General features: G+C 47.0%; 1 protein-coding gene, 1 long non-coding RNA gene and 1 pseudogene across 9 annotated transcripts; 2 read left to right on the top strand and 1 right to left on the bottom strand.

Moving 5' to 3' along the window:
- Positions 1–6,698: 6,698 nt before the first annotated feature.
- KDM5B (lysine demethylase 5B) lies at positions 6,699–83,176 on the bottom strand. 8 transcript variants are annotated; one of them, XM_060125819.1, is made up of 27 exons: positions 82,820–83,176; positions 58,129–58,206; positions 56,670–56,792; positions 55,847–56,017; positions 40,261–40,395; positions 38,385–38,481; positions 36,939–37,048; positions 35,256–35,414; positions 34,656–34,775; positions 32,436–32,594; positions 31,620–31,801; positions 30,175–30,337; positions 28,013–28,132; positions 26,845–27,039; positions 23,780–23,961; positions 23,541–23,665; positions 22,508–22,658; positions 22,262–22,376; positions 21,485–21,840; positions 20,111–20,249; positions 17,791–17,970; positions 16,961–17,119; positions 12,968–13,453; positions 11,282–11,393; positions 10,449–10,603; positions 8,909–9,229; positions 6,699–8,449 (listed from the first exon to the last, which is right to left on the bottom strand). In XM_060125819.1, exons 1-27 carry the CDS (start codon positions 83,006–83,008, stop codon positions 8,312–8,314), a joined length of 4,620 nt encoding a protein of 1,539 aa, XP_059981802.1. In that variant the 5' UTR covers positions 83,009–83,176; the 3' UTR covers positions 6,699–8,311. The 8 variants fall into 8 exon arrangements, with proteins under 8 accessions (XP_059981802.1, XP_059981827.1, XP_059981810.1 ...); XM_060125844.1 differs by lacking the exon at positions 16,961–17,119; XM_060125827.1 differs by lacking the exon at positions 34,656–34,775.
- On the top strand, positions 81,916–89,045 carry LOC132507001 (uncharacterized). Its single transcript, XR_009535995.1, has 6 exons — positions 81,916–82,019; positions 83,136–83,586; positions 84,989–85,039; positions 86,548–86,736; positions 87,193–87,744; positions 88,611–89,045. It is a non-coding gene; the product is annotated as an uncharacterized LOC132507001 (long non-coding RNA).
- A 2,027-nt stretch (positions 89,046–91,072) lies between these two features.
- On the top strand, positions 91,073–95,667 carry LOC132516484 (alpha-1,3-mannosyl-glycoprotein 4-beta-N-acetylglucosaminyltransferase-like protein MGAT4E; annotated as a pseudogene).
- Positions 95,668–118,394: the final 22,727 nt, after the last annotated feature.

The following is a 118,394-nucleotide window of genomic DNA, read 5'->3' as shown; positions in this document are numbered from 1 at the left end:
TGGAACCCGAGAGAGACCCCCAGGGGGACGGCAAGGGTCCCGCAGTGACTGACCAAGTGACTTTCCAGTGCCTCCAGGCCAGACAGCAGCAGCGGGTCAGGTGGACAGTTGAACTGGTGGGTCGGACAGGAAGTCGCATGGCCAGGGGCACATCTCCTAACTCTCTGAAGCTCAGCCCCCGAGTCTGTCGGATGGAGACTCCAGCACCTACCGAGGCACTGCTGTCACCACTGAGAAAAGACTTCAGAAACCCCGAGCAGGACCTTGACAACAGGCAACTACTGTTCTGACGCTTTAGGGACAGGAAAATAGCCCCACCGGGGGCCACGTGTGCTGGGACTGGGCGGTTGTGCAAGGTCAGACGCGAGGGCAAGACCACGGTGGTCGGGCTCTAGACCAGGCTGTTAGGATTTTCTTCAGAAGAGAACGGAGACCACTGAAGGCGTCTACACACAGGCGGAACCTGGTCAAGTTTGTGGTTTAGAAAAGCCACTCATGTCAGGTGGTTGGAGGCCCAGGCTGGTCCCCTCCCCTGCTGGCTTATCAAAGGGGGCCGCATGTGTGTTGCCGGCCAGTTTGGGTTCTGAAGCCCAGCTGCCTGGGTTCAAATCTCAGCTTGCCTCCCACAGGCCTGGGTCCTTAGCAAGTGAGTTCACTTCATGCGAATGAGGGGAGGATCAATGGAGGGGGTCCAAACACCCGGCCCAGAAGGGGCTCCATCGGAGCCAGGGAGTACGTCACTCTTATGTCATGCTCGTGTGTGTGTATGTGTGCGTGCGTGTGTAAGCTCACAAGCGGCACGGCCTGATGGGTCCTTTATCTGGGCTGCGGGTGTTGACTGTGGACTTCTGCCCAGATAAGGCCCTGCTACCACAGAGCCCTTGCTTCAGGCCGGGCCAGTCAGGCCAGTCACCTGGAAGCCACGGCCCTCCCATCGCTAAAGGCCTTGTTCCCTGGCGCTGACTTGCTCTCGTTGCCAGGATCTCAACGGCTATGCCTGGCCTCCATCCCAAGTGATGTGCCTCTGCCCACCCCAGGAGCCCCTAAGGGCAGGGTGCCGGCACCCAGGCCTGCATCCTGAAGCAGCCGATACCCAGACCTTAACGAGGCAGCTGAAATGCATTTCCAACTTGAATTAGCCAAACAAGTTTAAGGAGAAAAACAAAAGGTCACTCAGTTCTCTAAAAGTAAGGCTTCTGTGAGCTGCACCCTACTGGTGGTGGAAGAAAACCCACAGCCTTTAAGGGCATCAGAAACTTTGCTGTGGAGTTTTCAGGAATTCTTTATTGCTCTGGGGAGCCACACATCCCAAACGCTAGGCTCAAGGATACACAGAGGCCTTCCATCTTGTTTGTATGGGTTCAGACTCTCGAATCAGACTGTCTGGGTTTGAATCCTGGCTCCTCTATACCAGCTAGATGGCCTTCAGTCTTAACCTCTCTGAAATCCAGTTGCCCATCTGTGAAATGGGTACGAGAGTACTTACCTCATTGGGAGGCTGCGGAGATTGAGTCACTTTATGCAAGGCTTTCAGAGAGTGCCCAGCATGTATGAAGTGTTGGCTTTTATTATTTCTCGTCATTGTTCGCCCCACACATACATCTTGTTCTGGCCACACCGGGCGTCCTTGAAGGTGTCTTCTCTACTCACATGAGCAGAGTTTGTACCCAAGGGTCCCACTCGGAGGCAAGGCCTGCCCCTTCCCCAGAACAACGTGCAGTCAGCATCTCTGATTCCCTTAGGTGGGAACTGGGTGGCAATTGGGTCGGGGGTGGGGGGGGCGGGGAAGGGAGTCAAGTGGGCCAGGCCTTCATCCTCAGCATGGCCACACGGCCAGTTTGTAGTGAGATAACCCAAGGGCAGCTCTTCTCTGACCCCGTCACAGTTGTGACGCCCATGAGAGCAAGAAATCCCAAAGATCTGTTTACACAGGCCCCTCCCCCACCACTGGACTTGAGGTGCTCGGGGACGGCAACCACGTTCTGTGGGCCCCGAATCTACAAGATTCGCACGGGCACAGAACTGGGACCAGCAGCAGCTTGGGTAGAAGGCCTGACTGCCCATCTGAAGTCCACGACTCAGTCTCCCCTAAACGGAGCAGAACCTCTAAGGTGCTCCACGTTGCAGCCGCTGGCGTAGAGGCAGGACGGAGAGGCCCAGGCAGGGCTCCAGCAGGGGCCGCAGAGGCCCGGCTCAGGGACCTGTTAGGAAAGCGGCCCGGCGCCGGCCCTCTGCTGCCCTCTGCCGCTCGCGAGACACTCCTGCAGGATTGTCCTGAGGGCCACCCGACTGTGTCGGCGCATTCAGAGACTGCGGTCGTCGGCCAGAACTGTGATTGCTATGAGCTCAGGCTAGGACAGAAAAGCCGGGCCGGAGGCACAATCTCCTCAGGAACCTGGACGTCTCTCCCTCGACTGATACCCACCTGCTCCCTATTTCCAATCCTGAAGCTCAGGATTAAGGGCATAATTTGGCATCAAAATTCCGGCCATGGCCGCACACCCAAGGGGGAATGTCAGCTCCGGAGCGGGGGTAAAGCCTTAAGAACGGCACCCGACCGCCGTAAAGCGCTGTGCCGTGCAGCGGTCTCGGCACAGTGGGAAGGCCTGGCTGCGTTATTTCTAGGACACAGGCTTGGGGTCCGGCTCATGAGTGCCCCCGCAGTCCTGCTCAGGCCACACCCCCACGATGCTTGCTCGGGGCTCTGGAGTCCGGAACCAGCTGGGAGGCTCCCAGTCAGCACAGCTCAGTCCTCTGCCGGCCCAGCCTTTCCCTGTGGTCATCCTGTAAACTGTGATCCCTGCACCGAGGGCCTCGGTCCCCAATCCCTCCCTCCCCATTTCCCGAAGACTGAAGTTGGGGAAGGGGGCATGCGAGGCAGGGCTGGAGCCTTGGTAACGTCTAAGGCGGCCAGAGACTGCCTGAGCCCACTCTGCTCCTCTCCTGGCCGATCCGACCAGGGAAACCTCCGCCCGCACCCACGAGCAGGGCTCCAGGGGCAGAGCCTTGGGCGGCGGTAGGGTCTCGCTGAGCCGAGAGCCCCGTTCCCAGGCACGCTGCCTCATTCCTGCCTCCGTCTGCTCTGCTTTCTGGGAACTGCTTGCCCTTCATGCAGCAACAAGTGCCCTCTAACTTGCTCACTCTCCCTCCTTGAGAAGTTTCTTGGAGGGCGGGGGGTGGGGTGGGAATGAAGAGAGCAGGAAACGGGCTGGGCACCCACGTCCACTACGACCTCAGCTAGTCAATGTCTCGAGCACAACAAGGTTGGGAGGCCCATGCCCAACAGACCCTGGCCTCACGGGAACACGCAGAGGCACAGTAAGGCAAGCACCATCACAGACACACCGCTGTCCTTGATATCTGTGGGGAAAAGGAAACTTAGTGAGGAATTTGGGGGGCGGCTAGATTTCAAGGCATCTCTGTAACGTAAAAGCCCCTCACAACCAGGGCCACAAAGGCACAGATGACTCATCGATGGCAGTGACCCAGCTCATCACACTTGCCCCCTCTAGTCCCTGCTGTCTAGGAACAGAAAACAGTGGGGCACGGGCAGAGGGGTGCAGCAGGCTCGCCGGCCCCGGGCAGCACGCTCCGATCTTTGAGAGCCCCGAGGCTGGCTCTCACTTAGAGTAGGCGTAGAGCCAGACCAGGCTCATCCAATTCCAAAGCCCACGCTCCTAGGACTGCCGCCCCTCAGCTCTCACACCCGTGAGACAGGGATGCTCGCCACCCGCGCTGAGAACAGAAGCCCCGGTGGGCCGCACCCGGCCGGCAGGTTAGGACGGCCCCGCCCAGAGGACACCAAGCTATCTCCCAGGAGCTTATGAAGTCTTGCAAGAGCTGGACCAGGTAGCTGTGAACACAGCAGACGCCCGACTGGCCAACGGCAGCTTCTCCCCGGCTCGGGTCTTCCCTGGCCCGAAGTCGGCCCTCTTCCGGTCTCACCTGTTCCTAGTTGCCCACGAGTCAGTCTGTTGTAGCCATTATGTTTTGATTATTACATAAACCTATGAGTGTGAAGAGCTGTTTTTATAAAAACTAGATTGAGTTGCTTTAAAAAGTTGCTGTTAAATTAGGTACAGGTGAAAACTCTAACAAAAGATTGGAGAAAATAAGTATCTTGAATTCTAAAGTCAAATTCCTTCACAATGTCTAAATTCTTTACCCATTTTAAAGGAAGCCGAAACTGAAAAATCATACACAATGCATGTGATTACTGTAAAGAAAAGCCCTTGCCTCTCCAAACTAATTTTTCTCAATTTTAGTTTAAGTGGATGGACAAACAACTTAGGTAAGCATATCTTTTTTCATCTGTTAACTGACTTTTTGATGAACTGTCCAACGACCTGTTCCGGCCCTATGCAGAAGGGGCCTCCTTCTGTGTATGTTCCTACCAGGATCACCGGCAGACAGGAGCCAGTGCTTTTGAACCCGCACTCCCCCCGACCCCAACATCTGGCTAGGGGAGCTTGCAGGAGCCCCACATTTCCTTGCAGGGAGAGGGTGTCTTGGGCATTTCTTTTCAACAGAGCAAATAACATTGTTCCCTGATAAAGGCCATTTAAAATTTCTCTGTGCTCCCATTCAAGGGAAACAGAAAGAAGAGTCCTTTGGCCTCCACTCACCTGCAGCAGCTCCAACGACCTCGCAATCCCATTCTTCCATCCAACGCAGCGGGTCCTCCTGAAAGTTAAGAGCACATCGCTCGCCACCCTTCATCCTAGTACAAGTAGCCCAGAACAGAAGAGGGAGCTGGGTCACCATCTAAAGGTTCCATCCTAACTGATAAAAAGGTGAAGATGTATTCCTATGTAAGCAATCTTGAAACACGAAAATGTTTACAAAAATTTGGAAGAAGTGAAAGGTACACTTTACAGATGGACTCATTATGCTTTGGAAGTGGATTTATAATGGTACGACTTCATACGAGGTCCAGGCAGCTTCTCTGTCCCACGGAACCGCCCAGAGAAGTCGAGGGCCTCAAAGGATCCACGTGCTGGGCTGGAGAGGGTGGAAGATGGGAGCCATCGCCCCGGTGCTCAAGGAAAGGCACCGGGCTCTTCATCCTTTTCCTCGGCTCTTCCTCCCAGCAGGTGAAGTTCAGCAGAAAGGAACTGTGTTCTCTGCATCTTTACGCCGAGGAAGGACCATTCTAACAGAGGCCAACACGCAGCACAGACTAGGCACAGGTACTGAACAACAACAGGCAACGACGGTTAAAATCCCTGCTGTGCCATTCCGCCTCCTGTCCCAGGTACGTGGCATCGACAGTCCACCCCAGTCTGTGTCACGTGGCAGGAACCCCAGGTGGGGCTGAGCCCAGAAAAACACCCACAGGCACGAAGGCCTGGTGCAAGCCGAAAGCGGGTCTCCATTTGAGAGGGCGGTGAGATTAAAGGAGCGGCGGGGCCCATGATGAGAGCCCAACCAGAGGGACAGGGGGGCCGGTCTTCAGCCCTCCAGGAGACACCCACCCTGTCCGCAGGCTTACCCCTGCCCAGGGACCCATGCTTCCACCGAAGACCTCAAGTCTCATGAACACCTCTGCCTCTCATTACTAGAGCGTGCAGGCAGAACAAAGCAGGTTTCTACCAACTGCCACAACCTCAGGTGGCATCTCTGGCTTCAGATTCGCTCTGAGAGGGGTAAACAAGCCCCTCCTCCCAGGATGCTGAAACGAAGCGGTAAAGCAGCAGACCTTCCTTTTACAGCGCGTCCAAATCCCAGGCTTCCTGCAGGACAGAGGCGACACACAGGCAAGCCCTTTGCGCTTGGTGAGAAATCCTACAGCCTGATTTGGGAGGAAAAACAAACACAGCAGTCACGGCACTGAGGTGGGGGCACCAGATTCTTCACCCACGTGCCCTCCTGGCTTAGGCTCCAATCTCACTCAGCCCTTTCTTCCTCACACCTCACGCAGCTGCAAGACCCGGGACGGAACAGTGTCAGCTTGCGTGTGGTACCGTCTCGCACGTGTTGCCTCGTGCATCCACGAGGGTACAGGTCAGCCTCACAGCTCACACGCACAAGCACGGTTTGTAGATAACACACCCCACTCCGGGGTCTCGGTGGGTCCCTCACAGAAGGCGTCCATCGGGGGTCCGTGTTTCCACATCATGCTGGCGTGCAGGTAGGATGGAGGCTCCAGGAGAGCCGTCATCATTCACTAGCAGGATAACTGTTGGCACGTGACAGGCCTTTAACTTCAGTATCGACGTGTGTAACAGACCATGGCCCCACCTGGGTGGGAGGTGGTTTACATACACACACTCCTGCCCACCCCCCCTAACCGGGGCAGAGACTCTTCAGCACAAGGGTGCTACTGTCAGGGACCCTCCAGGTGAAGAAGAAAAGCTCGTGGGGCAGGGGAGGTGCACAACAGATGGGCAGAAGCTCCCTCCCTACAGGCAAAGGCTTTATTCCAGGAGCAAAGTCCCCTTTAACCTTATGTTCTCCGTGGAACTGGGAGAGTCAGCATCGTGCCCCAATGTCGGGGAGTCTAAGAATCGGGGTGCTTAAAAAGGCCAGAAACCAGCAGAGATTGGCACAACGTTGTGAATCAACTACACGTCAATGAAAAAACAAAGGCCAAAACCCCTGCCACTCCAGATCGGACTCTGGAGATTGCTCTTCTCCACTGGCCCCAGAAGCCCATCAGACAAGGAGAAATATGACAACTCTGGGAAAACTGCAGACGATTCAAAGTCATTCTTAAAGAGATTTAATTATCTGAATTGCATAAAAGGGGGCAGTACACATTTAAATCTCTGCTACATCACAAACTGCTGTTTTTGTTGTTTTATTAAAGACCCACTGTTTCTACCCATCTTCAGGTTTATGGCTATATAATGGAGGGAAAACAGGTATTATTAGCAACAGGGTAGCAAACAGCAAGCAAGAGTCTGTTCACCAGAATGTCTTCTCCACTGCAGAACAGAGTCCTTTAAAAAGAAAAGGCAGGGAAAGGCTGTGAGCCATCCATGACCAGTAACAACAGTGAGAGAGAGAGAGAGATATAGCAAGGAAAGTGAGAGGGCAGAGCCTGGGTGTTCAGAAGTGTTTCCTCGACCCACACCCTCCTAGCTCTGTGTGAGGGTGCACTCTCCTTACATCTCCCCTTCTGACATCTCAACCCTAAACTAAGTTTCCCTGTCAATTCAAATATAATGAAGACATCATTCCCACGAGGAGGGCCGATCTGAGGACTGGAATGATTTGCCAACATTCTGAGAAAGCTTATTTAAAAATAGCATGGCTTTAAAGACAGGTTCTATTCCTTGAAGACGGGAGGAAAGAGGGGTCTTTGTGAGTGGGGACTGGAGGCATATGGCCCACCGAACAGAGCAGGATACAAAAGAATCCCCTAATGTCTGCAGGCTACCAGCCACCGCTACTGTAGCCTGGCTGGGCAGAGGCAAAAGCAAGCAACCCCGCCGCTCTTCAAAGCCCACAGGTGGAGGGGCAGAAGCAGATGTAGGCTAATGGCTCTAAATAACCAGCATTTAGTGTTATATTAGGACCAAGGATTTATTCCACAATATAAACTGCAACATTTGATACAAGCTACCAAAAAAACAGGCGAGGAGGGAAGGAGCAAGGAGAAAGCCAAAATACAGCTGTGGCAGGTACTTACAGAGCAGCCTCTTTTCTATGTCACTAGGTCACCAGTGACACTAGAAACTAGACGTTTGCATTCTGACATCAACCAGATGCTAAAGCACCAACACACTGTTTGGAAGTTTGTTTTGTTTTAATTCCAGCCACTGAAACCAACATGGAAGTTATTGCTTAGATAAATAAACCTAGTCTACCAGGAAAAAAGAAAAATGGATAAAAGAAACAAACAAGACCCCCAAAAGTGAAAAACTTAAGCTCCCCAATATGGTAACAGAGTAAACAAGAGAGAAATCCCTCAAATGAGGATTTACTGGAATTTCTGGTGCTCTTCTGGGCACTGAAACTGAGTTGGACTCTTAAGCCGGTAAATCCCAGAAAGAGGTAAGATTTTAATGCTGTACATGAAAAGGTGCAAGCTCCAATCCTTCCACATTGGTGGGAACCCCTGCAAAAAACAGTCAGCATTTCAAACCTCAACAATCACAAACGGCTCTTAAGGAAAAAAATACAAAAAGTGTCAAAAAATTTTTTTAGTCGTTTTTTTCTTTTTTTCAAAGAGTTCTGGAAAAATGATCCCGTAAGGAATAGAAATAGCACCGTTCACAGGCTGGTTTGAGTGCCAGGCCTGCAGCTTTGCTGCGACCCTGGAGGAGTCCTCTGGCCGGGTCCTGAGTTACAGTCAGGGTCCGTTGCTCTAGCTCCGGCCTGGCGCGCCCGGCGCCGCACAGCACGCGCACACGTAGTCCTCCTCCTCGGCCGTCTCGGGACAGACGCCAACACAGACCTGATGGAACCACCGATTGCAGCTGCCATCACACTGGACCCAGTCCACCTGGTTACAGAGAGCAGGGAGACGGGGTTTTCAGGGGGAGAACAGGCCCGACAGACACCGGGCAGGCAACTGCCCCAGCACTGGGACCTCGGGCACAGCAGCCCAAGCGACCGAGTCAAAGCCAGTCTTCAAGTGGTGACTGCTCTGGGGCTAAGACAGCGCCGCCCTGTGACAAGGAAGCAAAGGGCGTGGCAGCAGCATCCCCCCCACCTTCTTAGCGCTGGGCGGTGAAAGCTGGAGGAGCAGGAAAAGGAAAAAGGGCAGAGGAAGAGTTTCTTCAAGAAAAGGGAGAAGACCCAGGAGCGATGTGAGAGCAGAGGTACCAGTGGGGGAGGGTGAGCAATCCACTCAGATGGGCTCAAGGCAGGTAAGCAGGAGAGACCCGGCCAGGCGAGCTGCAGCTTACAGGGTTTCTGAGTTAAGGGAACGCACGTCCTCCGCGGCCCAAACCTCACTGACCTCGTCTCCCTCCGGCTGCAGGCAGCTCACGGCCGGGCAGACGGCGTCCTCGTCCCCAGAGTCCTCGTGCTCCGAGCAGGACGCGTCTGCGGGCAGGGACTGAGTGTCGGCAGAAGGGACCAGCTCATGGCCACGTGCCCGCTCTAACTTGAAACTGTTCGTGTCCTTGCGGTGGCTCAGTTTGATCCTCTTCTTTTTAGGGGTCCGCGTTTTGGCGACTCGATCCCACCGCTCACTGGAGAGACCTTCTCTTTCCAGGCGTCTCTTCAGTTTGCTCTCGAGGCCGCTGACTCCGTCTCGCTTCCCACGGCAGCCGTCACTCTGGGTGGAAGATGGCAAACTCCATTTAGCCCCTCGCCAAAACCAGTGATGCCAAGAACCGGCTGCACGAGAAGCGGGTGCTCCCCATCGACACCGACACGTGCTGCACCGCCCCCCCCTTCACATCCTACAGGACCACCTAACTTCACTGTTTAGTCTACCAAAGCAACACTGGAAAACAGAAATGTCACAGACACAATTCGTTTCAAATTAGTCAACCAGCTCCGGGAGAGGGGAGATGCCACATTCTTTTGGCCAAACCCACGAGGAAGTCCCTGACGTCCACAGAGTGTTTTCTATCTAGGTGTTAACCCACAGACAGCTAAGGAACCAAGGCAATACCTTGCTTCTTTATGCACATCTCCACCCCTTATAGGAGGAAGGTGCATTAACTGAACACAACTGATAACAGTGCTACACTATTTGGTGTCATAATGAAAAACAAATCCTAAATGCCAGCGTCTGCCCTCATGCTGTTTTCAGTGAGATTCCTCCCTATCTGACTACATTCTCAGGGGCATTAAATGTTACAGGTCAGCAAGTTCACTCACAGGAAGCAGCAGCAGCAGCATCTTACGCTGCTAAGAAACAGGACATTATTAGTTATCCCCTTCAAGTAAGTCAGCACTCAAAACGGGCACCCTTGGGACTTCCCTGGCGGTCCAGTGGTTAAGACTCCTTGCTTCCACTGCAGGGGGCATGGGTTCAATCCCTAGTCAGAGAACTAAAGATCCCGTATGCCATGTGGTGTGGCCAAAAAATACCCAAAAAACAAACAAACAAAAAAAGGGTACCCTTGGTCTAGTCACCTGGTCCTCACATCAGCTGCTGGGTTTGGTTTAGAAGAGTTAAAGCATTTGTTACATGTTGACTCCAAGAATGAAGGCTTTATCCCAAAGGCCTTTCCAGCTATAATTACATTTTCATCTCTACAGTAATTCTCTTACTGAAGAAAAATAATCCTGCTCCTAGCTATTATCACATGGAAATGATGAGAAGCACACCTTGCTAAAAGGAAAAAACAATTTCACACAGTGGCTTAAAAACCAGCATCAAAATCCAGGTTGTGAGCCCAAAGTGCTCAGTGACAGCCGTTGGAGCAGGGCTGTGGGGCAGGTGGTCTGCATCCTTTCCTGGACCAAAGACAGCATCTCGTCCCCGAGCTATTGAAGGATGATGACACTCCGAAGCACGCTGCCGCCCAGACCCCGACGCCCACCTTCTCACTGCTGGGTCTCACTGGAGAGCTGCGGTCAGCTTGCTGCGCGGGGCTGGGCTTTGCGAGTAGCATCTGGTAGAGCTCCTGAATTTCAGGAAGGGACACCTGGAGCAGCTGGGCCTCCATCAACAGCTCACTCACTTCTGGGCTTAGACCTGTCGGAGACAAGACCAGATCACAGTGACACCCACCTGAGACATGAGTGGAGGAAGACCACCGCTCCCATTACCACCCTTTCCCTTCAAGTGAGGTTCACTCCACAGGTCCAGAGTCACAGCGTAGCAGGCCCAAACTGGACTGTGTAAGTCCATCAGTGACTAGGAGGACTCCCGCTGATGCAGGAGGGAGATACCTCTGCTTTCACAGAAGCACAGAAGAGCCAGGGCCTGGGCACTCTGAGTGGGCCCAAGGTTCCAGGCACAACTCATGGGGGAGAGTTGCCCTCAGGGAAGGACAGGAGGAAGGAGGTAGGGTCTCTAGAGCCCCCTCAAGTCTCCTAAGTAATGAAGCAACAAGGGAACCCATGGCTTAGCATCTGATGACCAAGATGCTTGGTGTTTAATTATCAGTTGGCATGGGACGAACCCTTTCGTCCCTGAAAGCAACGGATATAAAGACTTCCTTTCTGTTTCTTTTGCATTTATGAGCCTTTAACTACGATTCTTCTCCTACCTTGCAAATACATAGTAATCCATATCCTACATATGAGGATAATATCCTTTTTAATGGTTCCTAGTTTATCTGCAACAAAAACCTACTGCACCATCACTTTTTACTCTTCAGCCCTCAAAATCATAACAATAATAATGGTAATGATGATAATAAATACAGACCATGGAGGGGGATACAGCTCCGTCCAGCAGAGAAGGGAGAGTGTAAATATGAGGTTCTGCCGTCCCAGGCACCGGGCAAGGAGAAGGACGTGGAGGCAGGAGGCTGAGATAGCTGGCGGAAGGAGAACATCGCACAGTGAGGCTTCTCCAGGGCTGAAGCCACTCCCACCACCCCAAGAGAAGTAGCTTGGGTTATCAGGCAGCAACCAGCAAAGAGAAAGGCTTGATTTTCCCAAACTGCAAGAAGTCTCCTGGCATCTCAGATTTGGCCAAACCAACTCATATCCACCAAGCCTTTGGTCTTCCTGGTTGTACCTGGACTGACTGCAGAGGTGAAGAGCACCACTGGGAAATAAGTCATTTTCTCTGCGTGGCAACAGATCACACAGCCTTTTAATCTCTAGGTAATCCTCCTTCTGAAGATTATAACCCGACTGACACAGACGTGTACCCGCTCTGGGTAAACCAACTGAGGAACTGCCAGAAAGCATTCACACCCACGTCCCCACCTTCACCAGAGCTTATGAGAGGAGCTGGGAGAAACAGTCCTTTGACCACAAATTACCAAGTAAATAACAGCTGTGCCTTTCCCTTTTATTAACATAGGTGAACTCCTAGCACATCGTGTGTAAGGAACACAAATGTCTCCAGCGTAGGCTGCCCAAATACCCACAACTCAACTATGAGACAGAAATGTAACACATCGTTTGCTAAGTGCCAGGCACTGTATTTCAGAAGCCTGGGGAGAACTTAAAAAGACAAGGAAACAAATACAACAGAGACCAATCTTCTGTCCTTGTCCCTAATCTGTATGACCTTCAACTCCTACACCTCACACATCTCTGCTGGTGCAGCACAAGGGACGCGTAGTATCTGCAAGAGAATCTGCCAGACTTGGAAGTCACCAGGTTAACATTATGAGAGGCCTGAGTACTGCCTGCCTGGCTGCACTCCTTGTCTCCCACGGAAGAAGACAGAAGCCCGGCCGTCCCAGTGACACTCAGGGGAATCTGGCTTTGGCAGAAAGACCACAGATGGTATGAAACCCACCGCCTCTGCTCTGAAGCAACTTACTAACACTCAAGACACATCAAAAGCTCTTCTTCCTCAAAAGGCAACCAGAGACAGGAGGAGGCACTTTCCCTTTCTCCTCGGTGACTTACACGAGAGGAAGCAGGAAAAAAACAGCCAAGCAAAGAATTTTAAAATACACGTATATTAAAAATACATCTGGGGCTTCCCTGGTGGCGCAGTGGTTGGGAGTCCGCCTGCAGATGCAGGGGACGCAGGTTCGTGCCCTGGTCCGGGAAGATCCCACATGCCGCAGAACGGCTGGGCCCGTGAGCCATGGCTGCTGAGCCTGCACGTCCGGAGCCTGTGCTCCGCAACGGGAGAGGCCACAACAGTGAGAGGCCCGTGTACCGCAAAAAAAGACAAAAACAAAGAAACACATCTGGTTCCCACACATCAATGGAAAAATCCCATGCGCATACGAAGAGGTGAAATCTGCTCCACAGGACGCGTGCCCGGCTATCGGGAGCAGAGGGAACGGAGGCAACGCGGCAGGTGCATGCAACCCTCGAAGGTAAAGCGGGCGCTGGTACCGGCGGCACCACCAGAGCTACCGGCTCCGGAAGAAGGCACAGAGCTGAGTCCGATAACCAGCGAAGGAGCGTTGCGGCTCACCTTGCTTGTCTCTGGCGCCTGTCCTGCTGCGGCCTGCCGTCTGCCACATAACAGTCCTGAGCCCGTCCGCTCCTGCGTGGGCTGGAGGTTACCTGACGAGAGCAGCTGTCGGGCTCTGTGCTGCCAGTTCACGGTTCTTTCAATCATATACCGCAGCGCATCTCCCTCGGGAAGGCGAACTCGGATACGCTGGAGGGAGGCCAGCAGGGGCAGAATTTTCTCTAATGGAGGTTTCTCTGACCTCCGACAATGGGGACACAGCCAGATCCGGGGGCCCTGCGCAATACTGGGTACTGCCACACAGCCGGTGTGGAAAGCATCCCTGCAGAGTTCACACTGGATCATGGGGGCAGCTGGGGCCTTCTGACACAGGCAGACCTTCATCTCCACATCCTGGACTGGCGACAGCAATTTCCCCTCATTGGCTTGTCTGAGAGACTGCAAGGCTTCCATTTCTCGTAAGCGGGCTTCCCCAAGCGTTGCCATCTAGAAAGGAGAAAACAATCAGGGACAATGTCACAGAGAACTCAGCCTTCTCCTAAAACTAGGGTCCTGGTGGCTAAGAACACCGGGCTCCAGAGTAGACTCTGCCTGCCTCACTAAGTCAGGTGGGCAACAACATCCCACTGTGGCTAAATTTCCACACGTATAGAGTCGGTAACAGTGCCCACCTCACAGGGCCGCCACGACGATGACACGGGCTGTGTGACAGACGCTCTGACTGGCACCCAGCAAACCCTCAGTGTGAGCAGCTACCTAACACACACCATTCTTCCAAGTCCAAATTCCTCACACATTTCTCTCTTAGAAAATGTACCTCTCTTGAAAGATACAGGCTTTTCACAGTCTGGGTGTACTAATTTCTGAGGTTTTCGATTTGTTTTCAGTTCCAGTAGCTTTTGAGTTCTTCCAGAAAGGCACTTTAGATGAGAAAGTCTGTTAAACAGCCGTAGTAACCTGTGTCTCTTACTGCCTTTAACATTACACCTTACAAGTGTGCTGGACACCGGAACTGTGTGTAGTGAAGCTGGGTCCCTCACGAAAGAAACAGAACCACTTCAGCAGACTTCCCTTACACACATGCACACACACACACTCACACGCTGTAAGATCACTAGGGCAGAGATAAAAGCAAGCCGCTTTTCTGCAGAAAGTGGCAAGTACACTCATTATAAAGTCTTTTCTCTCTGTTAAAACGAGAGCCATGTCTCAGCAAAGTTCCGAGTTCAGTTTATCTGTATAAGCGACTTGAAAACACAAACATAATCAGCTTCACAACAAAAAGCTGAAGTGACACTGAACATGTTTCTGACCAGTACGTGCAAGCTGTCCATACAAGGGACTTCTACGTGAACAGACCAGGCGCCCACTACATAAACCAGTCCAGGCATTACAGATTTATTCACCTCGCACCATGAAGTAAAAGCTGCCTAAGGGTGACCAATTCAAATCACTAGCTATGTCAGAGTTAGTCACTACCCCCTCGAACTTAACACATCCATCTTCCACAGAGGAAGGCTGGACCACCAAAATCCTAATACTTCACTGAAGGAGAAATACAGAGCAACAGGGGGTAAACACAGGCCTTTAAAACTGAGCCTTCCCCTTTAGAAATAAAAACTACAGGCTGCAGGAACCATTCCCTTCCCAAGTCTATTCCTATAAACAAGTCCTTAAAATGTTAATTTGTCATAGTTAAACCATTCTCGATGATCGGATCCAGCCACCACCAGATCCATCCCGATTCACCAGAAGAGGAAGCTGAGTCCTAAGGCCAGATCGACTCTTCTGGATGAGAGAAGAAAATGTATGAATGATGGATTAGGGAAGAAACAGATCTAGAAGTAAACCACCTAACAAACCTTTGGTATATTTAAGAAACCTACTTATTTTTCTAGCTAAAAACAATGTACAGGCGGCATATACGGGTTATGTGATCACAAAGTGATCAACAGGTAAGGTACAGAGGTTCACAGACTAGATCAGCAAGACCAGACAAGCAAAGATCAAGACAGTGTCTTTACAAAAACGAACCACATAACAGTGGAAAGTAGCACCTTGAAAACACCAGAATTATGCTCAGGCAGCCGCATCTGATTAGAGCCTGAAGTAAGGGACAAACATGCCAAAGAAAATCTGTGTCAAAATACACAAACACATCAGGGCAATCCCATGTCAATCACAAGAGAGGTCAGGCAGCTACGAAGGATCAGACCATAAAGAAGGTGCCTGGACCAAGGACGAGCCCAGGCCCAGTAGCAGCTATGTTCCTGCTCTGGGATGGACAATGCTTTGTGCCTTCAAAACCATCCTGAAAGTCTGACTTCACAAACCAAAAAGCATCTGCACAGGGAAGGAAATCATCAGCAAAATGAAAAGACAACTTACAGAATGGCAGAAAATATTGGCAAATTATAATTTGATAAGGGTCAATACCCCAAATCAATGAAGAACTCATACATCTCAATAGAACAAACAAAACACCATCACCACTACTAAAAACAAAAATCCAATTAAAATGGGCAGAGGATCCAGTAGACATTTTTCCAAAGCAGATATACAGATGGACAACAGGTATGTGATAAGATGCTCAACATCACTAATCATCAGGGATATGCAAATCAAAACCACACTGAGATTATCACCTCACACCTGTTAAAGTGACTGTCATCAACAAGACAAGAAATAACAAGTGTTGGTCAGGATGTGGAAACAAGGGAACCCTCGTGCACCATTGGTGGGAATGTAAACTGGCGCAGCCACTGTGGAAAACAGTATGGAGGGTTCTTAAAAACTAAAAATAGAACTACCATACGACCCAGCAATTTCACTTCTGGGTATACATCTAAAGGCAACGAAAACACTAACTTGAAAAGATTATCTGTACCCCCATGTCCAGTGCAGCATTATTCACAATAGCCAAGATATAGAAACAACCTACATGTCCACTGATGGATGAATGGATAAAGAAAATGTGGTATGCATATACAATGGAATATTATCAGCCACAGAAAAGAAGAAAATCCTGCCATTTGCAAGAACATGAACTCTGAGACCATCATGCTAAGTGAAATAAGTCAGAGAAAGACAAGTACTGTATGATCTCACTTATATGTGGAATCTACAAAAACAAAACAAAACAAAACAAAAACAACCCCACAGATACAGAGAACAGACTGGCAGTTGCCAAAGGCAACTGGTGGGGGAGATGGGTGAAGAGGATCAAAAGGTCAAAATAAGTCCTGAGGATGTGATGTACAGCATGGTATGACTATAGTCATTAATACTATGTTATATATTTGAAAGTTGCCAAGAGAGTAGATCTTAAAACTTCTCATCACAAGAAAAAAAAACTGCAACCATGTGTAGTGATGGATATTAACTAGATTTACAGTGCTCATTCTGCAATATATACATATACTGAACCATTGTACTATACACCTGAAACTAATATAATATTACAGGTCAACTATAGCTCAATTAAAAAAAAATTTTTTTTTAATTTTCAAAAAGCATCCAGATCACATAGCTATCTTCTTCTGATACTCTGCTCACTAAACATTAGCTAGATACTGCTTCACCTTCCTGAAGATGATACAATCTTTGAATCAACAGGGCTTATGCTAAATGCAGGTCAGACTCAAGTATCCAGTACCCTTTTAGGTGTATTTCTTGTTGTAAACTAGTAAGTTGGCATTGCAGTTCACATATCCGTTAGCCTGGGTGTCCTGAGTCTGCATCCCTGGACCAAGCCTTGGGCACTGGAAAGACTATTTCTGAATCTGGGAGGCCTTCCCTGAATCCTCTGCACCTCTATGCACCTTCCATTCAAAACTTTTACAAATGACAATTCTCCCAAAGTCGTTTTGGTAAAACAGCGTACTTTTAAAGTTATTCTTCTACTTGCCTTCCCAATATGGCCAGTAAGTAAGAGAAGAGTTAGAAATTATCCTCCCCCATGGAGAAAAGAGGAGGAAAAACCCCAGTACGTACAGCTGAAGCAGTCTCTCTGCTTTCAGTCAGAGCTCTCTCCAGGTCACTCAGACTCTCTACTCTGGGGCTTCTCTTCTTGCCACTTGGCAAGGGCTCCTTTAACTTTCTCTGCTTCCTCTTCAATCCCAAAAGGCCAATATCACATCGAGGACACAGCACCTAATGTGGACAAAGCACCACCGCTGGTAAAATGGATTTCAGATGAAGCATTAGGAAGTCACCAAATAAAAGCCTAAGGAGTGGGAAGGATGTGAGCTTCTTAGTATTTTCTGTGTAACATGCCTCCCTGAAGCCAGAAACTCTCTTCTACAAAGGAAGGAAGAAAGGAAGAGAGGGAGGAAAGAAAGAAGGAAATCTCACAAAAAGACAGACTTTGATTCCAGATTCAAACAGTAAGTAAAAAAATGTGATACAGAATGATCCCAGTCATAATGTGTGACCAGCATCAGCTTACAAAAAAACACAAGAAGTGCAACTATAGTACTTTGAGAGGTGGATGAGATCTTTTATTGAGCTTGTTAAAAGCAAGTGGTGAAGCATGGCCAAGGTTAAACGTCCAATTTCAACAAACTGAGGAACTTCAAGGAGGAAAATTTCTTCCTTAGACAGTGAATGCTATCCCTAAACATATGCAGAAAACATTTTAAGATTCTTCTAAGTTTCAACTGAAAGTTTCAGTAGAAACTTAGAAGAATCTCCCTGGCTCCACTGAGAAAAGTAACTCCTAGAGCATAGATCAGTCAGTGATGCCACCTCTGTGTGTGAGGGACTACATGTTTTGCCAGGCTAGGGGACCCAAGGTCTTGTAGGTGGGCTAACTGCAAACTTACCTCCAAGAGCGAATAGGACGAATTCTCAGTCAGGAATGTATTAGCAGCACATTCTTTCCAAACGTGAACCTCAGCTACTAGTGACTCCAGTCTCGGTAAAGAATTCAGATGCACCGGGATAGATCGTCCTCGTGTAACAAGTTCTATCAGTGTGTCTAACACTGGCACACGTCCTCCAGCCTAATAAGGGGAAGAAAATTACTTCTATGTAAGTGGGAAAAGTACCATTCGGACCGGGCCTACCCCATGATTTCAACATATTAAATTCACGGACGGGTGCTGACAAAACCTGCCAGCTGGCCGATGGTGGTGGAGGTGGAGCAGTGTGGGTTCTTCCACTCGACAAGGAAGAACCTACTTTGTGCTGGGCCCATGGATACAACTTTGGACCTGGCATATACTGTGCTCCCTTTGTTCAGACTGTTTATGCCCTTGTCAATTCACTTGTCATTTTGGTCCCTATGGATGGTGTGAAAAAAATTCAACAGAAATGTAAATTTGTAATAACTCAAAGGATTTCCATACTGACTTAGAGAAAGAAAAGCAACAAAACAAATATTTTACTCCAACTCACTCACCAATGATGAATTACAGTAACTCAGTATAGATTATTGAGGAAACAAAAAATGAGTTGTGAAAGCCCACTGGCTCTCCAACTTTATTATTCATTAAGAATCACCTGGGGGTCTTCTATTTATTCTCACAGGATTGAAACTGTAAGGGCATAGGTATTCTGCTGGATGCATAAAAAAAGTGACTCACAAATTATATGCTATGCCTATGGTACTCCATTTAGAAACATATGGAGTACTCCCTAAGTGAACAGCAGAATACTGGATGACCTTTTAAAATAAATAATCCACTAAACACGAAGAGGTTCCTTGTTGTTGGTCACACCTCTCTACTAGTCCTTAAATATATGACGCAAGGAAAGACCAGGCTATTATTTCAGGAATGGAGCAAAACTTGCTTTTCGTCCTTATGGACATTGTTGCAAACACTGTACTAAGTAGTACATACATTACAGCACATGAAGGGAGCAAACCCACCCAGACATGTGTCCTTGCTTCTGATTTCATATGCTCACCTCTCCTCGTCGTCATGACCTCACCTTCTGGCTGCCAGCAACCATGAGTGGAAGGGGGGACCGTGACTGTACCCACTACAGTCCAACAACCACAGACAAGAGCCTGCATCAAAAACCTCACTGGGGAAGTTTACGTACACAGCAAACACTTTCCTTGGTTTTTTCTTTGGCGGGCTGGGGTCACCCCTTAATTACGTAATATTTATCAAACAATGTATCTTCTCTTCCCTATTAACAAGAATAGATGTCCAGATATTTTGTTGAAAACACGTGGCTAAAACTGTCCTGTTTGGCATTTCTCATTAGCAATTGGTTAATTAGCACCACTTAAAATTACATAGATATTCAGAAGACCAGATGGCATTTTATTCCTAGAATCTGATGGATTCAACAAAACAGAATTTGAGCCTCAAGAACAATATAAATTAAAATTTTAAAAACCTATCCCATTAAATAATTCCAAGATCTTTTTTCTCAATAGGCCCGTAAGACCCACTGGTTTATGATCGTTAGAAAAAGGAAGACACTCCCACCAACCACTTTTCAAATGAAGTTATCCAGCTGAAAATTGGGAAAAATATAGAATATATTCTGTCTATACCTTAATAATGTTACAAGTGAATTTAATTTTCTATTTTAACTTATAAGTAAGTCTTAGCAAGTACAACGTCTAGCACAGGGGCACAGACACTCAGTGCTGATTACTTTGGACAGTTACTTTAGAACGTGCTCATCTCACTGCTTTTGTAGGTATGGAGCACATTTAAGTCATTACTTGGTGAAAGTCCTGGGCCTGAGGGCCTAGTTTGGCCATGTAATCATGTATCAAGACTCACTGAATCTGCTACTCTTCATTATGTAAACTCCAAGTAGTTGGCAAGCCAGCAAGAGATAGCTGTACTTGTCAGACTTTAGAAACTGTGTTTCTCCCACAACTTCATTTTTAGCTCTTTTTCTTCAACCCCAACCAAGTAATTAAGTCTGTTATGGGAGGGTCCCAAGCTCCCAGAAAAGGTTGGTTAAATTACCTAAGCTTTAAATACTGAGTCAACTAGTCAGGACAGTAGATGGGGTGGGTTAAGTGCATCTACACAAGGTTGAAGAGAATCAGTAATCCGGCCAACCCAAACACTGAACCTGTGTAGTGAGATCCAACATATTCCCCTTTGCAAGTGTTTACATTACTGCTCTTTACAGACGCACTTACACACACGGGACATTCTGTAAACCTACCTGCAGGGCCTCTACGTCCTGAAGCCAGTCTCTGGCTCTCTGCACAGAGTCTTTCAGAGCCGCGCCATTGGGCAGGTACGCGGGGATCTCCTCGATCTCCTTAACCACCGTAGCAAGGCTGTTCAATGAATGCCGAGGCCTACAAAAGCAAAATGACACTACTCAGCTTTTACACCGTGGCTCACTTTTCTCGTGGTTTACTTACCAGAGAAAATAGGAAGATCACTTCAGGGACTTCCCTGGTGGCACAGTGGTTAAGAATCCACCTGCCAATGCAGGGGACATGGGTTCGAGCCCTGGTCTAGGAAGATCTCACATGCTGCGGAGCAACAAAGCTCCTGCGCCACAACTACTGAGCCTGTGCTCTAGAGCCCGTGAGCCACAACTACTGAGACTGCACGCCACAGCTACGGAAGCTCGTGCACCTAGAGCCCATGCTTTTTGCAACAAGAGAAGCCACTGCAATGAGAAGCCCGCACACCTCAACGAAGAATAGCCCCCGCTTGCCACAAAAAAGAAAAATCACTTCAAAGGAAATTCAGAATAGCAAATAACTCAGTGAAGCATTTAAGTTCTACTTATTTCTGATTTGACATTGGAATAACCATAAACTTCCACTTGCAAAAGATAACTTAGGGATAATTTACATTATGTTAAACTAGATACGCTATCAAGACTCATACAGCTTCACTAAGAAAATTAAAAATCTCCAGGATATCAACATACCAAAAGCACAGAACCTAAAACTTTTGTACTCTCTGCTCAATGACCACTATTTTAGGATTACAAAATAATGTCTAGAACTTAGGTATTTCTTGTATTTTATCTTGTCAGTTGGAATAGTAAAGATCTGTCAGACAGAAAGCAAGAATAGGGAGGGAATCATCTTCTCCCCTCGGATGGTTAGCTTGAATCCAACCCATCTCTCGCGTATAGATAAGGTCACAAAGCAACAGCACTAATGTGCAGAATTACGGCACCATTTTCATCTTAAAGACAGTGCACACTGACTCTCAGATGTTTCTCTTTAAGACTCCTTGGGATCTTTTTCATTAACTGGGTTTAAACAGTTCCACTTATTTGTAAATGCTTTCTTCTCTCAAAGATGTTATCCTTGAGGTCCAGGGAAATTTCATTAAACCAACTCTAGAAAAGGTATTTCCATTTGAACCATTCATTTCACAATCGGTTACGCAAGGAAAGAAATTAATATTCTTTTGCCCAAGCTCCGAAGCAGCTCCGAACAGCTCAGCTATTTCTGCACACACAGCTCAGCTACTGTGCCCACATGCCGCCCTACTCCCCATGCTCCACGCTCCCGGACGGACGCAGTGCCAGCCTTCCCCGGGCAGAGGCATGGGTGTGCTTGTTTACCTGGCCTTGAGGAGACTCCTGGCTTTGTCATCCCAGTGCTCTGATACCGTGAGCAGTTCTTGAAGCCGTGCCATAGCCTTCTCCACAGCTGAATATGGGGCCAGACCCACCCCCAGGTCTATGAGACGTCTCATATCATCTAAGGTGAGGGAGCTGGGGTCTAGGCAAGCCTGCTGCACCTCCTCCAGCCAATGGGCCTGCTCCAGCCGGACACGCATCTCAGCAAGCTGGGGAAGCTCGACATCAAATTCAAAGCTGACGTCTAGCAAGTCTTGCAGCTCAGCGGCACTGGGCATCTCTTCAGAGAGCAATTTCTGGCTATGCTGTTGGAAATCTTCTACACGATTCAAGAGATCCTTAAAAAACACAGATTGTTGCATCAAAACAATATTTTCAGTAACTGGCTTCTTGAAAACTCAGGATCTTCAGTGCATGTTCAACATGACCCTCTGCCATTTCACTTGATTCTAGCAACAATACAGGTAAACAAGGTAATAAATACATAAGCCAACTGACAGTTACACAAGTGACTCTAAGAGAGACTTGTACCAACTACAGTAGCTGGTGGTCACTGTGAAAGGTAAAAATTTCCAATCTTCTCTCTCCTCTGCAGGCCTGTTACAATCTCTTTATATACACGTACCACTCAAAGGGTTACTAAAAGCATTTGCAAATAAATGTACAAATTAACCACAGGGGAAGACAACTTGATCCTGTGACCTGGGCTTGTGTACAAAACACAGGAAGGCGGGCACCCCCACCTCCCCATCCAGGTACCTTCAGCAGTGGCGTCTGACTGAGGACACAGGGCAGGGCGTGCAGCTGGCTCACGAACTGTCGGAGCTCATTCACTGTCAACTGATTGTGGGATTTCCCTCCACCAGATCGATACCTAGACAGACAAAGGCCCAAGGAGACTGCATGAGAGCAGGTTCCCCACCAGCCCCACACTCCAACGTCATGGGTAAAACCAGCCACAACAGGCTGCCGAAGAGCCCAAGCCAGGGCGTGCACAGTGCCCACCTCGTCTGCCTCTTGCCATTAAGCAGCTGCTGGGCGACAGAGGCACATTTCTCCGCGTCCTGTGTCACTAAGCGGAGGTGACGTAAAAGATCGTTGTCCGGGAATTTCTTCATCTCAGATTCCTCAATCAAAGCCTTAAAGCTGACGAGGCCTAGGAATAAAGAAAAGATCACCTTTTCTGTGATCATTATGTATGAAATACTGGTATGAAATACAGAGGGGGAGGTTCGATTTGATCAGTTCTTACCTATGGATATTTGCAATGCTTTACCTCTAATAAATTTGTTCTTTTTTTTTGGCTGAGAGTGGAATACTTTAAAAAGTGCCTAGAGCTGCCCTTCAATGTGAAAATGTTTAAGAAACAAAGAACCCCTGCCTTGTCAAAACAGAGCAAATGCAATTCTTCTTGTGGCTGGAACCACCTTTTCCTCCTGCATTTTACTCTGCACCTGGCAGGGAACTGGTGGGCTCAGAGACAGTGACCTGCACCCACCCCTAAACAGGAGAGGGAAGAGTCACCTGCCGAGCGACAGAAAGGAAAGCAAATGAAAACGCTTTGAAGGGAAGCAGTAACTTTCAAATGTAATAACAAGAGACAGAGACTTTGACTAGAACTAAGAAGTAATAAACCAGCATTTCACAGACTCTTAATTTAATGATATGCTGTCTTTGTCCTGAGATCTAGTTCAAAAACAAGCAAAACAAACAAAAACCTTTTCTAAAGGTCCATATAAAATGTGAAATACTTTTATTTCTGAGACAAAGAGGTGTAAAGGTTATTTGGTAACAATACGATATTTGTTAAATACACGATCCTGCAAAACTCATATATCAAGACTTCACTTTGATGTAAGGACATATGCCTCATTCACTCTTGGCTTTAAAACCTCTGCTAAATGTCCAAACCTGGCTGGACAGATGGGCTAAGTCAGGCTGCTTCAAGTAATCCATTTGCTGATAACTTTAAGTTGGCTATGTTACAATCAGTCCCAATTTGCCAATCACTAAGTCACACTTTCTATATACCACATACTTTTCTTCTTATTAATCTTCGCCTCCAAAGCTTCGTTCACATTCAAGGCCCATTCGTTGTAAGATTCTGCTCGAAGCTTCAGTGCATTCATCATGGGATAGAGATCATCCAGAGTGTATCTATACCTGGAAACAGAATAGCAGGCTTAGCTCTGAGATATGGGGGTTTGGAGGAAATCAGATGTTTTACACTAAGGATTCAGTGTTTTCCATAGAAAAAAAATCATTCTTCCTACTCACCGCAGTTTATATTTATAAGAAGGACAGGAACATAATTCCTTTACATGATGCAGGCAAACAAGCAGGCCAGGTTTACAAGAACAGGAGATGGCAGACATGAAGCATGTGGTTTTGCATTTTACACACTGACGCTCATCATCTGGCAACAGCTCAAAATCCATTCTTTCTGAATCAATTACTCCCTAGAATAAAGTGTGTACTTTAGAGATCTCCAAAGGATAATATAATCCATCAGCCCCCAAGACAAACATGTAATAGTTGAGCTTAAATTAAAAAAAAAAAAAAAAAAAAAAGAGTCTTACCAAAGTAGAGAGTAGAGAGTGCGTGATTAAAAATGTGGGGGGGAATTCCCTGGTGGCGCAGTGGTTAAGAATCCGCCCGCCAATGCAGGGGACATGGGTTCGTCCCTGGTCCGGGAAGATCCCACATGCCGCGGAGCAACTAAGTCCGGGAGCCACAACTACTGAGCCTGCGAGCCACAACTACTGAAGCCCGCGCGCCTAGAGCCCGTGCTCCGCAACAAGAGAAGCCACCGCAATGAGAAGTACATGCACCACAACGAAGAGTAGCCCCCACTCGCTGCAACTAGAGAAAAGCCCACGCACAGCAACAAAGACTCAACACAGCCAAAAATAAATAAATTTTAAAAAATGTGTGTGGACCTAGCAAATGTGGGCAAGTTAATCTATTTCACCCATCTAGGGAGAACCCCTTCTGGACACGGTAGGTCCTTATGTTTGGCCATTTTGATCTGAGTATGAGAACAGTTATTAACAGGCCCATAAAACTACGGAGATTAGCTGTTTATTCTACTCCAAACTGACCTTGTCCATATTTTGGGTCTAGATAAGAGCAAAAGAAATGCATATACTTTCTACTACAGCGAACATGCTATACAGGGCTTCAGAGTAATGTTGCTGGAGAATCCACAAAAAGAACAAATATAAATGAAAGGAAAGAAGATGGGGCAGGTAAAAAAGACTACCGTGCAGGAACTGTCAATGTGAAGATGCTAAGTGGTCTATTAGCCTCTTATATGGAAAGTTCTTGGAAAAGGTTCGACAATCTGTGCAACAGAGACTGTAATCGTAACAAGGAATTTCCCAATTGATACTGTCAAGATAAATGAGGTCTTGAACCAGGAAGTTTCTTTTTTTTTTTTTTTTTGCGGTACACGGGCTTCTCACTGTTGTGGCCTCTCCCGTTGTGGAGCACAGGCTCCGGATGCACAGGCTCAGCGGCCATGGCTCACGGGCCCAGCCGCTCCGCGGCATGTGGGATCTTCCCGGACCAGGGCACGAACCTGTGTCCCTTGCATCGGCAGGCGGACTCTCAACCACTGCGCCACCAGGGAAGCCCCAGTTCACCCAATTTTAATTTGTAAATTTCTACATCTGGGAAAAAAATTATGCATGCTCAAAGTTCCAAAGACCTTGGTAAGACGCTTAAACCCTCTGGGCATTGTTTTCCCAATTGTACAATATCAGGGGAAGGTGAGCTGTTGGTTCAAGGTGAGCTCCACGGAGCCAACATTCTAAAGAGGCACATAAAAGAAGAAAAAAAAAATCAATGTGACTATTTGTGGATATGACTGTCCCAAAAGAATCTACAAAAAACTACTGGATTTAGCAAGGAGGTAGGATACAGAGTCAATTTTGGAAAGTCAACTGTATCTGTTGTGGCCTCTCCCGTCGCGGAGCACAGGCCCTGGATGCACAGGCTCAGCGGCCACGGCTCACGGGCCCAGCCGCTCCGCGGCATGTGGGATCCTCCCGGACCGGGGCACAAACCCACATCCCCTGCATCGGCAGGCGGACTCTCAACCACTGCGCCACCGGGGAAGCCCTCAATTGTATTTTTAAATACTAGCAATAAACAATTGGAAATCAAAAAAATTTTTAAAGTACCATTTATAATAGTACCAAAAAATAAGAAATACCTAATTACAAATCCAAGAAAATATGTGTAAAATCTGTGTGCTGCAGTCTACAAAATACTGAAAGAAATCAAGAACACCTAAATAAATGAGGGGATAGACTATGTCCATGGATTGGAAGACTCAGTATTGTTAAGATGTCAATTCTCCCCCAAACTATCCATAGGTTTAATGCAGTTCCAATCAAAACGCCAACAGGCTTTTTGATAGAAATCAGTAAGCTGATTCTAAACTTTATATGGAAAAGCAAAGGAACTAAAATAGGCAAAACAATTTTTAAAAGGAACAAAGTTGGAGGACTCACACTACCTCATTTCAAAACTTATTAGAAAGTTACAGTAATCAAGACCATATGGTATTAGCAATAGGACAAATGCACAGACTAACAGACTAGAACAGAGTCCAGAAGTAGCTCCACACATGTGTGAATTAATTTTCGACAAAGGTGCCAGGGCAATTCAATGGAAAAAGGAGTCTTTTCAAGAAATGTTGCTGGAACAGTTAGACAGCCATATGCAAAAACAATGATCTCAACCCACACCTTGCCATAAACAAAAATTACTTAAGAGGATTAAACACTTAAATGTAAAATCTAAACCTAGAAAATCTAGATGACTACACATGAGAAAACCTTTGTGACTTTGGTTAGGCAAAGATTTCTTAAGAAGGACACACCAAGAAAGATCCATAAAAGAAAACACTGATAAACTGAACTTCATCAAAATGAAAAACTTCTGCTCTTTGAAAGACACTGCTAAGAGAATGAAAAGACAAGCCACTAGCTGGAAGAAAATACTTGCAGAACATTTATCTGATAAAGGACTGGTGTCTAGAATAAAGAGAAGTCTCCCAACAATCCAATGAAAAAGGGGTAGAGCAAGACATGTGAGCAGACACTTCACCAAAGAGATACATATGCAGGTAGTAAATAAATACATGGTAAGATGTTCAATATATCATTAGCCATTAGAAAAATGAAAAGTAAAAGCACAATGAGACGTCAATATACATCTATTAGAATGGTCTTAAAGGAAATTAAGGAAAAGTTTCCTTAAAATGGTATCAAAGTGCATAAGAACTTTACTAAGTAACACCCAATGACATGCAGTTGGGGTTCCAGAAACCTTACCAATTTACGAACAGTTTCCCTTAGAGCCTTCTCGTCCTCAATCATAATGGCCATGTCTTTCTGAACAGTTGATGCCACTACAACGTCTAGTACGTCCGCCTTGGAGGCCATCTTGCAAATCATCTCGTCGTGGGAAAATACACAGTAGCGGTGCAGCAGGCGGTAATGCTCTACGCACTGTCGGCCTAAGGGCAGCTGTGCCAAAAGACAGGGAGGACACATGACATTCATCTCTCTCCTTCCTGTTTCCAAAGACTCCTGACCTTTATTATCAATTACCAAATATCACATCTTGGGTCATATATTGATATCATATATCAATCCTAAAACTAGACTCTAACAAGCCCTGGACCTTTTAAAATCTTTGCACCTCAAGGATCTGGCAAATTAGGTACATTGATTAAAATCTGGTTTAAAAACCCAATGTATTAATAATGCAGTGATGTCTACAACAATGTAGAATCTAATTGGAAATATGAATTTACACATTTCCTGAAACAACTGTGTGGAACTGGTGTGGTTAATCTACTTCAGGGAACAATAATGCTCTAAAAACTATAGAACAGAAAATAATTATAGATGTAGGTATTACTACTGGGTACTATTTTATTGGGCCAACTATTTTGGGTTGGCCAAAAAGTTCATTTGGGTTTTTCCCTGACATGTTACGGAAAAACCTGAAGGAACTTTTTGGCCAACCCGGTATTATTAAAAAAAAAAAAAAAGGCACTGAAGGTCATAATTTATTAGATTTAACACCACACCCACTTAAACTAGGTAGTTCTTAGGCAAATGAAAAGTATTAATACTAATATAAAAACTCCACTTTACAACTACCTGAAATCAAATGTCATTAAAAATTACTGTTTGGATAATTTAAGCCAGTGCTGCATAAAGTACAGTCTTAAGACTGGAACTGTTTGCTATCAGTTTGCAATGAGATACTAAGCTTCAGCCAAGACGTCACTCAGCAGACTCTTCACCAGGTCTTGGCTGACACTGCAGGGCCCGGGCCTCTCCTGCTGGGAAGGTACACAGCTGGCTGACCTGCCATTTCAGCAGCAACTGGTTTAAGCAACTAGACACATGACAGTTTCTAAGCATTCTATACCATTTCTGCAGGAAAAACGGTAAATGTGAAAAGGCTTGCTAGGTCATAATTACACACCCAATCGACAGTGCAGAAGTTAACGGCCTCGGCGAAATTAAAACCTTGATTGAAACCGCTGTGGTAGGCTCTTGGAAATGTGATCACAAACTCCCCAGCACACTGATTAGTTCGGTAAACCTAAGGAGACAGAAATTGAAGATTTTCAGTGACATCCTCACGAAAGACAATCTAGACATAGACTATCAGATGATTCTCCAGAAAGGGTAGGGAAAAAAGTATGGCTGAATATTACCTAAAGATATTCATTTCTGCCACAAGATGGAGTAGTTCCCCAGACTGCCAGGTTGATAAGTATCTCAAGAGAAAACAGCTTACACCACAAAAATCTGGCTACATCCAAGATCAGGACACATCTTTCCAAATATTATCATACTGAAATAGGATCTCCTACCACCAATTGAAGAAATTCCACTCTATTTCAAGGATCTCATTCCACACAGAGATCTTCTTCATTTGGGCCTCAAACTTACCTCCCCCCAGCAATTCCCCTTTTCCCTCTACCCGAAAAACACCTATATTGCTCTAGGCACAAAATCCTCAGACTGTACGAACTACTACATAATAGTAATAATATTAGATGTCTTTTCAATACATATCTCTCCACCAGCAGTTCTCCAAAATGTAGTTCCCATTCCAAAAGCAGCAACAGCAACTGGGAACTTGTTGGAAATGCCAATTCTCAAGCAGCACCCAGGCCACAAGGCCGTGCAACTCGGGCTGAGGCTCCGCCCTGTGCTGGAACACGCCCTTCCGGGCTCTGACAGGCCAAGTCTGCAGTCGGCAACAGCTGCAGGAGCACAGCCCTCCAGCCCTCCACCGGGAGGGCCTCCTCCTCAACTCTCTGCCACACGCACTCCCCTTCAGAGCCCACGCCTCGGTTCAAACGCCATTAGGAGCCCTTTCCAGCCCTTTCAGAGTTAATGGCTCAGCCCCCGAGTCAACACCACTGTCAAACCACACCACTCTTCCGTGATCTGTGTAAACGCTGTCTTTCCCTTACACTGTGAGTTCCCGAATGCACGAGTTCATTCACCTACCTCTCTAGGTCCAGAGTCTAGCCCCACGTGGTTTGCTCAACTATTAAAGAACAGGGCGAGAGGTCTCTTCTAAAGCCAGCGACTCATAACAGATCAGAAAGACCCATCAACGTAGGGCGGGGGTGGTGGGGGGTCAAGATGGAAAATGCCAACAACGAGGAGATGGTGGTATTTTGATGACTATTGGTCCTTATTTTCTAAGCTTTGGCCCATGAATATTTTATGATCCCTCAAAGAAAATTCCTTTCCATCTGCCCCCATTTACTGGCCTGTGAACCCAAAAGCATAAAATGAAGGTCACAAGATCAAGAATTCCTCTTAACATTGTAAATGTATCATTTACATTTGGTTGAGCTAACTAAGATGGATTCTTCAACTTCATACATCTCAATCTGGCCTCCCAAAATGCCTTCAGAGTTTCCTCCGAAAGGAAGCCACTAAGCAAAAATAACTGTCACTTCGTAGAAAAACCTCATAGGAAAAAGCACCAATAGCATCTTTCAGTCTAGAGTGGGAACCCTGAAATCCAAGCTCAAGACACTGAAATAAATTTTCTCTTAAACTTAATTAGGGGCAGCAGGGAGAATGTAAGATCCACCAAGCATGTCACCATGTAAATTCAATGAGTTATTTTCTAAAGTAGGGATGGAGTATGAAGGATTCTGACACAAGAGTTTAGATCTAATTATATCAATAACAGAACCTAGCCATTTTCAGAGTAAACTAATTTATACTAACAACACTTATTTTTTACGGTTTTTGTTTTGCTGTGTTGAAGGTCTGAAGTTATAAACAAAAGTTATAGTTTAGAAAGCAGGAATGGTGATGGTGTACAACCTGTGAATGTACTCTGAACTTAACACCAGAAAGGAAAGGAAGAGACAGCCTCACAGTCACCATTGCAAAGTAAGGCTGCTCAGCAATCTAGTCATCAGCTGCAACAACTCAGCTTTCTATGGTGTCTGAGGATCCAGTCCCACTGGCTTAATGTAATATTGTACTAAATGACACCAAACAGCTGTTTCTACACAGCCAAATCAGCTTCATAAAAACGTGAGCAACAGGGAAAAAGAGAAGTGGGGAGTTAAGCCTGGGTGGCAGGAGGATTGACCCAAAACATACAGGCACTTCGTGAGTCATCAGGGTATTGGGGTTCATGATGGTGACGAGCTGGTGGAGGAGGTCGGGCTGGGAGATGAAGAGCTCCGGGGCCAGCCTTTTCATCACGGTCTCCAGCTGCTCGGCAGCGTACCCTGGGACTCCATACCAGGTCTTTGGCTCACCCCTAAAATAGATTGTAAAAGCAGATCAATCTCAAAATTTACATGAAATTTCAGTAGCTTCTTCAACTCATACACAAAATCAACCAGCAAACACCAATGCAAACAAGATGGTTAACCAGTTCCTATTTTTTAGATCCTGCTCTGTAAGGCAATGTTCAAACTGAAGAAGTATCACCAGAAATATGATCTGAACATATGTAATGCATTTTCCCCCTTCAAGGATAAAGTTTAAACATGAGACTTCCCATCTGAGGTCCCTCTTTTCCCTCCCATTTTACCTGACCCTTGACCCTTCAGAAAATGTAGATATCTAGCATTTCTAAGAATATAAGGTATTATGTTAGCTACAGGGTATGTGGTCACCACAATTTCCTACAGCAACTAGCAAGGGATGGCAACTCTCCGCCCTGACAGCGAGTTAAACCAAACTCTAAGTAAGGCGATTAGCATTTCTAAAGAGCTCCTCTTCAAAGCACATTTAACTGTCAACCAATTAATCTGTAACATCCCTGTGAGGTATGGTAAACATCATTTCACAGCTGGGAGCAATTGCCTGGGGAAGCAGGACTGACTCTCTGCATGTAAAAAGCCAGCTCCCTCTTTCTTGTGGTACATCCTCAAATTCCCTGTGTGGGAATTTAAGTGAGTTACAGATCTTCAAATATTTTTGTACTCAGAAAGCAAGGGAAATGGAGGGGAGGGAAACAGATGTGAAATAAAAGCTTAGAAAGCCCAAATATCCGCCCCAGCCCACCACACACACACACACACACACAGACACACGCGGATGGGGCGCACTCTACCTACGGTGCACAGTGATGCTAGAACTCAGCAGGCCGTCAGGAGCGGTCAGTCCCGAGGTCCTGGAGGACCCACACGCCACATGCCCCACTCCTCGCCAAAAGGGCTATCTGGGCCGCCAGGCCCACAGAACAGGAAGGGGTTTCCGCAGTAAAAGCAACTTGGTGCTTTCTAACCTTTCTGCGAGTAAAGACTTCTTTGACAATTAGTGAAAAGCTGTCTTATCTTCTCCCCAGAAGCCTGTTATACTTGAAAACTCATGTGCAAGTGCAGGGTTTCATGGATTTCCTATGGATTCTTAAGAACCTTTGTCTTAAATTGTTAGGATACCTGCCCCATAGTAATAAAATTAAAAAAAAAACCTATGGTAAAAAAAACCTCATCACTCTTCAGACTCAGTTAAGAGATATGTCACAACTAAGAGGTGGGTAAGTTTTCCAACTCAGCGTGCATACCATCTGTAGGTTCTCTGGAACCCCTTACCAGTGCAGGTAGTTAATGGAATAGCTCCAGTGGTCTTCAATATGCCAACAGAAGGAAGAAAAGCACATTCCCACGTACAACCAAGGAAGCTTCATGCCGCATATGTCAGCGGTGATGTGAGCGAGGACAGACTGCTCCATCACTGGCATGTTGTTCAAATTCCAGCCACTGTCAAGATATTCCTAAAAATAAGGAGAATATCTTGACATTATAAATAAAGTATAAATAAAGGTTTATACTTTATACTTAAATTCTTTATCATGCTAACATTTTGGAACTCTGCTGGTTTCAAAAAGCAAGCTGAAAAGTCTCCTTCAAAATAAAAAGAATGGCGGGGGGGCCACTATGCTTACCTCCTGGATGCCCATAGATTACTTCTGCCCAGCTCTGCGCTTTACATAAATGGACTTGTGTGTGTGTGTGTGTGTCTATATTATGGGTGTGTATCTGGTTCCAATCCCTCAGATTTTCTTCAGAACGAGAAACCAAAGTTACAGAATCGGAAGTCAAAGGGAGGTAAGTGATTCTCCCTTATCATCTAGTTGGGACTAGAATTCTTCTATGGGTTCTTTCTGCTATTCTTGAAATCATTAAAAATCTGGTAATTAAGGATTTGCTGAAAGTATCATAAATTACTTCAAGCCAACCAACAAATTTCCATGACTATCTCAAGTTCCAAGTGACATACGTGTTGTAGCACAGCTGCTACTAGCCCAGCGTGATGACCTCTGGATCAACAGTGGGCTCGCTCTAAAGGCGCCCCCTGCCCGTCCCGCCGGCGCCCCCGCAAGTCCACGTGCTCACAGCCACACCTACCTCCTCCTCAGGCGAGAGCTTCACTTTCCCGTCTCTAACCGGGAAGCCACTGCCGAACTCCTTCGAGGCGATATCAGCTCCATATTCCACGGTAACATCCTCTTCAATAGTGCTCACCAGTCGCCAAAATTCTTTCTCAACCAGTTCTGTGGGAACCATCTGCATACAAAACAAGGAAGTAAAGAGAGTGACTCTCCTCAGACACTCACAAACTGCCGGTGACCAATCTGACTAGACAGGCTAAGTGACAGGAATCCCAGGATAGCAGCCTGAGGAAGAATTGTACATGACGTCCCAAGTGTTCCTCAACTGGCCCCCGACAACTCAGACATGAACCTCATTTTCTAAAAGGAATTTTATAACCAAGAGCTGACTAAGAATTCATGTTCCTCTATCAACAACCTGGCCACTACTGTAAAAGGACTCAAGGAAAGCAAAGTGCTAAGATTTAAGAACTGGAGATGTTTTTCTGTTTTGAGGAATCTAATATACAACCTGGTTGACTTCTGTTTAGTAACAGTAGTTAGCTTAGCTGTATTTGAACAATGCTTTATCCTCTGAAATGCGTTCAAACACACCACCTGAGTCCACCCTCTCACTCTTTCCACTAGACCTTGCGGAGAGTAGTGTGGGCAGCCACGAGGAAAAGGCAGGGTGCAACAACTCTGCGGCTGCAGGCCCGAGTGTAAAGGGCTGGCCAGGCTGAGTGCTTAGGATCTGCACTAATCTGATATGAGGCCAGAGGCCTGTCCCTCAAAGTGCAAAAAGCCAACCACAAATACAAGAGGCACCAGGACTGGTTAAGGGAACATATGGGGAAATGATATGTAATGCAGGAGGGGTAAAAAGAACTGAAAATTCAAAGAGAATATTACTTGAATTTATAAATCTGTTAAATAAGGGGACATTTTAAGTAACTTAACAGTTAATGTTAGTGATGTGAGGCAAAGCAGGTTCACTCATACACTGCTATGGTCCCGTAAATGATACAGCTATTAGATGGAAAAAAAATGGATAAATATTAAGAAAATAATCCAATTAAATAGATGCATACAGGACTTCCCTGGTGGCGCAGTGGTTAAGAATCCGTCTGCCAATGCAGGGGACACAGGTGGGCTCAACAACCAGATCCCGACTGGTTCCCGGATCCCTGGTCCGGGAAGATCCCACATGCCGTGGAGCAACTAAGCCTGTGTGCCACAACTACTGAGCCTGCGCTCTAGAGCCCTCGCGTCACAGCTACTATAGCCCGTGTGCCCTAGGGCCCACGTGCCGCAACTACTGAAGCCTAGAGCCTGTGCTCCTCAACGAGAGAAGCCACCACAATGCAAGGCCCATGCACCGTAAAAAAGAATAGTGCCTGTTCGCCGCAACTACAGAAAGCTCACGCGCAGCAATGAAGACCCAACACAGCCCCCGCCCCCCCCAAAAGGAGATGCATACAATGTCTGCTATAGCACTTTGTTGGTAGTGAGGAAAAACAGCTTAAATATCCAGAAGTATGGCAGGAAACCATTCATTTTAGTGTACTCATTTGATGGAACAGTAAATGCTGAATGAAGCATGCTTATGCTTCTAAGGGAATAAAGGAGAATTTAAAATACTAACGTTTAGGGACTTCCCTGGCGGTCCAGTGGTTAAGAATTTGCCTTCCAATGCAGGGGACGTGGGTTCGATCCCTGGTCGGGGAACTAAACTCCCACATGCCGCAGAGCAACTAAGCCCGCGTGCCACAACTAGAGAGAGCCCCGTGCTCCAAAGAGCCCATGCACTGCAACTAAGACCCGACGAAGCCAAATAAATAAATAAATATAAAATCCTACAGTTTACAGTGCTAACTTATGACAACATAACAAGAGGTAAATGTGCCCCCAGGGCACAGCACATGGATTGGCACACAGGAGTCATTCAATAAATTTTGCAAAGTTTTCTTTGAATTTTATTTGTTGAGCTGAAAGGATTGCTGGTGATTTCCTTTCATTGGTATTCTGTTACTGTCGCTATATGATTTGTCTCAAAAAGCCTATCTTTAATCAAATGAAAAATTAGAATGCATTTTGAAGTACTGTGGAATGTTAATACTACCGAACAAATTAAAGGTTTCATTGTGCAAGACAATGACTGACTATCAGAGATAAGGGCCAACTCAAACGTCTTCAGATATACCTTTCCCCAAAAGTTATTAAAATCCTAAATTGAAGCAGTTATGTATGTACATACATGGACTGGCATGTTAAAGTAATCAGATTTGAACGCATCTGCCATTTCCCCGAAAGTACGGAGGGTATAGTCCCTGGCTGCCTGTTCAAAGCCAAATGCTTCTTGTGGCTTACTGCACTCCTGTCAAAACACAAAGAAAGAAAAAGGAAAGATATTTATTTATATGTATATTTACTTATGGTTCACATATATATGTATATATGAGAAATTATATATGTTTACTAAAATTACTTGTGTAGTGTAATTCCATTTGTGCAATTTCCACTTGGATGAATATACATCGAAATATTAACAGTGATTATCTATGGACTATGAAATTATCTATTTTTTAAGTTGTTCAGTGCCTAAGAATTTTTGCAAAGAGCATGCAATGCTTTTTTTAAATGAAATTTTTAAAAATGTAGTTATTAAAATGTTTTTCTGACTCTCAGCTTGCTGCATAGCTGTGTAGCTCACTTCCAAGACCTCTTTCCTATTCAGGCCCACCCCAATTTTTGTCATGATACTCCTTATTATCAATTGCCAAATCTAAAACCGGAAGGTGAAGAAAACACCTTCTTAAGGAAATTTTCTAATGCCACCTCTGCTATTAATTCTGACCTGAGCCAAACACTTAGGACACCTCCAGTCTCCCTTGGGAACATCATGGAGCGGCGGGATCAGGCAGAAGGTGTGGTAACTGTCATCACACCCATCACACAAGAGAAGCCGGTCCTCATCGTTGCCACTGCCACACAAGAGGCAGACATACAGGTCAACCTGCAGCATGAAAATGGGCACAGAACACAGGGGCATGAGCTGCTGTTTGATTCTGTGAAACTCTAAGAATGAAATGGATCTGAGGCATAATCTAGTCTCTCCAATATGCTGCAAGTGAAAATGTTTCACCCTCTATAAGGGACATGTTAAATAAAAATGTTTCACCTTCTATTATGGGATATTTCAAAATATCTCATGCATTCCCAACTCTGAAGAGTGATCTCCAAGATTTCTCAATTGTGTGTTTTAATTAAAGTTTGTTACTTAAATATCCAGCTTTTAGTAGCTTACAGAAAGATAGTCTTCTAGAAGAATAACATGTTAGGCAATAAATTATCCACCTAACCAAAAACAGAATAAAGGAAAAGTTCAATTTTGCCATGTTAAAAGGCAAAGATTTTACAGTTTTTACAAAACTTAGTTTCCTTTTAACATGGCAAAACTGAAGTTAACTAACCACATTAAATTACCACTTTACATTCTAATTAGTCATAGTTAAGAAGTTCCCCCAAATACACAGTAATAAAACTACACAGTCATTACCTACTATGCGTTGTATCATGTTTCCCCAAAATTCCTATGTTGAAGTCCTAACCCCCAGTACCTCAGAATGTGACTGTATTTGAAGACAGGGTCTTAAAGAGGTCGTTAAAAAGGTCATATGGGTGGGCCCTAATCCAGTATGACTGCTGTCCTTGTAAGAAGAGACTAGGACACAGACACACACAGAGGAAAACCATGAGGACACAGGGACATGACCATCTACAAGCCAAGCACAGAGGCCTCAGGAAAAAACCAAGTCTTCAAACACCTTGATCTCAGACTTGTAGCCTCCAGAACCGTGGGAAAATAAACTTCGCTTGTTTGAGCCACTCGGTCTGTGATATTTCATTATGGCAGCCGGAGCAGACTTTTTTGTTGTAGCAAATAGAAACCTGGGCTCTGCTAGCTTTCTGACTGCTTTGTTTGTTTCTGTGCTGGGGCAGAGGGAGATGATATTTATGAACAGAACATTTAATTGGAATAACTTCCAATTCCAAGATCAGAAGCACTGTCATCAAGCTGCTCCCAGGTGCTCAGAAGGGGGCTGAGGAAGAGAGCTTGGCTTTTTGTTTCCACCTGAGTGAACAGCTCCCCAGGCCTCTGACCCTGCTAGGCCCTAGCCTCCCTCCTACCTGCGCACTCCTTCCCTTATCCTTCCTTGCTGTAAAGTTGGAAAACATCATCTTGCTTTCTGATCTACCTTCAGCTCGCTTGGAGGTGGGCTAGTCGCTTATCGACAATTCTCCATAGGATTGAGCTCACCAATATTCAGTGCTAAACTGAACGTCCTCCAGAAAAATGGCTGTCAACGCCCCCAGCTGTTACTACTGATTTCACGACGCATCCGTGTTTCCCTGTTTATAAACTGATACTACAAACCACCTCTAAAGGTCTCTTCATTGTGAGACACTGAGCCAGCAGTCCCAGGTAAGGCACTAAGTATAAACCGGGCTGTAAAAGTGTTTAAAGATGTCGACTCACAGCACTGGTGGTTTTTTTCGCTCGACTCCTGGGTTTCTCCTTCTCGCTCTCTGTAATACACTCCTTCCTCTCAGCAGGTTCTTGCTTGAGGCTGCTTTTCCCGTCTTTCTCTGTAGGAGGCAGTCCAGGTCAGCACTCCCTCTGCTCTGCCCCGTCAGCTCCCTCCCGTGCTCATCCCTCCTGCTGCTGGGGTGTCCCGGACACAGTTCTCTGCTCGCTCCAGCGCAGCAGCACCCAGAGTTACTACGTTCAGGAGCTCCGTGCTACCTACTTTAGGGTGACGTATAACTCTCACACCATTCAAATTCCAAGATACAAGCACAAGATATGATACCAGATGTTGCTCAGGTCTGTATGCTTTCAAATTGGGAGCCGAAGATATGCTCTTCTTAAGACTAAGACATAACATATGCTGGTGAAAGCAAATTCCTCTTGATCTTGACCATAAGACACTGACCGTTCACCGACAGCACCCCCTCCACGTTACAGATTATCCCTCCATGATCTAAGATTACTAGCCTCTCTAGCTTCCTGGTTTCAAAGACTGAGAATTTTCTAAAACACTAGCTATCAATTAATGAGCTATTCTGCGGAAGGTATTGCGCTAAATGCTTTCCATCAATTGTTACTATATCAATCATATAACCCTTTGCAACCAATCTGTTTCAAAGACAAGAAAACTGACATTAAAAGAAGTCAAGAAGTATCTCCAAGGTCATACAACTAGTTAGTGGCTGAGCCAGGATTCAGATTCAGATCTGTATTTTTACAACTCCATCTACTTTCCATTACATTGTGCTGCCTTTCCCACTAACTCACCAGTCACTAAGAAAAGCCCATTTCAATAACTACTTCTTCATTACTAAGTGCCTGCCTATATAGAATTTCTCTCAAGACAGTGTCAAACCTACCTTTCAGTGGCTGACATCAAGCAGTGGCCAGGCGAGCATCTGTCAATTAAAACTCAGATTAAGAAAGCCTGCCTGCCTGCCATGCCTGAAACAAGCCTATCAGATATTCAGTCAAAGGCACCTATGCTTCTCACAAATCACTTCTTTACAATTAATGCTACTGAACCAAATTTCAAAGTATTGGGTTGGCCAAAAAGTTTGCTTGGTTTTAAGTAAAAATAAGGCACATTTTTCATTTTCACCAAGAATTGTATGGAACATATATTCACTGACCGAATGAACTTTTTGGCCACCTCAAAAGCAACTAGTTACAGTTGAGAAATTCAATCACATTTCTAATATGCATATATTCATTTGTTTATCTCTCTTTCCAGTCATCTAATTATGAAAACAAGGATATTAATAAGATTTTATTTCTCAAGGCACAACCCAGTGACTAGTATGTAAAGTTGCTCCAATATTTTCTTAACTACCAGATGAATGATTGTTTTTACTTATTCACTCCTCCTTCCTATTCATGGATGAACTTTCTTACCATTTTCACACTTTGGAGCTGGACATCCCATTCGACGTCTCAGGTTATGAGTTCTGGCTTCTGCTGTCTCTTCTGGTTCTATTTTAATATTCATGGCCTTAAAAAAATTTGTCATATACATGAATATTTCCTTTAAAAAGACAGAAATCTTCTAAAATCCAATTGGAATCACAAAGTGCCTATAATCTTATAAATTCTCTCTATTAACAGGACATTCAAAACTCTCTCCCTTAGAGCAGAGATTCCACCCTTAATATTATTATTACTTAAGGAATGAATGAGGAAACTTAGAAATTAGGAGTGTTCTCCACTTCAACAGGTCAAAAATTTAGGAAGAAGTCAAAGGATCAGGGATGACTTATAGGAAGTGTTACTACCCAAATTGGGAACAGTGTGTATTTCCTCCTAGAAGCCCCTCAGTTCTCATCTACTCACAACTTACAAAACTTAGCCAAATCCTGAACAGTTACATAAATAACGTAATTTCATCAGCCTAGAAGAGTTTGCTGGCTCTTCCAAAGTATGATAGCATTCAAGGAAAACTCAGCTTCCACAACAAGTTTCTATTAATTCTTGTAGTGAACTGTCACTACAAACTGCTCCCCTAACACCGCTGAGTCACGGCTCCCTCATCAGTGAGAGCCTGTGAGCCAGTCTCAGTACCTGGTGTCCACGAAGTGCTCATACTGGTTGATAAGCAAAGCCTTGTCTGCTCTGGGACACAAGTGACATTGTGGAACTGTGCCTGTGTTCATTCATGCACAATCAGGATATCTACTGCTAACACAATTTCTTCCAGGGCCATACCATCACCATGATGTGTCATCAAGACAGACCTAGGCATCCACAGCACTGGGCATGTCTTACACATTTAAAGATCAAGATGTGCTCAAACAAGAACTGACTTTAAGACGAATAAACCTGCAGCCTGCTTGTGGGCTTCAAATAACCATGTATGTTCCTATTCTGAGGGATTCTCACTTCAAAAAAATGGAGTCGCTAAATTTTTTCATATCTCCAACTTACCTAAGTGAAAAGTAATTCTCTTATTTATCCATTTCCTCAGAAACCAAAATGGCTGATTTTTTTCATCCTCACCAATAATTATTAAATAACCCAACTATTGATTCAGAAACCTAACTAATGCCATGAGGCTTCCCAGTTCTAAACTGTTCCTAATATATTAATCACTGACTCTTCATACTCATATGTCCATCAAGGAACCCAAAACCTACCCAGCTCTGTGTGGGAACAAGGTAACTGGGAGAACACTCTTCTCCCTTTCCAGGAGAAACCTCTCAGAGCAGAAAAATCTAAGAGCAACTTGTCTTTCTTAAGTCTTTCACTCCTCATCTTCCCTCAGGCTTCACTCTCATGTTATCTGTGTGTTACATCACCAGCCCCCTTGCTCCCTGAATATTTTCTGGCTTAGCATAAATGTTTGCCACAGATTCCATACTCCTCTTCAGGAAGTCTGAGAAAAATAGCTTTCACTACCTTCTTCGTAACTTCTCAAAAACAGTACTTTTCAGCAAAAATCTCCAACTTCACTCCTACTAACCTTAATTCCCAATAAATCTTGCCCAACATCACAAGGGTCACAATGAACGCCTATTCACCTATTCTTCCTAGCCTCTGACCATTAACCATGCAGCAGCTGACTGTCCAGGCAGCATAAACCTAGAAAGATTTCAATTCCTCACCCCTCTGACAGTGCAATTCCCCCAAGTGTAAAAGCCAGAGTATAAACAGCATCCCTCTGTGAGGTTAGTAAAGTTCAATCTATGAAGAGCACGTGCATGAGAGAAATCCAGGGTCAGACACACGTTAGCACCGGGACTTGAGGCCTGTCTGATCAACCTCACGAGGCTCTCACCTCCGCTCTCATGCGTTTTGCTCGTCGAGCTGGGGGACACGTTTCCAAGGGCTGCACAGACTGCCTCTGTGGAATATCATGGGGTTTGTACTCCTTGTCCTTTGTGTCTGTGGTCAGGTTTGGCTTCTGCAGACACTGGAAATAAAACACAACTGTACTGATGAATTCTCCCCCACCCCTTTTTTAAAAAAATAAATTTATTTATTTTTAATTTTGGCTGTGTTGGGTCTTCGTTGCTGCGCATGGGCTTTCTCTAGTTGCGGTGAGCGGGGGCTACTCTTCATTGCGGTATGCGGGCTTCTCATTACGGTGGCTTCTCTTGTTGAGGAGCACAGGTTCTGGGCGCGTGGGCTTCAGTAGTTGTGGCACGCGGGCTCAGTAGCTGTGGCTCGCGGGCTCAGTAGTTGTGGCTCGCGGGCTCTAGAGCGAAGCCTCAGTAGTTGTGGCGCACGGGCTTAGTTGCTGTGCAGCATGTGGGATCTTCCCAGAGCAGGGCTCGAACCTGTGTCCTCTGCATTGGCAGGAGGATTCTTAACCACGGCGCCACCAGGGAAGTCCCTTCCCCCTTTTTTAATCTTAAGAGAATTTCACTGGATTTTTGCAGGGTATATTTTACAATGATTTATGGAAATACATAACAGGTGTGCCATTTTTAAAATCTAAATAAACACAAAGACAAGTCTGCAGTTACCAACCATATACACACACATATAGTTATATTAACAGCTTGACTTTTTTTCAGGAGGTAAATGGTGTTGCTTCAATTCATTTAATTGTTGCTATCACCTCATCAGGTTACAACAGGCCACAGCAGGCTCGAGGCAGTCTCCATGAGCCAACAATTATCCCTGCTTGCAACTGTAAATTAAGTGAAGGCCCAAACTGCTAGAAAGGCCCCCTGTATGTTCCCCAAATAGCTTTCCATAATCAGAATATCTCATTTTTAAAATGTTTACAGTAATAAAATATGGAATCCAGTAATTTTTCTAAATTTTACAATCCTGTAGGTTTAAACATAATTAGCAACCTTCTATTATCAAAAAGATATCATTTGAATTGAGAAAACAGACCATGTGACTATTATCCCTTATTAAAGCTTTCCTTTTCTTCAATATATTCCTACAAAGTCTAACTCACAAGAAAAAGGTTAATAGATAACCCACAGCAATAACTTTGGTTCTGATCATACAAGAATCTCTTCTTGCTTTGATTTTTCTTTTTAGTTTGATTCTAAGCTCACCGAAAAAGAGTATTTAATGCCAATACAACAAAACACAGTGACCACAAAATATTACCACTGAATCTAATATGAATTTCAAGTAAATACCACTCCTTTATATAAGAGGTCCTACAAATGCCACAGGAAGCATTTTTAAAAGCAGGCTCCAAAATGTAACCACTGAAGGTCTACTGTATTATCCATACTTGTAATAAGATACACTGAAACTATAACCTTCTACAACTCTTGGCTCTGCGAGCACCATTACAACCATGCAGTGTCACTAACATGATTGGCTCCTTCCTCCTGACATTTGCAGAAAGAATCCAGAGAATGGGGAGAAGGACGAAAGAAAATACAGAGCAACCATCTAACACAATCTATTTCTGACATTTAAGTAATATGTACTATTAAAAAAATACTAGAATAGATTTCTTGATACTCTAAACAAGAACGAGTCTACCACTGGGAGCACAACCTATAATATTAAATATTCTGCTTCTTCTAATTAAACCTACACACTGATCTGATCTAGAAACATCAACTCCACTAGTATGGAATATCACTGCCCACTCCACAACAAGTCCTCAATTGAGCGTTTAGAGTATGTTCAATGAAAACATGCAGATGGGAAAAAAACCTGTTCTCCATCTAAATTAACCTCCTTCGTGTATTATATACACTTTCTATTGAGACCTGAAAGTATGTGTGATTGTGGAGATATGAACTGAGCTGAATCACAGACATTTTATTAAGTGGATGGTCAGAAATTCAGATGTTATATATGTGGTTCTCATCTCCCACTAGTCTAAATGGTTCTGTAATCCATGGCCTGCCTGGCTGTATAAGGACTTTGAAGAACTAAGATAAAATCAAGCTCAGAAGCTCTTTAGAATATATATGAAGAGATTATTTTGTTTCAAACCAGGATTCAAAACATACACTTGATGTGTTTGTTTTATATTTAATGCTATCGCATGCCAACTCTTAAACCTTTGTTTGAGAAACTGGAATTTAGAGGTGATTTATATCATCACACCGTAATGACATCACCCTACAGGGGCAGAGCAATCCCTTAAGACATTTAGAAAACACAGGGATACAAGACTGAGGCTTCTGTCCCGTTATCCAGCACATCACCACACAACTTCTCTCAAGTTTCCCGAAACTTACTTTAGGCCTAAGTTTATCCTTTTGCAACAGTTCCTTCATTGTGCACTCTACCCCTGCCCCCTTTATTACGGGTTTATTCTTTAAGAGCAGTTTTAGGTTTACAGCCTAGTTGAGAGGAAGGTACCTAGATTTACCATACACCAGCTGTCCCCACACATGCACAGCCTCTCCCATCATCAACATCCCCCACCAGAGTAGTAGAACATTTGCTACAACTGATGAACCTACATTCACACATCACCCAAAGTCCACAGTTCACACATCAGGATTCACTCTTGGTGCTGTACATTCTATGAGTTTGGACAAAGGTGGAGGATCATCTAGAGTACTTTCACTGCCCTATCAATCCTCTGTGCTCTGCCTATTCATCTTACACTCCTGCCCTCAGCCCCTTGCAACCACTGATCTTTTTACCGTCTCCATAGTTCTTTTCCAGAATACCACTGAGTTGGAATCATACAGTACATGCAGTCCTTTCACATTGGCTTCTTTAACTTTCATAAAAATATGCACTTGGGACTTCCCTGATGGTCCAGTGGTAAAGAATTCACCTTACAATGCAGGGAACGTGGGCTCAATCAGTGGTCAGGGAACCAAGATCCCACATGCTGCGGGGCAACTAAGCCCATGCGCCACAACTCCTGAGCTCACACACCTCAACTAGAGCCTGCGGACCACAAACTACAGAGCCCACGCGCTCTACAGCCCACATGCCACAACTAGAGAAGAGAAAAAAACCTGCACACCACAACTAGAGGGAAGCCCACGCACCACAACGAAGGATTCCGCATGCCACAACTAAGACCCAACGCAGCCAAAAATAAATAAAACAAATAAATAAATCCTAAAAAAAAAAAAATGCACTTAAGGTTCCTTCTTGTCCTCTCATGACTTGACAGCTCATTGTTTTTTAGCCTCCATCATCTGGCTGTACCATAATTTGTTTATCCATTCACCTACTAAAGGACATCTTGCTTACTTCCAACTTTTGACAATTATGAATAACAAACCTGCTACAAATATCCAGGTGCAGGTTTCTCTGTGGATATAAGTTTGCAACTCCTTTGGGTAAATACCAAGGAGTGTGATTGCTGCATTGTATGATAAAAGCATGTTTATTAGTTTTCTAAGAAATTGCCCAACTGTCTTCCAAAGTGGCAGTTCCATTTTGTATTCGACCAGCAATGGAAAAACGTTCCTGTTGCTCCACATCCTCGCCAGCATTTGGTGTTGTCATGTTCTGAATATTGGTCATTCTAATGGTGTGTAGTGGTGTCTCATTGCTGTTTTCCATTCTTTTTTAAAAAAAATATGTATTTTAATTCTCCTTTCCTCTAAGGATTATTTTCAAAAATCAGAAATGGGCATAAAAATTTATGCACAAATAATTCAGCAAGAAGAGACATTCACAGAAGGATGAACAAAATGAAAAGGCAGAGTACTTTGTACCAGATGAAGGAACTAATAAAACCGCAGAAAAACAATTAAATGAAGTGGAGATAGGCAACCTTCCAGAAAAAGAATTCAGAATAATGATAGTGAAGATGATCCAGGACCTTGGAAAAAGAATGGAGGCAAAGATCAAGAAGATGCAAGAAATGTTTAACAAAGACCTAGAAGAATTAAAGAACAAACACCTAGAAGAATTAAAGAACAAACAGAGATGAACAATACAATAACTGAAATCAAAAATACACTAGAAGGAATCAATATCAGAATAACTGAGGTAGAAGAATGGATAAATGACCTGGAAAACAGAATGGTGGAATTCACTGCTGTGGAACAGAATGAAGAAAAAAGAATGAAAAGAAATGAAGACAGCCTAAGAGACCTCTGGGACAACATTAATCACACCAACATTTGCATTATAGGGGGTCCCAGAAGGAGAAGAGAGAGAGAAGGGACCCAAGACACATTTGAAGAGATTGTAGTCAAAAAATTCCCTGACATGGGAAAGGAAATAGCCACCCAAGTCCAGGAAGTGCAGCGAGTCCCAGGCAGGATAAACCCAAGGAGAAACACGCTGAGGCACATAGTAATCAAATTGACAAAAATTAAAGGCAAAGAAAAATTATTGAAAGCAACAAGGAAAAAACGACAAATAACATACAAGGGAATGGTTAACAGCTGATGCCTCAGCAGAAACTCTACAAGCCAGAAGGGAGTGGCATGATATATTTAAAGTGATGAAAGGGAAGAACATACAACCAAGATTACTTTACCTGCCAAGGATCTCATTCAGATTTGACAGAGAAATCAAGTTTTACAGACAAGCAAATGTTAAGAGAATTCAGCACCACAAAACCAGCTCTACAACAAATGCTAAAGGAACTTCTCTAAGTGGGAAACACAAGAGAAGAAAAGGACCTACAAAAACAAACCCATAACAATTAAGAAAATGGTAACAGGAACATACATATCGACAATTACCTTAAACGTTAATGGATTAAATGCTCCAACCAAAAAACACAGGCTTGCTGAATGGATACAAAAACAAGACCCATATATATGCTGTCTACAAGAGACCCACTTCAGACCTAGGGACACATACAGACTGAAAGTGAGCAGATGGAAAAAGATATTCCAGGCAAATGGAAATCAAAAGAAAAGTGGAGTAGCAATACTCATATCAGATAAAATAGACTTTCAAATAAAGAATGTTATAAGAGACAAGGAGGGACACTACATAATGATCAAGGGATCAATCCAAGAAGATATAACAATTATAAATATATATGCACCCAGCATAGGAGCACCTCAATGCATAAGACAACTGCTAACAGCTATAACAGAGGAAATGGAGGGACTTCCCCGGTGGCACAGTGGTCAAGAATCCGCCTGCCAATGCAGGGGACACGGGTTCGAGCCCTGGTCCGGAAGATCCCACATGCCGCGGAGCAACTAAGCCCATGCACCACAACTACTGACCCTGCATTCTAGAGCCCGTGAGCCACAACTACTGAAGCTCTCACGCCTAGAGCTTGTGTTCCGCAACGAGAAGCCACTGCAATAAGAAGCATGCACACCTCAACAAGAGCAGCCCCTGCTCACCACAACTTCGTTGCCTGCGCACAGCAACAAAGACCCAACACAGCCCAAAATAAATAAATAAATAACTTTAAAAAAAATAATAAAAAAATTTTTTAAAAAAGAGGACATCAACAGTAACACAATAATAGTGGGGGACTTTTAACACCTTACTTACACCAATGGACAGATCATCCAGACAGAAAGTTAGTAAGAAAACACAAGCTTGAATTGACACAATAGACCAGATAGATTTAATTGATATTTATAGGACATTCCATCCAAAAACAGCAGATTACACTTTCTTCTCAGGTGCACACAGAACATTCTCCAGGATAGGTCACATCTTGGGTCACAAATCAAGCCTCGGTAAATTTAAGAAAATTGAAATCATATCAAGCATGTTTTCCGACCACAATGCTATGAGATTAGAAATCAATTAGAGGCGGGTTTCCCTGGTGGCACAGTGGTTAAGAATCTGCCTGCCAATGCAGGGGACATGGGTTCGAGCCCTGGCCAGGAAGATCCCACATGCCACAGAGCAACTAATCCCATGCGCCACAACTAATGAGCCTGCACTCTAGATCCCGCGAGCCACAACTACTGAGCCTGCGTGCCACAACTACTGAAGCTCACACCTAAAGCCTGTGCTCTGCAACAAGAGAAGCCACCACAGTGAGAAGCCCACACACCACAAGGAAGAGTAACCCCAGCTCTCTGCAACTAGAGAAAGCCCGTGCCCAGCAACGAAGACCCAATGCAGCCAGAATTAAATAAATAAAATAAATAAATTTGTTTTTTAAAAAAATCAATTACAGGGGGAAAAGACGTAAAAAACACAAACACATGGAGGCTAAATAATACGTTACTAAATAACCAAGAGATCACTGAAGAAATCAAAGAGGACATCACAAAATACCTAGAGACAAATGACAATGAAAACATGAGGATCCAAAACCTATGGGATGCAGCAAAAGCAGTTCTAAGAGGGAAGTTTACAGCAATACAAGCCTACCTCAAGAAACAAGAAAAATCTCAAATAAACAATCTAAGCTTACATCTAAAGAATTAGAGAAAGAAGAACAAACAAAACCCAAAGTTAGCAGAAGAAAAGAAATCATACAGATCAGAGCAGAAATAAATGAAATAGAAATTTAAAAAAACAACAGCAAAGATCAATAAAACTAAAAGCTTGTTCTTTGAGAAGATAAACAAAATTGATAAACCATTAGCCAGACTCATCAAGAAAAAGAGGGAGAGGACTCAAATCAATAAAATTAGAAATGAAAAAGGAGCAGTTACAACAGACACCACAGAAATACAAAGCATCCTAAGAGACTACTACAAGCAACTCTATGCCAATAAAATGGACAACCTGGAAGAAATGGACAAATTCTTAGAAAGGTATAACCTTCCAAGACTGAACCAGGAAGAAACAGAAAATATGAACAGACCAATCACAAGTAACAAAATTGAAACTGTGATTAAAAATCTTCCAACAAACAGAAGTCCAGGACCAGATGGCTTCACAGGTGAATTCTATCAAACATTTTGAGAAGAGCTACCATCCATCCTTCTCAAACTCTTCCAAAAATTGCAGAGGAATGAACACTCCCAAACTCATTCTGTGAGGTCACCATCACCCTGATACTAAAACCAGACAAAGGTACTACAAAAGAAGAAAATTACAGACCAATTATCACTGATGAATATTGATGCAAAAATCCTCAACAAAATACTAGCAAACAGAATCCAACAACACATTAAAAGGATCATACACCATGATCAAGTGGGATTTATCCCAGGGATGCAAGGATTCTTCAGTATATGCAAATCAATCAATGTGATACACCATATTAACCAACTAAAGAAGGAAAACCATATGATCATCTCAATAGATGCAGAAAAAGCTTCTGACAAAACTCAACACCCATTTATGATAAAAACGCTCCAGGACGTGGGCATAGAGGGAACCTACCTCAACATAATAAAGGCCATATACAACAAACCCACAGCAAACATCATTCTCAATGGTGAAAAACCGAAAGCATTTCCTCTAAGATCAGGAACGAGACAAGGATGCCCACTCTCACCACTATTATTCAACATCGTTTTGGAAGTCCTAGCTACGGCAATCAGAGAAGAAAAAGAAATAAAAGGAATACAAATTGGAAAAGAAGAAGTAAAACTGTCACTCTTTGCAGATGACATGATACTATACATAGAGAATCCTGAAATGCCACCAGAAAACTACTAGAGCTAATCAATGAATTTGGTTTTGCACAGAAATTTCTTGCATTCCTATACATTAACAACGAAAGACCAGAAAGAGGAATTAAGGAAACACTCCCATTTACCACTGCAACAGAAAGAATAAAATACCTAGGAATAAACCTACCTAGGGAGACAAAAGATCTGTATGCAGAAAACTATAAGACACTGATCAAAGAAATTAAAGATGATACCAAGAGATGGAGAGATATACCATGTTCCTGGATTGGAAGAATCAATATTGTGAAAATGACTATACTACCCAAAGCAATCTACTTTGCTTTGCAAAAGTAGATTCAATGAAATCCCTATCAAGTTACCAATGGCATTTTTTACGCAACTAGACAAATCATCTTAAAATCTGTATGGAGACACAAAAGACCCCGAATAGCCAAAGCAGTCCTGAGGGAAAAAAATGGAGCTGGAGGAATCAGTTTCCCTGACTTCAGACTATACTACAAAGCTACAGTAATCAAGACAATATGGTACTAGCACAAAAACAGAAACATGGATCAATGGAACAAGATAGAGCGCCCAGAGATAAACCCACACACCCATGGTCAACTAATCTATGACAAAGGAGGCAAAGATATATAATGGAGAAAAGACAGTCTCTTCAATAAGTGGTGCTGGGAAAACTGGACAGCTACATGTAAAAGAATGAAATTAGAACACTCCCTAACACCATACACAAAAATAAACTCAAAATGGATTAGAGAGCTAAATGTAAGACCAGACACTATAAAACTCTTAGAGGAAAACATAGAAGAACACTCTTTGACATAAATCACAGCAAGATCTTTTGTGATCCACCTCCTAGAGTAATGGAAATAAAAACAAAAAGAAACAAATGGGACCTAATGAAACTTAAAAGCTTTTGCACAGCAAAGGAAACCATAAACAAGACGAAAAGACAGCCCTCAGAATGGGAGAAATATTTGCAAATGAATCAACGGACAAAGGATTAATCTCAAAGTATATAAACAGCTCATGCAGCTCAATATTAAAGAAACAAACAACCCAATCCAAAAATGGGCTGAGGACCTAAATAGACATTTCTCCAAAGAAGACATACAGATGGCCAAGAAGCACATGAAAATCTGCTCAACATCACTAATTATTAGAGAAATGCAAATCAAAATTACAATGAGGTTATCACCTCAAACCAGTTAGAATGGGCATCATCAGAAAATCTACAAACAACAAATGCTGGAGAGGGTGTGGAGAAAAGGGAACCCTCTTGCACTGTTGGTTGGAATGTAAACTGATACAGCCACTCTGGAGAACAGTATGGAGGTTCCTTAAAAAACTAAAAATAAAATTACCATATGATCCAGCAATCCCACTACTGGGCATATACCCAGAGAAAACCATAATTCAAAAAGACACATGCAGGCTTCCCTGGTGGCGCACTGGTTGAGAGTCCGCCTGCCGATGCAGGGGATACGGGTTCGTGCCCTGGTCCGGGAAGATCCCACATGCCGCAGAGCGGCTAGGCCAGTGAGCGATGGCCGCTGGGCCTGCGCATCCGGAGCCTGTGCTCAGCAACCGGAGAGGTCACAACAGTGAGAGGCCCGCATACAGAAAAAAAAAAAAAAGAGAGACACATGCACCCCAATGTTCACTGCAGCACTATTTACAATAGCCAGGTCATGGAAGCAACATAAATGCCCATCGACAGATGAATGGATAAAGAAGTTGTGGTACATATATACAATGGAATATTACTCAGCCATAAAAAGGAAATTGAGTCATTTGTTGAGACGTGGATGGACCTAGAGACTGTCATACAGAGTGAAGTAAGTCAGAAAGAGAAAAACAAATACCATATATTAACACATGTATGTGGAACCTAGAAAAATGGTACAGATGAACCGGTTTGCAGGGCAGAAGTTGAGACACAGATGCAGAGAACAAACGTATGGACACCAAGGGGGGAAAACCACAGTGGGGTGGGGATGGTGGTGTGCTGAATTGGGCAATTGGGATTGACATGTATACACTGATGTGTATAAAGTTGATGACTAATAAGAACCTGCAGTATAAGAAAACAAACAAACAAACAGGAAACAACTTATACTAAACTTTCTTTGGGTTATTTGTATGGAAATATGTTAATATAAATGTTTCAGACATTACATGAAATTTCTAAAAATCTTGTATGTTCTGGTATAATGTTATAAGTCATAATTCTAGTTACTACTTTAAAATGTACATCTCACAAATAACTAAATTTCCTTGTCAATTGCATTATTATGAACTTTCATCAAATCTTTAACCGTGGTCATTTTTAAGTCTTTTGTCATTTACAGACAGTTCTGGGTGTACTCTGATGCTTTTCCAAAAATGTTCCTATAAAAGGGTTTCACCTTCAAGGAATTCATGGAAAAGACTGACAAGTACAGGTTTCTGGTAACTGACTATACTGCTGAACTGAATGAATAAGCATTTTCAGAACTCTAACGGAAAACTGATGAATTCATAAAAGTGCTAACAAAAGATCAATATGAAAAAACAATTAATTACATGGGACTGAGTGAACTGATGAGGATGATTATAATTTTTATGACTTTCTGTTTGAATAAAAAAAAAATCCCACAAGGACTCAGAGACAAAAAATATACAAATCAATTTTCACAGCAAAGTAAAGGAGCTGTTACAGTTGAGGATTCCTGAACTGAATGTCAAGATTATGACATAGTGTGAGTGTGTTTTGTGTTTGGTAATTGCAATCATTGTTGCTCCTGTTGTGGTCATCCATTTACAATGCTTGGTATCAGTTGATTTATCTCTTGTAAAAATAAAATACAGTGGGGTGTGTGAAAAAAAAAACAACAGAAAATAAAAGAATAAAAGTCGGGAAGAGCAGGTGAACTGAAGAACACCATCTTTCACACAAGGCTCCACGAGGGTCCCCAGCGCTCCTCTGGATGCGTGATATGTGGCCTTACAAGAATTAGAAAAGGAAAATTTGTCCCATATCTTTACTCTCCATTAGTGTTCACATGCAGAATGCTATAGTGACTGTTCGTTGAAAACTTACAGGTAGTTTTCACTACCTATATGTCAGGCACTGTGTTGTATCTTATATGCATTTTATCATTTCATTTCCCTACAAAACACTATAATGTTGACACTATTAATGACACATTTTACAGATGAGGAAATTAAACCTTAGTATGCTTGAGTAACTGGTACAAGATCTCACAGCTGGTAATTATGTATTTGTATGGTTTGGTTATTGCACAATCATCCCTTTGGACTGTAACTTGTATAAAGACAGAATTGTATCTGTTGATGCCTCTATTCACCCCAGAGTGCTTAAACTATTTAACAGGGTCTTCATACATATATGTTTAATAAATATTTGTTCAACCACTGAATAAAAGAATAAATGAATGAAGTTGGGAAAAAAATTAAAAAATAAAAGGATCACACACCATGATCAAGTGGGATTTATCCCAGGGATGCAAGGATTCTTCAGTATATGCAAATCAATCAATGTGATACACCATATTAACCAACTAAAGAAGAAAAACCATATGATCATCTCAATAGATACAGAAAAAGCTTCTGACAAAATTCAACACCCATTTATGATAAAAATTCTCCAGAAAGTGGGCACAGAGGGAACCTACCTCAACATAATAAAGGCCATATACAACAAACCCACAGCAAACATCATTCTCAATGGTGAAAAACTGAAAGCATTTCCTCTAAGATCAGAAACAAGACAAGGATGTCCACTCTCATCACTATTATTCAACATCGTTTTGGAAGCCCTAGCCACGGCAATCAGAGAAGAAAAAGAAATAAAAGGAATACAAATTGGAAAAGAAGAAGTAAAACTGTCACTGTTTGCAGATAACATGATACTATACATAGAGAATCCTAAAAATGCCACCAAAAAACTACTAGAGCTAATCAATGAATTTGGTAAAGTTGCAGGATACAAAATTAATGCACAGAAATCTCTTGCATACATTAACATTAACAACGAAAGATCAGGAAGAGAAATTAAGGAAACAATCCCATTTACCATTGTAACAAAAAGAATAAAATATCTAGGAATAAACCTTCCTAAGGGGGTAAAAGACCTGCATTCAGAAAACTGTAAGACACTGATGAAAGAAATCAAAGATGACACAAACAGGGCTTCCCTGGTGGCGCAGTAGTTGAGAGTCTGCCTGCTGATGCAGGGGACACGGGTTCGTGTCCCGGTCCGGGAAGATCCCACAGGCCACGGAGTGGCTGGGCCCGTGAGCCATGGCCGCTGAGCCTGCGCATCCAGAGCCTGTGCAACGAGAGAGGCCACAACAGTGAGAGGCCTGCGTACCGCAAAAAAAAAAAAAAAAAAAAAGATGACACAAACGGAGAGATATACCATGTTCTTGGATTGGAAGAAACGATACTGTGAAAATGACTATACTACCCAACGCAATCTACAGATTCAATGCAATACCTATCAAATTACCAATGGCAGTTTTTACGCAGCTAGAAGAAAAAATCTTAAAATCTGTATGTAGACACAAAAGACCCCGAATAGCCAAAGCAGTCTTGAGGGGAAAAAACGGAGCTGGAGGAATCAGACTCCCTGACTTCAGACTACACTACAAAGCTACAGTAATCAAGACAATATGGTACTGGCATAAAAACAGAAATACAGATCAATGGAATAGGATAGAAAGCCCAGAGATAAAGACATGCACCTATGGTTAACTAATCTATGACAAAGGAGGCAAGGATATACAATGGAGAAAAGACAGTTTCTTCAATAAGTGGTGCTGGGAAAACTGGACAGCTATATGTAAAAGAATGAAATTAGAACACTCCCTAACACCATACACAAAAATAAACTCAAAATGGATTAGAGAGCTAAATGTAAGACCAGACAGTATAAAACTCTTAGAGGAAAACAAAGGAGGAACACTCTTTGACATAAATCACAGCAACATCTTTTTTGATCCACCTCCTAGAGTAATGGAAATAAAACCAATAAGAAACAAATGGGACCTAATGAAACTTAAAAGCTTTTGCACAGCAAAGTAAACTACAAACAAGACAAAAAGACAACCCTCAGAATGGGAGAAAATATTTGCAAACGAATCAACGGACAAAGGATTAATATCCAAAATATATAAACAGCTCTTGCAGCTCAATATTAAAAAAGCAAACAACCCAATCCAAAAATGGGCAGAAGACCTAAACAGACATTTCTCCAAAGAAGACATACAGATGGCCAAGAAGCACATGAAAATCTGCTCAACATCACTAATAATTAGAGAAATGCAAATCAAAATTACAATGAGGTTATCACCTCACACCAGTTAAGAATGGGCATCATCAGAAAATCTACAAATAACAAATGCTGGAGAGGGTGTGGAGAAAAGGGAACCCTCTTGCACTGTTGTGGGAAAGTAAATTGATACAGCCACTATGTAGAACAGTATGGAGGTTCCTTAAAAAACTAAAAATAGAATCACCATACTACCCAGCAATCCCACTACTGGGCATATACCCAGAGAAAACCATAATTCAAAAAGACCCCTATGTTCATTACACCCCAATGTTCATTGTAGCACTATTTACAATAGCCAGGTCATGGAAGCAAACTAAATGCCCATTGACAGACGAATGGATAAAGAAGATGTTGTACATATATACAATGGAGTATTACCCAGCCATAAAAAGGAGTGAAATTGGGTCATTTGTAGAGACGTGGATGGATCTAGAGACTGTCATACAGAGTGAAGTGAGTCAGACAGAGAAAAACAAATATAGTATATTAACGCATATATGTGGAACCTAGAAAAATGGTACGGATGAACCGGTTTGCAGGGCAGAAATTGAGATACAGATGTAGAGAACAAACGTATGGACACCAAGGGGGGAAAGTGGCGGGATAGGGTGATGGTGGTGGGATGAACTGGGAGATTAGGATTGACATATATACACTAATACGTATAAAATAGATAACTAATGAGAACCTGCTGTATAAAAAATAAAATAAAATTCCAAAAAGAAAAAAAGAATTCAGCAACAGGAGAAATCAAATCAAGTTCTGGGTATAAAAATGGAATGACACAGAGTCATTAAAATCTGTATCTTCAGGCTTCCCTGGTGGTACAATGGTTAAGAATCCGCCTGCCAATCCAGGGGACACGGGTTCGAGCCCTGGTCTGGGAAGATCCCACATGCTGTGGAGCAACTAAGCCCGTGCGTCACAACTACTGAGCCCGTGTGCTGCCACTACTGAAGCCCGAATGCCTAGAGCCCATGCTCTGCAAAAGAGAAGCCACCGCAACCAGAAGCCTGAGTACCTCAACGAAGAGTAGCCCCAGCTCTTCACAACTAGAGAAAGCCTGCACGCAGCAACGAAGACCCAACACAGCCAAAAATAAATAAATTGAAAAAAAAAACCAAAAGACCTGTATCTTCAAAAATATACACTGACACGTTAAGCAGGAAAAATACTGTATATGTAAAGAATACACTTCCAATTTGTGTATATGTGCATAAAAATAGCCTTGAAAGAAAAAACAGATGAGAGGATTAGAAGGGATTTATTTTCATCATACTTTCCTTTGTTTTTATACTTTCCACAGTGAACATGTATCAGTAGGCCCTTCAACAGATATTTATCTGTGTTGTAGATGTAATGTTTGTAAACGGTATCTTTGAATACCTGTTCCTTTCAGACTATGATTGTATAAATGCTTACCCACTTTTCAACTATGAAACTTAGGGCCTCTCTAAGTATACAGACGAGCTATTTCTAAACCCATAAAGCAGAGAGACTCTCTCTCTCCCTTTATTCTTCTAACTTCTACACCGAGATAAGAAGGTTCAAAGGAGAAAATCTATTGTGGGCAACTGTATGTAGATCTGACTATAAAACAGAGACATAAAGGCTCCATATACAACATTTTAAACAATTTCATCCATGGGTTCACTAAACATTCACACAGTGCACATTTCTTTAAACAAGTTTCTGAGTATTAGTCACACTTTCTAGGCTAAAAAGAAAGCCCACCTGGAATCAAGGGAGAGAGAAAAGAAAAACACAATGCTACGAAAACCTATAGGATTTAAGCATTCCAGATGGTATGTCTGTATCAAGACAGAGTTTTGATTAGCAGGTTTACCCTCGGAAACTATGCTGTGATCTTCCTCCCTCTCTATAGCACAGTAACAATTTCTAAAATTACAGGGCTCACTGCTCTAGTGTAGAATATCTCAAAGGGTGTAAACAATTATGACATTCTGCTTTCTACCAGGGCCTAAAATAAGTGGGAAGTTTTTATAATATTGTTTTGCTTTTAATTAGAACAAATGTTTTTATCTGAATAATTTGGCAAATACCACCTTTGTAAGGAAACAAACACAGTTACATACGAACTATTAGCAGAGGGCTCCATGAGCTGTCCAGCATTACTGAGTCCCCTACTCTCTACCAATGTCAACATTCTATGAAAATCTCCTTGGAGACCTCAGAGACCTCAGCTGGCAAAAGAGAGCAGGCAGGCAAGTTATTTCACATGTTGTATTTTCATGTGACAACCAGGAATACACTTTAAACACTAAGCAAATGCAAAAGCATAAGCCGCAACAAGTAGGTAATAACCAACTGCTGTAAGAAAGGAACATCTATAGCAAAGTTAATACAGATTTCAGTTTTTGATAACAAAAGAATATTTCCTCTGTACCCTTATTCACTCCAAACCTTCTTAGTATGGTTGCTCTCAAAACAGAACTAAAACATTGGAGGAAAAAAATCCATAAAACAAAAGTCTTCCAAGCAAGTCTTCCACCCATAATCAAGGCTTTTTCATTCCTCCCGAAGACCATGTGCCAATAAGCAGTGAAATAAAACAGGTTAAGGCTAGCCCCACTCACCCTCAAACTGTCTCCAGACAGGAATAAGTTGTAGGGGTTGAGAATTCGCTCATAATGCCCTCTGATATGGGAGCCCACAGCTTTGCCAGGAGCAAACCCCATCTTGGTGGCAATTTTGGTCCATTTTCTATCCTTGCAAACAACTGCAAATCCACCTTCCTCTGCAACTAACTGTTAAATAAAACAGCAAAGGAAATTAGTTTTTGGCTGTGGTCATCTTTTAAAAATACATTTTCCAAGTAAAATATATATATATATGCACTATTAATTTTAAACTAGAAATTTTAAACACTGCTTTTAACAGCATATTCCATAAACTTTTTGTACCCCTCCAAAAGCTACTTCTCAGTTCCCCAAAGCAGCCAAGATTTTCCATGAGGAAGAATTAAATTAGCAATGAAATCTCTGATAAAGAAAAGATTCTAGTAAACTGAGGAGTAGCAAGAACGGCAGCATGTCTGGTGGAAATAATGCAGGCTTTAGACTGAAATGAACTTTAAGATATAGAATTATAACTCTGCCTTTTCAGTTGGTCAACTTGGACACTGAAAGCCTCTGTTGTCTTGTCTACAATATAACAGACAGGAATATCTAAGAGGACCATTACGAAGTTTAAAAATTACCAAAAAACAGGCGGCAGCAAAATATTTCACGAGATAAGGCTTTCAGACCAGACAAGCAGAGACCAATTTAATCACAAAACTAAATGAAGAATTTATTTTACATATTTCAAGCAGTAAGTTTCTTATTTTAAGGCAAAGAAGATCAAATTCATGCTGTCAGAAAAATTATTCAATGAGAAAGATGGTCATTAGGCTTTTACCTTATTAAGCTGAAACAAGTCCAAGATCTTCCTCTCCACATGTGGAATTTTCAGAGTACTTCCCTGTAATTCCCAGTACTTTGCAATCTGGTCCAAGAAATTTAATTTTACACGAGTTTGAGCCTAAATGACAAAGAACTGAGTTTTACTTTTACCTAGCTTATTATAAAGCTCCTGTCTATTACCTGTGCATGTGATATTTTCATTCTTAGACTACTTAAGTGCAATACCGCTTATGAATTCAATAGGGGAAACTTCCCCAAAATATACAGAATAAAACTGGTTAAATAATTATACGTTAACTCAACAAAAATTTAATTCAGCCCCTACCATGTGCCAGGTAAGTAGTAGTTACACACTCAGTAAGTCCTCTCGTAACATAAATAGGCGACCTGAGAGGTGCTTTATTTATGGAGTATCATAAGTAAGATTCTATATGCCCCTTTCGTCCTTTTAAAGTCTTGTTCTCTAAGAATACAAATTTTCTGATTTGCTCAAACACAAATCTAAAAGCAGATTTACAACAGAACCACTTATCTTTAAAGTCCTGATAATTTAAAGATAACAGAAAACCAGAAACTTTCTTAAATGTTATTCCCTTAACAGATTATTAATGTCACCTACAAGTCATTTTTTAAAATTTTGTCATTTTTCTTTCCGCTCATTGTGAAATTAAGTCAGACAGTTTTAAGACTTTTATCTTGCACAAGACCAAAATTGAGATCAATATTCAGAAATTCCCAACCACGTCAAAGTTAATACCCACCTCCCCATCTTTCAAGCTCAACATGAAAATACATTGAAATACTTGAAAATACATACACTAGATGCTACTACTGCCAATGCCCACAGAATTCCAGTGGGCATATGTGCCATTTAAGTTAAGAATGTTTGGTTTAGTATAGAAAAACAAAACATGGTTCAATATGAAAATCAGATTAGCAAAACATTCATATAAACAATGAACCTCTATGCTATCACTACCCAAGCCTTATTCACCCAGCACTTTAGGGCTTAAGTCGCCCACAGACTAAAGAAGAAATACTACCTCTTCTCTAGAGAATCCCCTGTGCTATTCACTCCTCCTAGGAAAAGTAAAGTGTGTTATTAAATCTAACTGAAGACATGTATTTTGGAAGAATATCAGAGCTGGAGAATCTTTTCCATTAAATGGTTCTGAAAGCACATGCCTTTCAAAACCTAAACTCTATTGGTTGTCACCTAGATTGAGAAGGATTTAAATGCATTTATTAATTAATAGGGTGGCAATTACTGACAAAAATCAGTGTTTTTAATGAAACTGGGTTGGTTGCAAAGGCTTAGCACCATTTGTTTTACCATGATTATCAGTTACTAGCCATGTTTTCGCTTCACTGAAACCACTAGATTTGTGACACAGCCTCTTTCAAAGAAGCCCCCGCTGGAATACAGGCAACCAGCATTGTAGTTAAGACATTACCTCCAATTCATTCAGCCTCTGGATACGTGGGGTAAAATGAAGTTTGTCAACATCACATGCAAATGGTGGCTGCCAATCCTAGTGGAGAAGCAAAGGTTTTCATTAGAAAAATTTATAATTCTGACATTTAAAAAATGGTTTTAAAGTTAAAACCCTGGTTAAGTAAAGCATGTTATCTCTAATGAGTCAGAACACAGGGCAGTAGTTTCTTAACTCTTTTTCCACCAGAACAGCAGAATATGTATGATGACCCTTCTCCAAATGACACATTCTGCACACACCCCGCCTAGCACTCCTCCAACCAACAACATCACTGAGCCTCAACTGCCGTTGAAAAATCATCAACTCAGGCAAAAAAAGACTTTGACTCCTCTATTCCATAAGTATCTCTCCTCCTACAAAATAGCTATATTAATGTCAAATTATCTACAGACTGTATTTTAATATATGTAACCCAGTTACATTAACTTTTTTTTTTTTTTTTTTTTGTGGTACGCGGGCCTCTCACTGCTGCGGCCTCTCCCGCTGCAGAGCACAGGCTCCGGACGCGCAGGCCCAGCGGCCACGGCTCACGGGCCCAGCCGCTCCGCGGCACGTGGGATCCTCCAGAACCGGGACACGAACCCGCGTCCCCCGCACCGGCAGGCGGACCCTCAACCACTGCGCCACCAGGGAAGCCCTACATTAACTTTTATTATAAAGTTGAGGATAAGTTCTTCTGTGGGGGGAAAAGAAAAAAACTGACATCCAAAACCAATTTTAAGAATCACCCTTAACATATCTACTGATACAGGTTCTTGGAAGAATTGCTATCAGGAGAAAACAGACAGGAAGGAGAATGTGTATGGACTGTTGTCTGTAAGTGGAGAAAACTGGAAACAACTTAAATGTTCATGATAAGAGAATAGTTTAAAGGCATAAAAATTATGCTGTGTTAATAGGTAGAGTTTCAGTTTGGAATAATGAAAAGGTTCTGGAGACGGACAGTGGTGATGGTTGTACAACACTGTGAATGTATTTAATGTTACTGAATTGCATGCACCCTTAAAATGGTTACAATGGTATATTTTATATTATTCAGTATTTTAATATTTCAACATAATTTTTTAAGACAAAAACGTTCATGCTGTTATATAGCTCTATTGACACTGAAAATTTTCCTTATATATATTTTATGAAAGAAAGAAAAACAGGCTGTGCAATAGAAAAATAAAACACTGGAAAGAGACAGCAAAATGGTTAACAGCGGTTTGTCTTTGGTAGGATTATAGGTGATTTTTCTTTTGCTTCCTTACCCATCTTAAATACGATCGGAAATATATTAAATACACTAAGTAATACCTATTAAATAATAAATTATTTTAGAGTAAGAGAACAAGTTAATACAAATGTTGGTACATCTGTAAATAACAATAAAATACTCTACAGCAGTAATAAAGAATACCTAGATGTTATAAACATGGAAAGATAGCCAACAGTGGATGAGTAAAAAACTGAAACATGGAAATTTGTGTTAACATATGTAAATTTTAAAGACTGTTGTAATAGGAAGGGGGAAAGAGGTTATTTACTGCAAATTTATACTGCTGGAGTTTATCACTGCTTTTAGTTTAAAAGTAAAACAGGTTTTGTTTTTGTGATACAAACACTTAAGTAAAAATGCCCACCAGCAATGCCTGATTAAATGTTATGTTAAAAAGTAAATTTTACAATTGTTTTTCAAAGGAAAAAAGCGGATTACAAATTGGTACAAAGCTATTTACTACCACCCCAAAAAAGAATAGGAAGAAAAAAAAGAAAAGAAAAAATGGCAATACTGTTTAAGAAGTCAATGACAGATCAGGACTTCAAGTGCCTAATGCTGTCATACAGCCTCTTCAACAAAGACTATGGCTAATGTTTAAATGCCAGTTAAAGATATACTGTACTGCTAATAAACTTAAAAAAATACTACCTACGCCATCCTGGGTCAAAATGATTACAGTGATTTTTGTTTACCTTGATAACTAAAGATAAAGAAAGCAATGTGTTTAATTATACATAATACAACGTAGCAGAAGGAAATCCCATCGCTTCTTAATATTCTGTGGCAGGCTAATGGAAGACTTGATATTGCTCAGAGCTTTACTCTCTAATACTTTATAGAAGCTGTAGGCTTTCTGAAATGAATTGATCTGGGTTGAAGGTTAGACCAAAAATATATCAAAGACAATGTGTCAGAATATACAAGTAAATGATTAACATACTGTCCAAATGACCTGCAATTTTTATAGATTAAGATTTATGAGTAATGTATAATGATATCCTCCAATGAATCAAATATGCCTTCTACTCCCAAAATACGATACAAAAATTAATCTCATCTTAAGTCTACATATTAAAGTTTTATAAATTAAGGTGAGCTGTGTCTTTGTATGTATGTATGTTATTTAATTTATACTTGTTTTAGCCTGAACCCATTTTCAAATAAAATAAATCCTAAAAATCAAACATCAAAGTGAAAACACTATGTATCTGTCACTAAGGAAGTTCACATAGTGGGTATAATACGTTTAAAACTAAAACTGTGTCAGTAGATCATTCCTTCATTAAACACAGATCACTGCAAATTGTCTCCTCCTCTGGTTACAAAGAATGAGAGAAAATGGGATAAATGTCATTCGGTTTTGAGACTTTGTCAGCTGTAAAGCTCTACTCCAATAGAACGATTACATATTATTTGCAATGCTCACTGTCATATTAGAACAAAGATATTCCTGGCAAAGTCTGGCCTCTTTGTGCCATGACTTCTACATGCAGAAAAAAGCCATTTACACAACATTGTAAATCAACTAATTTCAATAAAAAGATTTTTAATTAAAAAAAAAAGCCATCAGGGCTTCCCTGGTGGCGCAGTGGTTGAGAGTCCGCCTGCCGATGCAGGGAACACGGGTTCGTGCCCCGGTCCAGGAAGATCCCACATGCCGCGGAGCGGCTGGGCCCGTGAGCCATGGCCGCTGAGCCTGCGCGTCCGGAGCCTGTGCTCCACAACGGGAGAGGCCACAACAGTGAGAGGCCCACGTACCGTAAAAAAAAAAAAAAAAAAAAAAAAAAGTAAATAAAGAGGTAACAACAAAAAAAAGTCATCAGAGAAGGAAAGAGACCATATTAAAGCCTCTAAGAAGTGAAAAATTTCAAACAGGAATATAATCCTCAAATTAAGTAGTCAAAAAAACAAATTAAGTAGTCAAATAAATAATGAAAATCTCCATTTAGAAACGTGATAATTTTTGGTTTGACACTTAAGTATCTAAAAGGGATATCATGTAATCTAACCAAAACTTTTAGCCTCTACCAATAAAATGGTTCATAAACTCATTTTTTCCCTAACATAAAAATAGCATTTCCAGGGCTTCCCTGGTGGCGCACAAGTTAAGAATCCCCCTGCCAATGCAGGGGACATGCGTTCAAGTCCTGGTCCAGGAAGATCCCACATGCTGTGGAGCAACTAAGCCCGTGCGCCACAACTACTGAGACTGCACGCTAGAGCCCACAAGCCACAACTACTGAGACCGCATGCCACAACTCCTGAAGCCCACACATCTAGAGCCCACGCTCCACAACAAGAGAAGCCACCACGGTGAGAAGCCCGCGCACCACCACTAAGAGTAGCCCCTGCTCACCGCAACTAGAGAAAGCCCACACTCAGCAACGAAGACCCAATGCAGCCAAAAATTAATTAATTAATTAATAATTTTTTTAAAAAAAACAGCATTTCCATACAAACAAGATAATAGACTGCAAGGAGTTCCATGTAAATTCCCTGCTAAAATTCATCTTAATTTCCTTTAAAAACTTTAAAATGGTTTTATTTTAACCCTTTCAGAATAAAAGTACAGCTATATTATTTAAAAGCTCAATTATTTTCCTGAACATTAAAAAACATATTCCTTGGGAAAGCAGTTAAGTAGGCCATCGACGCTTAAAAACCCTCAGAGAGGCCTGAGAAACACCAGGTAAACATTTTCCTTAGTCCTAGCACTAACCAAGCAAAAGTAAGTTACCACACATTTAACTGAGAGAAATGTTTGAAATTATAAAATTGGCCAGTATGAAAATAACTTTCATCGAATGCTAAAGATTTTTCAAAAACACCATGAAAATTCACTCTGTAAATGATCCACTGTTAGCATCCACATACTTAACATGCTGGAATACTGTTTTAATCTTTCTAGAGGTTAAGACCTAATGATCAGCAAAACAAGAAAGTATACCCTCTACAGAGCTCACTACAAGTTAGTTCCCTGATTCCCTGCAGACAAAACCAATTAAAAATCAGCCTCAAAAGCACATTCTGGTTAGTTTACAAATAACAACATGAATTAAGAACCAAAGCATTTTTCTAATTGCGTATATTCTATCAAACCCAGTCATCACTGAATAAATGCACTCACAGGATTTTAATCCAATGCCAGCAGAGGTAAACTCAGTGTTGTTAATACAGGTTCTTATAGTTTCTGTGTTATCAACATTACCACAGAACTTCGGGGAAACTTTTAAGGATCCAAACAAAGAATTTATCTTAGTATTTTAAGGCAAGCTAGAAAAGCTTTCTGTTGAGCCTAAGATTTATCAACCTTAATAAAGATTTCAGTAACACATATATGAAATACAATTTAAAAGACTACTTTCTCATCAATTAAATGGTCTGTCAGTAAGATATCCTTAAGACACCTGCACAAATGGAAGAGGTAGTACACGGCACAGCATAATCATTATAAATTCCCACTTATAAATGACAAGAACAGACGTACTGTTTACGAACCCCCAGGCACCTATGCGGCTCCTGACAACACTGAAGGCGGTGTCTGTCAGGAAAGCTCTGCAATACAAAAGGCCTCGTTCCAAGTCTTCCCAAAAAGGTAAATAGAATGCTAGAGCCGCTTCTTACTTCCCTCCGGGCAGACTTGGCCCCAAGCAGCTTTAATTAGCCACCAATTTGTTCAAAGCCTGTTTAAGATCTCCGGTCCTCAGTGAGCCACTAGTAAAAACACTTTATTTTGAGGATTTCCTTTTTAGACTATGGAACCACACTTTTATACCCTAAAGCCTAGGCATTTAAATTGTAAATAGAACTGAGTGTATGTGGATTTTTCTGGGAAGGCTCACAGCTTTCACCAGGGTCTCAAAGGGGTCTGTAACCAAACAAAGGTCCTGAGAATATGTCCGGCTTGCCTTTAAAAATTTTGCACCTTCAGGTTCTTATCTCACTACCCCAACCCACTTTCTTTCAATCCCTTCTCTTTTTACTTAACCAAGCATATTAATAATGGATAAGACACTTGTTCCTCAGAAGGTAAGCAGGCGATTAGTATAGGACCAAAAAAAAAAAGAGCAACGCACTGAAAGTCATAAGACCAGAATTTGCGATTCGTTTCTCTTACCACCACTTCAGGAATCTCAACTTTTCCATCTGTAAAGTACGAACAGTAGCTACTTTCAGGACTATGGTAAGAACTGAAATTACAAATGTAAAGTTTGTTTTATTATAAAGCAAAAATAACAAGTATTACATGACATTAAGTTCTGACCACTGAAATGTAATTTTCCTCTAACAAGAAGTGAATGCAACCTCAACTTTCAAGGAGCAACTGACCTCTGAAGTTTACCTTTAAGGACCCCATCCTTTCAGCCTAACTCTAGTTAGCATCTAGTGGCCAACCAGCACTTTCCATCATAGCAATTTCAACACAGGTTAAAGAGGTCCCCTAAATAAAGCAAACATTTTACAATAACTATAAATGGAGTATAACCTTTAAAAAAGAAGAAAGCTTCCCTGGCAGCACAGTGGTTAAGAATCAGCCTGCCAATGCAGGGGACAAGGGTTCAAGCCCTGGTCCGGGAAGATCCCACATGCCGGGGAGCAACTAAGCCCGTGCACCACAACTACTGAGCCTGTGCTCAAGAGCCTGCGAGCCTGCATGCCACAACTACCAAAGCCTGCACAACTACTGAAGCCCACGCGCCTAGAGCCCATGCTCTGCAATGAGAAGCCACCGCAATGAGAAGCCCGCGCACCGCAAGGAAGAGTAGCCCCCACTCACCGCAACTGAAGAAAGCCCGCGCACAGCAACAAAGACCCAATGTAGCCAAAAATAAATAAATATATAATAAAGTTCCCTTTAAAAAAAGAAGAAAGCAACATTTTTTTAATTAAATTTATTTATTTATTTATTTTTGGTTGTGTTGGGTCTTCGTTGCTGCATGCGGGCTTTCTCTAGTTGCGGCGAGCGGGGGCCATTCTTCATCACAGTGCGCGGGCCTCTCACTGTCACGGCCTCTCGTTGCGGAGCACAGGCTCCAGATGCACAGGCTCAGTAGTTGTGGCTCACAGGCCCAGTTGCTCCGCGGCATATGGGATCGTCCCAGACCAGGGCTCGAACCCGTGTCCCCTGCATTGGCAGGCAGATTCTCAACCACTGTGCCACCAGGGAAGCCCAAAAGCAACATTTTTTTTTTTTTTTTTTTTTTTTTTTTTTTTTGCGGTACGCGGGCCTCTCACTGTTTTGGCCTCTCCCGCTGCGGAGCACAGGCTCCGGACGCGCAGGCTCAGCGGCCGTGGCTCACGGGCCCAGCCGCTCCGCAGCATGTGGGATCTTCCCGGACCGCGGCACGAACCCGCGTCCCCTGCGTCGGCAGGCGGACTCTCAACCACTGCGCCACCAGGGAAGCCCAGCAACATTTTTTAAAAAAGAAATAACAGTATATTTGGGAGAGAAAATAACTTTTTGTTTTAACTTGCATCCTGACTTTTTAAAGATAATTATATATATTATGTATTAAATCCCTCTGTGTACACATTGCTATTTTATACATTTAACTCAATAAAGTCAGAATAAACATATAAAATTAAAAGCAAAAACAAAAAAGGGCTCCCCTGTATCATCCTCATCTGTCATTTCTTCAGTGCTGAGTTTTAAGGCACAGTGGTGCCCTTTACCACCTCCTGTACAGTAGAACAGATGTTAAAGAGGGTAGGCTCTCAGTCACACTGCCTGGGTTCAAATCCTGACTCTACTGTGTGGGTCTGAACTAGGTTCATCTTCCTGTGCCTTAGGTACATGTAAAAAGGGGAAACCAGGAGGCTTAAATAAAATAATAGGGGCAAAGCCTTTAGACAGGTGCCTGGCATTTACAAAGTAAATGGTAAAAAAAAAAAAAAAGACAATGATTAGGGAATGTTCATGTTGCAAAGCTTTGTAGTTTCCAGGAAGCCTACTGCAACCTTGTTTTTGTTTTTGATTGGTTATGTTTAACACAGTGGTTTTGATTCTCTAATCTTCATTATAAATCTGTATAAGATAGAATTCATTAATATATACTACTCAAGGTCCATTAATCTATTTTTTTGCTGTACTCTTTTTCCAGCATTGAGATACATGCATCTTGCTTTTTAAAGTCAGAGAATGTACTGTCATATTTCCATGCTTAAAGAGCTTCCTAGGGGATTCCCTGGCGGTCCAGTGGTTAGGACTCTATGCCCAGGTTCAATCCCTGGTCGGGGAAATAAGATCCCACATGCCACGTGGTGTGGCCAAAAAAAAAAGGAAAAAAAAAAGAAAAAAGAGGACTTCCCTGGTGGCGCAGTGGTTGAGAGTCCACCTGCCGATGCAGGGGACACGGGATCGTGCCCCGGTCCGGGAAGATCCCACATGCCGCGGAGCGGCTAGGCCCGTGAGCCATGGCTGCTGAGCCTGCGCGTCTGGAGCCTGTGCTCCGCAACGGGAGGGGCCCCAACAGTGAGAGGCCATTGTACCGCAAAAAAAAAAAAAAAAAAGAGAGCTTCCTATAAGATTGTCTTAGGTTTATTAATCCAAGGGTAGAGGCATGGATCTGCCAAGAGAGGAGCTGCTAGGGTGGCAATGGAATTCAGCTTCTGTAACACAAAAAACAACACTCTAGTGTGCAAGCCTACATACGGTCCCATATCAGTATTTTATATTGACCAAGCCATTTCCTGTATATCCACTACATAAAACTTCCTGATACTTTTTTCCTAATACAAAAGTAACGCCTACTGATGAAACTGCAGAAAAAACATATAAGGAAGAAAAAATGAGCCAAAATCTCAGAGAAAAACCTGTTACATTTTGTTACACGTCCTTCCAGTATTTTTTCCAAAATGCTTATCTTCATAATTTCAAACCAAAAAAAATTATACTGCCTTCTACTTATTACTATACTGGGAACATTAACATTTCATTGTATTGATACTTAAAAAATTTCTTAGTATTTGACATTTAGGCTATTTCCTTTACTTTCCAATGTTATTCATTATAAACAAAATATCTATACCTTCTAGGAAGCTTGTTTCAGCTCCATTCAGGGTCACATTTTACATACTGCAGTTACAGGAAAAAAGAAATCAACATGATCACAGTGATTGCAGATGCCTGCCTGAGACTGCCTTTTATTAATGATGGCGTGTTCTGCCTCTATAGAGAAGTGTAAAAATGGTTATTAAGGAAGAATCTAAAATGAAAATTACCTTCCTAGAACAGTGCTATGGATGTTCAATAAATGTTACTGAACAAGTAAAAAGTCTAATTAATTTTAAATGTCTCTGTAAAGCTAAAGATTAAAAAATATAAAATCAAAAAAGCTCTGCTAAAAATTTGCCAATGAAGAAAACCCGGTGACAAGAATTTGGAAACAAAGAGAACAATGTTTTAGTAAAAACACATCATGCGGGCTTCCCTCGTGGCGCACTGGTTGAGAGTCCGCCTGCTGATGCAGGGGACATGGGTTCGTGCCCTGGTCCAGGAAGATCCCACATGCCGCGGAGTGGCTGGGCCCGTGAGCCATGGCCGCTGAGCCTGCGCGTCCGGAGCCTGTGCTCCACAACGGGAGAGGCCACAACAGTGAGAGGCCCGTGTACCGCAAAAAAAAAAAAAAACACACACACAAAAAAACACATCATGCTCCTTATTTAGATACGGGCAACTGTATCAAGCGAGGTTCATACTGTAGCACAGGGTTTACTTTAGTTAAGTGTAATACAAAAACTCCCACAGCTTTAGTGTTTAAATCATTCCACAGCCAACAGAAAAGACTGCAAGAATAAATGTCCCTTTAAAAAAAAGAAAAAAAATTTGCCCATATACCCAGTCAGTCCTCCTCAAAACGGTCAAGGTCATCAAAACCAAGAAATCTGAGAAACTGCCACAGCTAAGAAGAGCCTAAAGAGCCCTGACAACCAAACGCAATGTGGTGTCCTGAATGAGATCCTGGAACAGAAGAGGACGTTAGGTAAAACCTGAGTTCATCTGTGTAAGTTCATGGACTTGGGTTAATAACAACAGTGGTTCACTGATTATAATAAACGTGTCATACTGATAATACAGAATGGTAAGAAACTGGGAAATGAGGTGAGAAGTATATGGGAACTCAACTATCTTCTCAATTTTTCTGTATATCTAAAACAGTTCAAAATAAAAAGTCAATCATTTGGATCAATTTTTATCTTTTGTGTTCCAAACTCTTCTGATTCCAATAGAGAGCTCTCAAAAAATGAAACACAATCATATCTTTAATATAAAAAAATTTAAACTTGACAAAATGAGACCATAAAGGCCCACTTCGACAGTTCAGTTGTTACTGGCTATGTGGAAAAACTTACTGTTTGCCTTTTTGAAAACACTTTAAAATTTTCACTTCACAGAAGCAACAGATAGGTGAATAAGGAAAGTTTTTACCAAACCCTCTACTGGTGTTATAATATCCTCTTCAAAGGTTGAGCACAAAGAGAAACTGCTTATGCATAGGTCCTAGATTTATTCCTATTGAGTCAAGCCTTTGCAGAAGTTAAGTTCCTTTTTTAGTAGTGCAACTCTCAAATTTTTGGCCTTAGGTCCCCTTTAAACTCTTAAAAATTGACGGCTTCGAAGAGTTTTACTTCAGATGGGTTCTATCCATTCATTTTTATTGCATTAGAAATTAAAAGACATTAAAAAAATTCTTTAATAATAAGCAAAGAATTGGTGAAAAGAGTTTTATTTTGCAAATCTCTTTAATGTCTGGCTTAATAGAAATAAGCTGGAGTTTCATATCTTCTGCTGTCAATCAGTTGTTGTATATGTTGTTTTGGTTAAAATATATGAAGATAAGCTGGTCACAGATAAACATTTAGTTGAGAAGAGGAAGTTCCCGCGGACCTGCTGAAAAGGTCCTGTGAACTCTCCAAAAGTCCTCAGCCCAAACCTTGAAAACAACCGCCCAAACCTTGGAAACAACTAACAGACCCCTACAGGGTTCCCCATCCAATCTGCCCCTCCAGAGAACTATGTCCACACAGATTTTAAAAGCAGCCACTTCAAGTGTTTTCTCCATTCACTAACAATGATTTCTTGACCTGCTTGTGTAATGCCAACGTTTTTAGAAAAGCATATGGCAACCCATTCTTCCCTAAAGTCCTACCACCAAAAAGAACCTGAAAATACCAATGCAATCATTTGCAAACATACACGGACTTTTGATAGTTGTACTAAGATAATAAGTACCAGGAATGAGAACATTTGTTAAAGTTTTAACTCCTATAGGTGGGGCTTGGTAAGAGCCAGTTTTCAGTTTTACACAACTTCTTGTTTAAAAGAGTGTTTTAATTTCTGAATATTAAGTATTTGGGAAGGCAAAGCATTGTTTCTATGGACCATCTATTAGTAAATGAAAATACACCAGTAAAAAAGAGACATGTCGGGACTTCCCTGGTAGTCCAGTGGTTAAGAATCCGTCTTCCAATGCAAAGGATGTGGGTTCGATCCCTGGTTGGGGAACTAAGACCCCACATGCCGTGGGGCAATTAAACCCACATGCTGCAATGAAAGATCCCGCGTGCTGAAACTATGACCCAGCATGGCCAAAAATAAATAAATAAATAAATAAATACATAAGAGGCATGTCATGGTGTTTACTTATTAAGCATTAGTCCCAATAAGTTCCTTTTCCACCACTTTTAATAAATCTTGGAAATGATAATCTGTATTTATACGGCCTCTAAATTACTTAAATTTATTATTGTTAAAGCCATATGAAAATATTGATATAAAACAGTCCTCCCATTGATACTGCTTCTCAAACCTCAAAGAAATAGTTTCCTCCCCGGCCCCTCTGTACGAACAAGCTAAGTATAATCTGGTTTATAAACAGTAAGAGGGAATAACTAGATCACATGGAGGCCATCTTACTCTTCCAAAATGTCCTTAATAGATAACTACCAAAGTTACCTGGAGTGATTCATACAGATTTTTGCACATCCCAAAAGTCTCATCAAGCCTATAAGGGAAGTATCCTTTTAAATTCACAGAGGGGGCTTCCCTAGTGGCACAGTGGTTAAAAATCCACCTGCCAATGCAGGCGACACGGATTCCAGCCCTGGGCCAGGAAGATCCCACATGCCACGGAGCAACTAAACCAGTGCGCCACAACTACTGAGCCTGCGCTTTAGAGCCTGCAAGCCACAACTACTGAGCCCTCGTGCCACAACTACTGAAGACCACGCACCTAGAGCCCGTGCTCTGCAACAAGAGAAGCCACCGCAATGAGAAGCCCACGCACCACAATGAAGAGTAGCCCCTGCTCGCCACAAGAGAAAGCCTGCACGCAGCAACGAAGACCCAATGCAGCCAAATAAATAAATAAATAAATTTATTTTTTTAAAAAATTATAAAATTCACAAGGAAGGATTCTAAGAAAGCTAAATCCCTAGAACAAATCATCTTCCACTGAAATGGGCTGACAACATGATGGTCAATCATGAAAAGTTAACAGGAAAGCATTATTCATTTCAGGCCATTCACAGACATCTTATGGTCACTGAACGAGTCCAGAAGAAATTTCAGATCCTTCTCCCTTACAGCAATTATAACTGGTGCAAACGTTACTTCAATATGCCTACACCAAACCATATTATGATCAAGTAGCTACAGTGCCACGGTTCCCCCCCTGCAAGGAAATTAGTAAGTAGTTTTGATTGTTTTCTTTCATACCTAGGATCCCAGTGAGGAAAAGGCAGTTTTCTGACAGAAAACTGAGACTGCTAAAGTTAAGAAAAGATTACATACTTCAGAAAGGTTCAAAAAATGATTTGTCAGGCTTCCTTGGTGGCGCAGTGGTTAAGAATCTGCCTCCCAATGCAGGGAACATGGGTTTGAGCCCTGGTCCAGGAAGATCCCACATGCCACGAAGCAACTAAACCCGTGCGCCACAACTACTGAACCTGCGCTCTAGAGCCCAAGAGCCACAACTACTGAGCCCACATGCCACAGCTACTGAAGGCTACATGCCTAGAGCCCATGCTCCACAACAAGAGAAGCCACCGCAACGAGAAGCCTGAGCACCACAACAAAGAGTAGGCCCCGCTTGCCACAACTGGAGAAAGCCTGCGCGCAGCAAAGAAGACCCAATGCAGCCAAAAATAAATAAATATTTTTTTTAAAAAATGATTTGTCAAAAAAAAAAAAAAGATTTGTCGGGGAAGGGGTTTAGGAACAAGGTTGAACTCTGCCCCCTCAACCTTCACTCAGCAACACCCAAACCCACCTGGGCACCAAGGGCAGGGAAAGTTAAACATCCCACACCCTAACTTTAAGGCCTCATTAGATCTGTAAACACTTGCTGCTCTACACCTTTAGTACTTTACAAACTGGTGGTCACTCCTGGAGATTCAAAATCAAAGTCAGGAAAGGGACAGTAGTGACACTAAAAATCAGCCTGAGCCTCAGAGAAGATACTAAATCTTTGTTTTGTTTGATGTTCCATCTCAAGACACATTTGCAACTGCACTAAAAAAACAAACAAAAAAGAAACAAATAGTAAGCCATACATTTCACTAAAAGCAAATATTTAACAGCTCTTCAGTCCTGCTGCAATTAAGATATATTAACTATACGTCTAGCAATAAAAGTGGAAATAATTTTAGAACACATATGATCCCTAATAGCCATATCTGAAGTAAAAGACTGAAGCTTGAACCTGAACTGGAATTGCTAGGAAGCGGCTCTGTTTATCCCACTGCAGATCATCTAATATTTACACAAGGACAACCTGATAGTCTGTCTATTCAGTATACTCTAATTCTGACCATGCTTCAGGGCTAGATCTCCTGTATGAAAGATAAAAGGGTGTACTATTACACAGGCAAGCTCAATTCAGGATGGTAGATAAATAAATCTCATGTCCAAAACTCCTAAAATAAATTTATAATGTATCTCAGTGTTACTGTTTTAGAGAGAGCACTATCTTATTTCTTTCACATTTACTGCCACATTTAATAATCAATTTGGGGAATCCCCTGGAGGTCCAGTGGTTAGGACTCTGCGCTTTCATTGCCAGGGCCCAGGTTCAATCCCTGGTGGGGGAACTAAGATCCTGCAAGCCATGCGGCACGGCTAAAAATAATAATCATCAATTTGACTTAAAAGATGACCCACTTTAACCTAAAATATGAGGAAGTTCCAGCCTGATAAAACTGGTCCTCATTTGAATGGCTGCCTGGTATCAATGGGACACACTATAAAAACTCTTCTATTACCTACTTTCCCAGATTTTAAATAGAGGATTTTACAGCTGTGTCTACAGTTGAGACTTAAGAAAATCATCACCAAGAAGTCATGTAAGTCTGAAATACAGGCTCAACAAACCAGCTTTTTTCTCTCCTTGGCTTCCCTGCACATTTCCTGCGGCCTCCAACTAGATCCTCTTTATTCCTTAAATGTTGGTGTTTCTGCGAGTTCTCATGACCCTCACTCTCATTCTACACTCCTATTTCCTCCCTAACCCAATGCTTTCCCAGATGCCCCCAGGCAGCCCCCCCTCTCCCCATACTCCACCCACCTCCATATTCCCCCAACCCTATTATCTTCAACCATTCTATATGCAGTTTCCATTACTTGCACACATCCTACTATATAATCTAATTACTGATCTTTCTCACCAGCAGATTATGAGTTCCTTTAAGTCAAAGTTGTAAACTGCAGAACCTTAACACAATTCCTGGCACTTACTGACATATCAATAAATGTACTGAATTGAACCCATAACCAACCCCAAGGACCCAATCCATTTCTTCATTCACCAGAGCTGACGGAAAGGATTCCTTAGTTTCTTGTAGTGGAGCTGAGAATTTCTATTAATTCAAAGTCAACAGGTAAGAAAATTCCTTATATTAACAGCTGCCTAAACCTCATCGGGGAATTACCTAAACTAGTAGTTCTCAAACCTAGCTGAGCTTTCCAACGGCCAGAGGAGCTTCTTCCATATTCTACCAATTGAAGCTAAGTGGTCACTGAAACTGATGAGCCAGGAGTTTCCACACAAATGAGCCAACCAACCAAAAGTATATGGAATGGCCAAGCTCATACACATTGTTTAGTTAAAAAATAAGGGCACACGGTTTACTTAAAATTTTATAATTACATTTTACAGGCAACTATAACAGACAAAATAAAATGGTACTGTACTTTGTTATCACATAAGGGCAGCTTTCTAGTACTGATTTTCCTTCAGTGCGTTAGGATAACCAGAAAGAAGCAAAGGAAGATCACACTCTCCTTCCCCAAAAGCCCAGCTAATTTCTGGGATCTATGAAAGGAGCCACTGCCCACCACATGTTAGAAAGAAGAACACTGAACTTTATCTATAAAATTGTCCTTGGAATTCACTGGCAGTCCAGTGGTTAGGACTCGGCGCTTTCAATGCCATGGGCCTGGGTTCAGTTCAGTCCCTGGTCGGGAAACTAAGATCCTGCAAGCCGCACAGCACAGGCGGGGGAAAAAAATCCTACCTTAGCAGCAAGAACTAAGTTAACAAAAGGGAAAAGGGAACCCTCCTACGCTGCTGGTAGGAATGTAACTTGGTGCAGCCACTATGGAGAACAGTATGGACGTTCCTTAAAAACTAAAAACAGAGTTACCATAGGATCCAGCAATCCCACTCCTGGGCCTGTATCTGGAGAAAACCACACTTTGAAAAGCTACATGCACCCCAATGTTCATAGCAGCACTATTAACAACCGCCAAGACACGGAAGCAACCTAAGTGTCCATCAACAGATGAATGGATAAAGATGTGGTACATATATACAATGGATTATTACGCAGCCATAAAAAAGAACGAAATGATGCCATTTGCAGCAACATGGATGGACCTAGAAATTATCATACTGAGTGAAGTAAATCAAAGACAAATATATGATATCAGTTATATGTGAAATCTAAAAGATAACAGCAATGAATCTATGTACAACACAGAAACAGACGCACAGACAGAGAAAACAAACTTAGGGGTACCAAGGGGGAAAGGGAGGGTCGGGGAGGGATAAATTAGGAGTATGGGATCAACAGATACAAACTACTATACATAGAATAGATAAGCAACAAGGGTTTACTGCATAACACAGGGAGCAATATTCAATAGCTTGCAATAACCTATAATGGAAAATTATATGAAAAAGCATATATATAACTGAACTACTTTGCTGTACACCTGAAACTAACACAATACTGTAAATCAACTACACTTCAATTTAAAAAAAAAGAATAAAAAGATTCATAATTTTCCATCTGCCGTCTCATGTAATCCCAATTTCATGTGGATATAGGCAATATAAATAATGGTTAAGAGTACTGTGTGGGCTCATATCAGGCTCCTCCACTTAGCAGTCAGGTGACCTTGAGCATGTTTACTTACCTCTTTATGCCTCATCATGTAAAGCAGGGCCAGAATTATCCTCATTTTAAAAGGCAGGTTAGGGCTTCCCTGGTGGCGCAGTGGTTAAGAATCTGCCTGCCAATGCAGTGGGCACAGGTTCGAGCCCTGGTCTGGGAAGATACCACATGCCACGGAGCAACTAAGCCTGTGTGCCACAACTACTGAGCCTGCACTCTAGAGCCCGTGAGCCACAACTACTGAGCCCACATGCCACAGCTACTGAAGCCCACGTGCCTAGAGCCCGTGCTCCGCAACAAGAGAAGCCACCAAAATGAGAAGCCTGCACACATAAGAGTAGCCATGCTCGCCACAACCAGAGAAAGCCCACGCACAGCACAAGGCAGCCAAAAATAAATAAATAAATAAATTTATTAAAACAAACAAAAAAAGGCAGGTTAATGGAATAAAATCTTGAAATTCCAACCTCAAGGCTGGAAGCTCAAGGATAACATGAAGATAATGGAACACACATCAGAAGCCAAATGTTTGGATTCCTGCTCCACGATTTTTCCATGAAATCCCTATTCTCTGCAAGTTTTCACGTCCTAGCTAGCTAATACCAACCGCCAAAAACAAATTACCTTGGATCCTAAATCAAACTTTAAACCCTGTTCCCCTCAAAAAAAAATCTGATGAGCAATTATCTATTAACATAAGTCAAGGATGTATTTTACACTTGGAAGACAGGAAAAGCCACAAGGTTAGCAGTAGAAAAAAAAAGTACTTATAGAAAGAATGGCAGAATGGGCTGCCATTAAGTACAATCTTTAAAAACCCCAAACTCACACCCTACACAAATCCCCGAAGCCAGCCTTCCACTGGAAAATCTGGTGGCTGTTCTCAATTTGTCCAAAATATTGCATAAGAGCCTCTCTGGGAGAGGAAAAAGCTTGGAATATCTGGAATTTTACAAAATGGAGGTTATAGTTCCAAAATTCTTTCTGGACTTTGCTCATCTCCATGGCCTCAGCCCCTGTCCCACAAATGAAAAGACACCAGTGTACAAATCCTAAGAGATCCTCACTCTCCCCGTCCAAGTTAAAGCCTGGCAAGGGTGACATGTTCCCATCTGGTTTAAATATCACCAAATGATGAGTTGGTACAACCGCACAGAAAATTGGGAGGATCTTGCCTTAAAGACCTTGAAATTATGTGGTTTTGACAGGATTTGTCCTTTGTCTCTGGAGTTAGCAGTGGAGTAGATGGCCATGTTCAGGTATCTGTATGCCTCATAGGAACGCATGCTTAACAAAAGCTTCAGCCAACTGCTAAAAACACACTCAGGTTTAAACTTAGTTCTCTAACACTACAATCTGATCAAGCTCTGAGGTGGCAAGAATTAATGTAGGAATGCACAAAAATCTGCCTAGGGCCACACAAGGAACATAGCTGGGAAGAGAAGCTCAGCCTAGCTACGTGCTCGCAATTAAACAAACACTTTCAACATTTAAAGATTTTAAAACTTCGTATGTACACCACTAGACAGTGTTTTAACACATGCAGAAAACCGTATTGACTGAATTGCTTGATTCAAGACAAAAACAAAAAAGCCACAATAGTAGAAAATACAATATATACGGGTCCACCTAAGAAGCAATGTTATGAGATCCCATAACATATTTGAACAAAAAAACACGGTGGGGCTTCCCTGGTGGTGCAGTGGTTGAGAGTCCGCCTGCCGATGCAGGGGACACAGGGTCGTGCCCCGGTCCAGGAAGATCCCACATGCCGCGGAGCGGCTGGGCCCGTGAGCCATGGCCGCTGAGCCTGCGTGTCCGGAGCCTGTGCTCCGCAACGGGAGAGGCCACAGCCGAGAGAGGCCCGCGTACCGCAAAAAAAAAAACAAAAAAACCCCACGGTGAATCCAAATCTGTATGATCATATAGAAACTCTAACTAGATTAAAAAAAAAAAAAAGTCTGCCTACTTCTTAGTAAAAGAATAAAATATAATCGGGCTCTGTCCTGAAGACCAAAATAAACCTTTTCCCTGACACCTCTTCTACTTTTCTCCTCACTTTACAAGCAACTTATTAAAGACTCAATCTACTAACCCTTCAGGCAAGAATTGGGACTATTTAAATTATGTTAGACAAAATATAATGCTCTCCATCTGCAGGGCTTCCACAGCATCACAGCCTTCCCACACTAGGGAAAATTAAATAATTTTAAACACTTCTTAAAGCTTACCAACCTCCTGCCTGTATAACACACGTACACTGCAAAATTTCTGAAATAATTTATAACAGCTCTACCTGAAAAAACTTTTTTATTTCAACTAATTTAAAAGAACATCCAGGTACAGAAAAGCTTCATCTTAACCAACAGAAGAATTTACACTTTGTATATTCTAGTTTTGATGTTGGGCTTTTGACTTTTCAAGTTTCACTTTTAAAAATCCCTTCACTGTAGGAGAAGTGAGGGATATGTATTTGGCACTAACCCTCGTCTCTCTAAATCTGTCCCCAGACCCTTCTTAGCAGCGAGAAAGTAAAAGCTTTGGAATTTAAGCTCCTTGCAATCCATCAATTAATCTGGACAACAGCTCTAAGTCAGTGTCAGATCTCCTTATAGCAGATAAGAAGGCATACACTGGAAAAAAATAACTTTGTCCAAGGTCATGATGGTATTAGATTCAAGACTCTACCCACTCATTTAAAAAAATTTAGAAACACTGACTCCTTCTTTTACGTAATAGAAAAAATAAAATCCACATACACTCCCCTTGATAAAGCTTATTTTTATCCCTGCAAAATATTTCTTAAAATTTACATCAGTTGTAAAATAACATTTCCAAATGAAATGGAATCAACAAGTTTAAAAAAAACCTGTTTATTATGTCACCTTCTGCCTAGTGATGTTTAACTTAGTTCCTGAAAAATGAAGTTATTATTTTGGGGAGGAGAGTGCTTAGACGTTAAGGGGTTATTTACAGAAAATATTTTTCAATGGCTTGACTTTTAACTCACTTCTTTTCAACATCTGAGGCTACCTAAGTGTTCATCAGCAATTCTGCTGAAACAGGAACTGCATCATCGAGGCTGGAAGTGGAACCACCATCTTCACAGTAAAGTGAACCTAATGACATCCTGACCAGCCACTCATTAGACCCTTTGACTCTCATTTCCTTCAAACTCCTTTTCCAGAAGGGACTTCGTTCTACTTCTTGGTCACCCCCGACTCCCAGCTCTATGCTGCTGAGATGACGTCAGACAGGAAAATGGACCAAGGGCAGAAAAGGGAGCGACAGGCACCACCTCCAACCACCACCTCTGACCACCACGCCTCTGCATCCAGGAGCTGGCCTGACAGCGGTCAGGTTCCCACACAGGCTCCAACAAACGTGTCACAAAGCAACAAAGGCCCTGGAAAGACTGAGAAATCCAATCCCCATCCTGATTAGGCAAAGAGTGGCCATCTCTCACTAAAGGCTAGAAACCTCATTCCTAATTGCCCAAATCTCACTCACCCTGAATAAGACAAAAGCTAAGCCAAGTTGTTCTCTACACCTGAGGTCACTAGTTTGCTCTCAATTCCAACACTGCTGCTCTGCTTTCCGTCCTCTTACACCCAGGAAAATACGTAAAGGGACTATATTCTCTACACTTTTGTGTATGCTTGAATTATTTTCATAATTTGAAAATGTCATTTATACCCTGGAAATGAAGCCTCTAGCAGAGCAAAGTAACTGGTCTTAAGTCCAGAAAGAAAACTTAAATGATTAAAAGAAATAAAACAGAGGAACAGATGGGATGACTCTAGGCCATGTCCAAAGGCATAATATGGCAATAATGCTTTAAGAGGAATGGTCTACAATTAAAATTCTGAATGTTTAAAAAAAAATTTTAAAAGGCAAGAATACATTTAGTCAAATTCTTCCATCTTACAGTTACGAAACAGAAATGTCCCACTGCCCTAGAGGCGGCTTCTCCCCATTAGTCTTCATAAACTTGGAGATTGAAAAAGCAAAGTCACCACTGAACTCATCTAATATTTAATGACAGAAAAAGCATTTTTAGAAGAATTTGTTTTAGGTGTACAAAGGTAATGTCTCATTTTTCTCTTTAATCCCATGCTAGGACACAGCAGTTGATAAATACTTAAGAAATCCTTGTTAAGCTGCATACAGTTCTCATGTCTTAGACAAGTTTCTCACAACTCAGATTTTAAAATCCAGTTATTAGTTTCTCAAACCCTAAGTAATCGAAAGTAAATGAGAGTGGCCCAGTGATATGGCACGGACCCACTCACCCCAAAGAGACTCACTGGTGTGCTTCTGATGATTCCTCTTCAAGGGACCCAAACTTAGAACTTTCTGAAAGTATAGTCAGTCCTTCAGTTCCCAACATTTATTCCACATTATTAAAAAAAATTTTTTTGAGACTGCAGTGATCTTCTACACATAAAACAGGTATATTAGCATAATCTCCAAAGAATATCTAATTCTCTTAGAAAGGAAAAATCACACCACCAGCTCAATGCAAGGACTGTACAATGAGGAAAGCAAGGTCTTTCCAGGTTACTGGTTTTTAAACCCATAGATGGCCTTTGCCAAGAGATACACAAGTAGGCTTCATGGAACCTAAATCCAGGAACCTAATTAATCAGCACTTTCATTTGGGGGCATGAGGTCTCCCTCTATCCTTTTCTACAACCAAACTTTAATGTGGCCCAATTAAAACAACGAGAGGTTACCAAAGCCTGCAAAAAGCTCCCATTTACAGCACATAAACCAGATTCCTTTTTGTTTTTATTTTAAATTGAATAGTTCACAATATTTTTGCCTTTCTAAAAGAAAATTCTCTCACTGGCAGATTTCTGTCTGCCTATATTAAAGTATTGTAAGCATCCTGAACTTTGTTATTGTCTCCCAAACTAAACAAATAAGTAAATGAGTTTACTACTGATCTGTCAATCGGAAATAAAAAAAATTAAGGACCTTAGAGACAAAGAATGAAACCGAGGGTTGATCATTTTCTCTAATTTTCCTTATCAGTGTCTCTCAATAATGAACTCAACACCCCAGCTTTAAATCAGAACATTTATTAAGACTCTTCAAAGGCAATTCTCTAGTCATTCTGCTCTTTAGAAAAGGTTTAGACTGCATGTTTAAAAACAAATCCTACAACCACAGGAAAGGAAACTTTTCCAGTGGGGGTGGGGATGTAAACCTAAAGCTGTCTCATATATTTGCAATATCACTCACATTCCATTCTAAGAGTCTATTATTAACTTGTTGATTAGTTCACTAAGAGTTACAGCTAGATGGATGTCTGTGAGTGTGACCAATCTACCACTGGCAAAGTCAAATTTAGCCAATCACCCATTCAAAGGCTACAACAAATGAAGTTTGTTTTTACTTTAAGGCAGACGCACTTAAACTAAAACTGCAGGACTTAATCCAGCCTCCTACCAAGTGAGAAAAAAAAGTTCTTCTTTTGAGAGATATAGTTCTAAATTTCTCTTTAAAAACTAGTTACAATTGGGTACAGGGTTTCTTTTGCGGGTGATAAACATGTTCTAACACACTGATTGTGATGACGGTTGTAAAACTCCATGAAAATACTAAAAACTACTGAATTGCACACTTTAAATTGATGAATTGTATGGTAAATATATTATGTCTGAACAAAACTGTTATTTTAAAAAAGTAATTATAAGTTCTTCCTTTGCTCAAGGATATTTCTATTGATAAGCTTTTCCCCCAAATATTAAAAGGTTTAAGGTGGCAAGGAATCACAACTAGAGAAAAATTTCATGACACCAAAGAAACTGGAAAAACAACAGAGAGGATTAGGCCACAGTCAAGCAAACCTAACATTAGGGAGAATGATGGGCTGGAATGAGAATAAAAGAGCTCTGTATCGCTCACACACACACACCCCCCCCCCCCCCCGTACAAAGAGAAGTATATTTAAGTTCCTTCATGTTCTAAGGGCGGAACCAACAGGCTCAATCAAAGACACTGACTGGATTAAGACACTGACTGTATTAGAACATTTCAAAGTTTTACACTTTGGCTATGAAGCCTAAGGGATCAAACTAATGACCACAGGAAGTTAAAGTTGAAAAATGTGTCTATTGTGCCATCTGGGGTTTGACTTAAATCTCTAACGTCTGGACACCTCCAGAGAAGAAATTTGTGGAATCTGCCTATCTATGGCCAAATGTTACATGTTTGAGAGCAACAGAGTAAATTACTGAAGCCATCAAATATATTCCTATCAAACTCGAGAGACTAAGAAAAGTATTTACTGAGCAGTCCACTATTTTTTGCCTAATAGTTATACCCCTAAAATTAATCATCCGCAAATACCACAAAGTGACATGGAAAATTTGTCCTTAAAAAGAAATCTAAGTACACCAAGAAGGAAATGAAAATTTGCATCTAAAGGTAACAAACCAGAAGTCAGATTAATTGTAAATTGGAAAAAAAAAAAAAGTCCAGGAAACAAGCCTAGTTATCCTACATACTTGATGTAATTTGAAAATAGGTTTGTTTACTACCCTCTTTAAACTTATAACTCAGGATGTGAATAACATCTTCTTGATTTTATTACCTTTTATCATACTTATCTTACTATATTTTCATTAACAAATTTCTGTGAACCTCAAGTTTCAGTAGCAAAGCAGTTTAGGACCATCACTAAGAAGCAGCTATAAATTGAAGCTACGTTAAGTACCATTAATTAAAGATGCAAAGTTAAGGACAAAAGGAAATAGAAATGCTTTGTAATTCTTCCCCTTATCTCCGAGAAATAAAATACCAATAAACCCAATCCCCATTTTAATACAGTCACTTGTATTCCAAAAACTTACTGGTAACAAATCATCTAGAAACACGGGCATTATATAGCTATCGCCATGGAAAATATTTCTTATCTCTTGGTTTGTTGTTGCTTTATTTCAACTATATGAAACCACTTGTTCACAGTTAGCTTTCTAAAAGAAAACGGTTTCTAAAACAAAGACTTGTTTACATCTCCATCTCTTAAGATCCCTTTGTTCCAACAAGACCCTTCTTCAAGAGCTACAACTTCTGGAAAGGTTTCCCTTTTTGCGGTTATATCAACTAGAAATACTCCCAAACTCTTTCCAATTGGCACAGGAGTTTGTTAAACAAAGGAGGAAGAAGCCTCCTCCACACAAAGGAGGTCTCCAAAACAGAGCACTGGTTATGTTTGTGGATTATTTATTTGTGCCTCTTTAATACCCTTCCTCGGCTGTAGTAAGTACCACTCTGAATACAAAATGGTGGCCATCACGTCTGTCTGACATTCAGAATGGGGAAAGGCAGAAAGATCACACATTTTGCAGAGCTTACCATTAATATTCTGGCCAAGATGCTGAAATGAGTAGCCAAACCTAACCAGAGCAACACTATCTTTCTAGGAAAAGAATCCGACAAAAGGAATAGGAAAAGAAAGTAGATAAAGGGTTTACCCCAGCCCTAGTGTACCACAATACCAACATGGAGGACAACTCCCCCCCAGGAACCGACTGCACACTTGGGCTACCGAGAACTTGCTCAAGTTGCCTAGTTTCAGAACGGACGCCCATGGATGCGAACGCGGACTATTCACAGTCCCCGTCCCTAACGCTGACACAAAGCTCCGCTGCTACCTGTCCATGCCCTATTCTTCCACAACTAAAACCCTGGCCCCAATCACCGCACAACTTCTGCAGGCCTCTGCGCTCCAACCGACACGCACTTCCCTTGAGCAACGACAATCAACCTTGTCTACTTCTTGAGAGAAAGGCGTCTATTCTCAATCATCTCCCCCATCCTAACTGACCAGTTATTCCCGGAGACAGGTATTTCATCTCCATTTCAAACTAGTCCAAGAAAAACTCCAATATAGAGTCCGCATTTCAATTCGGGGGGAGGGGGGACTTGGGATCAGACAGACTCAGTCGGGATCTCCCTCGACACAGCTCTCCAGGCTGAGCGGTTACGCACAGAACCCCTCAACTCCAACGTCATTACAAAGAACAAGCCTAAGAAAGAAAGGGGCGGGAGGGGGGGCTTCCTCCGAGGGAGCGGGGGCGGAGCGGGGAGAAGCTTCTCAAACTGTCGGAAAAGCAGTTAAACCTCCGGCCAACGGTCCCGGCCCATCCAACTGCTGAGGCCGCCTCGGCCGGTCCGAAAGGTGGGCACAGCCCAGGGGTCCGGAGTTTGCGGCCGGGGGCTGGGGGAGGGGGAGGGGAAGTGACGGGAGGGGAGGGGAGGGGGGAGGGGAGGAAAGGAGGAGGGGAGGGGGCAGGGGCCGGCAGGGCTTCTCCGCCGACGTTGCAGCCGTTGGTGACCGTTTCGGGAACACCCACCCTCACGCCCACCCGGGCAGGGGGCTGCGCTGGGGCCTCCGCTCCGGGTCGGGACGCGGGGCGGCCTCCGCCTTCGGGGCTGACACCGCCCGCCGCGTGCAGCTCTCGGGGCGGGGGCCGGGGAGCCTCTGGGCGGCCGCCCCCCGAACCCCACGCTCACGCCCCCTCAGCACGTCCGCTCGGCCCGGCCCGCGGTGCCCCCGTCTGGCTCCGTCGCCCCGCCTAGTCCCCGGCCCGGGGGGCCCGCCAGGGGTCCGGGCCGGGGCGGGGGGTCCGGGGCCGGAGGGTGGGGCGCCAGGTGAAGCCGCCCGGGCCGCCGCCGCCTCCACACAAAGGACCAGGGGCTCCGCCGCCATATTGAAAACTTTCCTCCTCGCGACAACTCGCGGGGCGCGCACCCCGCACCCCCGGCGCCCCGCACCCGCCGCACCCGCGCCCGGGGGCCTCCGCGCCAGCCCGCCCTCCGCCCCGCGGGCTCCGGCGCACGGCCACGACCCCGGTGCCGGTGGTGCTGCCGCCTCTCCGTCCGGATACGAACCCCGGCCGCGCTCCGTCCGCTGTCCCCTCGCCCCGCGCAGAGGCCCAGCCGCCCGCCCGCCGGCCGCGAGCCCCGCTCGAGACTCACCGGCGGCGGCCGCACCTTGCAGATTCCTGTCTGCTCGGCTATGGGCCGAATCTTGTGGATGAAGGCGAAAGGGTCGGCGAACTCCTCCCAGCTGGGCTCGAAGACCGGGCACTCGGGCGGCGGCAGGAACTCGCCCAGCGGGCCGGGGCCGCCGAGGGCCGGCGCGGGGCGCGGGCCGGGGGCCTCCATCCTCGCGGCGCCGCGGACGCGGCTGAGCGACGGTTCTTGGCCTCCTCCGGTTCCTTGGCCTTCCTCCTAATCCTTCGCCTTCTTCTTCTCCTCCTCTTCCTTCACCTCTTCTCCTCCTCCTCCTCAGCCTCGGATCCGGTTCCTCAGACTCCGGCTCCTCCGACTCCGACTCCGACACCGACCGACGACGCCGCGCCGCGCCAGCCACGCCGTGCGCCTCCGCCGCCACGGCGAGGAAAAGGAGTCCCACCCCACCCCCACCCGGCCCGTGCTGAACGCCCGCCCCTGGGCCGGGCGGGGCGGCCCCCGGGGGACGGAGCTCGTCCTCACGGTCCAGCCCAGCCGGCACCCACTGACCACTGACTACGTGCCAGAGCCCCTTCCCTCCCTCGGGAAGTTACAGGTCTGGGGGAAAAGCCGGGCCCACGGGTGTACGCTCCGTCCCGTCCCGCCCCGTGGGAAGCGCCGTGGTGGAAGTGCAAGGACACCTGGTCAGACCCCGAGGGGCGCAGGGTGTCGGGGACGGAGGAGGCTTTTCCAGGTAGAGGGAAGAGCTTGAACGTGACAACAGCCTGTAGGTGAGACAACAGTTAGGAGAATAATAAACTAACACTCTGATCACTTCATCTCCTAGGCCCTGTGCCACGTGCTTTCATGATTAATCTTTAATATACACAGCAACCCTACGAGGCAGGTACTCGTTTCCATTTTACAAATAACGACAGAGAGGCATAGGTTGATTAAGAAATTTGCCCAAATTCCTAGGTTAACAAGTGGTGGAGACTTCACTTATTGGAAGGTAGGGTGTTGCAGGGAAGTGTGGTCCGCGAGCAATACACGGCGAAGCTGGATATGAGAAGAGCGGGAGCCTTGAAATAATCCAGATGAGGAATGATGGGGCCTAAATTAAGGCAGTGATGCTATTCATTAGGAGGGAGGAATGCAAATGGAGGGCATAAAAGTGACAAATTGGGGAGGAGCGATTCAGGGGTATAGGTACATGCCTGAGTGGGTGCGGCCACTGGCATCGCTGGGGAACAAGAAGTCAGTCTGGGGAGGGAGCTCGTGGGTCCACTTCTGGCCATGTTGAGTCTGAGGTGTCTGGGACAGTTGGAGATACCCAACAGGCTCAGCGTGTAAATCAGAAGGGGAGAGATCAGAAGTGGAGATGTAAATCTGGGAGTGATTAGCCTGAATGAGAGCCCTTCTTTATCTGATGCTTACTGTGTGTAAGACATCCTTGTAAATGCCTTGTGTGTAGTGGTATATTCGCTCCTTGAAGCTTCACTCCCACCCCGCTTGGGAGGCACTATTACCCCCATTTTGCAGAGCAGATCATGAAGGCACTTTAAGAGGTAAGAACAATTTTGACACACGGTGGGGGGGGGTCAGGTAATGTCCTTCCCCAGAAAAGGGGAGAGAACTCAAAAAGTAGGACTTCAACATTTAAAAAGATCTCTTTTATCCAGAAAGCAGCCAAACCCATGGAGGGACCGTTTGCCAGGGCCTCCTTCGTAGGTAGGTGTCAACAGAGTTCTAGCCCTGCTTTTAGATAGACCTGGAGTAAACAAATCTCATCCTTGAGGATTCTTCGACTAAGAGGCCGGCGAGGGGAGAAAGCTCCTCTTCAGTAAACTCTTAAGTAAACCGAAAGGTCCTTGGAGAAGGCAGGCCTTATTTGTCTAGGGCTTTGGGACCTACCTAAGCCATGACAATGGAGACTGAGGCCAAGGGCAGCTGGCATCCTAGTAGAGAAAAAGTCATCGGTGTAAGAAGGATATGAGATAGCAAGTTAGAATCTAGGTGCGGGGGATAGAGGAGTCGGCTGCAAAAGATGGTTTTAACTTTGCTGAATCTTTCAAATTTTTTCACAGTAAAACGTTGGGGAGAAAAAATCCTCGTTGTTGCTCTTTGCCTTGGGCGGTCTGTGCTTTAGAGGGTCTCGCTAGACTTGATTTCCTGTCATGTGCTCTTTCCTAGGAGCAACGTTAAGACTATTTTCACACTTAGCATTGGCATCCGCCAAGCCAGGTAGGCATAACTTTGAGGAAAACTCTAGACACGTACGGATTACGACCGTGATGCAGGACAGCGAACCCACGGAAAACTCTCCAGTCCCCAGCTGCCCGCGGGCCGCCCCCGCCCCTCCCGGCCTCGCGTCCCCAACTTCCGGTAGCAACCCCAGCCACGGGATTTCGTGGCTCCAGACGGCGCAGCGGCTGTCGGCTCCCCGTGGACGCGTCGTGACGCTGAGAGAGGGTCGGCCGCCGGGCGGCGAGGGGACCATAGAGCTGCTCCGGAAAAAGGCGTTGCGCCCGCGGCCGCTCCTCCCGCGGGGAGGCGGAGACGCTCCCGGCCCTTTATGATGTGTGTTTACATGCGCGGAGGGATCCACCCAGCTGACAGCGGCGCCGCGCCGGTCCTTCTTTTTTTAAAGAGCCCGGCCGCGGGCGCTGATTGGCCGGCCGGCGTGGGCGCTGATTGGCCGGACGGCGCGGCGCTTGGGGGCGGGGCACGCGCCTCATTGTCTGCTCAGCGGCCGCAGGGCTCCCCAGTGGCTGTGCTGCGCTCTCGGTCGGAGGTCCGGGTCTCTGGGCAGCTGGCCGCGAGGCAGGGGTGGGCCGGCGTCGCGGCCGCGTCCGGTGCCGCGGCCGGTGGGTGGCAGTCCCGGCGGCCGGAGCGTAACCGAGCCCTGTCCGGGTGCCACGTGTCCAGGAACCCCTCCTCACCCGGGACGACACCCCGCCCCGCCGGGCTCCGTCTCCAGCCGCCGCCTGTGTGCGGCCCCGGAGCCTCGCACACGTCCCTGGGGTCTCTATCCTCCTCCTGCCCGCTCAGCCCCCAGGCCTCCCGAACAGCCTGCCCGACCCCACCCGGCCCGCGCCCCTGGCTCTGCATCCTGCACCCCGGGCCGGCCGCCCGGTGATGGGGCGCCGCCGCGTTCCTTCCGGGCGCCGCAGACTCGCAAACTGGGGGGGCGACCTGGTCCCGCGCCCACCTCCGGACTGGGCTCCAGGAGTGGGGAGGCCGGCTCCCCGGCGGCCGCGAAGGGGGCGGCCCGCGCGGCACGTAGCGCACGTGGAGGGCACCTCCCGCCCCGAGGCCGCCGCCGCCTCCGGCTGCTTTCCTGGCGCGGGGGGTGGGCGTGCGTCTGCCCTCCGCGCGGCCCCCGGTCTCTGCGAGCGTCCCTTGCACAGCGCTCGTCCCTCCCCAACGCTGCTGGACCTCCTCTCTCCTCTCCTTTCCCCTAATTTCACCGACGCACAGGCCTTTCCTTAGCCTCCTCACGATCCAGCTCGGCCCCTCCCTCTAGTCCATTGTCGTCCTCTCCCACCCCTTTGGGGGCCCGAATGCTTGGTGTCAGATGTCCCCTGTGGAGACAGACCCACAGACCTTGAGATCTCAGGATGAGCTGCCGCCTTGGTGGTCTCCGTGTTTTGCTTTATTTTGTGCACTCCCACGGCGTCTCTCTATTCCTGTTCCTTTAACCAGGCATTTGTCTTTTTCCACTGCCGTCCCTGCCCTCGTGCCCTACACAGGCAAGGGTCCCCACCGGATTGTAAACCGCTGCAGGGAGGGAGTCACGGCCTCCAGCCCGGGACCAGGCACGTGGTAGGAGCTCCACACGTTTGTTGAAGGGGAAGGGAAATGGCCTTTAGTGTCTGTGGCTCTGTCTGGCCGAGGATGGAGTTTTGGACCGGACAAGGAGAAGAATCTGGTTGCCCAGGGTAAGCAGGAAGAGGTCTCACAACAGATCAGTGGGGGGGGGGGGGGGCACGCACTGGGATGCGCCCCTGACAATCCCCAGCTCCCCCTCCCTGCTTATTTCCCTGGAGCCAGCAACCCCTCCTGCTCTGCTGGACGTCTCTTTGGTGGGACTTCTGTGCTCCTGGTTCTGCCCCAGCCGCAGCTATGGGGGCTGCCCTTGCAGATCAGCTCCCACGGAGACAAGGGTCTCATCCCTGGGCTTCTGTCCCTGGGAGCATCCTCTCTTCCTCTCCAGTCATGGGACCCCTTCTCTCTGGCTCAGCCCAAAGGGATCCAGGATCAGGACTTTGGTTTACCTGGGTGTGTGGGTCCCTCCCCAGGGAGCCTCAGTCCTGGTGCCGCCAGCCCTGCCCATAGGGCTGGGGCAGGGTAGCAGCGTTACCCACACTCCCTTCGGGGTGTTTCCTCCCATTCAGGTTGGGCCACTTTGGAGGTTCTGGACTCTGCTGGGAAAAGGTGAGAGGCAGAGAGAAGAACTCAAGTTCCTTGTTCACACTGCAGCCGCCACCGTCACCCCTAAGGAAGGTCTCTGGACTGAGGACCCCTCTCAGCATGCTCTAGGGCCTTGGATGGTTGGAATGTTTGAAATTCTCTGCATCCAGGATGAAAGTCTTGCAACAGGAATAAAAGGACTTCTACACTAATTATATCTGAACTTCCCAGAGCACTCCCGAATCCACCGTGCTCGTTTGAAATCCAGTGTTCAACCAAATCCTGTCACACGTCCGGCACAGGGTCTGACACAAAATCCTAATGCTGAGTCCCTTTCTTCTCTCCCCTGGCAGGAAGGGATGCTATCTGCGCACCTAGAGATACTGTGCGACCAGGAATAGGACCACACCAGTGGCTGGGAGTAATTCATAGTCTATGGGACATACCAACCCCGTGAAGTAGATGGGTGATACTGTCGCCATTTTTCAAATGGAGAAACTGAGACTCAGAAGAGTTTATTAGGCAAAATCACACAGGTAACAACAGAGCTAGGACTGGAATGGGAACACTGGAGCCTGTGATCTTCCCTAAACACCAAGCTGAGGAAAGAGAACATGGAAACCCCATCCCAAATCTGACCACCAGCTGGCCCTGCAGCTGCCAACATGTGTCCATTCTCTCCCCTCTAAGCCACGCTGGTTTCACACTTTCTGGACTGTCATCTATAGTACCTTCACTTACATTCTAACGGATTCACAAAACAATACTTGCCCTTATACAGTGACGCACGTGCCGGTTGAGACTCATGAGGTTGGCTTTGTAACCTGTTATGGATTCTGACCCTCAGTTGGAGAAATGCTGCTTGGAGGTTAGTTTTTCCTGTTGTTTGCTAGCTTTCAAGAAGATGTAGCTGCAGTAGTTTCTTCACACCCACCTCACCTCAAGGTTTGGCCATTGCTCCTTGCCATGTCTTCCCTACATCCTCCAGAACGCTGTCCACATCACATACAAGATCAATCCCTATTGCTTATCTCTTCAGTCTGTTTTGTACTGTTTATCATTCACTTGGCTGCAATCTTCTATTCATTTCCCTCCTACCTCTGCCCACAGCCCTTCAACTCAAGGGGTCACTTTGTGCCCCATCTTTTCAGGTGCCCAGTATAAGACCAGGACCTAGCATAGTCTTCAAGTCTCCCAAGACCTGACTTAGAGCAAAGGCCAAAGACTCAAATGCCTTCAGGGGACAGAAATAAATGAGAGAAACCAGCCAGGTGGACTCTGAAGAAGAGAATGCACGTCCGGCGACCGGGGCCATCACTGCTCAGGCCAGGGTGGCAGCAAGTTGCAATTTTCCAGAGAAGCCAGAAGTCCAATTATTTATGCAATCTCTCCTAATTTTTAGATGTTCAATCTTCAATCAAATTTCTAAAAAACAGTGTGTGGCCCAACCAGACGTGCTTGTGGTCCGAGTGTGTTCTGCGTGGAGCCACCTCCCTGGAGAGGCTGGTGGGATGATGAGTTTGCTGACCTTCCGGGAGAACAATGGTTACCAAGGGAGCACCAGAGAGAGATGCTGAGGGCTAGAGGTGAGCTCCTGCCCATCTCCCCACCTCCCTGCCGGGGCTCGAGTTCATGCTTCTAGGCTGGAAGGAGAGCTCTACCTTGCAGCAAAGTCTGGAGCCCACACCTGGGACACACCATGGCAACAGGCACAGCATCTCAGATGGCTCACCCTGATCTGCGCTGCTGCCGAGGGACCTGCCAGGGCTTGTTTAGTATTTATTTTCATTTTACATCCACTGTGCTTCAATTAAAAAATACCTATTTTCCCCTCTTCCTCCACTGTTTGCCCCCTCTAAGGCCCTCAGAGGAGTGCGAATGAGGTGCCAAGATGCAGAAGTGTTCTCAAAGTGCTGTGCGTCTGTTTAAGAGTCTAAAAGTAAAAATTTGGGTGGGGATTTAGGAATAAAGGGAGATGGGCGTCTCAAATATGACATAAAGGAAGGCATTGCTGGTCTCCGTGTTCGAAAAACAGTCATTGTTAGCAGAAAAGTGCTGACATTTATTGAGCGCTTGCTGTATGCTGGGCATTTTCCTGTGGAGGATTTCTTCTCATCCTCATAAGAACACCTGAGAGTAGCCATCGTTATCTTTAGTTTCTAGATGAGGAACTGGGGCTCAGAGAGACTGAGTCATTTGGCCAAGGTCACCTGGCCAGTAAGTTTAGCAGAAGCACGTTCTGGCCCGAGTCTGAGTCTACGTCGAGAATCTGAGCTCTTAACCATTGCACACGTATTGCCCTCCTCTGTTGTACTGCCCGGTCCTCCTGGCACTGCTGTGTCCCTGGCACCTAGCACATGTGTGTGGAAGAGGGAGATGACCACTCACCGTATCGCATCATCCCGATAACTAGTGACTTGATACACACCTGTTGAGCTCGCTCTCTGGGCCAGGTGCTGTGCGAAGTGCTGTGGATGTGGCATTGGGTAAAACAAAGGCCGGGCCATCAGCCTAGTGGATAGAGACAGACAGCGACACACACAAGGAGGATAGCTTCTGGTAGCAAGAAATGCTAAGAAAATAGAAGGCGTGGTAGCGCAACGGGAGGACGGGAGAGGTGGCGAGAGGCGACTTTAGCCACGATGACTGGAGGCCGGAGAAACAACGTCTGAGCTCCGATGTGGGTATTGGGAGGGGTCGGCTCTCGGAAAGTCTCCGGAGGAAAGTTCTAAGAAGACCAAATGCAAAGGCCTGAGTTGAGAAACACCTTGGTGTGTCCGAGGGATGCCCCCTCCCCCAAGGGGGAGGAGGGGCGGGGAGTTGGGGGGGAACGGGAGATGGAGTCAAAGAGACAGATGGCCAGTCAGGCAGGACCCAGGAGGCTGTGGTCTGGAGTTCGCGAAGGGATATCGCTCGGTCTACAGTGTAAAAGACCTCTTTGCCGCGTGGAGGGAAGGTTGCAGGAGAACACGGGTGGAGAGGAGGGACCAGTTGGGTGGTGGCAGTGGTCCAGGCAGCAGATGATGGTGGTGTGGACTCGGGTTGTAGCAGCAGAGATGGAGAGAAAGGGTCGTATTCCGGATGCATTTTGGAGGAAAACATAACAGGACTGAGTAGATTGAACGTGGAGTGTTAAGGAGAGAGAGGCATTGAGGATTTTTCCCGTGAGTAGCTGGAAAAATGGTGGTGCTATTTACTGAGATGGGGAAAACTTGGGGAGGAAAAGATTTGGGAAATAGGAAGAGTCTATAATTCTATTTGGCTTTGTTAAAATTGAGATACCTGTAGTCCAAAAGGAGGTGGTGAAGAGTCAGGTAATTTGGAGCTCAGGACAGAGGCCAAAGCTGGAGGTAAGATCAGCCCTAGGAGTTCTCAGTGTGTGCATGTGTGTGTGTATGTGTCTGTGTGTGTGCGCGTGCACGTATATATGAAACGTACGTATATATGAAAGGATATATGTAGATATGCACACACCTTATATGTGTATGTATGTACACACATGTATGCACACGCCTGTAATGTACACAGCACTTAAAGCCACGGGACTGGGTCAGAACCCTGGGACGCTCGACAGTCACTGGCTGGGAAGAGGAGAAGCCAGGGAAAGAACCAGGGAAGGAAGGCCAGGCTGGCGAGCGCTGCACGGGAAGGGTGTCTCAGGGAGGAAGGGGCTGAGTGAGATGCAGGAGGAAATGGCGGCGAAGTGAGACTGATGATGACGACACAGCTTTCCAGGGGTGTTGCTCTTGAGGGCTGCAGAGGGACGGGGCAGGATTTGGAGAGAACATGAATTCAGGGAGGGATTTGCTTTTTGCTTTTTTTACCCACCGGAAGATAGCAGACGTCCTTTTTACAGTGACGGGAATGGTCCAGGAGACCGGGAGAAGTGGCAACGTCGCAGAAGTGAAAAAGGGTAACTGCAGGGGTGACAAAGTCAGAAGGTGAGAGGGAATGAGAGTCGGGAGCCAGCCAACCACCGAGGGCGGGAGGGACGGGGTAGAGGGAGGGCGTGCTGGGGGGCAGTTCCGTGCTTCTCAGGTAAGCACCGCCCACAGGTAAGTCCTGGCCGGGTGTAGCCCTGATGATGGGACAGGTGGCAGGACACAGAGCAACGTCACAGAGGAGCTTAGCTCGAGGCTGGAGAGCTGGGGGGAGGGGCCCAGTCGCTGTGCGGGTCCTCAGCACCCCAACTCCTCTTTCTCTCTCTCCTGGTCTCCCAGGAGCCTGTCAAACTCAGGGCTCAGCGAGGGCAGCGCTCCCGCTGGTGTGACAGGTAAACCACACAGCAGGGGCAGAGGGGACAGGGCTGTTCCCTTGAGGGTGAATTCTTCCGGCTATAGTTGTAGAGCCTTTTATTCAGTCAGTATACGTATCCATGTATTTATGTTCTAGAAAAAAGAAGCCTATTTCTGTTACATGTAGTGGTTTGTATCTGAATGACCTATCTGACTTAAGGAAACCAGGTAAGGAAAGTTTAAGCCTTCCTACCATATATAAGTACTGTTTTTGTAACTCTTATCAAAAGGCTAAATGGTTAAGGGAGGGAAGCATGGTAACCTCTACCAAAATACTAAACTGGCAGGGAACCATGCAAATGGGGAAATTAGAGAATAGTATAGCCTTGGGGGCATAGAAATTACTACAATTTCTTTCCTTTTGTGTCCTGACTAGGCAGACAAATGACCAAGAGTGGGAGACAAGGTATATCAGAGCCTTTCCTCTGATCATTTAGAAACAATCAGAAAAACACATTCTCTCCGGAGAAAAGACACTAACAGGGAAAAAGCAGCCCACAAGTGCTTTTGAGTCTGAGCCAGCCTGAATTCCAGCAGCCCACCACTCACAAAAGGATTTTTTTTTTTACTCTGAGTTAACAGAATCATGTTCTTTTTTTGTTGCGGAGCATGGGCTCTAGAGCGTGGGCTCAGTAGTTGTGGTGCACGGGCTTAGTTACTCCGCGGCATGTGGGATCTTCCCGGACCAGGGCTCGAACCTGTGTCCCCTGCATTGGCAGATGGATTCTTAACCACTGTGCCACTAGGGAAGTCCCAGAATCATGTTCTAATCAAGGTCTGTGAATGAGATTAAGGATTGGGATAAATTAAGGATGCCCTTTACAAGAAGTAAGAAAGGCACCAAATTGCTTAGCACTTAGCAACACTTCAAGTTCAGCTATTTTAATAAAATGTTTGACTTTTGTTTAAAAAAGTAGGGGGGGGGCTTCCCTGGTGGGGCAGTGGTTGAGAGTCCGCCTGCCGATGCAGGGGACGTGGGTTCATGCCCCGGTCCGGAAGGATCCCACGTGCCGCGGAGCGGCTGGGCCCGTGAGCCATGGCCGCTGAGCCTGCACTTCAGGAGCCTGTACTCCGCAATGAGAGAGGCCACAACAGTGAGAGGCCCGCATACCGCAAAAAAACTAAAAATAAAAAATAAAAAAGTAGGGGTGGGTGGTGACCATCTTTCTAAGCTAAACGGCCCTCATCACTGAAGGCCCAGCAGACTGTTATCATTTGAGCAGGGAGAGCCCTGGGGAAGTGGAATCTCCAGACAAACCTACAAAGAGAAGGCACCACACGTCCCAGGACAGGTGGCCTCCCCTCTTGAGGCCGGGAAGAAGGCTCAGGTTCCCAGGTCAGGCAGAAAGGCGGGCCTGGGAAGTGAGTTAACCATGGTGAGAGGAAGGCTGGAATAGGGCCGTCGGGAGGGCCAGGCTCCCAGGAGTCAGGGAGGTGGAGGCACGGACCAGGGAGCACCCCCTGCCATCCTGTTGCCCTCCTGCCCTCTTGCTGTAGGAACTGCCATGCAGGCTTCCGTCCGGCGCTGCTGCGTCACCTTGGTGGGCGGTGGGTTCCTGTGACTCTCGTTCACTCTGAAAGTCCCCAGGGAAATTGAAGACGACCAGAACAGGATGGCTATCGAAGCCCAAGTAGCAACGTTGCTTTCACTGTGGGGATTAAGGGTGTGTGGTGGGTGTGGACAGGTAGAGTCTCGGAAATGCCCTGTACCTCTCACCGGAGAGCAGGAGACTCCGAGGGGGTGGGTGCGCAGCTGGCCGGACCCGCTGGACCACAGAGAAGCTGCATTCCCCCCCATATCTGTTAAGGCAAGGAAGACAGCAAATACTGCTTGAGCCCTGGGTACTCTGGCCAGTGGTCAGATATCCTGAGAATGTGCTGGGCTTGCCCTGGGGAGACTGACCCGCTATTTCCCTGGAAAGGCTCATGGGAAACCAGTAGAGGTTAAACCCTGTTCTTTTTATGAAAGGAGGACCAGGAGTTGCCTCTGCCCAGGCCGCAGGAGGGCCGTTATAGGAGAAGGAAGGATCTGGAACCACTAGAAGACTGGCAGAATCTCACCTTCAAATACTTGGAAAAAATCCAGCAGAGAAAGAAGAGTGCGTTCCGAGGAGGGGAGTGGGCTCCCCAGGGGGGAAGAAGCATCAGGAGAAGAAGGGGCTCAGAGGGAAGAAGGGGGGACGGTGGGGGGCATCGGGCCCGGCAGACAGTCCTCTCCCTGCCAAGGCCTTTGTGTGGAGGGGAAAGGAGGGAAGAGGTAACGCGGCCGCTCCAGGAGGGTGGGATCACGGCGTGAGAGAACCCTGGGGGGCGAGGGGGCCTTCGGGCCACGTGTCCAGTTCACCCAGTGTTAAGCTCAGGGGTACAGGGACCCGCTGGAGGCCACATAGTCAGTGGCAGAGCTGAGACAATAATCTTGGACTCCTGACTCCCAGGAGAAGGGCTTTTTCTAGTAGATCTTCTTTAAAGGAGAGCTTTGGGAAGATGAGCTGGGTAAAATCAAAAGGAATGATAATGACTATAAAAATTGCTAATATTGGCAGTTCCCTGGCGGTCCAGTGGTTAGGACCCGGCGCGTTCACTGACGAGGGTACAGATTTGATCCCTGGTGGGGGAATAAGATTCCACAAGCGGAGTGGCACAGACAAAAATTAAAAAAAAAAAAAAAGCTAATATTTATTGAGTACTTAAACCATGTGCCACAAAATTCCAGTTCAAAGAAGCCTCAGAGGCCCGTGAGGACGCAGCACCCCAGCTCAGGCGCCTGGCGACCTTGTTAAAATGCAGACTCTGCTTCACTAGATTCTGCACGTCTAATAAGCTTCCAAACGGGGCGATGTTGCTGGACTAACGCCCACGCTTTGCGTAGCGAGGATCTGAACCTGCCCCCTGGGGTGGGAAATAGCCGAGCAGCGAGGGCGGGACGAGCATCTGCGGGAAGAGCATCTGCTGGTGCCGTAGAGCATCCACCCGGCCTACCTGCACGCTGACCGCGCAGCTGGCCGCCCTAGCGTGGCTGACGGTCGGCACCTGCTCGAGGCCCCGGTCGGACCGCAGCGGCCTCCCGTACACACTGCTGCCCACCTGGCGGGCGCTGGCCTGGCCTGGCCTGGCTCAGGGAGGCCGGCCTCCGCATTTCCAGCCTCTTCGGCCCATAGGTCTCGGCGGGGCAGCGCCGATTCCCGCCCCGCCGGAGGCCCATCCCCACGAGGGCGGTGTCGGGGCGGGGCCTCTCGCCAGGAGCCCTACTCCCAGCGGACCACGGACCACGCCTTCCTCATGAGCTGCGCTGCGAAGCTCTCGGAGTACTTCCTGCTGCTGGAGGACGGCACCTTGTGCGCCCCCAACTTCATCACCACGTTCAGTGGAAAGCGGACACCCTGGGGTCCCAGCCCTGGGCGCTCCTGGAGTTCTCCAACCTGGGCTTCCAGGGCAGGCTCTTCCGCAGCGGGGACCCCCAGTGCTGGCCCACTTCCTCCTCCTCTTCTACGGGGAGAAGCCCCTCGCCAGGCTCCTCCCTCACTTCCGCACCCTCCTGGCCCAGAAGGAGCCGATCCTCTGCAGACCGTTCCTGTTCTACCACCGAGTCCCCTACCATGCGCCGAACGACACAGCCAGAAGGCCTCGGGCACGCAGAAAAAGAGCCCCTAAGCCCCTGACAACCCACCAGGAGCCGTGTTCACAGACATGAAGGTTTTTGAGGTCCATTTCCCCTGGCAGGCCTACAGTCTGGACGAGTCCTTCTTTTGGGCCCACAGCGCAGGGAACCAGCTGACTGTCATCCTGAACCACCCAGCGGGCCTGAGGAGGGTGCAGGTACTGCCGGGCACCATCGTGGATGGCAAGCACGCCCTGGAGAAGGGGCAGGTGGAGCTGGGCTACGAGCCCGAGGGGACACCGCAGCGCTGCACCAGCCTCGCCTTGCTGGGCCACCTCCTGGAAGGGCAGCTGGATCAGGAGGTGGTTCCACAGAGCGTGGGGCACGAGGTGAGCTGCGTGAGGCTGGTGGCGAACGCTAACCAGGTGGGTGGGCTCAGCATCCGGCACATCGACCTCTGGGAGGAACATGCCAGGGACATGGGGGCCGCTCAGGAGGAAGATAACTCAATAAGGCGAAGAAAACTTAAAGTCTTGCAGCGCTGTCATTCTAGCCTATCTGAGTGACCCGGGGGCGGGGTGGGGATGCCAGGGAATGAGGGGCAGAGAGGGAAGACGTGGTCGTTCTTCTGGTGCCGCCGAGATGTTAGACCTGTTCCTTCCTTTTCCTACCCAAACAAGCGACTCTTATAGGTTGTCCTTTTCTGGGCTGGATATAGCTTAGCCCAGTTTGGGACAAGGCCTTGGTCATTCCCAGAATCTATCCCTGGGATGCTGAGATCAGCACAAATACAGGGTGTTGGTGTGTGTGTTCGCACATAGTTAGAGGCCAGGGGTGAGGGGTAGCAGGAGGGGAAATCATGGCCAGGCCCTGGAATTTCCATCATAAGAAGCCAAGAGGAAGGGCCTCTCATCAGAAGTCGAACTCTCTGAGGCTCTGGAATGCAGCAGATGGACGCATACCAATAAAACTAAGCCCCTGACTCTGTCCTTTTAAGCCGTTCCGTGGCACCAATCTAGTTCCCTTCTTCCCTCACAAACGAACTCGGGCACAAATAGCTTGTAACCGAAGCTTCACTTTCTCCTCCGCATTCTGCATTCTGGCTTCTGCATCCCAGCGCTGCTGAAACTCCTATCTGTAAAGACAAAAATAGTCAAAACCTAGTGGCATTTTTGTTTTCAGATCTCATTCTCCTTCACTCGCTGCAGCAGGTACACAGTACAAATCAGTCTTCTTCCTTGACTTCTGGGCTTCATCCATTCATCAGAATGACTGAATCCCCACTGTGTGCCAGGGACAAAAAAAGCTCCTCTTGGGGTTAAGAAGTACAGGGTCCTTGGGGGAGTACAGACCTGTGTTGAAACTCTGTTGGGAGCTTAGGAAAGGCTTTTTGGAAGACGTGTAAGCCTAGACCTGCCAGATAATTGGGGAAGATAGCCAGGTGATGAGGAAAGAAGGTCAGGGAAATTTTCCAGTAAAAGAAACAGCATGTAGAGAAGTGGGCCAGAGGTGAGAAGAAACCTGGCTCATTTGGGGAAAAAAATCATTTAGTGGGGCTGGCGATGGAGGGCAAGCTGGAGTAGTGGTGGGACAGAAGATGAGGCCACAGGACTAAGAAAAGACCTGCTTACAAAGGACCATGGACAGTTCAGTGGGGGAAAGAATAGTCTTTTCAACAAGTGGTGGTGGAACAGCTGAATACCCATGTGCAAAGGAAGGAAGTGTGACTCCTACCTCACATTGTATTAAAAGTGAACTCAGAATGGATCACAGACCTAGTTGTAAGAGCTAAAAGCTATAAAACGCTCAGAAGAAAACACAGGTGTAAATCGTTGTGACCTTGGATTAGGCAATAGATTATTAGGTATGACACCAAAAGCACAAGCCATCAAAGAATATATAAATTGGACTTCATCAAAATTTAAAATTTTTGTGGTTCATAGGACACTATCAATAAAGTGAAAAGACAACCCACAGAATGGAAGAAATTATTTGTAAATCATATGTCTGATGAGAGACTGGTGTCCAGAATATATAAAGCAAGCTTACACACAATGATAAAAAGACAAATAACCCAATTAAAAATGGGCAAAGGATCTGAATAGACATGTCTCCAAAGAAGATACAAAAATGGCCAATAAGCAGAAAAGACACTCATCATTAGTCATTAGGGAAATGCAAATCAAAACCACGGTGAAATAACACTTCACACTCACTAGGACAGCTATTTAAAAACAGAAAATAAGGGCTTCTCGGGTGGCACAGTGATTAAGAATCCACCTGCCAACGCAGGGGACACGGGTTCAAGCCCTGGTCCAGGAAGATCCCACATGCTGCGGAGCAACTAAGCCCGTGCGCCACAACTACTGAGCCTGCGAGCCACAACTACTGAGCCCACGTGCCACAACTATTGAAGCCTGTGCACCTAGAGCCCATGTTCTGCAACAAGAGAAGCCACCGCAATGAGAAACTCGTGCACCGCAGTGAAGAGTAGCCCCTGCTCGCTGCAACTAGAGAAAGCCCGCGCACAGCAACGAAGACCCAATGCAGCCAAAATAAATAAATTAAATGAATAAATAAATGACAGAAAATAAGTGTTGGCGAGGTGTGGAGAAATTGGAGCCTCATACATGATGGTGGGGTTGTAAAATGGGGCAGCCACTTTGGAAAACCACTGAACAATCCTCAAAATGTTAGATAGAGTTACCATATGATCCAGCAATTCCACTCCTAGGTCTGTAGGAATGAAAATGAATGAAAAAATGAACACATATATCCACACAAAGACTTACACATGAATGGTCATAGCAGCATTATAATAACCAACATATGGAAACAATCCACATGTCCAGCAACTGATGGATGAATAAACAAAATATGGTACATCAGATGATGAAAATGAAATACTACTCAGCTACAAAAAGGAATGGAATACTGATACACGCTACAACACGCACAAACCTTCAAAACACTGGGCTACGTGAAAGAAATCAGTCACAAAAGGTCACATAGTGTATGATTCCACTTGTATGAAATGTTCACAATAAGCAAGTCCTGAGGGACTCATATGGGGGTGATGAAAATGTGCTAAAATTGATTGTGGTAATGGCTGCACTCTGTGAATATACTACAAACTATTGAATTGTACACTTCAAGAAGAGTGAATTTTAGGGTATGTGAATTATATCTCAATAAGGCAGCTGTTTGTTTAAAAGCCGTAGAAGCAAATGAAAGGGTTTAGAATACCCTGGTGGCAACAGAGAATCACGGAGCAGTTCTGAGCAGGAGAGCGGAGTGACTGTTCGTGCTTTGGGGGGTCACCCCAGGCATCCCGGTGGGGCAGCCAGGGGGTCAGGATAGGCAGCCGATGAGAACGTGGCTCGGGACAGGCACTCCCTCCCCTTCCTCCTTCCAGCCCTCAGCTTTCTTCTCACCAATCAATCATAAACTAACCTGTTTTTCCACCTACCTCTCTGACTACACGTGGTCTCCATCTCCGCCATCCCTAAATGTGGGAAAATTCCGAGGTCTTTCACTCTGTCCGTATCTTCTTTCTTTGATGACTTTCAATTACGGTCAGAGCCTTACCTGAATGAACTTTGAGGCACCACCCACGTCGACATCACCCTCTGGGGTGTCCAATCTGAGCCTCCGAGTCCCGTGTCCAGCTGATGACGACACTCTCCACTTGGGTTTAACTGTCACCTCAGCCCAGCACGTCTGACACCAAATTCTTCAGCTTGTATGTGTTTCTGGCAATGGTTACCTTACATACATAAACTCAAAATCCTAAAACAGTGCTTTGAAAAAATGGTCTATGAACCACTTGCATCAGAATCCCCTGGAATTGCTTATTTAAAATGCTTTTACTCAACCTTGCTCATTCTCCCATCAAAGTGCTTCAACTGCTGTAAGCTCCTACTTTCCCATCCACCCCAGTCTAGGCCTGCCGCTTAGCCTCATGTCCAAACTTTTCCTGACTGACCACTACATGTCAGGCCCCGGGCCCAGGGACAGAGTAAAAGCCTGTGGACTCTGGCCTTGAAGAGCTTCTAGTCCAGAGAGAGAGACAAGTGAAATACTGCATTAAAGGGGCAGAGAAGGGACTTCCCTGGTGGTGCAGTGGTTAAGAATCTGCCTGCCAATGCAGGGGACACAGGTTCGAGCCCTAGTCCGGGAAGATCCCACATGTCGTGGAGCAACTAAGCCCATGCGCCACAACTACTGAGCCTGCGCTCTAGAGCTCGTGAGCCACAACTACTGAGCCCGCATGCCACAACTATGGACGTCCTTGCACCTAGAGCCCATGCTCTATAACAAGAGAAGCTAGGACAATGAGAAGCTCGCACACCACAACAAACAGTAGCCCCTGCTCGCCGCAGCTAGAGAAAGCCCACGCGCAGCAACGAAGACCCAATGCAGCCAAAAATAAATAAATAAATTAATTAATTAAAAGGGGCAGAGAAGAGGGATCAGGGGAGGCTTCCCAGAGGAGGTGACAGCCAACAGGTGTGGTGTCCTCAGACAGGGAAGTGGAAGGAAGCATGAGAGCAAGCGGCCTGAGGTCCCACCAGGGCCTCCCCTCCCCGCCGCGTCTCCGGGGCCCGAGGGTCTGCCGCCTTGGCGAGCCCCGTGCAGGACCCCACACCAGGGAGAGAGCTCTGTTACAGGGGCAGGGAGGTCAGGAAGGCTGGAGGCCTCTCGCTGGCTGAGCTCCTGCCAGAAGGGAAGCTCCCTGGTGGTACAGTGGTTAAGAATCCACCTGCCAATGCAGGGGACACAGGTTGGAGCCCTGGTCCGGGAAGATCCCACATGCCGTGGAGCAACGAAGCCCGTGCGCCACAGCCAGTGAGCCTGCGCTCTAGAGCCCACGAGCCACAACTACTGAGCCCGCGGGCTGCAACTACTGAAGCCCACATGCCTAGAGCCCGTGCTCCGCTCAGGCTCTCTTCTCCTGGGCTTTGCAATCCCCTGATGGCCTCCTGACTCTCTTTTCATTGAGGCTTCTGCTAATTTTCACAGCAAGCTCCCCGCTTCTTGGGGATCTTGGTCGTTAGGTGGGGCTTCGGTGCGGGTGGGGAGGAATCAAAGTTCCCACCAGCCCCCCACGCCCTCCGAGTGGTCCCTCAGCAGCCTGTCGGGCTCCCCTCAGGTCAGTCCCTGCTGACCTTTTCCCTCCCTCCACGCCTGCCACATCCTCTGCTTTGCGTCCTCATGGATTGCCTCTGTGTCTTGGGAGCTGGGCTCCTGCTCCCAAGTGCTGGCCTGGCAGGACAGGACCTGGCTTCCCGGTGAGACTGGGGAGGCCTGGACACCCATCACCAGGGAGCTGGGGAGAGCCCACTGCCTCCATTCCCCCACGCTGGCCCCAATCCAGGACCCAGCGGCAACCCTTTTCTTCCAGCTTTTCATTCATCCAAACCTTTACTGAGTACCCAAGGGGTGCCAGGCACCTGTGCAAACTTTCCCTTCTCCTGAAGCCTTGGGCTCTATCCACGGGTTAACCAGCCTCAATGGAAAACCCGGACGGAGGCTTTGTTGTCACCAAACCTGGGTTTTAGCCCCAGCTCCGCTTCCGAGATGAGAGATCTTAAAACGTCGTTAACCCCTCGGAGCCGTCTCCCCACTCTAACCGAGGATTCCACCCGCCACACGGCGTTGGCACGAGGGGTAAAGGGAAACGAACCTGTGAGACAGGTGCCAGACCCCCGGGTGCATCAGCTTGTCTGCCCGTTCACTCTGGGTGCCAAGACTCAGCATGTAGAGCCCCGAGCCCTCTCCCCACCCCGAGCTCCCCCCACCCCCACAGAGGAGGACCCCAGGCCTCCACTCGCTCCCAGGCAGTGTCTGGGGGGCTCCCTGCTGGCGCATCCCGGGGCTCCTACTACAGGTCTGAGCTCCTTCCCTCCCTCCTGGGAGCCTCCGCAGGCCCGGGCAGGTAGGAGTTTCCACTGTGTTGCCTGCCTGACCCTAGGTGGGCGGGGAGGGGCAGACTTCCCACCAAAAGGCCTCAGGGCGCGCACCTCCTCTTTCTGGCTGGGCTGCTTTAGGATCTGGTTGGGTCCCTGGAAGCAGTACCGCCACCCAGAGGGCTGACAGACAGGGCAGCCGGGGCTCCCTGCTCCTCGGGCACTGGGGCAGCTCCCTTGCGGGGCAGGAGCATGGGGTGGGGTCTGGACCTCTGTGATCCCAAGTGGTCTCATCTGTAGGACGAAGACATTCAGGGCTGTGGAGGGAGAAAATGAAGGCTGCACGTGTGAGGGGTCAGTCTCAAGAGACACACCGCGTCAGGTCCCACTACCAGGTTAGCCCCGTCGGCCAACCTCCAGGCTTTCCCTCCCCTCCCTGCCAACCTAGGAGCGGGGCCTGTCCTGGCTGGAAGTCAGTTTCCGCACCTGAGAAACAGGAATGCCACTTCCCCAAGGAGCTGAAACCTCGAGGGATGCAATCACTGCCTGCGTGTCAGGCCGTCCAGCACCTCGGCAGTGTGTCAGCACGATGGATCCGTTTCCCTTAGAGTCCGTCGGCGTCCTCGGGGCTCCTTCCCACCCGCACGCTGGCCCTGTCAGGCCAGGGTCGGTTCAGGTGACTCTGATCCTGGCCCACAAGGCGCTGACGCAGTGGGAAGGGCGCGTCCCGGCGCCCACGTGGGGCCCCTGCGAGGCCACGTCCGAGGCAGGGACCCTCTTCTTGGCTTCGAGGAGTGAGCCCCGCCCTTTCTTGGCCTGTAACTGTTGGTGGCCATAGGGACGCTGGGACCGGAGGCAGGTCCAGAGTGTTGGGAGGAGGACACAGGGACTTGCAGGGCAGTCAGGTCTGTAACCTCGGGGAGTCAGGAACACTTGCCACACGGCTTGCAGGATCTTAGTTCCCCGACCAGGGGTCAAACCTGGGCCCTCGGCAGTGACAGCACCGCGTCCTAACCACCAGACCGCCAGGGAACTCCCGGCAACACTTTTCTCTTTGTTTTATTAAAGCTCCGTCTTGCTTGGGCTGTGTGTGTCACTGAGGAAAGTTTTTCTAAAAAGGTGTGCCTTGACCTGGTCCCGTCGCGCAGGCCCCTCGTGGTCTGGGGCCCCGGGAGCAGCGCTTGTCCCCCAGCTCAGCTCTCTCAACACCAGAGCCTGGACGCCACGCCAGGCGATCCCCAGTGACCCTGACGCCAGGCCCTCCAGGCCGCTCTCCGTGTGCTCCTGAGAGAACCTGGCAGAAGGGCAGAGCGTCAGGCCCCCACCTGCTGGGTCGGACAGTTGTTGGCGGTGGGACCAGCAGTCTGTGTGGACAAGCCCTCCAGTAGATTCTGATCCAGGCGAAAGAACCCTCAGGGAGGCACAAAGTTTTAAAGCTGGATAATGAAGAAGCACGTCTTCTCTAGGATGAGAAGGAGGGACGGCTTCCCCACGGCCACCGGCAAGCCCTCGGGGGGCAGCAGGGGGTCTGCAAACACAGCCACCGCAGTGTCCCAGCCTGGACGCGGAGGGCATCCCTCCCATCAAGCGTGGCCGTCATTCCCCTTCGGTATTAGCTTGCTGGGCTGTGGTCACGAAGCGCCACAAACCGGGTGGCTTACACAACAGAAACTCATTGTCTGACAGTTCTGGGGGCCGGAATTCCAAGGTCGAGGGGTTGTCAGGCCTCTTTCCTAGAATCTGGTAACGGGGGGCGCATAACTCCAATCTTCACGGACCTTCTCCTTTGTACGTGTCTGTGTCCAAACTCCCCCTTACATATGGACACCAGTCAGGTCGGATTCGGGGTCCACCCTCCTCCAGTTACATCCGCAGAGACCCTACTTCCAGTGACGTTCAGGTCCTGAGGAACTGAGGGTTAGGACCTCAGCATGCGGTTTGGCCGCGGGGAGGGGGGATGGTGTTCGGCGTGTAACACGTCCCGCTGAACCTGGGCCTTGGGCCTGGGTCCTTCGAGTCCCCCTGGTTTCCGTGCACCCCCTGGAAGCGGCTGTCCGTGAACAAAGTGTCCCCCTGCTGGAGCGGGGGGCCCTGGGCCCAGAGGCTTGGCAGAGGGAGGGAGGCCCAGGCCACGCCACGGTCCAGCCACCTTAGTGGAGGTGGCCCCGCCCACCCTACCTGGGGGGCAGCGGGGCGGTGAGCCACCTCCACAAGCCCTGCCCGCTCACACAGTCCTGAGCGAATACGCGGTGGTGGTTGCCCGGCACCAGATGTGGGGTGGCCTGTCACAAAGCGTGAGACGAGTGCCACGAGCCTCAGGCCCGCAGCCTGGTCACTAACGCGCATTCCTTCTGTCGGAGACCCTTCTGCCAGGAACCAGCGCCGGCCCATCACTCCGATAAAGTACTCGGGTCTCGCTGCTGGCGGAGTGGCTGGGAATGAGGACAGAGCTCTGCCTGTACCTAATGAATGGCCCCTCTGACCTACGTCCAAGCTGCTGGGAGCTCGGGGGCGGGCGGCGTGTCTGGCGGTGAGAGCGCGAGCGGGAGGGGCCGGGAGCCACTTCGTGCCATGAGCCCGGACGCTCGGGGCCAGTCGCGCGGCTCCGGACACTGAGCACGGCTGGCGAGAGGCCTCGGCTGCACAAATCGGGATAATTAACCAGACAGCAAGTGTCTTCAAAAGCGCTTAATTTGGGGGAAAGGAAGAGCTACAGGGCAGCACAAAGAAGGGAGTCCTTCGAATCAGAACAGAGGCTCACTGTGTGCAGAGCACCGATGGAAGGTGACCACTCAGATCAGTCCCGGGGGTTGGGGGCGGGCTTCTGCTGACGGCCACGCTGACCACAGCCAACACCGGGGACCCTCGAGGTGCCCCAGGTGCTGTTCTAGGCATTTAATCCTCCCCACAGCCCTCAGCCGCGGGTCCTACTGTTCCGGTCTCAGTTTATAGATGGGAAACTGAGGCCCAGCGACTGGACAGGGGCCACACACAGTTCTTGAGCAGCAAAGCTGGGACTCACATCTGGCCAGTCCGGCTTCAGAGTGTGTGCTCTCAAGCACGAGTAACACTGCTGGATTCCCACGCAGCCCCTCACACCTCTGCAGAGCCTTAAACGCAACAAGTAGATGTGACTTGTGCTCAGGGCTAATAAAATCCACACCGAGGGGCCCGGCCACCAGGGGTGAGGCCTCTTGCCCCCGAGCTGCTCTCTAGAAGAAGATGGCCAAACGGGCCAGGGTCTGCCGCCTCCCCACTAGCTGCTGCTGCATGAAATCCTGCGTGGGACTCGCCTGCTGCCCTTCCGATGGCAGGAAAGCCGCCCCTCCCGGGAGAGGCCGGCAGTGGCCTGGACTTGCTGGGAAGAACCGCAGACGAGCCCTCCTTCAACTTCTCCCCCGTTGCCTGGGTTCTGCATCCTCGTCCAGAGAGACACAGGGGTGTCCTCAGGTGGAGATCTAGTCCACACCCCTCAGTTTACAGAGGAGGAGAGACCCGAGGAAAGACTTCCTCCTCCCAGCAGCACACTCACCGGGCTTTCTTCCCGAGGACGGGGGTGCAGAGGGGAGGAAACCCCAGGGGGGCCCACAACGCCCCTTGGCTGGGTCCTGCCGGGTCCTTCTGAGCAGGTTTTAGGTCACCAGCTGCATCTCCCCGGGTGATGAGCTGGCCTCACGGTGAGGTGGGGCTGAGGTGTCAGGGACACAGGGAGGACCAACCTTTATGACCGCCCCTTGAACCCTAACCCCTGCACTCCTGAGGTCTCAGGTGGGGTCACTGCCCTTCTCTGCCCACAGCCGAGCACCACAGCTCCCCCTCACCTTGCCCCGAGACCTTTCACCTGGCTCCGAGCTGGCCACGTGCCTCGTGGGATGCACCCACACAGGGACCCTGGTGGCGCAGTGGTTAAGAATCCGCCTGCCAATGCAGGGGACATGGGTTCGAGCCCTGGTCCGGGAAGATCCCACATGCCGCGGAGCAACTAAGCCCGTGCACCACAATTACTGAGCCTGCGCTCTAGAGCCCGTGTGCCACAGCTACTGAGCCTGTGCTCTAGAGCCCGCAAGCCACAGCTACTGAGCCCACAAGCCACAACTACTGAGCCCGTGTGCCACAACTACTGAAGCCTGTGCTCCGCAACAAGAGAAGCCACCGCAATGAGAAGCCCGCGCACCGCAAAGAAGAGTAGGCCCCACTCACCGCAACTAGGCCCTGCCTCCGGGGCCCTCATTCCTCACCAGGGGGCTCCTGTCTGGGCAGGGGTCCCTCTCCCGTGAACCGCCTGCTCCGTAGTTTTCACCTTTTTTCACCACTCTGCCCTGCTCCTCCAGGGAAAGCTGGGTAGTTCTGAGATGTCAGGCTGTGCCCTCTGCCTCATTCCTTCCAATCGGCCTGGTCAACTCCTATGCAGCCTTGAAAACCCATTCAGTCAACCCCACAGGGACTGTCTGCCCAGGTTCACAGTCACATTGTACTGTGGCCTGTTCACAGAGCTTCCTCCCCTGAGTTTGTTTCTTCCCTCCTAAGCTTAGACTCCAACGGCAGGTGTCGCAGCCCCTGTGCCAGGGACCCCTTGGTAGTGGCTGTGTTGAGGCCCCAGGGTTCGGGGGGTGGGGCCACGTGGACTGCTTGAGGAGCTGACGTCATGGGCCCTGAGGGTGCTGGGGGGGTCATCTCGCTGCAGGTGTTTCTTCCCCTCCTCCCAGAAGATCAAAAGTCTTGAAGACTGTCTGACTCGTGTCTTGCATTCATGTGAATAAATAAAATGAATTCTTCTCCCAGGAAGTCCAACTTCCCACCTTCAGACGCACCTGTCCAAGCACCCAGCTGTCACCGCGTCTTTGAGCCTCGTACTCTGCACCAGAACACATACTGTGCTCTAGCCGTCCGTGGCTCTCCTCTCGCGGCTGGGCGTCTCTCCCACTGTGGACAGCCACACCCCGACTGTCCCCTCTGTCCTTCCACACTCCCCACAGCTGACCTCGCCCTGACCTCAGGCTCCAGAGCAGCCCCTGGGCACCTCGAGCTGAACGAGCTACTAGGGGCTGAACTATGCCCCTGAAGTCCTGGCCCCAGCACGTCAGAATGGGACCGTTTGGAGACAGGACCCTTAAAGAGGTGATGAGGACAAACTGAGGTCATCGGGTGAGCCCTGTATGACTGGTGTCCTTACAGAAGAGAGAATTAGGACGTAGGCACAGAGGGAAGACGCAGGAGGAAGACGGCTGTCTGTGAAGCGAGGAGAAAGGCCTCAGAAGAACCCAACCCTGCTGACACCTTGATGGTGGACGTCCAGCCCCCAGAACGGTGAGAAAATTAACTTCTGTGGTTGAAGGCTCCCAGCCTGTGGGACTCTGTTATGGCAGCCTCAGGGGAGTCATACAACGTCCAGAGCTGAATCCGTCTCCAAATCCAGATGGAACCACATGGCAGGGACAGCATCGCGTGAGGGCCGAGGCAGGAATCTAAAGTCAACCACGCTCCGCTCCACGTGACACGTCATCTGGCCACCAAGTGCCGTGACCCCAGCCCCGCCCTCCCCCACCTCACTGCTCCGAGTGAAGCCTATTCACCACCTTGGTCACTACAGCTGCCTCTGTCCCTTCACCGCCCGTGCGTGGAGACCTGCCCACCCCGAAAGCTCCCCTCCTGCAAACACCAAGCCATCCTTTGAGGCTAGGTCTTCCCAGCTCAGCACTAATGACATTTGGGGGAGGGGTCATTCTTGTGGTGGGGACCTGTCCTGTGCTTTGTAGGGTGTAGAACAGCGCCCCTGGTCTCTACCTACCATCTGCCCCAGTGTGACAACCTAAAACATCTCGCGGCTTCACCGCAGGCTGAGAACCACTGTCCTGAGGACAGGTTCTTCCCAAGTGCGGCACCTGAAGATTTCATACAGGAGGAAGTTAAACTCCTTTGTTCCCCACTGGTTCCCTATAGCGTCTAGAAAAATCCATGGCACGTAGAAATGCTCGATAAATATTTGAGAAAGAAATGCAAAGCCAAGGTCATCCAGCTCTGTAAGCTTTTCTCTAGCTGCCTCTTCCTCCACCTCGAGTTTCAGCTACAAACGACTCAGCATCACCTGAGCATAAGTGTGCCCACATTTCCCGCACCTTTTCCTACACCCGCCTCTGCCACCTTCAGCACCCGGCTCCTGGAAGCCTCCCCTGGGCTGGGCCAGGGCCCCCCGTGCCCTCCAGGCTCATCCACACAGTTCTCATGCAATTCACCGGAGCTCTAAGGATGGACAGAGCCAGCAGGTTCTCACATCGCAGCTGTCCCGGGGGAGGAGGCGGGGAAATGAGACTAGGAAGACTGTTAAAAGTTTCACAAAGGAACAGTTCCACCCGGGAGCCTGTCTTTCACCTTATACGTGCGGAAACCTGTTAACGCGGCCGACAGAAGACAAACTTACCCCTGAGAGGGGTCAGATCTAAAGGCTGTGGTCTCAGGCACCCGGGCACAGCTCAGGTGCGGAGCCAGCCTGAAACCGGGCACCACGGAGAGGAACCGCCTCCCGCCCCATCCATAGGGTCTCCCAGCGCAGGAATTTTCGCTTTTGCCTGGGCTACGGGCCAGGTGCTCTAGCCTTCCCGCAGGTATGGGGCTAATTCCCTGTCGTCTTCTGCCCTGCGCCATCAGCAGGAGAACCACCAGCTTCCCCCGGGGGCTGGGTCAGGGGAGGTGGTGGTGCGTGCAGGAAGCCTCCTGGGTTCGGACCTCTGCTGTGGCCAGGACCGCGGTCCTAGAGCTCCAACTACAGCCCAGTAACAGCAGCTTTGAGAAAATCCCAGCCCCGCCGGGGAAGCGGTCACTTCACGCTCACGCGTTAGGCAGAGCACCTACTGGCTTCAGGTATCTCCAGTTCGGGCCACAACTCCGAAGGCAATGCTTTCTCCTTCCATCCTCACCCTGCCAAGGGCTCCCTACTTTGAAAGGAACCCGGGCAAGGCTCTCCCTGGGGACCGAGGGACTTGGCTCCAGCTGGGTCTTGGAGGTGGGGTCCAGCACAGATTTAACAAAGATCCTCCCTGCTTATTTAAAGACTTTGAAAAGGATGGGAGGTGGGAAAAGAGCATGACTCACATCTATTCCAGTTTAGGGCCACGAGAGGAGGAGACGGCAGCTGGGACTTTATCCAGGTGAGTCACGCGGCTTGCTCTGCCCACCAGTGACTGACTCACTATCTGGTACGGACCGCGGGCGGGGGCTGGGGGGGCGGCTCGGTGCAGGGTGACGTGTCTGACCCTCCCTGGCCTTTCCTCCTTCCCGTTGCCTGGGCTCCTGTGTGATGAGGGGTGGTCGCGCTCCTTGGTGCTTTGAACAAACAGAAGGCCTGCTAACATTGATATGTATGAATTCATGTGCCCAGCAAGGGAAAAAGCAGAGAAAGGAAGAGAGGAAAGAGAATGTCGGCTGTTGGTGTCCAGGTAAGATTCCAGCAGAGCAGGCTGGATGGACCCACCCAACATAGACCCAGATCCTAGACGCGTCCCCGGGGAAGGTTTCTCTGACCACCCCCCTTTCCTCTTGTTCCTTAACTGCCCCTCCAATCCCAGCCCCCAGAGTCCTAGAGAAACCAGGAGGTTAAAAGTTCTTAAGTAGAAAGTTAACAGCTCTAGGGGCTTCCCTGGTGCCACAGTGGTTAAGAATCCGCCTGCCAAGGCAGGGGACAAGGGTTCGAGCCCTGATCCGGGAAGATCCCACATGCTGAGGAGCAACTAAGCCCGTGCGCCACAACTACCGAGCCTGCGCTCTAGAGCCTGCGAGCCACAGCTACCGAGCCCACACGCCACAACTACTGAAGCCCACGCACCTAGAGCACGTACTCCACAACAAGAGAAGCCACCACAATGAGGAGCCTCTGCACAGCAGAGAAGAGTAGCCCCCGCTCGCCACAACAAGAGAAAGCCTGCGCGCAGCAACGAAGACCCATCGCGGCCAAAGATAAAAAAAAAAAAGTTAACACCTCTAGCAAGGGAGACTCTGTTCCCTAAAATGGAAGAAAGGGGTGCAGGTAAGGAAGACCCAGGCCAGGGCCAGAGCTGGGCTTTTTAAGATTAAGACAAACCAGTAGAATAGGCTGAGGGCCTGGTCAAGCGGGGACTGTCAGACCTCTGCCCCCAGACCTGTGGGGACAGAGGAAGCTGGGGGGCCAGAGTCATAGCCTGGGACTGACAGCCCCCATGACACGCACGTGCGGGCCCCGTGGGGGTCACGGGGTGGGGCTGGGCACCATCCTCTCAGCAAACCCCTCCCAGGGGTCCATCAGGCAGGGCTCACAGATGCTGGGGTCAGTTCCTAGGTTAACGCTAGTATCTCGTCCCCTGAACCCAAGGCAAGGCCTCCAGTGACATTCCTAGGCAGCCCCAGGGCTCACTGGCGCAGACACACATCCTGAGCTATAGGCCAGAAGTGGGTGTCCAAAAATCAGAGCAGGGAGCCCCAGGCCGAGAGCACGGGACCCCACGCCCCTTGCCGAAGGGGCCTCTCCAGCCGCCTGGACCCCGGGCTGCGCTGGCAGGGCGTCGCCCAGTCCTTGCCTCCTGCCGTGCCCTTGCACTGACAACACACTGATCTCTCGGACCACAGACTCTAGAAAAGTAGTTCCTTTCTCTTTGGGGACCGCGTTGAGAATAAAAGCTATAGACCTCCTCGCGTAAGAGGCTCATGGGCACTTTGTAAATCATTTCAGGGGCTCGTCTTTTGGAATCCCGGTTCTTGGACGCCGTGCCTTAACAAGGTGTCGGGTGGAGCCGTGGTAAGACGCTCGCGGGCCGGCCTGCGAGTGCAGAGGGCCTCGGCCTCCACTGCCCTCGCGGGGACAATCTCCGGGGCCCAGGGACTGAGACGCTCTCCCTCGGCTCCCGGGCAGGCGCACCCGCAGCAGCTCCAGCCGGAGCCCCTAGGCGGCGCGGCTCACCTTTCCTTGAGGCCGGTCCTCACACCCGTGGGGCTCACCCGGGACCACGGGCGCCGCTGCGGGCGGAGGCCACCCTGCGCTACCTTGGAAGGAGGGCAAGGGCGTTGGAAGGTTGGAGACGGCCCACTGCCCGGCGGAATCCCGCATCACAGTTCCGCCCGCCCGGGGCGTGGGAACAGCGGACGTAGGATGCAGAAGTGCGGAGAGACGGCTTAACATCCGGGTCCTCACTCTCGTCCTCGCCATCCTCCCACCCTGTGCCCCTCTTCACGGTCTTCCAAGGCGGCCAGGTCCTCAGGGGACTCCTGTCCTCCCCCCTGGCACCCACACACTGGGCACCGGGGGGGGCGTGGCTGGGGCCTCAGCTGACCATGCAGACACCCCCCCCCCTCCGCTGTCTCCCGGCGCCACCGCGGGGCTGGTGGCTGATGTCGAGCTAAGGAGAACCAGCAAGTAGCACTAGTGCCTGCGTCTGTGTTCCCTGGAAGTTGTCTGTACAAGGGTTCTTATAACTGGGAAGGGCGGTCACCTGCGGTTGGTCTGCCAGCCTGCAAGAAACGGAGGCACAGAGCAACGTGCTGCCCACCACCAGGGAACAGAACTCCAGAACGTGGGGCATTCAAGACGGTGAGACGAGTCCCTTCAAAATCACAGTCCAGAAAAAGGGTGGCTGCTTTATGGCAAAAAATTTAAGACACAAATAAATACAACACTTGGTCCTCGATTATATGCTGACTTTGAAAAACTGACTCAAATTTTGTGGCAACTGGGAAAGTTTGAATACTGATTAGGTATTATTTGGGGAAGTATTATTAGTTTCGTGAGTCACAAAAAACAGATTTGCGTGTTATGTAATAGCTATCAGTGAGTTTAAGTGGGTCAGCAGAGCAAAATAAACACAGTAGACTCATACTGAATCCAGGTAGTGGGTATATGGGCATTAATTACACTAGTCTCACCACTTTCCTGTAGTTTAGAAAATTAATAGTTTAAAAAATATAAAACTTTGTGACAATCTCCAATTGGATCTAAACTTAACCTACTTTAAACACTGCCCTGTTCAGAATATATAAATACATTTCTTATTCAGGAAATGTGTTTTAAAAAAGGGCAACTTCGGGCTTCCCTGGTGGCGCAGTGGTTGAGAGTCTGCCTGCCGATGCAGGGGACACGGGTTCGTGCCCCGGTCCGGGAAGATCCCACATGCCGCGGAGCGGCTGCGCCCGTGAGCCAAGGCCGCTGAGCCTGTGCGTCCAGAGCCTATGCTCCACAACGGGAGAGGCCACAACAGTAAGAGGCCTGCGTACAGCAAAAAAAAAAAAAAAAAAAAAAAGGGCAACTTCATGTGGTACATACACACAAGGGAATACTACTCAGCCATAAAAAAAGAATGAAATGATGCCATTTGCAGCAACGTGGATGGACCTAGAGATTATCATACTGAGTGAAGCAAGTCAGACAGAGAAAGACAAATACCATATGCTGTCACTTACATGTGAAATCTAAAATACGACCCAAATGAACTTATCTGCGAAACGGAAACAGACTCACATAGAAAACAAACTCATGGTTACAAAAGGGGAAAGGTGGGGAAGGGATAAATTAGGAGTTTGGGATTAACAGATACACACTACTGTATATAAAACAGATAAACAACAAGGTCCTACTGTATAGCACAGGGAACTACAGTCAACACTCTGTAATGACCTATATGGGAAAAGAATCGGAAAAAGGATAGATATATGTATAATTGAATCATCTTGCTGTACAGCATAAATTAACACAACCTTGTGAATCAACTATACTTCAATAAAAAATTTTTTTTTAAAAAAAGGGCATCTTCCCCTCAAAGGCTCTGAGGACGGCAAGGGTGCTACTTCCTGAGGGCAGCTGCTCCGCCCCGAGAAGCCACAGCTTTCCGAACGTGCAGCCTCCCAGACACGCTGCCCTGCTGCCCTCGTGCTGAGCTACAGACACCTCTTCATTATTACCTTTGTGATCAGGAGCCCTGCCTGCCCTCCCTTCATATGCTCACGTGGGCAGCAGGGTAACAGGGTGGCAAAGCTGCCTGTTTCCTAAACGCCACAGCTGCTAGAGTCTCACCCTGGAAGAAAACCCATAAAACTTGCACCAGGTCTTAACGCCAGGTTCCCTCTGGGACTGTGAACTGACGAGAGGGTGGAGGGGAAACCAATTACTCAAAAGGAAGAGACGTGTTCTTAGACCTCTGACCCTGTGTTGTCCGTTATCTGAATGGAGGCCTTTCTGTTACCCCCACGGCCGCCCCGCCCCGCCCCAGCCCCTGTGGGAGCCACAGTGAGCGGGTGTGTCCCCGGCATGTGACCGGTGAGGCCCTCGCCCCAGCCTGATTGGCAGGCCCGGGGGTGCCTCTCTGCCAGGCTAACAGGCACGAAACACTTTTCCTTTCACAAGGGCAAACTTTCAGATAGATTCGACCCTGTGGCACAGGCCAAAGACCTGGGTTCCAGACACGGTGGGATCTGTTAAGTGAAAGACAGCCTCTGAAGCTGAATTTGCAGGACTCTCCCATCCCTAGTGTGTTTGTTTTCATGCCTCCAGTTCTCCGGGACCTGCCCCGCTCAGGGGGTCCACAGGCCGCCGCCAATCCCTCCCTTCATTCCCACTTGCCTTGAAAGCCGTGGGACACCAGCCCAGCCGGACAGGTGCCTGCCCTTGACCATAGCCACGGCAGCTCCCATCCTGGGCACCGGGTCTCCGCTGTGGATCTGCCATGGCGGGGGCCGCACTCGACCCTCTGGCTGGAGGGTTCAAAGCAGGCACTGGAGATCTCGGACACTGAGAGCTCCTCTGGTCGGCCTCTGCAGCCAAGACAACGGGTGAGTCAGTGACCAGAGGCACCTGGAGCTCCGTGAGGTCCAGGTCAGGCCATCCTCAAAGCAGGGAGGCAGAGATGAGCCAGTTGAGGCTGGTGTAGGTGGGGAACTCGGTGTCCAGGTCGGGGCCTCATGGATGATCTCATTGCCCACCATGAGGACAGAGTCTGGGTGCTCGGGATGGAGCTGGAAGGGTTCTACAACTGCTGTAGACACTTGGGGGCCGGTAAGTAGCAAACTTCAACTTGGACCTCCTGTCCTGTCAGCAGAAAGCCACTGCCACCAGCAGGGACTCGGGGCCTGAGCGCCCCCAGAGCTGTCAGGAAACAGGAAACCCTGAAGCCAGTGCCCCGGTCCGTCCAAGGCGGGAGCAACACCGTAAGGATGCAGTCGGCACATCACCTGCCCAGCCCTCTTCTCCAGACAGGGCCCTTTTCTGTCTAGAAAACTACTGTGACCTAATACAACTGCGTCCACTTCTGTATGTCAAAAACAAGACTTTGAAGCATACTTTACACTTAAGTGCATATGCTTTACTATATGTGCAGTGAGCGATAACGACAAATGTATGGACCTAGAGAACAAGCCAGAGAAGATATAGAAATCCCCATCCCTCTCTCTCACGCTATGCTGCTTCACCTGTTCAGAGGTGACAAGAGAATGCCCACAGGGGCTTGGAGTCCTGGGGAGACATACGACGTGGAAGGCCGTGCCGTGTGTGTGTGTGTGTGTGTGTGTGTGTGTGAGTGATGGGGGAGGTGAGGTAGGGGAGATGAGGGCTGGGGGACAGAGGGCATGTCGTCAGAGCTTGGCCACCCATCCTGCTGCGGTAGAGTGGGGGTGGGGTACCTTGTAGAGCATGCAGATTCCCAGGCCCCGCCTCAGCTGGGAACCCAGGAACCTGCAGGTTTAACAAGCGCCCTTGGTGCCCCCTGGACTAGAAAAGCACCAATCTACAGCAGACACACAGTAGTGCCAGTATAAAAATTCTCCATTTACTCACAATACATACACGTACCAAGTCATTATGTTGTGCACCTGAAACTAATAGAATGTTGCCTATTGTATATCAGTAAAAATAAATTTTAAAAAAGAAAAGCAAAAGGAAAGAAAGAAAAAGCAGGTTTTATGCAAGCTGTTGACTAAAAAAAAGAAAATTCTCCTTTTAAGAAAGATCTAAGCCTAGGGGTGTGTTATGTCCTCAGGTCACCAAGCAGCAGACAGTATCTGGACATGCCTCTAAAGGTCCAGTACCAACTGCTGGCTCCCAGCCGGTCCCACCCCTGGCTCTCCAGGCCTCAGGCAGGGGATGGGGTGACCTGGAGAATGGGCTAGAAGGTAAGCAGGAGCCCCTCCCACCTGGAAAGCCCTGCTCAGGAGTCTAAGAACAAGCAGAGCATCACGGCCAATTCCTCCCACCTGCTGGGCTAGACACGGACCAGAGTTCAAAGGAGGCTCGGATCAGACAGTCAGACGGCAAAGCCAGGAGCCAGCCGGCACGGCCTGCGTCCACAGTCTCAGGGCAGGGCTGGCAGCTCAGGCTTCTGTCCCTGATCCACACCCGGGACACACAGCAGCCCCAGGGGAAGCTGAGTGGACAGACAGGCCAGAGGAAGCATGTGGATGCCACTGGCACCGGCCACAGCCCACATCCTGTGGTTCCTCTGCTTCCACATGCATCCAGCCTCCTGGGCCAGAGAGGAGGCTCCAGACATGCTGATCTCCTGCAGGTGCCCAGGGCACATGGTCCACTCACCAATGTCCAGTTGGTCCAGCACTGGCTGGAGCATCTCCTTCCCTGTGTGCGGTGGCCTCGGGCAGAGTTGCTGGCTGCATCTTCCTCACAAGATGCCAGAGGCTCAGGGTGGGTGCCTGTAAATGCCAATTTTTACCCCATCCAGAGGCGAAGCGAGGTCCATCCCCCACAAGGACACGGGGCACGAGGACTGTGCGGCTAAGCCCCCAGATGGAGCCCACCACAGGGCGTGAGGGACCCGAGGCCCACTTCTCAGCCAGTCCTGCCTCCTGCCTGGGCAGGGAGGGGGACTCAGAGGTCCCGTACCAGCCGTCCCTCAGATCACAGACACCTCATCCTGCTTGGTGAGGAATCGGGGTGTTTAGGGAGATCTCACTTGACTTTTTTTTTTTTTTTACCGTATGCGGGCCTCTCACTGTTGTGGCCCCTCCCGTTGCGGAGCACAGGCTCCGGACGCGCAGGCTCAGCGGCCATGGCTCACGGGCCCAGCCGCTCCGCGGCATGTGGGATCTTCCCGGACCAGGGCACGAACCCGCGTCCCCTGCATCGGCAGGCGGACTCTCAACCACTGCGCCACCAGGGAAGCCCCTCACTTGACTTTTGATTGGGATAAGAACACAGGCTAATGTAGAAAGCCCAGGCCACAGCTTAACACCTACAACATGTCTTTAGAAAGACGGGGAGGGTTTTCCAGGAACAGGAAACTGAGGAGGATCCAGATGCAGAAGGGAGACGGCCAGGACCCCGGGAGCTGGCGGCACATCCTACCAGGGCCGCCTCAGTTCAGGCCGAGCAGGGGCCCCTGGGAATGTTCTCCTTCGGCCACGCTATGCTCAAGAGTCTGAGGGTAGGAGAGAGAGTTTCCAGGCTCCAGGTCCACAGAGGAGGCAGCTTTGTGCGGGGCTGGCCAGGGTGGTGAGGGGCCTCTTAGGTCCCCAGGCCGTGTGCCTGGGCATGGCGCCCTCGGGCTGGCACTGCCCGCCTGGCCCCGCCCCCGGGTGGAGGTAGGGGCGGGGGAATCCGAGCAGGGCGTGGGGAGAGGAGGGGGGCCTGAGATTCTCCAGGAGTCTGACGCCTCTTAGTGCGTTACCTAGTCTGAAACCCAGAGATTGGACTCCCTTTCCAGGCCCCCCTCCCTGCTTTAAGGCCCTCGTTTTCTCTTCATGCGCTCAGGGCTTGAGGTCTCCAGGGGCAGGAACTAGAGAAAACCGACACCAAGCAGCACCCCCTGGCCCCCTCCCTGTCTGCTGGGTCGGAGCGGCTGGGGAGGCCCAGAGCCCTGCATGCTTCTAGCCCCGGGTCCCTCGGAGAGGGGTCTCCACGCCGGCACCCTGTGACCCCTACACCCCGAGGGGCAGAGGGTTGAGTTCAGGGCCGTGGGCTAACAGAGGCAGAGGCTCCGGAGTGAAGCCGGTTTGAAAGCTCGCCCACACGGTCCTCTTTTGGGGGCTGTGCCCCTACTCTGGACACCTGTCGCGGTCCCCTGCAGTGCAGAAGAGCTAATCCAGATGAGGACTGCCCGGGGTCACCGCGGAGGCAGAAGACTCACCCCTCATGTCAGCTCTCCTCACTCCAGCGAGTCCGGAGCCCGGCGGACTCCCGCTTCTGGTCCTGCGCGCAGCCCGCTGGAGCTGGTCGGATCGTCTACACCCGCAGCCGTTCAACCGTTTAGTTAGGAGCTCCCTCAGGACGGCCTCAGGGCCCTGGCAGGGGCTCGGCACGGGGTGGGATCACAGGTTCCCGAGAGGCGCCGGGACCCGGGGAGACACCCGGGCTCTTCGTTCCACGGAGGGACTTCGCGTCCTGGGCACCGACGGCGGAGAGAGGGCCGCCGGGAACACCCTGGTTAGCTGGGCCAAAGGTCGGGCGCCTCTGACCTCGGGCCGGAGTGCAGAAGAGCCGGCTCGGAACTGGACAGCCCGCGGGAGCCCCGCCCACCCGGGGGCGGAGAGGTCCCGCGAACTCCCGCCGCTGCGCTCGGGCTCCTCGGCGCGTGCGTCCCACGCCACACGCCTTTCCGCGCAGCGTGCTGTCGCTGCGGACGCCCGACGGTGCCCAGCCCCGCACCGCGGACTCCGAGAACCTCAAAGCAGACGCGCTACCCCGAGCGGCGCCCCCAACCCAGGCACCGGCTGCCTAGAGGGGTCTACCTCCCAAGGCGGCCGCCTTGCCGCCCCTACCCCGCGCTCTCGCGCTGCCCGCCCACACGAGGCCCCCTCGCGCCGCTATTGGGCGGCCGATTATGAAAGAGCCCCGCCCCGCCGGTCACTGGGCAGGTTGTAGCCCAAGGGAGGGAAAGCCGCGAGCGTCGAGTCCCTCTGGCCAGCTCGACCCACTTCCCCGGTGGCCTGTGTGCCGGGCTGAGAGCTTGAAGCGCTGGCCAGAGCCTTCGTTCCGTTTTTATCTTAGGGTAACACCGCAGACCTGTCGGAAAAGTGCGTAACCGGAGGGTGGTGCAGACTTGAGGTGCGCAACCACCAGAGAGGGAGAGATGCTGTGATGAGAACCAGGTGCGGGGAGGTTCGAAGGCGGGACAGAATGTGGCTGGGGGAGGGGTGGCAGACAGCTGTGCTGGTGACTGAAACTTACCTGCCCTTGGGGGCTTCCCTGGTGGCGCAGTGGTTAAGAATAGGCCTGCCAATGCAGGGGACATGAGTTCGAGCCCTGGTCCGGCATGATTCCCACATGCAGCGGAGCAACTAAGCCCGTGTGCCACAACTACTGAGCCTGCGCTCTAGAGCCCGCGAGCCACCACTACTGAGCCCGCGCGCCTAGAGCCCTTCTTGGCAACATGAGAAGCCCCTGCACAGCAACGAAGGGTAGCCCCCGCTCGCCACAGCTAGAGAAAGCCCCTGCGCAGCAACGAGGACCCAACGCAGCCAAAAATCAATTAATTAAAAAAAAAAAAAAACCTTACCTGCCCTTTGACTGGGGCCCCTGCTCCAGTTCAGGTGACTTCAGTCCCCCAAAGGGCGAGGGGTCCAGGCTGCCTGAGGCAGATGCAAGAGGACTCGTGGCTGGAGATGGAAAGGGCCTTGGATGCTAGTCGGGAGAGTATGCACATCATTGCACCGGCGATGGGGCGCCATTGAGGTTTTTGGGTTTTTTTTTCTGGCTGCGGCCACGCTGCATGTGGGATCACAGTGCCCTGACCAGGGATCGAACCCTCGCCCTCTGCATTAGAAGCGCGGTGTCTTAACCGCTGGATCGCCAGGGAAGTCCTCAGTGAGGGGTTTTGATCAGAGGAGTGATGTGATCAAAGAAGCATTTTAGACAGTACACAGATGTACTTTTTTTTCCCCCAGTAGTGGTTTCGTATTTTTCCATGATGAAGGGCATACACACGTTTTCCCTCTCCCCAAGCTGTCAACTGAGGGACCTCTGAGATGAAGTTTTACTTCTAAATACCTAAGTGAAACTCGCTGGTCCATCTTGTAGTGTGAGAGGCTGGCTGTCGTCTGTTTTTTTTTTTTTTTTTTCTGTTTGTTTGTTTGTTTTGCGGTACGCGGGCCTCTCACTGCTGTGGCCTCTCCCGTTGCGGAGCACAGGCTCTGGACGCGCAGGCTCAGCGGCCATGGCTCACGGGCCCAGCCGCTCCGCGGCATGTGGGATCTTCCTGGACCGGGGCACGAACCCGTGTTCCCTGCATCGGCAGGCGGACTCTCAACCACTGCGCCACCAGGGAAGCCCTGTTGTCTGGTTTTAAAAGATGATTGGGGCCCCCGCAATGATACCCTCACCATTGTGCAGCGCCGTCCAAAGGACCTCACGCACCTGTCATCTCCTGTGGACAGGTGACTGCACCCAGTGTATGTGGGTCGGGCTTGGAGGCTTGGATTCTTGCCTT

The sequence above is a fragment of the Lagenorhynchus albirostris genome, chromosome 2 (genome assembly GCF_949774975.1).
Source record: "Lagenorhynchus albirostris chromosome 2, mLagAlb1.1, whole genome shotgun sequence".
In the NCBI taxonomy this organism is placed as follows: domain Eukaryota; kingdom Metazoa; phylum Chordata; class Mammalia; order Artiodactyla; family Delphinidae; genus Lagenorhynchus; species Lagenorhynchus albirostris.
Note: the sequence above shows the minus strand (reverse complement) of the source record. Positions and strands in the feature narration are given on the sequence as shown.

Bases quoted from the DNA above. Each gene is read 5' to 3' on its own strand.
- KDM5B (XM_060125819.1), bottom strand. From the start codon at position 83,008: ATGGAGGCCCCCGGCCCGCGCCCCGCGCCGGCCCTCGGCGGCCCCGGC. The intron at 30,338-31,619 runs GTAAGGGGTTCC...AATCTATTTTAG, and splicing joins TCCATTAACTACCTGCACTG to GGGTGAGCCAAAGACCTGGT. The intron at 17,120-17,790 runs GTAAGTTTGCAG...TGTCCACATTAG, and splicing joins CGTCCTATTCGCTCTTGGAG to GTGCTGTGTCCTCGATGTGA.